This window comes from Archocentrus centrarchus, chromosome 3 (genome assembly GCF_007364275.1).
Source record: "Archocentrus centrarchus isolate MPI-CPG fArcCen1 chromosome 3, fArcCen1, whole genome shotgun sequence".
Classification (NCBI taxonomy): domain Eukaryota; kingdom Metazoa; phylum Chordata; class Actinopteri; order Cichliformes; family Cichlidae; genus Archocentrus; species Archocentrus centrarchus.
In genome coordinates, this window is record NC_044348.1 from 27,097,222 (window position 1) to 27,241,400 (window position 144,179).

At 40.3% G+C, this 144,179-nt stretch overlaps 2 protein-coding genes across 6 annotated transcripts; one reads left to right on the forward strand and one right to left on the reverse strand.

Moving 5' to 3' along the window:
- The first annotated feature begins 3,300 nt into the window (after window positions 1-3,300).
- On the forward strand, window positions 3,301-7,882 carry LOC115776331 (ubiquitin-like protein 7). Of its 2 annotated transcripts, none has more exons than XM_030723960.1 (11): window positions 3,301-3,356; window positions 3,742-3,947; window positions 4,087-4,206; window positions 4,300-4,385; window positions 6,146-6,230; window positions 6,319-6,376; window positions 6,464-6,597; window positions 6,770-6,819; window positions 6,922-7,098; window positions 7,265-7,378; window positions 7,558-7,882. In XM_030723960.1, exons 2-11 carry the CDS (start codon window positions 3,773-3,775, stop codon window positions 7,696-7,698), a joined length of 1,140 nt encoding a protein of 379 aa, XP_030579820.1. In that variant the 5' UTR covers window positions 3,301-3,356; window positions 3,742-3,772; the 3' UTR covers window positions 7,699-7,882. The 2 variants fall into 2 exon arrangements, with proteins under 2 accessions (XP_030579820.1, XP_030579828.1); XM_030723968.1 differs by lacking the exon at window positions 3,301-3,356 and adding an exon at window positions 3,598-3,620.
- A 4,485-nt stretch (window positions 7,883-12,367) lies between these two features.
- shf (Src homology 2 domain containing F) lies at window positions 12,368-111,889 on the reverse strand. 4 transcript variants are annotated; one of them, XM_030758075.1, is made up of 7 exons: window positions 111,176-111,889; window positions 96,409-96,541; window positions 39,927-40,145; window positions 39,032-39,124; window positions 23,961-24,135; window positions 23,693-23,812; window positions 12,368-15,774 (listed from the first exon to the last, which is right to left on the reverse strand). In XM_030758075.1, the coding sequence occupies exons 1-7, from the start codon at window positions 111,602-111,604 to the stop codon at window positions 15,588-15,590; spliced, it is 1,356 nt and encodes a 451-aa protein (XP_030613935.1). In that variant the 5' UTR covers window positions 111,605-111,889; the 3' UTR covers window positions 12,368-15,587. The 4 variants fall into 4 exon arrangements, with proteins under 4 accessions (XP_030613935.1, XP_030613925.1, XP_030613940.1 ...); XM_030758065.1 differs by lacking the exon at window positions 39,032-39,124 and adding an exon at window positions 30,110-30,256 and having other exon boundaries at window positions 111,176-111,886; XM_030758080.1 differs by lacking the exon at window positions 39,032-39,124 and having other exon boundaries at window positions 111,176-111,888.
- Between the last annotated feature and the right edge of the window lie 32,290 nt (window positions 111,890-144,179).

Genomic DNA, 144,179 nt, shown 5'->3' on the forward strand with positions numbered 1-144,179 from the left:
TAGCTACAGACTGCCCGTCTACCTGCAGAGAGCGTCTGTTGTCAGCGTCAAAAGAATGTGGAACAAACAGTCATGGACTGCTCCTGCTTGCTCCTGCTTGTGGCTGGCCCATCAGCCAACCACTGAAAAAAACAATGAAAAGTGTCTGTCTGTTCTTTTCATACTTTATTTTTTGATCTTTGATTTTCTTTGTGTGTGTGTGTGTGTGTGTGTGTGTGTGTGTGTGTGTGTGTGTGTGTGTGTGTGTGTGTGTGTGTGTGTGTGTGTTGTGTGTGTGTGTGTGTGTGTACTGTCTCGGCTGTCTCTCCCTTCCCTGTTCTGGCCCACTTGTCAACTAGTCAGCATTCGACCAATGCAGAGCGTTATCCACATCCAGCAATCTGCAGTTGGGATTCTGCAGGTCTGCATGGGAGCACATTTGCATTGGTTGAAAACCCCTCACAACACCAGAGGGGTTTACTCAGTACAAGAATTAATGACTTGGTGTTGAGATTAAAGTCAGAGTTTTCTGTGTCACAAAAGTGGCTCACTTTTACCTGATATAGGTAAATGGTAAATGGACTAGTTCTTATACAGTGCTTTTCTACTCTAGCTGAGCACTCAAAATGCTTCATACAACACGTTTGCATTTACCCATTCACATCCGAGCACCTCCTTCTACAGCTCAGTGCTTACTATCTAACATTGACACACATTCATACTCCGACAGTTGCATCGGAGAGCAACTTGGTTTCTGATAGCCTGTCAGTGACTGTACAGAACAGGGCAGTTACAGAAGTGAACATTTTTTTCAGTTATTTCTCAAAATTAGACTTCTATTATAATCATGATTTTATGAATTTTAAAATGTATGTTTAAAATGTTCTTTTTCTCTTCCTGTTCCTGCAGTGATGGATTGGTAATGAATAGGCTGCAGCTAAAGTGAAACAGGCTTACATAGTTCCTGTCAATTATAGTATTGACAATTGTTTACTGTTTATAAAATTCATTACTCATTTAAAGAAACTGATCACCCACCCAAGGGCACTGATTGCTCATTCAGAGTGGCCTGTTGCATGTCTAGAGGTATACTGCTGATTCAGAGTAATCTGATACATGTTGTAACACATATTGTTTATAGTAAATCACTGCCTCTTTAATGCAACCTAGTATTCATAGTGTAGTTTGTGATATTTTACACACACCCATCCCTGTTTTAGGGAATGTGTTTTCTTTTCTTTGCTGATGTTGATCTTTTGATTTTGTGATCTGTGATATGGAAGCATATCATCACAATATTGCTCCAGTCTATACAACAGATATAGAGAGTTACCTAAAATTTACATCTTAATACTTTCCTCCTTATATTAGAATATTTGCATGATTATTTTTTCCAATTAGTAAAACTCCCAGTGCTTTTAGCACGGAGCTTTGCATCATTATATGAAAGAAATGATGCAAGGCTCTCAAAACACTTTTCTCACACCTGTAAATGTTACTTGTTTGTGTGTGTGTGTGTGTGTGTGTGTGTGTGTGTGTGTGTGTGTGTGTGTGTGTGTGTGTGTGTGTGTGTGTGTACAGTCCTGATTAGCAATATGTGCAAAAATGGACAAACTAACCATTCAGTGCAGTATATCAGTACAATGTACTTCAGTCAGTATCATCAGAAAACAAAGAGAGTACCTTTCCACAGCTGTCAACACAAAGTCATTAGTGACAAACACCTATCAGAATCACATTATCCAAAAATACAGATTTGGTTTACATGTTGTCTGAAACAGCAATAATCCTGCAGTGGTAAAAATAAATACATAAATAAATAAAACATCAGAGAAAGGCATCAAGCACACATAGAAGCTCGAGAGAAGACCAAATGATGAGAAAGAGAATTACTTTCTGATGTTTTGTGTGGAACTGTGTTTATATTATGTAATATTAATAAACTTTGAAAAAAAGTTTATTTATTTATTTGTTTGTATTTCGCTCCCTTTCATATGTACCTTTGGTCATTTCATAATGGTTCAGTGGAACTACAGGACTGGAAAATTTCTGCTCTAGTAATGTTACTGTGACATTAAACAGGTGCTGAAGGATGTTGTTTCGAATGTCTGTAGATGGTTACTCACTGTCTGGGTAATCTCTATGTTAGTAAAGTGATGTTTAAATAAATTTAGAACAATGCAAATTCTCTGAATACTGATTTCACAGGACAAAAGTACATTTTAGTTTGAAATGAATCCCCTCTAGTGTCTAATCAGGCCCGTAGGGTGTGCTTTTGATCCCTTGTGTGTGTTATCTGAGGACTGAGTTCTTCACCAGAATTCAGTTAGCTGTGGTAATCGGGGTAATTTAGACAAAGTGGTTTTTATAAAATGTGTCTTATCAATTGGAAAACAAAATTGCGTTTGGACTGATTCCATCTTGGACAGGTAAGTGTTAGGATATGAAACTATGGGGGTACGCTGATTGTGGGATTCTTGGCTGATATGAACACAGATATAATAATTTGGCTGGGGAAACAAAGAAACACTTGACTTTTAGGTTCTCATCACAAATCTTTTTAACCAGTGCAAAATACATGTGATAAACATCTGCCGGTGCATAAGTCTCAAAGAGGCTTTTTTACAAGCTGGCTTTTTCTGTGCCTCCACTTTGAGTTATGTTTATGATGTCCTTCAAAATTGTTTTATCATATTCTCCTAGTGATAATTTTTTAATTATTTTTTGAAATATTTGTTTTTAATCTAACTTTTTCATTTTTAATTGTCTTTATTTTGCTCTTTTATCTCTTTGTGCTGCCAGTATTCCTATCCCTTATGTTGTTTCACTTTTATCTCTTCTTAAATGTTTTATTTGTTGTTTGTGTCCTAGCTTGCCCTGTGAAGCACTTTGTAATTTTTCTTTTATTATTATTATTATGAGTAATCAGCATCTATCAGTATAGAGTAGAAACCACCTCTGGACCACTTCCAGTGTAGCTGCTATTATTAGATTGCTCTCTGTAAGTCCATTCTGACTAGACTGAACCTCTGTACTGTGGAGAGATTAATCAAGACAAGCGATTAATCTCTGTAGTATCTATCTATCTATCTATCTATCTATCTATCTATCTATCTATCTATCTATCTATCTATCTATCTATCTATCTATCTATCTATCTATCTATCTATCTATCTATCTATCTATCGCAGTTATGGCAGTGATGTGCCTCACTCTACGATGAGTTTTTGTAGGCGATTTTTTTTGCCGTCTATCTCTTTTCTGTATGCACGTGAAGGGCACAGAAAAGTGAAAACTCCTTTATTTGGACAGTGGACGTAAACGCAACGTTAGACACGTGACTAAAACCAGGAAGTGGCTTCAGTATCAACAAAAAGGTGAGTGTGCAGTTCTTTGTATAAACCCTTCAGTTGTTGTATCTTTTCTGAATCATATTTTATTTTTTTTAACGAATTGTTTGAAATCAGCCATACCATACAACAAGAAACGTCTAAATTAGAGAATCTGCATGCTTCTTGAACCAACGCTAGACAGCTAAGTTGATCAATAACGCGATTCATTACGTCCTCTTAGAAAAGTTAATGAATGGCACGTTTTGTCGTGAGTCCCTCCTCTGGATAATATCGTTTCATGGGTCTAAGGTTTATTTTATGCTATATATGGTTCTGGTCAAAGAGATTTGCGTATCTTCACCTTAACGCAGAGTGAAACTGTACCGTTAGCTAACAGTTTGTATGTTGTGTTCCATCCTACCATGTTAAGCCCGTGGTCTGTGTAGCGTCATTAGGCAGAGATGGCCTCTTCAGAATGGAATCTGTCTTTGAAGCTGGTTGATCAGCCCAAGTCCACCTTCCAATTTCCTGAGATGATGCCAGGTGATGTTCCACCTGGAGGGTACAGGGTCGCCACGCTAAAACAGCTTGTTGCAGCTCAGTTTCCAGACTGCATCCCAGACCCTGAACTAATAGGTATGTCACCGTAATCAGTTAGCTGTCTGTGAAAACTGTGTGCGTCTTGGTGTGAAAATGGTTTGTTATTATTCCTCAAAATTAAGGCCATGCCAATGTATTATTTGTCTATAAAATTCTCTGGTTGTGTTTTTGCCAGAGTTGGTTCACTGTGGGCGTAAACTTAAAGATGACCTAACACTGGATGCCTGTGGGATTCAACCAGGATCTACTTTACACATCCTCAAAAAGACATGGCCAGAGCCAGAGAGCAGTCCAGGTCAGTGTGTATGCATCATTTAAGCGTTTAACTGTGTTTAAGCTGTAAATGACATTGAAAGTGGGAATCTAGATGTGTGCATGTGTTTTCCAGAGCCTGTAAACAGAGTTACTGCAGCAAGGGAGTTCAGGGTGTTTCATGCTGCTCTTCATTCTCTTAACTCTGCCTACAGGGACTCGGTGAGTAGAGGAAACACACAGACGCTAACTGAGCTGCTTGGGTATTCAGTTCATTTTAGTGGCTGTTAAAAAGAGCTTGATCCTTCATTCACTGCTTATGAGATTTCTTTCTACACAACAACCATTTTGGACAATGTCTAACTCTTCTGTTACAACTGAATTTTGAGAAGAAGGTACTTTCAACTGCTCCCTTAATCGCAAGGGGTTTTCTTAAGATGGATGCCCTTCCTGATGCAACCCCACTGGGATTTGTGTCTCCTCCTGGGATTGAAAACTGTTAAGCAAAACTGTAAACAAGCTGCTGTTTGAGCTAGGGCTGAATGGGACCACTGAAGGTATCTTTGAATTTCAGATACTGTCCTGCCAGCATCTGAAATTAGCTGCCTTACTTTCCAGAGTCTTGCCATATAGCAAGGCAGTTCAACATTGGAAGGAAAGTACCAAAGTGTTGACATTTTATATCTTGGAAAGACATGGTACCCATTCATTCACCACAAGCAAGCTAAAAACAGTTGGTCCCAAATATGAAACACTCAGCTGAAAATATTTTGTAGAGGTTACACAGCTGCGCCTGGTGCTTTTCTTTACAGTGTTTACATTTGTAAAAAGGAGAATAAATTGCTTGTGGAGGTTGTTGGCCTTGAACATACAGCTCTGTAGACATGTAGTTCCAGGAAAGAAATCTTGTTTTGTGCCGAGTTAAGGGAATAATATCAAGTGAAAACATGAATCAGCTCTAAGAATGGAAAAAAAAAAAAAAAAAAAATCATTTATAATTTATTGGCCATATGCCTCAGTTCTTGTTTAGGGTTCATCTCTTCAAAGCTTGCATAAAGTTATTTGACACAGGCACTAAATTTCAGTTCTGTTATGCTTTAAACCAAAAAAAAAAAAAGACTTTCCTTTTCTGTGCAGTACAGAAACGCTACAAAGTGCATTCATTTTCAAGCATTTGTCTTTGACCATGAGACAGTTTGGCGCAAGTGGCTGGATTCTTCTCCACTGTCTTTTGGATGATGTCACATCTTTATTCATAGGTGTTTACCTCTGATTGCATCACCCTAGTTGCATTTCAGAGATAGAGTAAACAGGACCCCAGGCAGCTAGCAGCTGCTTTAAACAGGAATACATTTAACTGTTGCAGTTTTTGCAGCTTTCCATGGCAGCAATGCACCAGCATGTTGGCTTGAAGAAAGATTGCAATAAATTGATTCTACATAAACTGCTCTAAATAACTCACCAGTGTTGATACTGCATTATATGAACACAGCTACTGGGCCACCTATACATTACACCTACAGGAGATCAGGATGGTAGAGGTTCTTTATATGCTAAAAATGGGTGATTTGTCATTTTTTGCCCTTTGCTAAGTGGTTGCTAAGCATGTATGATTCAACTTTTGTGGCTATAAATGAGAGGTTACTGTTACTGAAATGAAAACAATAAGATATTTTTGTATGGTGCTGTAGGTGCATAAATGCTAAAAATGGGTCATCTTAGCCCACTAGGTGGTTGCCAGGTAACATGATGATGTTATATTATCTGATATAGGTCAGAATATTCGGGGGCCTGAGATGTACCTGTGCACCAAGTTTGGTTTCTTAACTCTTGATGGTCTAGGATTAGTTTTCAGTCAAAAACAGAAACAGAGGTTTTATGTCTCATAGTAAGAAGCTATTACTGCTGTTACAGTAACCCTTGCTACATCATCACTACTTCTTCTTTTGCTATTACTTTTACTGTCTTTTCCCTACTTTCAGGTATATAAAATGCTGACAAACAAAGAGTCTCTGGATCAGATTATTGTAGCCACACCAGGACTCAGGTCAGACCCTGTTGCCCTAGGTAAGCCCGTGCTGAGTTTCAAGACCATCTTTATGCCATTTTGTTGTAACATGCAAATAGTAACAATTTCCTTTTAATTCACACTCAGGAGTGCTCCAAGATAAAGATCTCTTTGTGCAGTTTACAGACCCGAACATGCTGGATGTGTGAGTATGGCTTTCCTCTGATTTCCGCTCTGTTGCGACACGCAATATTCAAGCACAGTGCAGTGGATGCTTGTCTTTGTCTCATAGATTAATCAGTTCACACCCGGCCCTTGTCAATGCCATCATCCTGGTCCTGCACTCTGTGGCAGGCAGTATGCCCACTCAGTCCAGTGCCAGTTCTTCTCGCAATGTATCATCCAGTTCTTACAGCGATATGCCAGGTAAGCAATATCTACACAACTGAACTGAAGCAGCAGCATTTTGATAAAATGAACATCCACCTGCATCATCATCATCATCTAAAAGTCATTGTTTTTTTTCTTTTATTAATAATCAGTTGCGTTTCTTTTAAGTGAATGTGATATATCAGATATATCTTGTGTTTTTTGGCAGGAGGCTTCATGTTTGACGGCATGTCAGACGATGAGGATGAATTCCAGTCTGTAAGTCAATACTCAGCTGCAAACATCACGTATAGAAACACTGACGCTGTGTGATGTCTAGTGTTGCTAATGGCCATAACATCACCCGGTGTGCCTACACAGAGTAGCCCAGCAGGCCCCTCCAGCAGAGGCGGAGTCTCAGCGGGAATGCGACCAGTGTCCCTGAGCCACAGTGGAGCAACAGGACCGAGACCTATCACACAGAGCGAGCTGGCAACTGCTCTGGCCCTCGCTAGCACTCCTGACAGCAGCGCTGTCACTCCAACGACGACAAGCCAAGTGAGGGTTATTTCCACTTTCAAACACATGCATAATTCTTCAAAACACTGAACTGATGCAGGATTTACTTAAGATTAAAATGTTACACATTAAAATATTTTACAAAAGCACAATTCCTAACTCTCCTTACATCCTTACTGTGTTTCTCATTCTGCCTTTGATTAAGACGGACCCCTCCAGTGGCGTAGCCCCCATGTCAGCAGGGACACCAGTCAGTAACGATCTTTTCAGCCAGGCACTACAGCAAGCTCTACAAGCCACCAACATGTCTGCTCTGCAGGTGAACTAACTGAATAAATCCCACATGTATTCAGTTTATGGAGACAATGATTATGTAACTGCCTTTTTTCCCCCCCTCTCAGTGGGTACCAGGTTAGATATACAGTCCAGCTGCAAACTTGTTTAGACAGGGTGATCTTTGGATAAAAGATTAGACCTTGAACGTTTTTGTTTTGCTAGGGCCGCTGGCAGTCCCAGATGCAGCAGCTCAGAGATATGGGGATCCAGGATGAGGAGCTGATGCTGAGGGCGCTGCAGGCCACAGATGGTGACATCCAGGCTGCCCTCGAGCTCATATTTGCCGGAGGCCAGGGACTCTGAGCCCATGCCCCATGGACAGCCTTTTATAGATAAGAGAGCTGGAACAACAGTGCAAATTCTGAGTGACAGTATATCGACTTCTTAATGTTATGCAATACAGGACAGAACCAGTTCAGCTGACCTCCACAGGCCATTCGTTTCTTATTGATGACAAAACTCTTCTAATAAATCTGATCACAATTAACTTTTCAGCATTGTCTGTGCCAGATTTGCATACCTGGAAATGTAGACCTGATACAGTCTGCAGGTTTTTCAAAGTCTTAAATAAACAAAACTCAAAGTAAATTTAATTTAAAAAAAGGTATTGGCTATATTTTATTTACTGCCATAGATAGCAACACTAGTAGAGACAGTTCATTGACTCGTATGGGATGTGTTGATTGTTGGAACAGCTTAAATTAACAACAAAAAACTAAATAAGTTCCTTTTTCACTTAATGAACCGAGCTTAAGCATGTGCATGTGGCTCACTGTAGATTAATAACATTTCCACCACACCCTCTATAAAATACGTATTTTCAAGTTAGTTGTTTTTTGATAGAAATATATGTTTAAAAAATATTCAATTAAGTCAGCTCCAGAAATTTCCATATAATGCATTTAACATCCATCCATCCATCCATCTTCTTCTGCTTATCCTTTTCAGCGTTGCGTGGGTTTTCTCCGGGTTTTTCCCACAGTCCAAAGACATGCACTTCACAGTCCAGCATTTTCATTATCTGCCCTGCATATGTAATTCCCCTGTATGTACACTAGATGGCAATGCAGTAGTTTATTTCTGTGGAGACTCGCCTGAAAACCGTCTTCGCACACTTGCTGCCTTTCTTGTCCTGCAAATTTAGTCTTGTTTTTTTTTTTTGATCAATTCTCTGCTAAATGGTTTGTGTTTGAAACTGTGCTTCTTCATTTCTTTTAAAGAGGGACAATGCGCTTAGACAGCAGCATAAAAGAGGAAGATGCACAGATAAGATGAAAGCTTTATTAGCATTCACTGATGTTCCTGTGTTCGTTAAAGCATTGTTACATTAGCTGAGCCCTCTTTTTTTCCAGACTTATTACAGACAGATACATTTGCTTTGTTTTGTTGTCTCCCATCAGGGTGTTTAAGGGAAGGACATAATGTCCCCCCCCCCCCCCCCCCCCCCACACACACACACACACACACACACACACACACACACATACCCCCCACACACACACCCTTCTTCTGCTACCTACCGTCCTCCATCTACAGTAATTGCCCTGCTTAGTTTTATTACGGCATCTGTGAATGTGACAGCTCAATCAGTGGATTGGCCTTTCATGAGCACAGCACCCAAACAGCGCTTTGTGTCTGTCTGTCCCCATTACCATTTTATATGCACGCACACCTGCGGGCAATTTCCACCTCCAACTGCCTCCAAGGGTATTTTAAAAATAAAGCATTTCCATTCTGCTAAAGGAAACGGTGTCACAGGTTCAACAGAACAATAGTGAATAAAACTGACATTGCCGTTCTCGCATATTAAAAAGGAGACGGTTGCAGTCTTTCAGAAAGAACTGCAGAATTTGAAACCAACCGTGTTGCTACCGATCTGATTTCAGCTGCAGAATAAATTCAGTGCATATGCTGTTTTGAGTGCGCGTACTACTGCTGTATCTCAAGCGCAGCGTCCATACTATTCTGAACAATTTACTCTGGCAAATGGCTCTACGAGAAGTTGTCATGGAGATGCTCGATGGTGTGCGAAATGCTGCCACACATACAGTATGGAAAACATGTTATTACGCACCATATTTAAGTCCCTTTTGTTGTCAGCTGTGAGAGTAGTATTGACTGTGTTATTCCTTAGCGCCTTGCCTGAAATTTAAAAGCATTATGGGGACTACTGGCACCTGTCAACTGTTTTGATCTCTCCATTTAAATATGATAAAAACATCTAAACAGTAGATTAAATGGACTTAAATTGTACAGAAAATACACCTTGATGTAGCATTAAAGCATTTTCACATGAAAGAGATGGAACCAGCAACTTTGAGGAGCAGATACTGTCAATTTTTTGCCTATTTACCTGTATTTTTCTTAGATCAATATGGTCCCCATTCACTGGGCTTTGCCATTATTATCACAAGGTGCCTTCACTGCACTGCAGCCCTCCATGATAAAGGTTTTGAATAGATTTGATGACAAATCACATAAATTTGAAGACTTCTGGGCAAAGCCAGGAAATGGCTTAAACAACTGGAAAGAGGTCTTTTATAATGAATCAGGCCCTGAGCTTTGAAGCTGGCACAAATCTGCCCAATTATTCCCACAATGACCTGGGATTCAGGTAATGAGCACAGTTCTGGGGCATGTCATTAAGTGCAATATATTAAGCCAATAGAAATCATTAATGCCAGGGCTTTTGAAATGGTGTAAAAGCTTGTCTAATCAAGCAGCTTCACAGACAAGCAGAACGTTGCCAACACTATTCTCTTGATGAAATCATCTGACGTACTGTGCAGCAGGATAGGATAGAGTTGGTATAATGGCTTCCATGTGCTTTTGTTTTTCTGAAAGAAAGCAACTCACATGTTATTAGCATAAAGTCTGTTACCTGAGATTGCTTTCTGCCCATCGTGACTGAGCAGAATATGAAATGAGCTTCTGATGGACACGAGGCCGTTTTATCCCCTTGTGGCCCATTCATTGCTTTCAAGCCATGCTTTTATTCTTTAGCCTTCTTTTGCAGCACACTTTTTGCACACAAAAGGTTCTTTGATGCATTTCATCCAGGGTGCTTTAACCCTTGACGGAGCTTCTCTGGAGAAGAACAGAGCTAAAGCAGAAAGAAGGGTAAGTATCCTAGAGAAACTACTGAGGGTACAAAGCTTGCTTGAACAATCCACAGTCGTGCATGTCAGGTTAACTGGTGATTCTAATTTGGCTTTAGGTGTGGATGTGAGCATGTGAGATTGTCTGTCTCTCTGCATTAGCCCTGTGTTGGACTGGCAACCTGGCGAAGGCGTACCCCGTCTCTCACTGTGTGACAGCTGGGATAGGCTCCAGTTCCCTCCATGAACCTAAGTTGGATAAGTGGTTAAACAAATAGAAACCTTATTTTGACAGAAGTTGTGTTAGGGATAAGAAAATCAACTAAAATGTAAACTGTCAATGGTCACTGTCATTTTACATATTGTAGAGAGTAACATTTCAGGATTTTTAAACAGGGTTGTGTGGTGGTTAGCACCTTTGCCTCACAGCAAGAAGGTCCTGGGTTCGAATCCACCTTCTGACTGGGGCCTTTCTGTGTTTGCATGTTAAGTTTTCTAGCTTCCTCCCACAGTCCAAAGACATGCAAGTTTAATTGGTGATTCTAAACTGGCTGTAGGTGTCGAATGTGAGGGCAAGTGATTGTCTGTCTCTCTGTGTTGGCCCTGCGACAGGCTGGTGACCTGCTCAGTGCCCCCTGCCTCCTGCTCTATGGCAGCGGGGAGAAGTGCCGTGTCCCTGAATAGGGTAAGTGGAAGAAAATGGATGGATTTTTGAACATAATTTTGGTTAAAAAAAAAAAAAAAGTTCAAAAACACACAGTTAACCAAATGTTGTTGCTGTTGCATAGTTAGATGAGGCAGTAGCTGCAAATACTCTTTCTGTAAATTACTGAAAAGCCAAGCTTGAAGTGTATACATTACAGATACTGCCTTTCAGATGACCAAAGAGGCTGCAAAAGTTCAGTGTTTCCTTTCATCAACCCCCACCCACCCTTAGTGCTTTCCCCAAATGCCTGCAAGTTCTGTTGTGGTCAAAATGTTCCCTGAAAAAAAAGAAAGCTATTTATGCTGTCACAATGCAATCCTTCACAGAGTGATTTTATGGTAAGGGATCAGGGATTCAAATTACTTTCAACAGCTGGACTTAGCATATGATAGTGCCGTGGTGAATTGATTGAAAAGTGAAGAATGTACTGAGAATAGTACAGCTTTTTACTGATTTTACAGATTTACAGTGTATGTTGGGGTATAACATTTTAGAAAAGTAAATTTGTTGTCCCATTAAACAAATTAACATCTGATGACACAGTTTTTCTTTAAAAACACAAACCTATACACAAAACCATCAGCAGTGAAAATTAATACTGTTGCTGTCTCTTCTTTCTTGACCAAGAAATCTGTGCTCAATCTGTCACTTGAGGCAAAGGCTTTTTTTTTCAAATGCAAATCATGTATGATTCACACTTAAGGGAAACTAAATCTAGGATGGATGAATATACCTATATACATATAATGCTACCATACTAGTTTGTACTAGAATCAAAAGGCGTGATAAAAGGAAACAAGGAATCTGTCAATTAAACTTCAAAGACACATCAAGCAAATGCTACTGGAATCAACGACAGAGTGAAAAATATATTACAGGACTGTGCTACAAAGTGGATCAATAGAGAACAACAAGGGTTGCAGTACTGGCTTGATAATAGCTTCAGCATTCTGTCCTTGACTCAAACAACGGTCGCTCTTCCCTATTTATTGAAGGGCCTCACCATGGTAACCAGTGATGGCTGAGATTCTGCAAGTTTTTTTTTTTTTTACTAAATAATTATGTTTGCTTTTTGTCAGTCTGTATAAAACAGGGAATATCAAATCACACATTAAACTCATAAACCCAACTTTTTTTTTTTTTTGTAATTTTTTATTTTGAACCTTGATGCCTCTATGTCCCCATACAATACATTCAATATATACATTTGGCCATGAGGGACTGTACAGAGATATGTTAAAGTAGTGCATACATACATGGCACAAAAATGTACACAAAGAAAACTCATAGATGCCACTTTACCACAGTAAAGTGATACACTCAGGGTAAGTCAGTGGCTGATGGCTGCTTACACCAGTGCACACGCAGACACACAAACACACACACACTCAACAAACACTGCTTCAAGCATGCACATTGTGTGTATGTACACAAACACACACAAGTTTTAAGACACTTCCGGGGGAGGGGAAGGGTTCTTTCAGGTTCTCATAAATAGACACACAAATGTAAAGAGTGTCTGCTGACTGCAGCAAATCCCACCCCCCCCCTTTTTTTTTTTTTTAATTTTAGAACACGCTCCCCTCGGTCTCCTTTATTCTTCCTCTACATCTTTCCCATGTTCTCACAAAGCTAAGGCCTCTCTCTAGACAGTGCTGCCATCATACGCAGGATCTTTCCTATAGTAGGGTAATACTCATCAGCAGCAGTAACTAAATAAAGAGCTACTTTCAACATTTGATCGCTTAAGTAGTGAACATTCGTAACATAAAGAATACAACACATATAATTTACTTTAAATTTGCATTTCTTATTAGGATATCTTCTCTCGAGAAACATATAGGTCCACTTCAACAATGCACTATTCCTCGGTAAAGCTGTGGTGCCACGAGGAGACACCCTCAGAAGATAACATCTGTCTGCTCACTTACTGCACCAGCAAAATATACCTCTAAATACATACTATATTCTGCAATTTATTATTTTTTTACTAATGCCACTCTAGTGATTAAATTTCTTCCTGGCAGACATCTTGTACCATCACATTTGTCATTAACATTTGTAGGAGGCACACACCTGACATTTTCCCTTCAATGACTGTAGTTTGTGGTTGCATAGCGCACAGCTGAGATACAGACAAAGCCAAAGCTTAATTTGGCCTTATACATAGAGTGGTCATGCTCATGTAAGCCAGTTTCTAATTCTTAGCATCAGTAATTTTTTAGCTAGGACCAAAGCCTCCCCCACAACTTTTTTTTTTTTTTAAATTGCTCATTAAACCACTGAAATTTGCAGCTCATATAAATTGATAAAGATTACCAATGAAGAAGAAGTTTGGTCATACATGCATCAGGCAGCCTTATTAAACAGATTTTTGGTGCAACTACTGTTGGAAAATCAGCTTCTTTGCCTTGTAATTGTCAGTAACTTTAGAAGCAAACATGTCATTACTTTGAGTTGCTAAAATCCAATCTGCTTAATGAAGGAATACAGGGAGAAAGGAAAAAAAAAATAAATTAGTAAGCCATAAGGGCAAATCCTATACTTTAGAGTTCAGGGAGGGAAAAATAAGAGCTGATTATTAAAGAGGTTTGAGCAATAGCTGTCACCAGGTGCCAGCAGGATTAAAAACCCAAAACAACAAACACTGCAACTCTGAAAGTGTGTGCACACATTCTCAAGTGCATACAAACCCTGTACACACAGACATGTTGGACACATGCACACTCACTCACTCTTACACATAATAGACATCTGGAGATTTTAATGAAAAGTGGACGCGTGACAGGCGGAAGGTAGGTGGTTATCTGGTTCGGACAGGCTGCACTGTGATCGATGCGTGCGTGGACGGGTATGCAATCGTCTCTCACACGAGGTTTGACAATCCTGTTGGTCAGGAGATGCAGTGACTCGCGTCCCAGAGTGAGGCCACCGAGGCAAACTTGCATTTAGCAGAACTGGAAACAACAAAAATGCCAAAGCACCAACAGCAAAAAAGGCTGGAGTAGTCCCATAATACACGATCACATCGGCACAGAACGATGAGGGGGGGGGCAACGGGCCAATCACAAAGGAGTAACACATCAGTAATAATTACCCCAGAATAAATTACAGTCACAGAACAATTGTTAAAAGCAGAATTAGAAATCAACTGATCTAGCAGACTGATTTGACCCATGCATTTCATAAGGCATTAACCAAACATTTCTTACTGACATCGCACAGTATTATAATAGTGACTATACATACAATTGCTGATCTTAAAAAAAATCTGCATGTGTTTTTATAAAAAAAAAAAAAAAAAAAAAAAACATCAGATTAACTGTATTCAAAAACCATATTCTTAAAACTATGATGCATTCTTTAAGGGAATTGGGAATGTCGAAGGGAGAGCAGATCGATGTCTGCAATCCCATTGTACCTATTGATCTGCACATGGGCGAATGAAATTGATTTTCTGAGGTAGACAATACAAGCATATTTCATTCTCCCGATGCAAAGCCATTCTAAGCAGGGGTAGTAGGGATAATTTGGTCCATTTGGACAGGCTCTGGTCTCTAGCCTCAGCCAAATGTATTGTGTCGGATGGGCTGACCCATCCATCATGCTCTCCTGCCTGTCTCAACACCACGGTACTTACACTGTCACTGGTGTGATACACCCACTCGGTGATGGATAGCAGACAACATGCACTATGACAAGATAGAGAGATCAGTCTGCACAGCTCACAGGCTTGTTGTTTCCACGCAGCTGGGGACGCGCCATTCATACACAGCCAGTTTATTTAATATCCCGGCCACTGTATGAGGCTCACGTGGACAATATCGCTCGACATGCATCATAAATGTTGCTTCCCTTACAGAGGTCTTATAATCTTCAAGTCCCCTTTGCAATATGATTACAGTAGCAATAGAGCCTAATCAAACGAGATACTCAAACATTTCATACATAATCGTCATTTTGTGCACTCATACGAAGAGGGTACAACAGTTTATGATAAAAGGTAAATCCCAGTGACGAACATTAAGTTGTACCTTTCTTTTACTTTAAGTGTTAAGTGCTATGGGTAATCAGCTCAACAGTCAATGAAATGATGTTCTTCAGATAGTCAGTCTGATCTAATAAGCAGATGTCTATCATAAATAAAATAAAATAAAATAAAATAAAAAATTCTGCAAAACTGAGTCTGTATGTATGAGATGCAGTGGGCCTTCAAAACAGGTCTGGAATCTGTTGGCCAGTGAGGTGAGTCAAGATCAGCAGTTTAGGGTGCCACTGTTCATCTTCCCATGAGCCTAGTGGGCTTTGTCCAGAGGGACAGGAAACAGTGGGCCACAGGTTGGCCCAAAGAGTACTGCAGGGCACGTGCCTGCAGGACACCCAGAGCACTATAGTGTCCTGATGGCTACAGGGTAAAGCAGGGACATGTGTTCAGCACCCTTGATGGGCAGCTTGCGGCTGGAGTAGAAATGGATGATCTCAGGCACGCTGTCGAAAGGGCAGCTGTTTTGGCCCAGGATGTACTTGTTCTCCTTGGTCCGTGACAGCTTCATGTGCATGAAGCCCTGGCTGCTCCTGAAGACAGAGGAAGACAGAGGAGACAGACAGAAAAAAATTGTTCAGCTCAAAACAAGATGCTGATTTTTTTTGAAGATATAATGCTCACCATTGTAACTGCCTTAGCTTAGGTTGTTGGAATGTCATCACTTGTTGAATATTGTCCAGGCATCATCAAACTCTTTCTAACATTGCGCCATTTTATACAATGTAAATTCACTCATGATAAAAAGACTACATCCTCTGTCAATTCTAAGGTTTTACATATCAGGATATAATAAAAGATATCTAGTCCTTATCAGGTCTTAAATTTAGGTAAATATAACATGAGATGGCTCTGCGACAGATTGGCGACCTGTCCAGGGCTCCACCCCCTCCTGCAATCCTGAATTGGATAAGCAGAAGAAAATGGATGGAAGGGTCGATAACATGAAATGAACAAAAACTAAAACTGCAGAAGCAGTGTATCAAAAATTAAGTAAACCTTATGATTCAACTGCTGGCAGAACCACTGTTAGCAGAAATAAGTTGAACCAATTATTTTCTGCTTGCCTTTATCAAACAGATAAAGTCAAATAGTCTCACATCGTTGTGGAGGAATTTTGGCCACACGTCTTTAAAATGTTGCTTCAGTTCAACGAAGTTTGCATTCCTTTATGCACATCTTAAGGTCCCATCACAGCATTTCATTCAGATTGAGGTCTGGACTCAGCCATTCTGCTGTAGCTTTGCTGGTGAGCCTGGAATCATTGTCCGGTTGCATGACTCAGTTTCGCCCAAGCTTTAACTGTCAGACAGATGGCCTCACATTTGGCTCTAGAATAATTTGGTATACAGAGGAGTTCATGGTCAACTCAGTGACTGCAAGGTGCTCAGGTCCTGTGGCTGCAAAACAAGCCCAAATGTGGTGCTGTGCATTATGGGCCAAACATCTGTGAAAGGACACTGTTAGAGGAGTCTTGTAGTTTGTTCAGATGCATCTTTGCAAACCTAAGCTGTGCTGCCATGTTCTTTTTAGAGGTAAGAGCCAGTCCCCTGGCAACCCTTCCAAACAAGCCATACTTGTTGAGGCTTTTTTCTAATTGCATTGTTATGAACTTTAACATTTAACACGATAACTTAGGTCTGTAGAGACTGAGCTTGTTTTCAGTTTCTCTCAGCATTATATGATCTGACCTTGGGGGAAATTTGCTCGGATGTCAACTCGAGAATATTGGCAAATGAATGTTTTCCACTTGTGAATAATCTTTCTCGCTGTACAATAATGACATTGCTTGAAAATGGCCTTGTAACCCTTCCCAGATGGATGGGCAGCAATAAATTGTTTCTTTAGGGTCATTGCTGATGTCTTTCTTGGCATTGTGTTAATAAACACTGGAACACCGTAGACCTGCAAACTGCCAAAACCTCTGCTTTTATAGAGGTGGTCAGAGTTGCTGCTGATCAGTTAATTGTGTGCATTTGATTATCAGTGTCTGGCTGCTCTTTACCCTTTTAATTCTTTACCCTTTTAATGACTTTAGTAAGGGTGTTTTTCACACATTATTTCTACATGTTGGCTCATACGTCTTATTGTTGTATTTACCTCATTTTAAGACCTGCTAAGGACTGGATTATTTTTATTATGTATTGACACATAAAATCTTTATGAATAAATAATTTCATAGCTTTGGCCCAACTCTCCATATTGTTGGGACAAAGGGACCTCCATTGCTTTAGGCTCTGTAATTCATCCTAAAGGGATTTCACGATAGTCCGTTCAGCTGATGTAGAGACATTTCACTCAAAACCACAAATGTCAAACTGATGCTAATATAACTTGCCAATTTTTAATGTTCTGGATAGCTGTTGAGAAATATCAGTGTGAACCAAAGTGACGTACTGACCAATTAGCAGACCATTTTTGCCATCCCTAGAGTCACACCATTAGCATGACTTAAAAAAGAAGAAGGAAAAAAAAAGAGGTAAGAAGTAAGTCAAAAGCCTGACTCTATGGGACTCCCAACAGATCTCCTCTTTTTGTCAGCTCCCTGTCGTTTACTCCAGCAGCAGTTGTTCCCTACAGTATGTGACAGTGTTCTGAAAGCTGGATTACCTCTGATAACTTTGGAGCCAACTGGGGAAGGGACTAAAAGGCAGGTTGCTTAAGGTGCTGGGTTTCACATGCAGTGCATAAGGATGAGGCTAATGAACTCCCAGGATAAATCACTTAAGCTACAGCAATAAATGCACAGCAAATTAAAAGCTCCCTGTGTGTTCCAAGGAGCCTTCGATCAATACATTTTACAGCTTGCCAGTAATCTTCTGCTTTAAAATAGAAAATTACTTTCTTTTGACTTGGGAAGCGATGCAGCAGTAACCTTTAGTGAGGAAGTGATATAAAACTAATGCTCACTATAGCCGGTTCTATAAATATACTCTTTGGTAATTTGACAAATACATTAGCATAATAGCTTTTTCAAACAGCAGCTAATGCTTCTAGCTGGTTATGATTGCTTTAGGCTCAAATACAGTTCATTGACATTATAACCTGTCCTCAAAATAATGTGCACCAGCACTTTCAAGCCCACTAAACTCTCACCTACATTTTTCCCACTTTTTAAAAAAAAAAAAAACCTCTTATGCAAAAGTTACGTGGAGATATGTTTTCCCCACATTAAGCAATGGAGCTCTAAATTTCCACTAACCTATCAAGTAAAGACGAAAGCTTTAAAGGGATTTACTTATGGAGCCAGTCAGTGTTATCTACACTATTGCATTCTGTGTGTGTCAAAGTTGGTATTGAACAAGGCTGTTGTGAAAACTGTGCAAATGCAGGCTTAGTTATAGATAGTGTGGAGATCCTCTGACAGCAAGGAGCACTGAATGCACAATGGTCAAGGCTACTGATGATGCTGACGTTTGTCAAATAATACACTCATTTATGTGTCAGGCAGACACATGTAGCAACTAAAGATAAATAAATATATGTTTTTCTACTGGAAATATGTGCATATTTTTGTAGTTATGCCCATTATCTGTGATGAACAGGAGTGAGAACTTGGCTTTAGCCACCTGAAATGTAAGTCCATTCTTTACTTATCTGTTAATTGCATGTGTAAAGCCGGCGGATGTGTTTTCTCCCTGATACACAGAGAAAAACCAGAACAAAGATAGCACTGAGGTGAAGGATTTATATATATATATATATATATATATATATATATATATATATATATATATATATATATATATATATATTCTTTTAAAACAGAGATAAATACATTTAAACAGATTTTCCTTTATTTCTATGCATGAGCAAATCCTTTCAGGATTAGCATGATTGTCAGTATTAGTATGAATATTCAAAATAATTTAAAGCTATTTCAAATGTTTTTATGTATAAGAACTGAAGTAAAAAGCTGCAGGGTAAAGCCAAAAAACTGAAGTGTACATGAGTGCCACCTCTCCATTATCGTGCAGATTTCCAAATTTCTGTTGCCACAGGTCTCAAAAATGCTATGATTCTGCAAATGGTGCTATCAGAGCTCATTAAAAAATAATCTTTTCCTTCAAAGTGGATTTGATGAATCTTCACATGGAGCGCTGGGAGAAAGGTGTTAGGTTACACAGAGGCACACTTAAAAAGGCAAACACATCAATAGCATCATTTTTAGATTCCCAGCTGATTTTTCCAGTCAGTGCTCAGAGCTGCTTATTATGTTACAGTCCTGCAGAGACAGAAACCAGGACAACAGAGCAACAGAGCAGCGCTGCTGATAAAATGAATATGGGGCTATTTTTGAAAAGACAGGCCTTTGTGGTGTTATCATATCACTGTGTTTGCGGACTTATATTTGTCTAATCAGGATTAATCTGACTGGGGAGGTCTGCTGTCTTGTTTATTGAGGTTTATGACTTTGATTTTAACCGAGTACCACTCAGAGCAGGAACAGCCTGACAGCAATCACAGCTTATCTTCACCTTCCACATATTGGATTGCTTCATGATTGATACTCTCTGTGTTATGAATCTAAGGCAGCCGAAAACCCCCCCAAAACAAAGTCATCTGCCAACAAGATAATGAACCATTGCATAAAGGATGACCCTTTTAAGCATTTCTGGGCATCAGATGTCATATGTGCCCATTATTTCATATCCTTACTAATCTGTACATTAAAAACACTAAAGTAAGTGGGTAAGGTAGGTGGCAGACAAACCAACATACAAACAAAATAAAATTAAAGGTCAGGCCAGTTTTAGTTTTGTGCTCTGTGTAGCCATTTGTCTAATATGTGTCACAAAATATGAACCTGATCTTTTGCATCTAAAAATGATGGAGAAAAAAGTGTCTTTGGAGGTGTTGCAGAAGCAAGGACTTGTTGGTGTGTTCTTTCAATTGGTCATACAGTCACCACTTCTGGGCTTTTGCATCAAACAGTTTTTGGGATCTATTTCCTTCTTTCACTAACAATTCCCCTGCTCAGTGGAACAGTGGAAACATGCTTTGCAGAGCTCTATCATGACGTAAGAAATTGAACGACACTGAACTCTGAGTGCCCTGTGAAGGCTTTAATATGTTTCAAATATCAAAAAGGGGTTCTCTCCACTGAGAATAAAGGAAAGGAGCAGGTTGGGGGGGGGGGGGGGGGGGGGGGGTGTGTGAACATAAAAAAAGGGTTTAGGAGGGCAAAGCAGACAAAAAATGCTTTCCGTAAGGCCAGAGGATTCTTGAGGCAGGAGGTCTCAGCGACGTCTGTCTTTATCAATAATGCAATACGCATATGTGGCACCTCGCGGCCTCATACATTTTTTAACAACCTCAGACATGAAGGATCTTCACCTTGGGTTTTCACTCATTTTCTGTGGCAGCAGGGGAGATGGGCTTGAGTGAGGAGGCTGAACTTGGAGTCATAGTTGACTGCAAGGTATCAGCACCTGCCATTTCTACGAATCAGCATGATGATCATTTTCTAGGCTTCATCCGACTTACATCAAGGGCACACGATTCTGTAACCCAAGTGCTGAGTCACACACACACACACACACACACACACACACACACACACACACACACACACACACACACACACACACACACACACACATCTACACAAAGAGAGAGAAGCAGAACTCTACAAGAAACAAATGCAAATTATTTTCCTGTTTTTTTTTTTTCCTTTCACTGAAGGCATCTTCCCTATTCAGCAAGCAAATGCAAATTATGAATCTGCTGTTATTTGGGTCTATCAATCCAAAAATATGAGAAAAGTTTAACTCCTAAGATGTTCAGTTGCTTACAACTTAAAGATTTCGTATCATTAAAACCAGCTCTATCAACAGGGTGTGGAATAACATGGGAAACCAGTTTCCAGAGCTACTGGCACACCACAGATACCTCTGGGCAACATTAAACCTCATTCTATTCATTGTCCCAAAAATCTTTAAAGTCAAGCCTGGAGCCAACTATCTAACAGACAGGGAAAAGGTCTTTCTGCTGACTTAAAGTGCCCTCTTCCTTATGCTATAGTTCTCACTAAATCACAGAGTAAAAATCTGCACCAACAGTAACAATCTCGTTGGCATGGCCTTTCTCCTCTTCATCTTTTCAGGCTGACAAACAGCTATTAAAAAGGTATCACAGAAGCCACCCAACAATTAGCTTTTTCTCTTCAAAAGAGTAACCATCAGCACCAGCAGATCAGAAGGACCCAACCTCATGAAAATGCTTTACAAACTGCACTCTGATAGTACAGGCCATTATTAAGGGTCATCCGGACAGCTTTTAAATGTGGATTAGTGGAATAGCACCATTACTGAACTGGATAGATAGATAGATACTTTATTGATCCCACAATGGTAATTATATATATATATATATATATATATATATATATATATATATATATATATATATATATAAAAAAAACTTTTTTTGCAAAACTAGAAGCTTAAAACATGTTTTAACCTCACACCATTAAATACAAGTTTACAGACCTGCTCTTATCATGGCCTGGCTGTGTTCAGTGTGGAAAGAAAAAAAAAAACTTCACCAAATAAGTTTCAGTGGTTTTCCAGTGCCTCCAGGTCTTCCTCATTCCCCATCCTCACTTAGATAATCTAACAATCAGTTATTTCATTACGGGAGGTAACCCCACCGGCATTAGACAGTCTCCTTTTGAACACAGCCGAGAGATGGATGGATTAATACTCTCAAGCACAAGATATTCACAACATTTTCATCTTCCAAAATGGGGATTTTGCTTATTAGAGGGGCATTTGTCAAACTTGCTCTCTTAATTAGTACTCCCCACATCACCATCATCATCATGCTGCAGCAAGAACATTCACCTGCCATCTTTAACGTTTAATAAAAATCCAGAATAATTTATGTTTTTAGACCACACATTAAGGTTTACATTTTACAGCCATCAATATGTATCTTCTGTTGATACATCTAGTGCTCTTAGCATTCTTTACTACTAAATGATGTATTTCTTGCTGTTTAAATTGAAATTATTATATATTCCTTCCAAAGAAAACTCCTTTGGCCTTAATTTCTCAGTAACTTCACATTACACTGCTATGTGTGTCAGCCTTTTTTCTCCTTTTCTGTATTGCATTTAGGACAAATATTGTGCAATGAAATGTCTGCGTGTTAAATTTTTTTTTCAATATTTTTTTTTTAGCTTATACTTATTTCATGTAACATGCTTACAGCTGATACAGGAACCTACATCTTTGTGACATGTTTGTGACAAGATGTCTGCATTTTAAAATGTGGTCGTATTCCACTAGTCAGACAAATATTGTCCATGGTTTGCAGTCATCCAAAAGCCAGAGCACCAGGTCAGCATCCTAACAGTGGGCAAGTCTTTTTTTTTTTTTTTCTTCAGTCAGCCAGGCAGAAAAAGAAGCAGTCTTACAGATGATCAGGCGATGAGACAGGGAGTTAGACAGGCAGTCGGCTACGCTAGCATCAAGAGAATTGGAGGAGCAGCAAGCAGAATTATTATCTTTCTCTTCCAAGTTATATAAGCCTCCAGTAGGATGAGCTCCACTCTGAGAACAAAGGCTAATCAAAGTCTCTTTACATATTGTGGTTTGATTTCATCTGATGGTTGTCACACAGTTGCAGAGATTTTTCTAAATGTCATGTGGTTGAGTCTTGGTTGCAATGTTTAATGGAGCATCTATAAAGTCAATGTGAAAAGATTTGTTAACAGATACTGAAGCCAGTTAATCGCAGTTGTTTTTGGAAAGCTTTCAGGCTGTTGCATATTTCTGATTATGTTTCTGAGGCTGTAGCCATGACACCCGGTAGCAACAACCATCAAAACAAACCCAGCAAAGCTCCACATTCCCATCAAAGCGATGAGATGGGACTGCACTGCAGGACTCGACACTAAAGCGACCTCTTCCAAATGTCAGACTAGACGTAACAATTCAGAGTGGCTTCTTTGAACCCTCTGCTGGACGCTGCAGGGATTGAGGTCAACGATAAAAGTGCACCATTAACCAAGTTGTGGGCACATCAGCAAATCGAGGAGCCGATTCTGTCAGAGGGGTTACCGAGCGGAGGTGGAGGACGAGCCACGGGCAAGAAGTACAGCAGGTGGGGGATAGAGGTCTGAAGGGTGAAAGTTATTACCATACAGAAAAGGAAGAGTCAGCAGGTATACCCGCACCTCGACAGAAGCAATGTTACACAAGTCCACTGTGTGTACTCTGCCACTAAGTAAGTGGCTAAGGTCATGCTGGTCTATGAGTGTGTGTTCTGAAAATAAATTCAGCCAACTTGGAAAGACACTTAAATCTCTGACGCTGTATTGTCACAACAGGCAAAACAGCACTGAGCGTTTGGAGTTACATGTTCACCAAGGCTGCCAACTGAAACGGTGCATCTGATAATACTGTTTGTGGATGGTCATTTAAGAGATGAGAGCATTGTTCTTACTTAAGGGAGAGAGAGTAGTCGTTCTTGCTGGTCTCGCTGTTTCTCACAAGATAGCTGGCCTCCTTACACAGCCTAAGCAGAGACTCCGCATCAGTTCGGCTGATGGCTCCATGGTACCAGCTACAGTAAACATTAGGAAATTGGGATGAGAAAGCGGAAAGAACAAAGGAATGGTAAGTGTAGGTATTACAGAACAAAGAGTCAAAGCAAAGGGGAGTATCTGAAATGAAATGCAATAATAAAAAAGCAACACCAAGATTCGACTCACAACTGGCTTTCCAGCGGCATCTTGGGGTCGATGCGTTCCCCGACAGAGGAGCTACAGTGGTCCAGTGAAGTCATTTTGGTGTTGACCAGACAGCCACTGGAATGTCGCTGCAGCGGGCGAGTTTTCCCCTCCTTGGTGGGCGACATTCGAGACTTCTCCACACCATCAAACTGGACTGTAATAAGGGGAAAAATTCATTCTGAAAGGATATATTTGCTCAAAATGTCTCAAAAATAACGTAGGTCCTGTAAACACACTTGAACTACACTTCAAATTAAGGCCACTTGAAAAAGCTATTGTGCTTAATGGGAAATAGATCATTGTAAAAGTTATAACATCAACGGTCTCACCTGCATCTAAACTGGAACTAGATTACTGTAAAGCATGAGAACCAAAATGTGCTTTTACCAACTTTCACACATATGCACACACAGAGCCACTCTGTGTAACTCATCCAACTGAAGGACATGTACACATGGTAAAAAAGATATGTAAATCAATCCCGCTTGCCTGTGTACACATTCCAGTAAGACAAAATACACACACATGCAAACTTCCCCAAAACAAGCCAGTGTACCCATAAAGAATTCCATGTATACAACAGTATGGCTGAGCATTTTCACTCTTTAAGTACACGCAAATGTGCACACACACTTTAATGCATGCCCAAATCCAACACGCAGGTTTTGCAAGTTAAACATTGAGCTAGCTTTTCAAACTCTCATGGCCAACTGTGGACATGACAAGCTCTCTTGGCAGCCTCACAGGGAAGTGTTTGATGGTGTTTGGGGGGCTTAAAGTGACCTGTGCACACAACATGAAATGCCAGGGGCCATGGAGCAACTTCACAGCCGATCAGCACACAGAAGATAATGTGCTCAAGGACAAATTAAATGTGAATATATGCTTGTGGGAAACGGCTGCACAAGCTAAAAAAATGAAAGGCCGGAAAGTGGAGGCAGGAGCAGCCATGAGCAGCTCTGTGTCTGTGTTTGAGCCATTTTCCTCAGTCATCCATCATTGTACTTGATGTCAAAACACCTAAAACTTTTAGGAAAAAAAACTATTTAAAGCTCCTGACACGCTTTTCAAACAGTAATAGAGGGGCTGCTTCCTGCATCAACCGTATGACAAGCTTTTCCCGGTTATTGTTGCCAGCTTCTATACGGCTAAAGACCAACAAATCAAAGCTGATATTTTGACGGAAGTGGTTAATGTAGTATGAAACTCACATCTACTAGGCAGCATCCATCTTTGCTGCTCTCTGTCACTAATGGCCAGTCTTGCATCTAGTGTTTAATTACCAGGCTGAACATGGCAGACACTGTACACAGAGACAGGCAGTGTGATCTTAACAACATGTCTACATCTGTCTAGACTCTGCATTCCAGTCAGAGGATAGCATTACACTTTACAGATTGTGCGCTCGCCAAGTGCCTCTGTATCACACCGAGTGGAAGGGTTGACACTTTAAATCAATTCCACAGTACTCAGTACAAGTAGTTTACTTGAGTATTTAGATGTTGTGCCATTTTATTGCTCACCTCAATGGCACTTCAGATAGAACTAATGTGTGTTTTTCTGTAGCGCCTGCTACCTTTCAGAATGAGATTTCAGATTTAAAAACTGCAATCAAATGATACAGTGTTACCATTCAAAAAAAGGGTGGTTAGTGGTCACTGCATGTGTAAAATTATGCAAAATTAAAAAAAAAAAAAAAAAGATTGGAGAAAAGTCCAAAAAAATAAATGTGTTTCTGAATCAAAACTGTTTAATAACCCATTTATCTAAAGACCTTCTGGATTTACGTGGTTAGTTTGGGAACCCCAAGATAAAACAACCAAGAATAACTGTTGTTACTAATTACTAATGAAAGCACATCTTTTAATTACTAGTAATTAAAACAAGTGCCACTTCAACTCACAGTGAAATACTGCTCATTAACTCTGGATACCTTAAGAGATACTTCTAATGTGGTATTTTCACAACACTGCAGTTGTAGCACATTCTACTGAAATAAAGGAGCTGAGTATTTTTTCAAATACTGCCTATGATCCCACTGCAATCAAGGCCTTTATGACATTACATTTGTTTCAGCTCTGACCACTAGGGGCTCCCCTTAACCTCTACACTCCATTTGAGGTTGAACTCGTTGGCCTTGGGCTTACTGATGCGTTTCCCTAAACGTAAACTCATGGAAATGATTATTTCGAATGACTCAGGCTGTTATCTTGGCCACTGCACATTTGTTCGTTAAAGGCTGACAGTGGAGTCTTAAAATGATGGCAAAATTGTACTGTTTGCATGACAGCTGGGTAAATTCTGGGTCTAACCCTTGGAAGAGTATAAGTTGCAGATACATGTCCTCGGGGTCTGATGCTCTTACTATAGGCATTCAATTATCTTATGTTGTGTCTACATTATACTCATACAGTCCATTTGAATTACATGTCGAATACTGGCAATATGATCTAAGTCAGATGAATATACAGTATATGTGTAAGGGTGAGAAATAGCGTTTCCATGGAAACTGACCAAGGGGACATGGAAGATGCCTGTTTGCTCCATTCAGCGCCTGTCAATGCTGACAGATCACAACATGAAGATGGAACCAATTGCTTCCCCTGCACTGCGTTTGATTTCTGTTTGCATATGTCCAGCCCTTCCTCGTCTTCTGCCCTTTACCTTCTCTTCTATCGCTCTGGCCCAGTCCCTCTAATGCTGTCTTTTTCCCCGAGCTCTCTTGATTCTTGGGGACAGTAAAAGATAGGGGAAAATGGACTGTGGAGGAACGTCTCCACAGGGGGGGGAAAAAAAAAAAAAAAAAAAAAAAAAAAAAAAAAAAGGACAGTTTTGATTTGTTATTGCCACTGTTTCTGATGGTCCCACTGCAGGGCAGGCTGTCACTGATTATGCCTCCTGCTACAACAAAACCATCTACTTACATTTCATGGTCATATTGGGAATGTGCTGTAAACATGATACTATCATCTTTTCACTGATTCGTGATGCAAACATAAGAAGCTTTAAAAGGTATCAGATATTGTGGGTTAAGGATAAATGTTGCAATCTTGGCTTTTCCCTACACAGTCCATTTCTGTATTGTATCTACCTCAACCATGTGCTTGACCTCAGCTCTTCACATTTACCGTTCTCTCCTTTCCCACACTTGTCCCTCCTCTTCCCCAGACCCAACAATCAGTGATTTATTTGATCTTGATTAAACTGTTTTTTTTTTCTCCACTACCAAGAAAGGGTGCATTGAGTGGTTATTCTTAGTGTAGCTCACCCCATCAACCTTTCTTGTCAAAGTAGAGACTTCACCACAGGCAGAGTGCAATGCTCTGCAAGGAGAGTATTACCCTGAAGAAAGAGCCTCCAAACTAAACAAAAGCCATCATTTTATTCGCTCGAGAGCGAACGGACTCATGTCTGCTTTGTTTGCTGGCCGTCTCACTATCACTGCTTTGAAACTGATGTAGAGTTATGTTTTAAGGCAGAAAATCAGTGGGAGTGAGGCAAACCAATTCCCCCCCCTCACTCTCCAGAGTGCACAGTTCGAGACATGGACGACAGGAGATTGACGAGAGGATTGGCCCACGGGGGAACAAAAGCCGTAAGAGGAAGCTTAAGAGGGACGAGAGGGTGAAAACCCTCACACACACACTCTAACACACATTTCTTAAAATAAACACATAAAGGCACATGGGCAACTGTGTGTGTTATCACAATTGTTGCTTGTAAAGCGCTGCAAATGGAATCTGTGTATCAGATTGAACTGTCAGTCAGATAGTGATGGATGGCTGAAAGACCTGTCCCCTTCAGACACACGGCTTCCTTTAGAGACAACTATAATAAATAAATATATAAATAAATAAATAATCACATACACAAGCACACATACACAGAGAAGACGGTGGGGAAAGGGTGTGCATGATAGAGCAAGCTGATGGGCTAAGGCACAGATTAAAAAGAAATGTCAAAAGGACATTTCCACGATTACGGACCACGAGATAAAGCACTGCCATATAATACAGCACAGCAGAGCAAGGCATCTATCTAACAACATAAAAAGGAATCACTATAAAATGGAAATCAAAATGAAAACTAAAAGAAACACACACACAAAAAAAAAACAAAACACAGTGACATCTGTCACTGAAGACAATTTAACTACTACTACTGCCTCCTCTTCCCCCTCTGTGCAGATTTCTCTAATTAAGCCGGCTAATTAATTCTCATTTACTAATGATACTCCTATCAGAAAGGATGACTAGTCTGAAGGGCAAAGTGTTTCATCGACTGCTGTATTGTGAGGTGAAAATTAGGTTTTCCAGCTAGGACTTGTGAAATTATTAACAGGTCTCCAGCTCATTAGAATGCTCTACACACTAAAAGTAGTGCTCAACTTTTACGCCAATATTAATTATATGCATCGGGAACTAAAATAATAATTTTCTGGATGGCTTTTATAATACTCTATTTTAGAGCCCCACTGCTGCTGCTGAAGCTATAAGCTTAATCTCTGATGATTCCACCATCTAGGAAAAAGCTCTCTTCTTTTATATAAATTTCAAAATGAAACTCTAAATTAGGTTTTTCTAAGACAAAGGAGCGGCCCCACCAAGTGTCAGCTAGAGAATCTATTTAAAATTAAATTTGGATATCTTTTAATTACTTTGCTTCCTTAGATTAAGAGAAAAAAAAAAGGAAACAGAAATACTTCATAGTACATATAATTAATTCATGGTAAAAACAATGGCAGAAACTGCATTATATCCAGACAAAAATGCCTTCCATTACTACGTAGGTGTAACATCTGCATCGCTAATCTGCATTTCAGGTTTGGTAATGACGTGCAAGCATTTTACCTAGACCATAATGGATATTTTTTAAAATATACTCTATATATTAGGACAAAACAACTGCCCTTTGTAAATCCTTTATAGATCTTTAGTCAGTCTGGCATACGTAACAGATGACTAATGTCTTGATGTATGACTCGTATGTCTTGTCTGTGTGCTGAGGTCAAGCGAGTGCAACTGTATTCACAAGGGTTGTGGAGGCCATCAATCCCCCCTCCCCATGTCTGCCATATGGACCCCTGACCCCTAAAGATGTAGACTTGGGCCTTACTGGCTGAGACAGAGAGGGGATCACTTTACAGCTGGATGCCAATCTTAAACTCACTCACATCACCGAAAGAACCAGAACCTTTCTCATGGATTTATGGGCATAAATCAACTCCTCGCCCTGTCCTCGCCTAAAACACACATTGGTGTCCTCTTACATGGCCTTGCTCAGTCTTTCCACTCTGCTAGGGGAAATCCCATTCCTGAAATTAGTTCTGCTACATGTCCTTCTTTTCTCCGGATAATGACAGCAGACAGACTATAAGTGTGTGAAAAAGCATCAGAAATAAAATAATGGCTCTCTCAGTTAAAAATAGGTCAATTACTTGTCCACTGAGTCCAGTGAAAAAGGTAAATATGGCAATAAGTCAAGAGCTGAATTTGCCTCCAATGAGTTCGATTTCCTAATTTGTGTAAGCCACTTGTAGAGAACAGCAGGCCAGAGGGACATCTGGGATGGTTATGAGTATGTTGACAAGAGGAAATGGGGGTCGCAACGAACGGCAATTATGCATGCAGAAGGCAGTTCAACACAATTAAAACTAATGAGGCTTCAGTATAAGACCTGCAAAAGAGTTGGTGATTTTCTGCCACATGTATTCCAGATGGAAAAGAGCAGTCATTACAGGGCTAATACCTAAAGTCAGATTTTTCAGTACTTTTCACATGTGGTAACTCTTTCAGTAAGGCATCACTGACCGGAAAATTTAGGACAAACATCATCATGCACTGCAGTAGCAGATTAATTCTACCTATGTTTTGGAAGCTGCTTGGCTAGTAATGTTTTTTCATGTGCAATGTCTTCCTAAATGGTCCAAAGAACCAAAATATTCAACTGTATGCTATGTAATATATCATGCTTTCCTTGATTTGGATGGATGGATGGATGGATGGATGGATGGATGGATGGATGGATGGATGGATGGATGGACGGACCAACAGGGACTAGGGAGGGGTACTGGAGTGGCAGGGTAATTGATGGGAAAGATGCTGGATAATGTAAACACCAACACCCACCATGGTGGTGCTGGTCACAGCTCGTCTGTCCTGGCGAGGGCTGAGCTGTCTGGGAAGGAGACTCTAGCTCCTCCACTGGGGGAGGGCTGGTGTTGAGCTGGCCGACTGGAGGGGGCCATGGTAGGTCCTTGATCACTTTAATCTCTACTGCAAGTGTCACCAGAGGAGAGATGGAGGCAAGGAGAGGATAGCAACAAGAAGAATAAAGAAAGAAAGTAAGTGAAGAAAGGGAAGTAATGACAGAAAATAGAAGAAAAAGACAAAAGGTACAAGGGGTAAGTGAGAAATATTGTGGAGAGCTGGTTTATACTGTGATCCAAGAATCAGCAGCAGCTGTGGGCTAGAAAAGGAAGGAATACCAGAGGACTGAAAAGGAAGGAAAGTTAGTTCTAAAAGTAGGGCTGGATTTTTATATCCGCTTCCACTCAGATGCGGAGTTGGATACCCAGATTGCTGAGAGGGCCTGAAAGTTACAAAGGGGATGAGAAAGTTTTTGTATCAATAAGCAAATTTAATACTGCACTCAGATTCAGCCAATAACTACAGTCTTACCTTGGGAGAGATATACTCAATATATGGCAATGCAAAGTTCTTAATCCCAGATTCTTCAAGCTCTAATGCAGTGTATAATATCCTTTAATAAAATTCAGGCCCAAATAATACAATACTGTGGTTTTAATGAGCAGACTATTAAATATAAACCTGCCTTAAGCTAAACAATTTCAGCAGCATACAGTACAGCAGCATACACGCTACTGTTACTCTTGGTGCAGTGGTTTGTGAAAGAACCTAGGCGTCTATATTAAGATAAACCAGAATATAGACAATATCTATATATTGTCTATATATATATATATATATATATAATCCATGCAGGCAAAGGACACTACCCTGGCTTTGCCCCTTATATAATGTATGCCTCATGCAGCCATTACCAGGCTAATCGAACACTCTTGCAGCAGCACATCTGTTTCCAACATAGGGCCACTTTTTAAATAGCCAAGGATAATTAATAAATGAGACAGAGAGGGGAATGTTTTTCTTCATATAAGAGAAAGCCGGCGTTTGAAGCCAAGGCTAATAAATAAATGTAGTCCAGCGGTAATAGCTTTGGTGAGCTACCTGTTTCTTGGGAGATTGTGTTATCTGTGCTTAGATTCTTGTTTTACAAAGGCCTCAAAAGAGATCTTTGTGCCATGCAAACCACAATGATTGAGCAGAGTCTAAGGTCACTGTCCATGGTGCTGGAGATTTTATTCCAGTGATGAAAGTACTGTAAAAGAAGAATGTGGAGCTACCTTTGGCATTCATGCATTTCAAAGCAAATCCAAGGACATCAAAACTATTAACAGTTTCCTTTAAGGGCTTACAAGAAGCAGCAAAAAGAATAATATACCGTATTTTCCGGAGTATAAGTCGCACTTTTTTTCATAGTTTGGCTGGGGGTGCGACCTATACTCCGGAGCGACGTATATGTGACATTTATAACACATGAACCAAAATACTCCAGCCACTTGACATCTCCGTGAACCGGAGCTTTAAGGCAGTCTTGCGTAACCTGTGGGCGCAGTGGATGATGGATGGAGAGCACAGCTTAACGGCAACTGGGAGAATGCGCCACCCAACTTTCCTGGAAGTCATTGGATGGATCAAGAAAACATGGGCTTCAGTGACAAACCATCCTGTTGGGATTCAGAAAGGCTGGAATAATTGGAACTGCAGCTGACGACGAGTCTGACTAACGCGACACAGAAGAGGAAGCGCAGCTTCGTCTACGGAGTGTACGGAATTGTTTAGAAGTGACACCGAGGATGAAGAATTCAATGGATTGATGGTTTGGTTAACTTGTTAGTATGTTCTTTATGCTATGGTTATCTGAATAACTTAATGTTACGTTAACATACCGAACACTTGTTCGTTGTGCGTCATGTAGCTGAATGTGTTACGTTAGCATAACGTAGGTGTAACCGTGTTCGTCCTGTTCTTTAATCCATTATTATTTTAAATTGCCGTTCAAGATGGAATTTCTGCTCTGAGTCAAACCCCCCCCCCCAAAAAAAGTGCGACTTATAGTCCAGTGCGACCTATATATGTTTTTTCTTCTTTATTATGCATTTTTTGGCTGGTGCGACCTATACTCCGGAGCGACGTATAGTCCGAAAAATACGGTACTAGTCATCCGATTAAATAACCTCCATAATCTCATCTTCTTTATCAAAATCAAAATATACTCAACGAATAAACTAAGGTTAACATAGGGAACAACACTGTCAACAAACTCTCAGACGGATCCCATCTTCCATCTAAATACTGATATACTACAAATGCTCTGCCATCAGTCACGTAAAGGGAACAACAGAATTGTTAAGACTCAGGAATAACATGGACAAATAACAGGAGAACAGATAGGTTGATGTAAATCAGATATACTAATAATTCTGGTGTGAAAACCGGTTTTTAGTGGGAAGATTAACATAATGTTATGAACCCGTCTTCCACCCTGAAAGGAATTGAACCATGGTGGTGGTACAGGACATGTTAATGAGAAGCAATATCTGCAAGCTAGATGAAGGGGAGACTGGAGAATATTCAATCCGACAAGCAATTAAATAGCTGGGCCTGGGGTGTCAGGGGGCTAATCTAGAAAAAGGTGGCTGGAAGGAGGAGCTGCTTGCTGTCTATCCTGATGGGAGAGGTGTAGGCTGGTGGAGGAGTGGATACAGAAGGTCGAAAACTCTGCAAGATAATATAACTTCCTCTACTTTGGGGTGAAGTAGGGGACTCTCTTCCTATGAGATTAAAAGCCTAATACTCATTTCACATTGCAGATTAGCGTGTAATTGTTTGGGGAGCAGAAGGCTGCCTCCACTCTGCAGCCTCAATGTGGGGACGGGGAGATGATTTTAGCGAGCGTGGCTCAGACTCGCTTGGTTGCACAGCTGAATAACAGCATTTAGCACTGTGAAAATTAAGGAAAACTGATTCTATACTCAGGGTTTTGGGTGTGTGTTTTTAACCCTGGGTGCCTCACCTTGTGAAGCATTTTAAGGTATTGTTACTCCTAAGGCTGCCACTGACTTCAGATGTCATGCTGCTGCACAGGTGAGTGCATCTTTACACTGCATAGACAAATTTATATTCAGGACCGAGGTGACAGCAGCAGTTTTGCTGATTTACACATGGACCTGAAGCTCACCACACTGCAACCAACATTTTCACATATCACGCTGCCCTCTACCAATACACATCTGTTTACAGCTAATGCAGATTTGGACCCATTATCAGGTCTGTGGGTGATACATTGTAGTCTGTGTGAGTAACAGGTTAAGTGCATCAAAGACCGCACATGCATATCAAGTAGAAAATGTACGTCACACTTACTCACAATGTGTATTTTGTCAATTAGACATTATATACGTTAGTAAATCTAGTTATATTTCTACAGCACCTCTCCAAATAGAAAGACAGAAATAATGCAGACCCCAATTAATATTTCTGAAGGTGCACCTGAATACATCATATCTTTTCTGCCATCTAATCTGACTGCATTTGGATCGATATGCCATTTCTCACCTGGATAATCCTCATTCAATATTAGCACACACCTTTTCCTGTTGATGTAAAAAGCAGGCTATTAACTATTTGGGACTCACAAAGCATCTGTCGCTCAAAAGTGGCCATGCTAATGGAGAAAACTGCGAAAAGCTTCGTGTCTCCACCCTCTGTTTTCCTCACTTCCGATATGTACTTTGTTTCTGTGCTAAAAGTTTAGTAAATAATAAAATTAAAAAAAAAATCCAAAATGGATAAGCATCTTTTCTAAGCAGTGTTTTCCTTCCCTTTGTTCTTCTAGGAGCCCGTCTTTTGTAAAGCCAGGTATTTGTTTACCCAGGCTTTTCATTAGCCCATGGCACTTCATCACTGTAAACAGTGCAGCACCATAAATCACCAGCTATGCTTGTTTTCCACCAATGCTGTTTAATTTAGTTCTGCTTAATTTGGCTGGCTAATTGCATGCATATTCAAAACAAGCTGGAGTATTGCGATGTTTATGCCACACATTATGAGCGGAAGAGCTCGAAACACGAAACCAGCCTCTTCTGAAGACGTGTTTGTTCCATCTGCACTCAAATCATTACAGATAACAACTGTGTAATGCTCCGGGGGAACTGAAATGCCACCTCATAATTTTTCCGCATACTGTGTCCATCACATTATATAGTCCAGCTTTCTTTCAAAGCACTGATGTGTTTTGAGAGACCCTGCGATTGTATTAAAAATGAAAGTGGCGCAGAAAATGGGTGATGGCAAAAAGATGACAACAAGGCCTTTTTCCACGCTCTTCCATATAGAGAGAGGGGAAAGATGGGTTACTGACAGCTGGCCAGCAGGAGCTTCCATGGGGGGGGTTTCTGGCAGAGAACTGCTTCTACACTTATAGAGGGAGGTTTACAGTGCTGTTGTGTGTGGCCAATGTGTGTGAGTGAAGATAAGACCCATGGCAGCAGCACTCCGTAGAGGATGGTAGGACACATTTGAGGCTCATGAAAGAGGGCTGTCAGGAAGGTTATCAGCAGGGTGTTGCAGCAGAGGCCAGGAGGACGAGACAGAGCTGCAGAGTGACAGACAGCAGGGATATCGGATCAACCAGGCAGAGAGAAACAGAACCATGACACCCACAAAACAGCTGGCTTTAACCCTGCTGCAAAATAGCAGCATAGGACTGTAACTGAATCAATTATTTATTTTAGAACATTGTAGTCAGGTCTCAGATTTCTGGGTCGTTAAGTCTATGAAGATTCATTTAAAAAAAAAAAAAAAAAAAAAAACACAAAGCATCCTAAGACCTGAGTGGGCAAGCGACAACGCTGCCTCTGATCTCCCGTGTTAAATTCATTGTACCCTGCAGGCCAGGAACCAAGTGAAAGGAGTTACTAGCAGGTAGCAGAGGGCAAGGAGATTAAGTAACAATGGCTCTTAGTCCCACTCCTGCTGAGACAAGGCTCAGATTTCCGATGGCGGTGCGTCCACGTCCAGCTGTGTGAGCGAGCATATTATATGCAGGGCCAAATTATACAGGTTGACAGACATGTGAACACACCCTATATTAGCCTCACACACTGACGCTTCATATATGGTCAAATTCTAATGCATCTTCCTCACTCTTAACCTCCAAACTCATCCATCACCTACTCGGCATCCAGGGAGGGAGTTAGAGGTTGAGATGAGTACGTGTGTTCGGCCTGGAATATGAGGTGTCATTGGTGTGGGGAGGGTCAGTGAGGATGAGTGATTAACTAAACCGCAAGTACACAGCCTCCCAACCCCCTAACAAGGCAGAGGATTTACATTCCATTGCATACCTGTCAGGAGATAGTCCAACAGTGAATAATAACACCGGACCAAATGTTGTGAACAGGCGTGAAGGCAGGCTGTGATAGGGACAGCTGAGGAAAAGAGGGCTGTAGTGAGAAGCATTACTCTGCTCTCCCTCCCCAGCATTAATGAAGACAAATAGTCGTTTATACAGATTGCATTACCATATTATACCATGGTGGGAGGGCGTAGGCAGCACTTGGTACTTATTTAATCTTTTTTTTTTTTAAACACCTACTCCACAGTTTAGCAAGGTTGTGCATCTTTTTTCATTATGCGCTAATACTTTGTTTGGCGACATTTTCATTTCCTAGATAATTGTTGGAATATAAACTGTGAAGGTTTTGATGAGTGCAGCAAGCTGCTTCTAAATCTAAATGGTGAACAATATCATTAATCATTTATATTACACAGGCGTAAAGTGCTTCAGCAACTATAGAAACGGTGCTGAGGAGAAGTGCCCTCTAGAAACCTAAAAAAGCCCACCGAGCTATAAAAAGTTCTACTTTAAAAACAGGCCATCTGAACACACAGAAAAAAGCTTTAATTACAACTTATAGTATTGCAGCCTGATAACGTATTTGCTTAACTAATGACATCTGGAGGCACGGCAGCATCACCACAATGGAACCTAGCAGGATCCAAACAATCATGCATCTTCAGATAAAACAAAAAAAATAAATAAAAATGTTGTTATCTACTGTATAAAACCAAATGCAATATAAGCTTAAGACAGATGTTGCCTTAAACACACACACACACACACACACACACACACACACACACACACACACACACACACACACACACACACACACACACACACACACACACACACACACACACTTTGTATAGTCTGTTCTATAAAGTCTGTTTTGATCAAATTCTGAAAATGTACCTCTATTATTTCTGCTGCAGCTAATCTCAGGCGGCCCTGATAAATGAAATAGAATATGAAGGAAGGAAATGTAAGCAAAACCTGGAACTAGTTGAGCACATGTTTAGACGTCTCAAGCTGTAACATAAAGAATGTTCATGACCTTTATACTCCAGTCTAAAATTACAGGATCCCTGCGTAACCCTGCCTCACCTAAGAATGCAAAATAATTCAGTATTGCCTCTATGAGGCACACTCATGCTACAGATTTCTTGACATGGAAAATGAATGGATCAAAAAATATAATGGACACTGGTGCAATAAAACATCTGGATGGGGAACTCTGGGAAAAGACAATAGTAGCTGGGCTCTAAGCTCACTCTTAAATCAGTGCCAGAAGGGATTAAATGGGGATAACTGGTAAGCAACTGGCTCTCATGTGGACTTAAATACTGAAGCAATGTATAATGTCCTGAAGTCGCAGGTAAGCTTGTTGGTAAGATCAGAGATGTGGGTGGAGGCACACAAACTTCAACCTTGAAAGGTGGGAAACTTTCTCTAAGCCCCTTGATGTTAGGATCCAAGGCTGGTCTCACTGACACCTGCAAAAGCAACAAGCCCATTGCTGACAAGGCTTGTCCTAGAAAGCCCCCCCCCCCTTTTCTGTCTTTCAAATAGTGGGGAATTATTTCTGCTTGAATTAAACATAAAACAGAACACAGCCTAGTAATAAATCAAAGTACTTTTTATACTGCAGCGTTCTTTGAAAGACAACTTAAAGACTTATCTCTTCAATTCCCACCCAATATACTTTGACATCCAGTGGAAATTGAATTAATCATCATCAAAAGGGACACTCGCTGTAAAGGGGGAGTTGAAAGAGGAATGTGTTAGTAAACAGTGTCCTAAACAAACTCTTCTGAGTGCCGCTCGACAGAAAAATAATGAGGGAGAGAAGGAAAGTGATTAAGAATGCAGCATCCCTTATTTAACTAATCACTAGCAGAGGCAGAAGAACGCGACTCTTATGAAAACCTCGGGGCCTAGAGCACATACGGTACAAGTAAACAGGAAACAGAAATTAAGTGGAAGCATGGAAGGATGAAAAATGAACAGGCTGACAAATTTGTTTTTATACATTTACATACAGAGTTTCACTACCCTCTGCCTGACATAAGCTCATGAAATTCTTTCAAATCAGAAAAGCTGCCACAATGAAATAAATCCAGCTGGACAAAATCTTCAAAACTAGCCAAAAAAAGACCTCTCAGTGGACAAAGATCATTTTCTGAATTCTCATTTATTTCAAGAACTGACGCTATCTGTAAGTAATGCTGATTGTTACAGACCAGGACTCTCATTACCTGCAGGTATGCCCTAAATACTCTTATGAGACTCTTCTCCTGCAAATGGGATTCAGGAGCTTCTTGCTTTTATAATGCCACATAAGAGACTTCACACAGATTTAAACATGTTCCATGTTACGATAGCAGACCTTCACTCCCATTAATAATGCTACAGATAATCTACGCAAACACAAAACTGTGCTATCCCAGTGATTTAGGACGGATCAGTTTTGAAATACTGACTGGCTTTTCAAGGCATTACATCAAACTTGGGATTCAACAGTTGTGATGAAAGCGGGCTGAGGACGTGGCATTAATTATATGCTTTATTGTTAGATATTAAGATGTAGCTGCGCATGTAAATTATATTAATGGCGTAATTTCCTTGAACTGCAGGACTGCGTGAAGTCCGCTGAAACAACCCATTAACAGCACAACACCACAAGGGGTGTCGCTCTTCTGCGTTGTAACTCTTTCACTTTATTGCAGTGCACCTAATCTGTGATTTCAAAGCACAAGGGGAAAAATAAAAGGCACATAAAATAGAGAAATGTGTAGAAATAATTAAACTATAAAGAAAGTTAATTACAAAAATGTACATGTGAATTATTTTTGTACGCTGCCTCACATGGTGAGTTTTGATTTACGCTGCCTTTCAGCGCAATTACTTTTGCACGTCTAAAACCCAAATTACAAGCTTTGCCACTTCAGGCCATGCATGTGTTTAATAATGCATGTGTGTTGCTTTTTATTTTTGCTGTGCATTAGAGACCACTTTGCCATATTTTATGTTTGTATAACGATCATCTCCACAGAAAGCCAGACAGCACTATTCTCGTCATGGAAAGAGAATAATTAACACTGCAAAAAGTGAAGGAGTAAACACAGTTTCGCTTCCTTCACTTGCACCCGTCACCCCATCGCCCCTTCATTTAAGCACCAACAAGTGTCACTGCGCTATTTGCACTTGCTAAACTTGTGTGCCTGCTGAAAGACTGATCTGAAGTACTTCTACCATGCCTTTGCTTTTTTTTTTTAGTCCACTTCAAGCTCTGGGGAATTGTGAAAGTAGCATACTGATAATGTCATTCTAATTAGGAAGGCATTTTCAAAGGGTGAAAACAGCACTCAGGACTCAAATGTTAACCAAATCATGACACAGCTAATAAACTGTAAATCAAGCTTGTAATATCGATTTTAAATAGCATTTTCGGAAAGTAAGTGATAACCCACAGGTTCAGGCATATATTCTAGCAAGAATATACAAAAAAAAGAATGGAGAAAAGAAAAGGAGACAATCCCCAGTCCCGCCTCCATTGGTACCTGTGAGGGATTTGGAGTCCTTTCTTCTGTGGGGATCTGATCCAGTGCCACTTACAGAGCCCTCGTAGCTAATGCAGTCATAACAAAGCAGAGCTGTTCAAGGATATAAAAGAAAAAAATATATAAAGAGAAAAAAGGGGCGGTGAAAAATAAAGTCAAGGACTGTTGATTTTGTTGAAAAAGGTTAAAAGGCTTTTTTTTTTGTTTGTTTTTTGTTTTTAATTTGGGGTGCATATTTATATTTCAAACGCATATCTTTCCAGGAACAGCCCTGTTTGATGTTATGGCTGTGTTAGCCATGCTGAAGCTCTTAAACCACAGTGACTACCTGGACCTACATGCACCTGCACAACCAATCATGCCTCCCTGAGCAGCTTAGGTATCAGCTTAGTTTAAACAGGCAGGAGTTGGATGAAAACAGTAAACAGCAGTCTGGACACCTGCAAAATGAAAGTAGCAGGTGCATTAACAGAGGAGGAAAAAAAATAAAAGAGAAAGCTTAAAGAGAAAAGTAAAGGCAGCAGCAGAAGCCTCATAACCTGACAGAAGCCATAATCAAATTTGTTAGAGCTGGAAAAACAGATGCCCGGGTTAGTAAAGAGAAACAGATTCAGATTACGTTGCGTTAAAAGCTTGACAGTTGAACAGTTATTGCCAGAGTCAGTCTCTGTGCATTTGGCATTGAAACAAAGACTGTGCAACAGATTAAGAAGAAAAAAAATCAGCTCACATTTTGATTATAATGGAAAAATGTTTTGTTTTTTTTTCCAGAGTATTATGCATTCCTTGTTCAAAAGTCCTCTCTGCAGTATTTTACTTACTTCTTTCTGTCAAAAGCTACAGTGATGTTTAGATTCCCCCTTCAGTGGTCATAGTAATGTTCAGTTAGCCCTACCTGCAAAGGCTTTGGAAATCCTCTCCTTCTTCCACTCCCAGGGCTGGTCATACTCCTCAGGCGGTCGCTCATCATCCTGTGGTAGTCTGCTTTCTCTGGGGCAGCGCAATCGGTCGGGGTCCGAGTCGCCACCGTTCTCGGCTGGCTCGTATGGTGTGTCGTACAAGGGAAGCTGCCTCACAGGTCCTTCCTTAGGGCCTCTCCCACCAGACCTGATCTCTAAAAAATGAGAAGAAAGACTCATTGTTAATACCAGGTTTCTGACATAAAACTTTATAGATGAAAGCTATAAAGTTATGACTGTAGGTCTACTACTAAACACAAAGGCAACATATTTTATCAGGCCTGAAGTGCACATTTTTCATAAAGCATAAGAGTATAGAAGAAAAAAAAGATATATTTGAGATCATTTGACCAGAAGACTAAATAGGCTCATATTTTCACTTTTAGCATCCTTGTTAATATAACTGCAGCCAATAACATCAGTCTGAGGGCTAAAGGGCACAAACAGCATCACCATTGGTTATTGTGGTTAGTAATGAACAATTTCCAGGCATAAATAGGAAAAAAACATCAAACTAATAATGTAATAACTTGTGCTGAGGCAAGCTGTCCAAACATTGCCGTGTGTTGTAAAATAATAAGAGAATGAACTTGGTCTAGAATGTCAAACATGTTTCTTATCTAGCAGCTAGAGGCATCTCAGTGAAAAGCCATATGTAAAATACCAGCAATAAACCAGGCACTGCAGTAATTAATAAAGACATAAGATGGCTGCAGATGGCAGAGGTGCTGTGATATCAGGTACAGGGAACTGTCAAAAGCAGGGTATTCTCACTTAAATCCCCCATCAACAACAGTCAGAAAGCAAAACTGTGCATGAATAAATTGAAAGGTACGGCCTCCTACAACTATTATTCAGTGAATGGCGGTGACAGTTTGCTGTTTGCAGAAAGTGGGAAGTGAGTCTGCAGTGAAATAAAAGGTTGAGCTCATGCAAAAACAGTTCTCTGTGTAAGGCAAAAATCACACAGCAGTCCTGGATGAGCATGCCCATCACTGTCAGAACAGAGCTGAAGATAAAGTACCAATTTTCTTTCTCTCTGTAACATGTAATGACTCTGTGAAACCAACAGAAACTGTCACAAGCATTATGATAACTCTGCAGAAAATTATGTAAAAAAAAATGTCAAAGGGCCAAATAATGTCCCTAATCCTCATGTCACAAATATGAAGCAAGCAAGCAATTCTTTGATATCAAACATTTCTTTTTAGCCCCAGTTTAGTTCTGAAGCTCCATAAAGCCATAAAACCATTCGGCTGATCCCCTTTGGAGTAGAACTAGTTTAATGGTTGGTTTTAGTGGTGAATCCCAGAATAATTCATGATACAATAAAAGAATGATAGGCTAGCCACAATAATAACAGTATCACAATACAGCACATCTCCATTCACTGTACGACAGTCTTCTATAATATCTGTGTAACTCAAGAAAAAATAAAAGCCCAAAAAGAGACAGAAAAACATTTATTATGTCCTTATTCACTGCACTGTGGAGTCACCACAGAGAGCCGTGAAGTAATGAATTCATTTAGATGACATGCAAGTTTTAATAATATAAAAATACAGATATTTTGCACAAGTGTATTGATCAGGTATCACATGAAGACATACTACATATTTTATCTCCAACCTACATAATGTATGATATACTGAAGATTTCATGACAACCTTTGCGCTACCTGTCAGCATTTCTTCATCTGACCTAAAGCATTGGCTAGCTACACGAACACAATTCATCACCGACTGTCACTGGTGACCTAATACCTTAGAAAATGGGAATACATGATTCATTTCCACAGAAAAATAAAGAGTTTGTGGTTTTTTTCCAGAATGACCTGAAAATTTGTCAAGATTTTTTCCCCCCACCAAGAATGGCTGCCTCTTGAGAGAGAAAAAAAAAAATTATATATTCTAGTTAACAGCTTAGAGCGCAACCTCTCAGAAGCAGCTACTTTGGTGCATGTGCCACTCATCTAAAGATGAAATGCAGGAGAGGATTTAAAGTGCCAGAAAAGACACAGCGGGACAAAAAGAAGAGCTACTAGTCTCTCAGCGTGGAAGTGATTTTATCTATCATGGTGGCTGGACAAAAACAAATGCGGGCATAACGGCATTATACCTTGTGCAATCTTCACACAGTTCAGAAAAGGACCCGCATTTTTTTACTTTGGTAATCTCTTGGAACATACACCATTAAACAGTTTCTGGAACATTGCCAGCTTATCTGTAATGACTTTCTCCATATAACTGTTGCATTTGAGGAGCAGAACTGTCAGTTCAGTGTATTTTATTTAATCCGCGAGTCATGATGCAAATCTATTTAACATCAAATGACCACAACTAAGATGCATGGACACCCTTTCACTCTCCATGTAAGAAGGTGAAAAAGAGCTCACTATGCTAATGAAGCATCATGCCCTTGAGAACTCTCCTTCTCTCCCTCTTCTATCGCTTCCTCCCGTCTCCAACCTTCCTCTTCACACATGAAGTTGTTAGCAGCCTGCACCTTTCCTCCTGGGCCACATGAAGCTGTTAGCGGCCAGCACCACCGTAGAGCAATGCAATGTGAAGAGAATGAAATATTATGCCACACTACTGCATAATTGCCTCTTAGCCCAAGGGAGCTCTTGCGGAAAAATGAGCAATGCATTGAGTCTAATGGAGCTACCCGCCGCTGGTGGTGGTGGTGGTGGTGGTGGTGGAGGGGTGGAGTGAGGTGAGGTTGCCAGGTCCCGTATCTCAACATAATCCCACATTAGGCAAACTTGCACTCTTTGATCTCTGCAGTTAAAAGGCTTGGTGTTATGAGATCCTGGCATGATTAGGTCCAACCTTCTTGGTTGCAGAAGAACAAATAGCTTTAGAAGAGGGCGAAGTAAGTAAGTTGGGGGGGGGTTACACTGGTGGGGTGAGTAAACCATGTGGAAAGAACGTTTAATTGGAGGCATGTTGGCTTCAATAAACTGCTGTGGTGGACTGACACTCCCCGCTAGCTCACCAGAGCAAGGCCTCGTGTGTAGAGCCAGAATTTCTTTTTTTTTTTTTTTTTTTTTTAATTTCATTCTTCCTTCCAACCTCCCTTCCTTGCTCGTTTCCTAGGTCTTCCCTCTTATTTTTTTCTGTCAGTTCCTGTTGATACATGTTTAGTAAACTGGGAGGAGACACATATGTCAAGGCAAATTACAGAGACAGGCCTGACCGTGGGGTTGCATGTTGCAACACTGCTGCAGTCTATATTTTGTATTTGACCTCTACCCTGTGTTGAGGGTCAGAAGTCAAGCACCACACCCTCCCTTGATGTACCTCATACCTTCTCCTCCCTGGATGTCAGAGTTCCTGTCCAGATGCTGCACTTCCACTTTTTGCTTTTTACAACTCTTGTGTTCACACCCCCCCCCCCCCCCCCCCCCCCCCAAAAGCTTGGAAAATCTGATTTACTTCTTTATGTCTTTTTTTTTTTTAAGGCGACCAGAAGATAAAATATAAAACAAACATACAAACAAACAAAACTTCACTTCTAAACTGCAAAAATATTTTAAGAAACATTAAGTTTAATATAAACAGGATTTTCCTGGTTCACTATGCACATAAGCACCACTGGTCCACAGTTAGTTAAAGTAATGTCTATGTATATTCTTTTTATTTCTGGTAATTTATTTAAACAACAATATACTTAAAGTAATTATAAGAAAACTTAGTGACTTTTCCTTTGGGGGAAGGGCCAAAACCTCTCTAGGGGGGTGACAACATTTTTTTGTATGCAGGAAAAACCCCAATGCAGTGCACCACCCTCAACAGGGTTTCAAAAGCCATGTAGTGGCAGCAGTCTAACACCCACAACCATCTGTTTAGTGCTACTGAGAAAGATGTTTGTGATGGCAGCATACTGCTGAGAACTGAACATCTGCCTTTGCGCTAAGAAGCAGTTTTCCCTAATGAGAAAAGACAAATCCTGCATGAGAAAATATAGGTGTCCACAACTGAGGTTAAAAGAATAGGAAGAAAGAAAATATCTCTTTCAAAACAAGTGGCAGATCCGGTCTTTGTTTTTCTTTATGTGGTTCTAAACTAAGGAGATTAATTCTGAGACAGAGGAACATGTTCCTAGCTATAAATCGAGGGAGGCTCCTGTTCTACTTACTGCACGAGGAGCCCTCTGGGTATATTATCATGGCAGTGCGAGGGCAGACAGAAAGCTCTGGATTAAATCAAAAAACATTAACTGCAACCAACCTGGCAGCCGCATCCTGCTGCACATGAAGAACTGATCAAGTAATCTAGCCATCATCATCCAGACTGCTTCTGTGTTATACTTCCTCTATTTCCATTATTACCGGCCAGTAAATTCACTGCATTTGCAAGAAAGTAGCAAACAGCTGCATAACTGCGCTTTTATTGCAAGGCTAAAGAGTGTAATATGTAAAAGAAAACCACATTTATCTGCCTCTCTGGTTGACTACCACCCACTCACACTGAGCCAGAGAGAATTTGCTGCTGTGAAGCACTTTAGGGGGCACAGGGAATATCTGGATTTGATTGAGGGCATCTCTTGAGCACTAGTCAAGGATTAAATGTGACTGACTTTACACCCCTAGAAAACAATGTGCAGAAAATACCCAGGCTTAAGGATTTGCTCTGCCTGCTCTACCAGCTAAATCACTCTTAAAAGAAATCATTTATCATTTGAGTTGGCTTGCTTTTTAACAAGGTGAATTTCTGCTGACAGCAGGTCCTTAAAGCGTATTACAAAATATAGGATTTTGAAAAATTAAATAAAAAAAACAACAAATTTTTCCAGTGTATTAAACAGATAAATTTAATTGCATTTGCTTCACAAACATTAACTGCTACAACAATATCATGACTCTTAATTCTAAAAAGTAATTTTGTAAACTGTGGTGATGGCCCTTCCAAAGGCACATAGTGAACAGAGGTAAGTAAGGAACTGGTTAAATCCACTGCAGCAAAGTTTTGTAGCAGTGAGACTTTGCTGTTGCTTTGATTTCATTCTGTTTGATTAGTCTGTGAAGAGCAAACAGGGTTGATATAGTCTTCAAAGGCAGAGACTTGAGCAATATCGGGGGCCACCCACAGGTACTGTGTGTCAGTCAGAAAGCCGGCTGACAAGTGAAGGTGTTTGTTCGTTGACCCATGGCGCCCCTGTGTTTAGTATCAATCTGCTTAGTGAGTTGAGCCAAGAGGAGGCTCTTGCTGCTGACTGTTCCCGACAGACCTCTGGGAGAAAAGCTTAAATAAACAAAGGCAGCACACTCCTGTCATCTTTGTGCTTGCATTTGCCTTAATTTTGATTTCATCTTTACATCTCATAGAACAAAAAACAGAAAATCCTAAATACATCTGTTCATTTGTAAGCTTTTTTACAGGCTGACCCCCCCGATTTCATGTTTAGCAAGAGTTTGTAAAGATTTTGTGAAACACTCAGCTGTAATTTTTTTTTTTTTCCTATCCATGTTCATACTTTACTGTGACAGGTTTGTCCACGTGTGAGGAGGACGTGTGAGTGTGCATGCTGCTGTGTCTCCATCAGCCTCCTGCAGACAGAACAAAAACAGCCATGTCGTTTGTTCTCTTTCTCCTCCTTCCTCCAGGCTTACACTGTACTTGAGATGGATACACACTGAGGCCTGTGACAGTCTCTCTCTCTCTCAAACACACACACATTTTATATATATATATATATATATATATATATATATATATATATATATATATATATATATATATATATATATATATATATATTTTATGGGAAGCCTGGAAACCACGTCTCACATCTAGTCTATTCATGCTTGGTCCAGAAAGGAGAATATTTTGGGTCTTGCCACACTATTTTTGGTTTGTGCTTTCCTGTAATTTCTGTTTCTGTTGGAAGCTGTGCTTACTGAGAAACAAATGCCACACAGTGAGAGGCACTTGTTAGCAAACCCACAGAGATGGGTCACCTTTGTGAACGGTTGAGAAAAAAAAAAAAATCTATCAACATTATTTAATACAAGGCATAAATGTATGTTAACTTCAATGATGGGATAAAAAAAAAAAAACTTGTATCAAACATAGAAGAAAGAGTTCAAACCTGTGCAGCCTGTCACACATCCTAGTGAGGGCATGCCTGTGTTAGTGTGTGCACATTATGCGTAAATTGTTTGTTTCTCTAGCTGCCCTGAGGGAGCAGAAGATGAACAGTGTCTTCCACAACACACTGACATGTATATGGATTCATTCCCTTACTGGAGCAGAGAGTAAGCCTAAAGAGACAACATACACAAAGCAGAAAACAAGACAGAGGCGGGTGGTGACGGAAGTAAGCCAGACAAAGCAACAAGCAGAGAGGGAGAGGGAGAGGAAAGCGTTGGAAGGAGACAGTAGGGATGTATTAAAAAAAAAGAAAAAGACAGTGACAGGGAGTGAAAAGAGAAAGGGAGGAGAAAACAGAAAATTAGAGACAGTCAGGTGCTGCAAGTTCGCCACAGAGGGAAAAAAAGAGACAGCGACAGGAAGTCGAGGGGAATGAAAGCGGGAAGCACAGATGGAGGGAGTGTGGGGCAAAAAAAATAAATATACATAACAGCACAGGGCTCTAATGAACAAATATCACTTGAAGGTTGAGGTGAAAATACACTGAGATATGAGGTTGAGTAACAAATTCACTACTGTGTGAAGTCAATTTGTTTCAATTAAGAGGCAGATTTACACATCATCTTCATGTAGAAACACTTGAACATAGTCTTCTTGTTTCTCTATGTGATCAGTTATGTCTGCCTTTTCATTCTCACAGCAGGGGAAAACCTTACTAATCAGTCACACCATTAAAAATCATTAACAGATTATTAATATTACATTTATTGAAGCAGGAAGTCCCATCGAGATCACATCTCTTTTACAAGAGAGACCTGGCCAAGTTAGCAGCCATACAAACTCAAAACATCTAAAAAGTGCTACAAATACAACATAAAAGAACTACAACATAATATACAATTTACAAAATTCATAACATAAAGCATTAAGGGCCTCTCAGGAAAAACATCCACAAGTTTCCTCAGCTGCATTCTTTATGATGTTTTTAAATTCACCAGCTGATTAAGGCATGTTTAAGTCTAGCTCTTTCTGTAAATTAATCCATGTCCAAAGCAAATCTAGGCACATCAAAAACAGCCATTTAGAGGAGCATAGCTGCTAACTATTGGTGTCGGGACAAAGAAAGCTACAAAAGTAAACTGGAAGTTTATACCAGAGATGTCTTCTGTGAATCCTCTGTGATGGCCAACCCTCCAAATCACAAAGTGAGTCAAAGATTTTTAATAACGTACAGATGCACAGTACACCGAATCAAGCATACACAGTGTATCCCCATAATCAATCACAGGCAGAAGAGCATCTTCCACAAGTTTTAAAGCAACATTTATTATTTACTGACTTTGATATGCAGACTCGAGTAGCTGGGGATTGAAATGTCAGCAACCATATGACGGAGCCCAGGGTGTTTGACCCGGCCTCTGTACTCCTCAGATTCCAATTTGATCAAGCTTCCTTTGGATGCCCAGAATGAGTCTGACTTCTAGGGGCACTACTCTAACTTCTGTGGGTCGTGCCCCTTGCCAGACACCACTTAACATCCTCAGAGATCCAGTATCCATACAGTGACAGATCAGAGCCATGTGCATGAAGGGAATTTACACAATACTGGTTTTAATGTTATAGCTGTGTGGTGCATGGCTATCAATCTGCACCTGTTTGCACCAAACGTGATGAAAATCCATCTAATAGATGCTAAAGCTAAAAATAAGGATGCCAACCTGCGAGCGACATTGTCTGAGAGCCATGAATGTCTACATAAAAGTCGAGTCCGTGCTGCAGTAGACGAAAACCCATGGGATCGGCAAAGTCACCAAAATTTATTCTCTAGGGAATTCAAAATACCCTTGACAAATTTTACTATAATCCTTCTTAAAGTCATCAAGATATTTTACAAATGTCAATCTGACTGTGGTGCTAAGACACGCTCAGAGGATTATAACAGAAAGATTCAATTCAATTACAATCCATTCATTGTTTAGGAGATATTTGAGTTTTGGCCAAAGTGCTGGACTACTCTCCAACTCACTGATATTGCTGTATTATGCACTATGCAGCATTGTGAGGTCAAGCCCTAAACACAGACAAACTTAAGACTTGAATAAGTCTTGAGTTAAGAGTAAGAGTTGAGCTCCCTGTTTTCATTTAAACGATCACTAGCTGACAGAGTGTGTCAGTAATGAGTAATTGACTGGATTTTCTGATTAACATGGGATCGTTTAACACTGTAAATCGACTCCCTGTGATTTGATTCTCCTCTCACTGTGTGAGACTGGTAATGCCTCGCCTACATAAATGCCTGCCCACTGCAGGACCACTGCATATAAGGTGGCATTGATCCTCTGCGTAACAGCAATCACAGCTCATTAGGACTGAGGTAAAAGCTCATTAGCAGAAGATGAATGGGAATGGTGGCTTGGACAGGTGCCCGTCTACCTACATGAATCACAGAACAGCCCGAACAACTAATTCACGCAGCTCCACCAAGAACAAACAGAAGACGAACGGTAGATCAGCATACTGACACGGTGACAGCAAGTACAGATACAATTAGTCATTCGCTCTCCCTGTCAACTGTACTGCAATAATAAAAATTCCATTTCAACTGACAGTCAAACACACAGAAGCTGAAATAATTTCTCAACAAACAAGTGAGGGAGACTTGACGTGAAGCAGAGACAGGCTGCTTGGCTGATGCTGCTGGATGCAGAGTGTCCCACAGCCTTATGGGAGCAGAACAATTTTTTCTGACGGCTGCAGCTCTGAGCCATGCTATGCTCTGTAGCTATTGTTCCTGAGCTGAGATAAGACTTGCGGTGGATTAGAGGAGAGTGCATCCAGAGTTCAGGTTGCGTATAGCTGGTGAAAGGAAAAGACAGCATGGGAATGGGATTGGTTCTGGGAATGGAAATGGGAAGAGGAGAGTAGATAAAGAGAGGACAGGAGAAATAAAAAGGACAGGAAAGGATAGTTGAGTCGGTAAGCGCCTCCTGTCATGATGCCTAATCTGCTTGGGTGGTCACAAAAGAGGGAGACAGGGGAATCAGATGACACGTGGATGTGGCTATGATGTATTGCCACTTCATGCCTCTACTCCATTGGGGGTCAATAGCCCATTAATGTTGATAGGCCTCCAGCAACAGTCAGCAAAGACCCTCTTGCACCCCCACCACCTTGCTGCCACAACCTTCAACCAGCTCACATTCCTCCAGGGAATGTTGAGACTGCTCACTCTACCCTTCTGTGTTGGAAAGAAAATACACTGGAAAGGAAAAAAAAAAAAGGACATTGGAAAGAAAAGTCCAATTTATGGCACAAAAGCTACAACTCTATTGGGAGACTGTTTGAAATGTAAATAAAACAGAATGCAATGATTTGTGTATATTTAAAAAAACAAATCAAATGTTTAAATTGAGAAATTTTAGATGATATATATATTTAAAAAATAAAGATGACAGAAAAATGATGAAATTCCTGAATTCTTTGCAGTTTAAATCAATAATATTTCTTGAATTCAGCATTTCATATGATACAATTCTCACTTAAATATACAGTTTATATGATCTGCAAATCATCGCCTTCTGTTTTTGGTTCGATTTTACACAGTGTCGCAAATATTTTGAAATAAGTTTGTGTAATACAGACATAATCATCCTGGTTGCTTGGATTTCCAATTATATCCCCCCCAAGAGCCTAGCTCCAAAGAAATCCAACTCACACTCACACTTAAGCAGTGAAGACGCTAAGCATGAGAATCTTGTGCTTTTAAGCGTTCATTTTTTTTCCTACATTTTCCCTTATTGTGTGATAATCCGATAATCTCTCCCTGCAGCACAACAATGCAGACAGAAGACGCAGCCTAGAAATATGAGGAAAATTAAGTTCTATCACCTCCACACTTAACAGAGCTGACAGTCACAGTACTCTCCTTAGGCTGTCTCTCATTAGTGGAGATAGATGCATGCTCAAACGCTGACATATTTTACTCTCAAACTGGGTTACAAACAGAGGACAAATCGTTTCTTGTGGCAAAATCATACAACCTGAACTGTGTATGACCTCAGTTTTGCTAGTTGTAATTCACAGGAAAGCCTAAACTACAAATACACCCAACGTGCACTCAAACAATAAAGCAAAATGCCACTCTTGCCATTTCATCACTTCAAAGTCATGGCTCATTTATGAGTCATAACAGCATAAATGAGGACGCAACTGCAGCGAGGAAGAAAACAGTGTAATTAGTTCAACAGAAAGGCATAAATATTTATTATGCCAAAAAAAGTTGGATCTTCGAGCTAAAGCGGAGGTAGATAGGGAGATGCCAGAATGCTTGGTATTGATTTGTTCTCTTTTTCTGAGATAGCTACTTTGGTTGGTGCAGCATTGTGACCTGCGTACCAATCCCTCTATCCCAGAGGACGTACATGTCCTTGGGGGAAACGTGCATTAGCAAGCCTCTGCCAATGCAAATAGTTACACAGCATTGACCGTGGTCTCTCTTGACATGTGTGCTGTTTTGACCTTCAGACGAGTGATGCCTCTTGGTAGGTGTTCCCCACATGATTACAAATGAAGAGAGTAAATACAGTAAGGATGGATTACCACTATAAGCTGCTAACAGTGTTTACATGACTGCCTGCGATCGGATCCCTGTCACCCTGCTTCTGAGCAAATGAAACAACACGACTGCCACCAGATTAAACAATGGGAAACACTAACAAGTCCTTCTTAGAGGAAGAGGGGTTCTGAATAGACACTGATTAACAAGATCTCCACAGCCAGCTGTGGCATACTTGAGCCAAAATGCAAAACCAGCTAATTATTTGATAAAAGTCTTCTTTTGCAAAACGTGTAAGAAAACTCTCAAAATGGCATAATGTAACCTGTGCCCTTTGTACAGAAAATGATTCAATTTTTACAGTCTGGACTGAAGTGTATTCTGCCAACATCAATAAATGGCATTTAGAAAACAAACTCCTTTGAGGTCAGACATAATTGATAACTTGATCACTCAGGCATTTCTCCTGTACTGGTTTTGTTTCTGCCATTCAACTTGATCCTCTATAAAAAGAAAAGACAACCAAGGCAGAGAAGTGGCTCCAACTCTATAATGGTAGACTGGATACTGTTTTTCATGTTTTATGTTTCTGCTGGAATGTATCTGTATAAAGGCCCGCGGTCTAACATTTAATGCAGCCAGTCCAACCATCAGATATGAATCACTGCAATTAGCCAGAGCCTAATTAAAACCTACCGGACAAGTGCCTGGTTACAGCTTGAGGCTGTGTTGTTGTTTACGCCAGCTTAACTTTACACATATGTGCTGGTTTAAAAACAAACAAACAAGAACATGAGCAAAATGATTAACCTAATACATGTCACTCCTCTGGTGCCTTTATGCACTCTGGTCTTTGTATCTGTAATATACCCAGTGAGCTGCACAAGACTGAAAGTCTACTGTATGTGTGTGTGTGTGTGTGTGTGTGTTAGTGTGTTTGTTGTCTGTCCTCTTCAGCTTCCATTAGATCAGACATTAGACAGCCTGGAGAGAAACCTCTGATAAAGTCCAGTCAGACCTCTCAGCTCTGTCCAACCTGATTCACTCTGACAGGACAGATAGACCAGAGCTGGGAAGGCACATGAAATATGACCTAACAGTAGGGCCACAATATTGATTATAAAACTAAGGTAAGAAAGACAGAACAATTTTTAATGTGCAATAAAACATCCAAATGCGCATTGTCGTTTGTCTGCGCAACCAAACCACATCAAGAACTGAGTTTTAGACAGGGAGGTGCAGCAAAGTCCTTATATGCTCTCATGAAATCTCTCTTCATTTTCATGTGCCTACCAGTTGGCACAAATATCCTAACCAAGCTCCCAGCAGGTGTAGCTGAGTGCAGACCTGCCCGAATACAGTGCAGACTGGAACAACAAACACAGTGGTAGCAGATGGTCATTTGCATCATTTTCTCCTGCACCATTGTGGCACTGAGGAAATGGCAGAAATGCAGCATCAGAGAACGGGTTTTAAGCAATATTTTACCTGTTTATGAGATGTGCAGATAAAGAAATCAAATATGAAAGTTGGTCGTCCCGATGAATGCATCCACAAGCTGAAATGCATTGAAATCATAAAACAGTTGCTCTTTCTTACTACAAGTGTTGCTGGGATATTCAGATGCAAACAGCTAAGCAAACAGGAAATTTACAGCATATTATTATTCTTTGAATTCATGCCCGTTCCTGTTATCATCTCTCACTTGTACAGAATTTATAAAACCATCATAAAAACTGGAGTAGCCATGTGACAGGCATGTATTGATTTTCTTTTTTTATTAAACCTTTTTTATCTTATTTTATTACATTGTCGTAGCCATGACATTTCATGACTCTCATAAGCCTTTTGATTGATTTGTCACACAGTATCGAAATCAAAATTATTGATCCTTTGTTGGTATTTAAGTCAATATTTGACAAAAGTGCATGGGATGATCCATAATTTATTTATTTATTTATACAAGGGATACGTTTTAAAAATTTCATCAGCTTTCACATGGCTCAGTTAATCACAGGGCTTTAAAATTCATGGCGAGAGCTTACACATCAATACTGCTGAGCACCTGCCCCTGAGGAGTAAACAAGACAATGCAATAGCTGGCAAAAAAGAGGAAAAGAAATGTCATTTCAGAAGAAAAGAATACATGGCTGTCAATTTATATTGTTTCCAACCAAAGCTGATTCAACAAAAACTCCCTATAAAAGTGACGTGTAGTTATGGTGAAGATTAAAAACACACTTCGTGCCAATGTGTGCCTGTGGTGACAGTATGTCACGAAACTCAAACATCACTGCAGTCTCACTCCAAATGAGCCTTCTAATTCAAATCTTCTTCAAATTTGCTTTATTCACACTCTACAAGGAGCTATCCCATAAAAGCAAGCTCATCTTCCTTAATGAGTCAAACACAAAACAAAAACTCCAGATGACTGAGCAATGAATGCTAATCGACCCCGAGGGTGCACTGTAGAAAATGAGCTCTTGTAAACAAAACTGATTACCAACAAAAAAGAGAAAAAAGTTGCAAAGTAAACCTTGACTAACTAGTTCTATTGCTCAATCATGAATACATTTTTCAAACACCTTCTGCAGTACTGCCATCCTTAAGTGGGATATTACATACAGCACTTCATAAACTGCTGTAGCAGGACTAATTTATGGGCGGCTGATTGATAGTGTGTGGAAATGAGCGTTAAAGATTTTCAGCTTATTTCTTTGTGACTTCGGACTAAAGTGCTGCCATGCCAATAAAGCCTTGCAATGAAAGTCCCCAGCATCAGTATATAATTCTGAAGGTAGGATCTCTGCATTTGCTTCTGGAAATATGAAATATCAGCAGAAGTTTAATTTCACTTTTTTTTTTTTTTTTTAAGCACAGCTACATTGTGCTTGGTTATTTACACTATTGATATTCCCAGAATAACACTATACTTCTTAAGCTTTAAAATTTTACTTATGCTGTCTTATTTTCATGTAACATGCAAGAATGTTTAAATTGGTGCTACCCATCAGCAAAATTGGTCTTGTGGACAATATCCCACTGGAATCATAAGCATATCCCGAGCTCATCTTTAAAAAAAAATGCAATCTAATATAATTACAGAAAGTGAAAAACAGTAAAATCATTACAAACATGATTTAATCAGATAAGATCAAGGAAAGACAAACACAGCCGCCTTCATTCATAGTTAAACAAGGCTTGCAATGTAATAATACTATGTCACTGTCTACTGTGCCAGGCCCCACACCCTTTTTACACTTTTATGACACCTCTCTGTTGGCTGGACCCCAGACATGTGCCTGCAGTATGCCACGTGGGCTTCTCCACAAGTTTTGCCAGCAGCAACAGCGGCAGCACTAGTCGTTCCTCTGCCAAACATCCGTCAGCACTCCGCTGATTTTTATAGTCCAAGTTCCAAAAAAACACCACCAATAAAACTACAGTTTTCAGGCTGATCTCTGCCAGCACTGTGTTTTGGGAAGGACAGTGTCACTACTGCAGAACAGCTATTAACATTTGACCGGAATCAGGCTTAGGAGATGCATTGCAATGTCCCTTAGAATATATTCATACCCCGCCTCTAAAAGTCAGTGGGAATCCTGTAAAAACACCCATGCCAATAAAAACTAGATGAAGCTGAGTGAGTAATTTTTGCCTCATCCCTTTCCCGGATCCAATAACGGTTTGTGCCATAGTACAGGAAAAAAAACAAAAAAAACACACAAATTACAACAGAAGGTTGATAAGACTGCCAAGCTATATGGCTCATACCACTGATGAAGCAGCAGAAGTTGGTGTGATGGTATAAGTTAAAAGAGTGGCTTGTTTGCACTCTGTCACTAACTCATTGCCATGCATGTGCAGGAAAAACAAAAGCAAAAATACAGGAATTTCTTTTGTTACATTAAGATTTATAGTAGATACAGAAGCTATTGCAGGCAGTGAACATGTAGTAAAGATGAGCCAAGCTAGGTTTTACTCTCCCACTTCTTCCACTGTTTCCCTCAGGAGTGTAATCATCCTCCATGCGGTTTGGCCGCCTCCTTCAACCCCAGCAGGAATGCCTTCTCCACTGCCAAAATCCCTTTCACAAAATGTGGATGCAAGCAAAACACAAAGAGCCAGGCCGTCGAGCAGGATGAAGCTCATTCTGTCACTAGGGCAGGGAGCGTGTTATCAAAGTGTTATGAGCAGCTGCCGAGTATGTTTTGCAGGAATGCCAGTGTTGATTTAAGCCATCTCTCTCTGTACGTCACACTAGTTGGAAGGAATGCCATGCTGCCCCCTTTCTTTTTTTAACAATACTTATTCACGTACTCAAGCATAAACAAACACACACATACAGAAAGCTCCACTTTAGGTTAAACCCATCCATTACTGAGGTCTAAACACAACTGAGCCTGCACACCTGCTGTTAGCCTGGTATTTAGCTGGTCACAGCACCGGCAAGTGAGAAGCTTGTGGATTCCTCTCCTCCTGCAGCTGTGTGGGCGACTGTATTCAAAAAAGTCCAAGTTAATGAAAGGTCACCTGGTATACACAAATATGAGACCGGTAGTTACGTGTACACATTTCACGGCACAGATGATTGGCACAAATGTGTGGAGAGTACACAAGATGCATACCAGGGGCTGATAATCACACGCATACCCATGGATGTGCTGCAAAAAATACTCACTACTCCACCTCCCTACAGAGTAACAGGGGTGGGCTGACAAGACCCATCCGGCTCAGAGCTGCTAACACATTCTTGCACCTGCTGCCTCCTGACTGCTCCTCATCCACTCTCTTCAGGGAGCACACACACCGGATTCCACACATGTTAGGTGGCTGACTGTTGAACAGTCATAATCTTTCTGCTATGCACAGTTGTGGTGTTAACTTCTGACAAGTGTAATTCTAACTTGGGTTCTCCATTTTCTCCAATGAATAAAACATAGTTTTGCTGAAAAGGAGCCTCTACAGGACTGACAGGAAATTAGGCAAATGAAGAAATGTTAGCGGGCAGGAAGAAAGCAATCTCTGAATCTTCTGCAGGAAGTAAGTAAGTTGATTTATGCCAAGTATGAAATCTATACTGCACGTCTACTTGTCTAAGTGTGCGAGTGTGAAATGCGTGACAGTCAGGCAAAGAAAGAAACATGTCGGCAGACTGCGCCCTAGAAAACACATGGAGGAGACAGAGGCTCTAGTCCTGTGGGTGTGGAGATGAAAGACTGAGAAGTCTGACTTCTTGCACTTCCTGCTGAGACATAGGAAGCTACCAAAATCCTGTCAGGAACAGGAGGGGCCAATTTCTCCTGGCTCAGATTCTCCATAACTTGTCAGCTTCTGCTTCATGCACTACAGCCAAAGGGGGGGAAAAAAGTTTGTTGAGTGACATTATCGCTTGTTTCTGTGTGTACACTGTGTTATCGTGCCATAAGAGAAAGAATGATTCAACACTTACAGTATTCTGCTAACTCTAAATAACAGTGGGAAAGACAAGAATAATGTCGGAAGCGTCTTATCATCATGCTCTGTGTGTACTGACATTTTCCACTGCTGTTGTGTAAATTCTTGTGGACACAGTGTGGAGGATGTGGCACCAGCAAACGCATTCTCCACTGGCTAAATGATAGCTGACCTTTCCACTGGCAGCCTGCAAAACAGGGAGCCCAGCTCACAAGCGAGTCCTGATAGGACACAAGGAGCGGAGTGGCAGATGAGGCTGAAAAATATTTACGGCTCCAGGAACTCATGAATACACACAAACGGATGAAATAGATGACACGGTTGTTGCAGATGAGGAGGATTATCCCATCCTTACGGTTTTGTTCCCTTGAAATGGTTAATTTTGAATGGCTGTCAGCATGCATTAGCAGGGTTCATTAATAACATTCATTAGCCATTCAGGGTCTATTTGAACAGAGCATCAAGAATCTTCAGCCTCCCCTGGCTCCCGTCCTGATACACTTACATGGGCCGTGTAATGCCTGCAGGACAATTCAATTAGGAAAGAGGCATTTGATCACCATTAAGACTTAAGACTCACATCTTAAAAGCACAATTTATCACCATCAAGGTCTATTGTATGACAGTGCTAGATTAGACGTCCTGAACATTTTCTGGAAGGTGACACATAGCTTCTTAGAACTGTTAGGGGTAAATGAGATTATCCTTGTTTCCTTCTTTCTAAAAAAAGGAAAAAAAAATGGAGCCCTGCAGAACTAATGATATAGCCTTGTGCGTGTGTGTGTGTGTGGTTTTTTTTTTTATTGTTTTACCTACAATAGATTCTGGTTGAACACAAGCCATTTGTTGGCCTTCTCATCATAATTACACAGTTTCCAGGAGAGAGCAGCAGAGGGAGAAGAAATCAGTCACAAGAGGCCCATCTGCAGATGTCTCTTTAAATCATCCACAAATCAAGGCCGTGAACAATATCCACCCAAACCAAACCAAAAAGGAGAATTGCGCTGAAACAAAACCACTCCAAGGTCCATTTACGCTGAATGAAACCTTGCCAAGTGGAAGGAGAATCAGTAAGACGGGAAAAACTGGGGTAGAGGGGTATGCATATGAAGATGCCAGGAAGTAAGTCAGGGTAGTGTGTGAGCAACCCTCTGTGCCAGCTGACCCACTGTTGGCAGGTCTGGCTGCTGGGTTTTTGCTACTCTCAACAGCACCCAGGCGCAGAGGGGAATCCGAGGTAATTTGTCCACTTGTTTGGATAATCCGCCATCTGTCACACTGCAAAAGGCCTCAGGCCCAACCTTAAAGCTCTGTGCTGGACCAAAATGCTAAACATATGGGGGCAAGCAAAAACAAAGTCCAATTTTCTCCCAGGGCACAACAATTGCAAAACAAGACATAAACAGGAAGCTCCAAAACTTAAATATAAAAAGCATTCTTCCCATACAACCCAAGGATTAGTTATGGTGTGATGTTTTAGTCCATTTAGTAGCATTTTAAGCAGTTCACATCCTTAGAAAAATAACTGCTAACACTTTACACACAAGCTTTCAAAGATTCACCTGCTGAAGGAAAGTGGCATTTGGAAATATTATGGCTAAACGAATGTAAATGTTGTCTGGCTCTAACTGATATATCAGTTGTTTAGCAAAGGGCAATAAGCCATGCACTGCGGCTCAGTTGCTGTCTTCATCTGCATCAAACCTCACAGGGGAAAAGGTTACTTCCGTTAGACAAAAACAGAAAAAACACTGAGAAAAATGGTAGCGTGCGTGGATGAGTAAGGCAAAAAAATTCACTGATGCTGTGTTAAGCACAATATCGACTAGACTTGCAGAACGCTTGGTATTAGTTGTTTTGTTTGCTAGCATTGCATAAAGGCGATTCATTGGGATTCAGTGAGAAGAATGCAATCGCAAAAATTGGTCTGCTGTTGCTACTTTTACAGCCTACAGAGGAACCGATGAACTGTTTGTAGAATGAGAAATGTTGTAGCAGGTGCTCAGTAGACAGAGATTACAATTAGGCTGTTAGAGTTCCTGACAAAAAGTCCACCCTCAGTCTTTTATTATTGCCACTGTCTTTTGCTTTTTAATGATCTTTCAACAATATCATTGTCACCTTCAGCCTTAGTTAACACATCTTCTCTTATCTGTCTCCAAATGACCTGTTGCCTTTCTAATGTGCATAAATAAGATTGAATGTGTCAGATAAACATGATCTAAACCAACAACAAAGCCACAGAAAAGCACATTTGTGAATGTGCACTTGCAGGATGTAAAAAAAAAATGCTATATGGGAGCTCCAAACTGCCACATTACTGTAGCAGAATCTGTAAACACAATACACACGGCCTCAGTGATGCGCCGCCACTATCTTTCATTAGTACTGCAGATTCTATCAGCTATCAGCTCTGCAGTTTCTCCAGCAATGAACAATTAACAGACAGTCTCTTAACTGCACTTTCGTGGATCAAAGACCGTCCTGGTTCTCTGAAGCTGTAACACAGCCCAGCACTTAATATTCTCTGATGTGAATTAGAGAATGTTGGAGAATGAATTCATAATATTTAAATACAGAATCGAAAACAAGTTTGCACCACCCACACTGGCACAGGGGAAACTGTATTTGCACAAGTAAAAGAGGATAGCAAAGGATACTGAAATGTCATGGAAAACCCATTTCAACAAGGTTTGCCATTCTATTAAAAATTATTGCTTTCAATTTCCTGGTTTGTTTATAAGGATAGGAAATGGAGAAACGTGAAGCTTTATCTTTTACATGACCACAGGTCCTCAAATGACCTTTAAGAAATAGAAAATTACTTTCCAGAATCTAGAGTGAAAAGAGAACACGGCATTATTACTAAAAACAGTAATATTCAAACCTACTGGTTGCCTGAATAACATGGATTTTTTTTTTTTTTGTGAATAAACATGAACTGCGGTGAACATCATCTGTTGGAAATTAAGTTCTTAAACCAACCTCAGTGCATTACAGCTTAGCTTATTGCACCTCAAAACAATCAAGAAAAATGAGCAGGTAAGCAGATGAGAGAAATGAGGCATTGAGTGAAACTTGGCAGAGAGAAATCAAAACAACAACTCTCTAGGTCATATGCCTACAGTTGTTCTCCACACTATTCCTCTGCTGTATTGCTTTTGACAGCAGAGTATTGCAACACCTACTCACAGTACTTTGAAGTGCCGTGAAATGACACAAATAGTACTTTCATAAAAGGGTGAACTGAGTCACCGGCCGGTGGTGTGACCAGGTCTGCAGATGATTACTGAGTCTGTGAGGAGAATAACTCAGGTGAAGAGTGTTCTGCTTTCTGGTCCTTAGCCTGGCTGAATGGCTGCATACTTAACAGGTTTCCCACTAATAAAGTGACTTTGATTTGTAGTCACTCGAAGCAAATGATTATCATGCTGATCAAAGACTGGATTTTCCCACAAGTCATCAACAGCTGCTGGTTTTACATAAACATTGTGCCCTTTAGGACACATCACTGTGTATTTGTTAAGAACTGCAAGCATATGATTTTCTACCACTCACTTATTCAATCAAACAAACGCTGGAATACACTTGAATTAAAGAAGGTCAATATTCAACAATGAAAAGAAGCATATTTTCACAAAATGTGAAAATAGTAAAGTGGTGCATTCTGATTTCTGCTTCTGATTCACCTCCTTTCTCTATCTCAGACACACACAGACTCAACATGTTTTGCTGCTATCTTAACTGCTTGCAATGAACTTCGTTGAGAAGAAGAAGAAGAAGAAGAAGAAACAGCCTTTATTGTCCCACAGAGGGGAAATTTGGGTGTAACAGCAGCCGCAGTTATTATAAATATAAATAAAGATATAATAATTCACACTATTAAGAAAAGAATATATATAAAATCAACAAACAATATTAACCAGTTATGGGTACTAGTGCAAGGAATAATTTCTGTAAGGCTGATATGTGGTCAGAGCAGCTGCATCCTAACAGACTGTGCTCATCCATACATGCATTGCCTGTATGGATGGGCACAGTCTGTGCCCATCCATACAGACACTGCATGTGAGAGACACTTAAGAAGTCTGTATTTTGGTTTCTTAAGGCACAGCATTATGGTAAGTAAGTAATTTGTTTAAAAATGTTGAGAATAGTTGAGCGTCTGAGAAAATGCAGTGGAGATTAGAAGTCTTGATAGTTTGAGTTGGAAACGGTACCAATCTTACTCAGCCTAATCGGTCAGGGAGGGTCCTTTACTGCTGGATCTTAGTCTTGGATCTCTGTGTCAATATGTTCAATGCCTGGATTACATTTATATAAAGTCTTCGAAGCACATAAGCAAACTATTTTAGTTCTTGAATTCACATTTGCTGGAAATTCTCTATGCTGCCACTGATGTTTCTGTTTGTTGGGGTTGACCTCATTTTGGACTGGGCTCAACCATCCTCCGATCTTTTCAGATGGGCTCTGTCTGTCGGGTCCAATTAGGATAAGATATCTCTGGTTTTTTATTTCTTTATTTTATTTGGAATCCTAATGCATGCGCATCAGGTTCCACGGGTCCGCTTCAGATGGAGTCCAACATTTTGTAACAGTGAAAATCCCAACTGCAGATCACCTGCCAAACTGCAAGAGACAACCAATAAGTTACATGGTCTGGGAAGCCCCGCCAGAACTCTCCTGTGCCATAATTTGCATCTTCTATTGCTCGCTCCAGCTAGGCCATATGTAGACAAGTGAATGGATGTGTGCTGGTTGCCCAAATGTGTAATTTGACAAAAACATTACATGGAGTTCTCAATGTTATCAGAATTACCGTTGTTTTTTTTGGTTTTTTTTTGAAGAGTGGGACTAGTTCATTTTCTCAATGCTTACCGGTGCAACTTGAGCATCTGTGCGCTCTCTCAGACTGCTGAATGAGTGCAAATTGCTGTAATGAAGCTATTTCATTATGGGGATGAGCAGTGCTGAATAAACAGGAACAACAAGGCAGAGTGCTTCATTGAGCCATCTGTGGAAGTACTTTGGCACAGAGTATTGCTGTGTTTACAACACTGATGGCTGGCAAGAGGACAGAGATGACTTCTAGCTACAGTAAGTTGAACAAAAGTCATCATGTCCATTGATCTACAAATACAACCAATGCAAAGCAAGATAGTGATGAGAGCTGGAATGATTGGTCTGATAATAGTTCAATATGATTAAGCTCAAGTTTTGTCAGTGTCATCTTTACTGCAAGGTTATCTGATTTTGAGGTTTATTTCTAACAGCAGGAAATGAATAGCCTCTTATAACTATCTAATCTACCAAATCTCAATATGAAAAATTAAAACAAGCCCCCCTTTATAAAACCACTATAGTAAGCTACAACAAGTGGGCCATATGCAGACTGATAGGACAGTCAAACACATTTACACAGGAATTATAATAAATAATATATTTAAACTAAAGACAACAGATGCAGACATATCAGGGATTTTCCTGCACAACCATCTCCAGGGTTTACAGGGAATGGCCCAAAATAGGGAAATTATCAAGTGAGCAGTAGCTCTCTGGGCAAAAATGCTTTGGTTTCATGCCGGAGGTCAGAGGAGAATGCTTAGACTGCTTTGAGTTGATAAGAAGATCAAGAAGCATCTCCGTACTAAGGAAAGCAAAACATCTTTTGCTTGATGAATCACTCCGTGTACTTTAATGTTCACTTATATAGCCATAATTAGAGTACTGTGTAAAAGTCTGGGGCAACACATACAAAACTTCAATTCAACCATTACCTAAACTTCAAAAAAGAACAACCAGGATCATCAATCAAGCAGGATTTAGAGACCACACTGACATTCTGTTTTTTAAGTCAAAGACCTCAACGTTCACAGACCTCCTAAAATATAAAACTGCACAAATTATGTATGAAGCCAGATATAATATGTTCCCAGGAACTGTACAGAGAATGTTTTTTTTGACAAAGAAGGGGACCAAAACCTGAGAGGGGGAAGTTAAACTTGAAGAATCTTAATGCACAAACAGGTTAAAGCCTTTTGTATTTCAAATTGTGGAACAGTTTTCCAGTGGTCCTACAGTAATGTTCAACCATTATTCAATTCAAAAATATTTTCAAAATCTGCTTTTGGAAGGATATGAAACTGATGACTGATGAATATGTTTCTAGTAAGACAAATTAGTATATATAGTTATGCTAATCATTATATCTGTATTTATACATAGATTTTTCTTTTTTTTTTTCCTTGCTCACTTTTTTTTGTGGGGTGAGTATATACACATGCTGAGGAGAAGTGAGGCGGGGGACAGTGACCGTGGTATATTGGTAGTGTTGAGCATTAAGTAGGGATTAATAAGTATGTAATACTTTTTCCTACTCCTACAGACTTGAACTGAGTTATTATTTCATCATTATAGATTTTGTTTGATTATTTGTTTGAGCACATGGTGTGTGTGTATGTGTATATATTTGTTATATATATTGGGGTTTTTTTGTTTTTTTTACTGATTTAATATAAACATATAAACACAAACACAAGGTGCTTAAAAGATGGTGTTGTGGTGGTAATGGTGTTGTAACAAAGTCTGTATAAATTAGTTCATCTTCACTTATGACACACTCCACAGATAGTTACATGATAAAGACACATAGATCGCTATTCTCACAAATGCGTTAGTCCAGATCAGCTCATTTTCATGCCAGAGTCACATTCTCCAGACATATCATAATTACTTGTCTCCTGACATTCATTAAGTAACATGCTGATTTCCCTCCTTCCCTCAATTGAGCTTAATTGACCGGTCTTAAAAGCCAAGCCAGTTCTTCCATTAGAACAAAAGCCAGACAGCTAAATGTGTCAGAGAATGGAAAGTGTGTGTGTGTGTGTGTGTGTGTACCACTCTGCACATCCCCAGCAGTAATGGGTTGGGGGCAGCTGGTCTCAGTTTTGCTGTCATCCCTGTGACAACGATGGAGGCTTGATGGCCAGCCAAACAGCAGCACTCAGCTCCGCATCTTATTCTAACATTGTGCTGCTAATGAACAGAACTGCTAAATGAGCTACACGTCACGGGGGCAAACTGGCAATCCCGGTATACTCAGGAACGAGAAGTTCAATTAAAATATGTAAAACCTTACAAAGCTGCACACAAACTCAGCAAATTAGTTATGATGCATTTAACTTTAAGAATGACTCTCAAGAGTTACGTGTTTTCTCAAATATATATATACACAGCACATCAGTCTTAAACATGCTGGGTCTCAGAGGAGCGCAGAACACCTGCAGTGTATGCAAAATTTAACAATTGCTTATTTTCTTAATCGACCTTTTAATGGAAGGCACACAGATGGGCTTAATTCACATCACATTTATCTCTGATCTCAACAGTTATCAGATTAACACAATCAGTGGTAGCCGCAGAGCCTGCCCAATTTCTCATTTTCTTGTCATTTAAAACACAGCTTTCTGTCACTTTGCTGGCCATGTGCCATGTCTCAATTATACCTGCTCTCACCCTGGTGATGTTAATGCCTTTAATTCTTTCTAATGCCATTAGATGTCACAGCCAATCATCTTATCACACACAAACTCAAGAGAGGTTCTAGAGAGCAGAATAATCTAATTTCTGCTTCTTCCATTTGTTTAGCATTCTACTTTCCATAATGAAAGCAGGTTGTTAAAATAAATTAAAATATCTTTGCACAGTCAGAAAACTGAGGACATTTTAATTAAATGTCTTTTAAATCAAAAGGTGCGCGCTGTTGGAATACAGATTGGCAGGCCGACTTCGGGGTCTATCGGCTGGCTAACTGCAGCACTACCGCAACAGAGACAGTGATGGCACAAGGTGGGCTAAGGAGATGGAGAGCACTGAAGGGAGTTGAAAGGTGGCTGGATGGACAACAGGAGTAAGAGTAACCCTTTGGCCCCCACTAAACTTCACACTGCATCTGGAACTTTGCACTGCTGGTGGGTCTAAATAAATGCATAATGCATGTAATGAGTGTAGTTAGGAGGGATACTGTGCATGACTGGACCACTGACCTTTCACTTAACTTTTCCCCTCAACAGCAATCTTCAAGTCATAATTTAGCAACCACAACCAGGCCTGTCAAAGCCCGTCAGGCTCTGTTTTCTCCACACGCTGAAGCTGCATTCATTGGGATGTAGTTAGAGTGTATTTTAAAAACCACATTTCCAAAACTAAACACAGACACACACACACACACATCAAAGAAAGCCATTAAAATGTGTGTTTATCTGCTGTAAACACTGGCTAACTACCTTATTGTAGTAATGTCAATGTTATTTTCACAGCCAAGGAAAACATCATACTGATTGGGGTTAAATGTTGTAAATTTTACTGGTCATTGGAGCTAGTATGAAAGGATACATTAGAGTTTGTAACAGTTTTTGTTCTCTAATTTTTCATTGCATACAGGACACTAAAATCCACTGCAGCTAAACGTGCCACCTGATGATGTTACATTTACCAAACTCAGTGGTTACATGTAATGCTAAAAGTCTCTTATTGTCTAACAGTAAAAAAAAATAACAATAAAAAAACAACACAGAAGCAGCTGCTTGTGCTGCATAAAATCATTACCTGGTTTGGATGAATTACAGCACTAACCTTAGTGTTTTAAAATGATGTGATGTATTCAGCCATTGACAACCTTTTACATAATACTAGTTCTAAAACCAGGTCAGACAAACTCACAAGTTTCAAAGTTATGTTAGTCTATAGGCTTAGTATACAGAAATTACAGGCTACAGCTGATAAAATCTGCTAGTTGCATTTGTCATGGGAGGCACCCGGGAGGTATCCTAGTCAGATGCCCAAACACCTCAACTGGCTCCTTTCAATGTGGAGGAGTAGTGGCTCTACTCCGAGCCGCTTCCGAATGGCCATGCTCCTCACCCTAAGGTGAGGCTTAGGTCAGCCATTCTTCAGAGGAAACTCATTTCTGCCGGTTGTATTTGAGATCTCATTCTTTCGGTCACTACCCAGCACTCGTGACCATAGGTGAGGGTAGGAATGTAGATCGACCAGTAAAATCAGTGGCTTTGCTTTTACACTCACCACAGCACATTAGTATAGTGTCCACATCACTGTGGATGCTGCTCCAGTCCATCTGTCAATCTTATGCTCCACTCTCCCCTCACTCATGAACAAGACCCTGAGATACTTAAACTACTTCACTTGGGGTAGTAACCCATCTTGGAGTGGACACTCCACTCTTTTCCAACTGAGGACCATGGCCTCCAACTTTGAGGTGCTAATTCTCATCCCAGCCACCTCACATTTGGCTGCAAACTGCCCTAGTGTGAGAAGGAGGACACTGCTTGATGAAGCCAACAAACCTTCATCCTCCACAAAAAGCAGAGATGAGTTCCTGCAACCACCAAACCAGACCCCCTCCACCACTTGGCTGCACCTAGAAATTCTGACCATAAAAATTATGAATAGAATGAGTGACAAAGGGCAGCCCTGGTGGAGTCCAACACCCACCGAGTACGAGTCTGACTTATTGCCAGCAATGCGGACCAAACTCTGGCCACAGTTGTACAGGGCCCGGATAGCCCACAGCAACAACTCTGATACCACATACTCCCAAAAGCACCTCCCACAGGACACTCCAGGGAATGGGGTTGAATGCCTTCTCCAAGTCCACAAAACACATGTAGACTGTTTGGGCAAACTCCCACACACCCTCAAATATCTATGACCAGGATGAAAACCGCATTATTCCTCCTGAATCTGAGATTCGATTAATGTATGGACTCTACTCTGCAGTAGCCTGGCATAGACATTCCCAGAGAGGCTGAGAAATGTGATCCCCCTAAAGTTGGAAAACACTTCCCCTTCCATGCAGTGTTGCAGGGGCGTGTCAGCCATGACAGCTCCACAACATTCAGAACCTTGAGAAACTCAGGGCGAGACTCATCCACCCCAGGGCTCTGCCACTAAGGAGTTGATTAACTGCCTCAGTGACCTCACCCCCAGTGATGAGCGAATCATCCCTTTCGTCTCTAGACTCTGCTTCCTCTACAGAAGGCATGTCAGTGGGATTGAGCAGATCCTTGAAGTATTCCTTCCACTGCCCGACTATGTCCTTAGATGAGGTCAGCAGAGTCCCACCCCCACTATATACAGAAACTGCCTAGAGTGAATGAAATTCCATCATAGGAAGGGAGGCATTCTTGTTTCTGCAGTTCAGCAGAAGAATGACAAAGACTGCTTTTCTTTAGAGCTGCAGGACTGTGAGGTCAAAGGCTTCAACCTTACATCTCATGAGAGACAATATTATTTCAATCCACTGGAATATTTGTATTTTACTGTTTCATTGAAATGAGGAAGTTTCTATTCAACTGTGTGAACGCTTAGATGAATTTATGGCTTGCTGTTTTGTGGTTGCTATGTTTTTTGCTATGTCTTACTTGAGTAATAGGAATACATTTGTGCTGCCATTATTTATAGGCAAGCACAATGAAAAAAAAAAATACAACACACATGTGTGCTTTATTTAGAATATCTGCAGTGCTCATTTCTTATTATCATCCTCATTACATTAATGTCAAAGCGAGGGCATCATCATAACTGTGTTTATCAAGCACCAGGATCAGCAGGCTGTTTCCCTACAACACAGACAATAAGGTCTTTCAACTATGAAAATGTAGGGTCAGGTCAGGGCCACACAGGACAAACTCTATGAATATAAAGCAGCATGAAGGAGAGCTGCCAATCCAGTAGCAGAGATATGGCTGCTGCATACACAGATTAGAATTAGATACACCAACTCAAAGTCTCAGAAGCGTCTAATATCAGCTTAACAGCACTTCTCTCTGCACTGCTACTGCATTAAATTCATCAAATGACAACAGGAATAAACACAGGAACAACTGGCAACCTTTGACTTGAACTTAAATGTGCTCCATGAAACTGAATCAGGGTAGAGTATTTTGGTTAATTTTATAAGCAATATGCTTTTACCATTCTCCTGTCCATGCTCCTTTTGTGGACAATATTACTCAATGCAACAGCTATGTAAACCCATTTGTGAGTGACATTTATTAATCCAGATAAGAAGATCAATGGTCTCACAGGGCTGTAAATTACAGGAATTTTGTATTTTTGTTAGCTTAAGGGGGGGAGCTGTATTGCTTCAGCCTAGGTAATGTCAGTTTACAGATTAACTCAGGTAAAAATCGCATGTCTGTGGCATCTGTGTGACATGGTATTGAACATGTTTCTTCACAAGGGCTAACCAGGCCAATGTGTAGATTTCCATGCGAACCAACATCTAAGCATATACAGTATGAAACAATTACTAAGTACTATTAACTGCTGGTTCAGGAATATGACAGCAAAGATCTACAGCTTTGCAAAGTCGAGTGGTCAGAGAAGCCCCCCCTCAGTGACTACATTTGTTTTCCTACAATAAGAGCAGTAATAATAGCTCTTTACTGGCTACACAGTTGCTTGTCTCTTGTATCTGGAGCAAGATGACATAGCTTCTCCATATGAGGATATCTGATGGGTTATTTTCAGCTATCCAATAACCTCCAGTGTCAGTGCTTACAATGCTGACTCAGACACAGGTGAAGTTTCAGCACACCAACAGTCGACACTAAAAACTGTTTTTAACAGTAAAACTTCGATGCTACACTCAAACATACACGTGTAAATTTGCTGAATGTGTATCCTGCATAAAGATGGTATTTAAGTATTATAGACTGGCAGTGAAAACAAATATCAGTGCCAACACAAACATCAGACAACTGAAGTAATGCAATCCATGAATCCTCACAAAAGAAAAATTAAGATACTTCTGTAACTGTAGAGACCAAACCCATTTGTGAGTGACATTTATTAATCTAAATAAGAAGATGAAAACAGTACTTTGATACCAAAAGCATGCTTTCACTTTGCTGTAAATTACAGGGATTTTGTATTTTTGTTAGCTTAAGGGGGAGAGCTGAATTGCCTCAGCCTAGGTAGTTTATAGATTAATTCATGTACAAATTGCATGTCTGTCATGTTTGTTGTGACATGGTATTGAACATGTTTCTTCATGAGGGCTAACCAGGCCAATATGTGGCTGTCCTAGGTGTTGTTTTTAAAAGCAGTTTTGAATATTAAAAGACGTACATTTCCATGTGAACCAACATTAAAGCTGGTATATCTTATTAGCTTGTAGATGCCAAAATACTGAGAGACAATAAAATGGTTACTAAACACTAATAACTGCTGGTTCAGGAATACGAGAGCAAATATCTACAGCTTTGCAAAGTTCAGTAATCAGAGAAGCTTTTTTTCCCCCCCTTTTTGATTGCATTTGTTTTCATTTTGTACAAAATGTAATGTAAAAGACCTGTGTCTGAGAACACAAAGGGGGAGCTAAGTAATGTCGACATGACAAAGTGCTTAAGTAGCTGAATGGATGTGTTTCTATGTCTATCCATTCATTTTGTGGTAGGAATGTCTCAATGAAAAACAGACTGAGTGGTTCAAAAATAGCTGGAGTGCTGCTGCAATCACATGACTGTGGCTGTGAAGACAAACTTACAACTGCTGATTATATACAGTATTATAATAAAAAAAACAAACAAAAAAAAGCATGAGGCTCTGCATCACAGAACTGATTTTGGTGTTATTTACAGTTATCTCTTATTGGCTCAGTTCAAGTGTGTTCTTTGGGTAATTCTTAGTTTTAATTGCCATTCAGTTAGAATTATAATTGCAGCAGCAGACCTACAATGATAGCAGTAATAATAGCTCTTTACTGGCTACACAGTTGCTTGTTGTAAGGAGAAGATACAGTGAATCAACAGAGTCATACTTATCTGGAGCAAGATGACATAGCTTCTCCATATGAGGATATCTGATGGGTTATTTTCAGCTATCCAATAACCTCCAGTGTCAGTGCTTACAATGCTGACTCAGACACAGGTGAAGTTTCAACACACCAACAGTCGACACCCAACTGTTTTTACAGTTAAAACTTCCATGCTACACTCAAACATACATGTGTAAATTAGCTTTATATCCTGTATAAAAAAGATATTTACAGTATTATAGGCTGGCAGTGAAAACAAATATCAGTGTCAACACAAACAACACACCACTGAAGTAATGCAATCCATGAATCCTCGCAACAGAAAAATTAAGATACTGTAGTTTGAGATTTTATAAATCACTACTTCTGTAACTGTAGAGGCCAAAGGAGAACATCAAGGAAACAATTTAAGGAACTGTTAAACTCGCTAACACATAATAACTCATCTGGCTTATCGCAGCAGAAGTAGAATTTAGACAACTCTATTCGAAAAGTGACACCGCCAAACAGATTTTCTGCCCCACATCTGAAGGGCCAGTTTGAACTTCAGAACTAAGGCCTCTTTTGAAGTGAGGACAAATCAGCCTTAAGGCCCACATATCTAGTGAAGTGAATACATAATGGGAACACCAGCAGCACTAAGGTCTGTGTTATCTTGGCTCTTACATTTGTGGCTTTGAGACAGCAGGGCACGGCTGTGCATTAGCAGGGAAGCACCGTTCTCGGGACAACAATCATTTTCTAAATACAGAATATCCTCAGATGTGTCACTGTTTCATAGCTTACACATTCTCCCCATTATCCTCAGGCACTGGAAATTTTTCAGCAATGCAGGCATTCAGATCCTGCTCTTTGCAACCACATCTTTCTGATTCAACACTTTCCAGGATCTGCCTCAGCTATTTAGGACATGTTAATAATGCATCATCTAATGATCAAAGCCAATTAATAGGCAGAAGAGCCTTTTTGACTCTGTGGCTCTTAACCTTGTAAGGCCTTCAGTTCTGTTGAATAAATTATCAGCCAAAGGGATCTTGTGTTTGCATAGTGTCGTTTGAAGATTGAAAGGTCTGTGTGGGTAGCAGTGCACACTTAGCTTTTTAGATTTACTCAGGTCTCCTGGGTATATTTGCAAGACTTACTACATCTGCAGCCTTGGCAATACTTCTCTTTATAGGAAACACCGATAAACATCAGCTGATTCAGTCCTAACTTTGTCAGTGGACAACCAGTCCCATTAGTAAACATGATCAGTATGCAGAAAAAGTGTCAAAGCATTGGGGCTCGACAACAGAGAGTGTGAGCACAAGAAGCCTCAGACAAACAGGAGTGGTATTCTCAGATGAGAGACAGCTGGGGAACCAGATGCTTTATTTATTTTTGGAAAAAAGCAAACATGCCCTCTGTCAGCATGACCTTGTTTCACATTCAAATATACATGCCTGGTACTGTTAGCGTTGAACTGCAGAATAAACAGTGGTCACTTAACAAAAGTTGCAATCTTGCCCAGGGATTGAAGTCAATTAAAATGACTGAGAAGGAAAAAGGCTAAAGCTAATAGAAAAGAAAGCTTTAGAGTAGGTTAAAACATTACAAAACTTCACCGCATCATGTTCTAGCCATCTTGTGCAAGGACAGACAGATATACATATAAAATTCATTCACCAGTATATACACATTTATCACTGCAAGACTTACTAGAAGTGTACGCAATACACAAACACACAACAAAGGTTTACAGCAGTATCGTTATATTACAAAAAAAGGTTCAGTAGCTCTTTTGTATGATTCTGTACACTAGAGACTGTTTTGTTTTCCTTTATTGCAGAAACTGCCCACCCTTTCTTAGGACAGAAAAATATGTTGCATATGATACAGTTTGTTAGACTCGGCTAAGAGAACCCAAGATCATTATAGGTAGTGGAGAGACGGCGGGATGTCAGACTCCCTCTCTTTCATTTTGTTTTAAGAACATGACCCATTTCTTTCAATGTCTCTCCTGTACATTTCGTCTTCTTTCCCCTGGTACATTTCCGTGCTTTCACAGAACAGAGGCCTGAAAAGGAATGGGAGTTTTCATTCCGGATCTCCTTTTCAATTAAACTCCTTCGCTTTGCCTGGAGTTAAAGCAGTCCAGCACTTATGCAATCTTCCTACAAACACTGAGGCTAAGTGGCAGAGGGAAGAGAGAGACACCGAGTGAAAAGAGGGAAGAGAGACAAAGCGGTATGAAAAGAGTGCAGGGGGGGTGATCCTCACAAGTGACTGGCACTGTCTGACCCAGTGAATGGCTTTCCTTTGTCAGGATATAGAGTGTGGGCATGTGGGAGGCAGGGTGCTTCCGTCTTCATTCACACACTTTCTTCACAGATGAGGTGACTCTGTTGCCACACGCCTCCGCACAGCTGTTATAATCGGACCAGGCAGCAGGTAAGTACACTGTCTGCCCACCTGAAATTATGGACCCCTGTCTCTCACCAGGTCCCCGACTGTTCCATTATAAATTTTGACATTTCCATTGAGGGGGCTACCAAGCTGGAGGACTTGTAAAACAAAGGGGTGGGGCTGCCTGGAACTGCAGAGAAAGTTTGATAAATATAGTGGGTGATAACAAAACTCCCCAGGGAGCATGAGGGAAGCTGGAATGAGAAATGGAGAAGCCGCAAGGTTTCGCAAAAGTGCTGCGGTGGCTGTGCATAAACCCCCCTCCTCTCCTTCCAAAACCCCAGCAGCCCCTGTCTGCATCCTCAGTGTGCACAGCCACTGCAGGAAATACTAGGTCACACTTCTCTAAGAAAGACTACAGGCTGCTCATGCTGGGATTTTCTGCATGGCACTTCACTGCTCAAAGAAAACCCAAAGAGTCTAATTACCCACGGTGAAACCGCAGCATGCTAACCAGTGTTAGAGGGGAAAAATGTCCACTATGATGAATAGGATTTATATATGTACAAAATCTAAATTAGTTTAGTGATGGTTCATTTATAATACAGTTGCGATAACAAAACTTTTACCTAATGTAAGTAGACATGACATGAGTCTTTTACAGACAAACATGTCACTCTTCATAAGGCCATCTGGCACTCTAATCCCTATGTTTACACATTTACGGAAACTCATACACAGACTCACTTCACTGTTTGTCTGCAGTAGCTTGCATAATCACTACCTGCATACATAAATACATGCAGTATTCACAGCAAACAATCCCCCTGGACTTCAAGTTAAAGAGCATCCAAGGAAGAGGCCTCAGAAAATTCAATGCACCTCTCAAGTAATGGGGATAAAGCCTTCAGTAGTTTACCTTGTGCACAGGGCGAGGAAACGAGAAACCAAACACATGCCCTATTGCATTTCGACACACAAAACACTAGTATGAAGCACTTAGTGCCAAAATAATGTGCAGAGGTGAGTGGGAAAGTTCTGTGGGTGATGTACTAACAGTGTGCTCATTTATAATCAAACATGCAGTCAGTTCATTTTAGTAATGACCAATATTCTACCAAGAGCAGCACAAATTAGCATGTCAAAAATGAGCAAACAGGATAAGAGAGTGAATAATCTACTAACCAAAATATTACAGAGTAAGCGCGGGTTTCACGGATCAGTTTCTCTCTTGAAACAGTATGCCAATGCAAATCAATGAGAGGCAGCTGAAGAAAAATCAATGTGTTTTTGATATAAAGATGAATCCTTCTGTTGGAAATTACTGGGGAGTGTTTGTTGTCGTGTTGGTTGAGACAGCTGTTCCCTAAATGAATCTGAGAGCTCAGGCAGAACACGGGTCTTACCTACATTATACAAACTTTAACTCAGTGTCTAAGAGCTGACCTGCAGAATATGTAGAATAATATTATTTATGATGTTTATTGACAGACATCAATTTTGGTCTGTAACACATCTGATACCAGAGTATTAAAAAAAAAGTTGCTCTCTGTGTACACGCACTGAGTACAGAAATGCATGAGACAGGAGACGTTTTCATTGTGTACTGATCTCTGTTACTAAAAATCTGAAACACTGCTTGTAAAACAAGATGCATCCTTGTATGAGCACTGTATTTAGATTCTCCAGCTCCCTCAGATGCTCAGTTCAGCACAGTTAAGTTATGCTCCATTTCATCAAAAATCAGTTTTAAACATGCAGGGCGAGGACTCGCTGAAGAGTAACAGGACACCGCCAAGCTTAAGGACCACACTCACAGCTTTGAGCATTCCACCAGCGACAATTACCCACTTATTCTGATAAACTCTCTCCCTCTCATTCCACATAAATGAACCCTCGTAGTGGCTACTGTCACAACCACATCAGGCACAAAATAAGACATGCTTTTTTCTGCATTAAATCCAGCGCAAGTTGCAGTAAATTGCATGCTGTACACCTTAGGAAATCATGTTTGATTGATTCATTTGAATACTCTCCTCCAAAAATGTGGGGCTCCTAAAGGGATGCTTCTACAAATACATATGCAGTAAGGCCAGCTGCAAAAATACCTGTGTCCAAGCATTTTAGTCATCAAACTGACACTGTGCCTTTTTAGGAATTCCTAAAAAGCTTTTTAAAAAAGGGTTTAAAGAGGGCTTTGTTGCTTGTGCAGACCATGAGTAAATCTCGCCCTTAGAGTAATGGAATTTAAACTAAAAGGAGATACTAAACAGATCTTTTTTAAATCTATTTCTCAATCAAATCATCTCCTGCCTAAAGCTGTTTTTGCATATGCAATGCAGCACAGTTTGTTCCTTAGTACAAAGTTTGCATGATGCCCAACTGAACACAGATGAGAATAGTACAAGTATTCAAGTAGTGACAAAGCATCTGAAGTGGACTATCTTCCTTTCTGTGCTGAAAATTAGAAAGAGAAACTTCAGGCAATGTCCCCACCAAAATTCACCAAACACTGTCTAAAGGTCATGTGTGATAACAGCTTTAGTTCCTTGCCCTACTCTAAGGATGAGGCCAATCGAACTGTAAAGAAAAGGGCTCTCTCATTCTTTTGGTCACTCCACACAATTTATGACTACAGGTAAGAATTTGAGCCACTGGAATTTTAAGATCTTCCATCTCTAGGTCCCTTTTTTGCATGACAAAGCCGCTTGTGTTACTACTTAAACACAACTGTCAATCTCGTGCTTCAAAATCACTAATCGAGAGACAGAAATGCTTCAATTACCTCTAAAAGTTAGGGATTTGTTCCCGTTTCCCAAAAGTCCAATTTTCTACCTGCTTACCATGGCCTAAGACTAATAATGATATCCTGATTATTCTGACTGCTACATGCTCAGCTACAAATCACCCAGAAGCATGCTAGAGGCCACGGGTTGCTAAAGCACATTTTAGGAACAATACAATCAAAATTCCAAAAGAATAATTTTGCAAGCCACACCATCAACTGAGTTTTATACTTATGCCTGAGACAGCTTTGGCGTTATAATTATCTGCAGTTACTGGGTAAAAATGTTATACAGGATGAGGGGGGCTATTGTTATTCTGATTGTCCTGGAGACTCCACACTCTGCTTTTGTATGGTCAGGAAATGACCCACCTGGTGTAATCCAAGCATAGAGGCTTTACTGCTCAAGTGTTTTTTTTGTTGTGCTGGTTACTGTGCAGACACCAAAAAGGGTAAGGGTCTCTCCATCCAGTCCCTGAGGAGCCGTGATTGGTTTCCTTTTCACGGAAATCATCAGTAATTTAAAGTACATAGTAGTGTACCAGCGAAGCTGTGAGAGCTATGAACGTATTCACGTACTCACACACCCTCATAGAGGGTCAAAGATGGAAAAAATAAAATTAAATGAGAGCAATAACCATATGCATTATATGCACATCCTAAACACTTGTGAGCACATTCATAAAAACAACCAAGTCAGATTGACTTGGTTAAATGTATTTCCACGAACAACGTGAGAACGAGCTCATTGTCACTTTCTTTTCTAGTTAGATCAGTCTAATCAAATCAGACTGCTTCATTCATTCACATTTTGAGAAAATAAACTAAGCTAACACACTAATTAACATCATCACATACAAAGAGCATTGTGCATAACTTCATTCGCTTGTTCTGTGATTCTCACTGTTCTCTGATTAGCGGCACTACCATGTCCATAGGCATAAAATCACACTCACTAATATAATTTGATACTTGCGGTTGACTTAAAATTACTATGCACCACCAGTCTTTGATGTGGAGAATTATTTTGACTGAAGTTGTTCACTTCAGTCTGCTTTATCGGTCCTTTTTATGCTATTTACTAAATCCAAACTGAGAAGGCAGCCAGGGGACACAAAGGCAGCAAAAAGAGGGGAGAGAGAAGGGAAAGAAATTGAGCCAAGTCTCCTCTGTGTGTTTGTGGGTGCTGATGAGCTAGGCAGAGAGGATATGGAGATGGTTTCCTGTGGGGCAGCAGTCTGCTCTGAATGAGCCAGCTGTTCTTTACTCGTTCTCGTGTCCCAATGCCCGCCGAGCAGCAGGTCTCTGCCAAAAAGGAGGACAGATACAGCCTCACTACAGCGCACACAGTGACAAAGCCTGCTTTTATGAGGGGCTCCATTCAGAGGTGACCAACAGGCTCTGGGATAGCTTGGGAAGACCATATGCTCTAAACAGGGCAGAGCTTCTGCTCCTTCTTCATCTTTCTCCTCAGGACATAGCCCACCTCCATTCAACCCCACGACTGGCGTGGCCTGACCTAGCACGGCTAGTCTGCGGGTGGCCTCGGGGACCCCAGGGAGGTGTTGATGGGCTTGGAGTCCAAGCCTGGATGCCCTGCTAGTGACCGGCTGACAGTGACATGTGGGCCTGCTGACGGAGCATTGAGGGGAAGCTGAGAAGCACTGTATCCAGACATCTGTGGACTTGTGCAGGGCAGTGGAGGGTCAACCCTGAGATGGAGGGGTGGAGAGTAATGAATGCCTCTGCTTTGTTTTTCAGTGAGTGCAAAGACAAGCACATATGAACAGACACGTGGAAATAATGGACCAACTGAGTGGGATCAGTTAATCATTCACTTCTGCAACTGAGTCTTCATTTTCTGAGAGTGGCAGACCTTAAATGTTTCACTCCACTGGCAATGTAGCCACTCTGGCAGAATGCAAAAAGTTCAAACTTCCCACCTTCAAAAACTCCAGAGGAGAGTTTTCCCAAGTTATCTCAGTCATTTATCTTAGTAAAAAAGTGCAAGAGAAAGCATATATGCTACTGAGATACTCTGGCATCATCATGAATAATAACATGGTCCCAATCACCCCACTCAATCAGAGCAAGAAGCAAAATAGGCACTGGAATTGTCCTGAGTAAACAAAGATTGATTATATTCACAAGGCAATAATCACTGGATGTCAAGATGTAATTACTCTTTAATCTCACTTCCAAATGAACCCCATGGTAGAATCCATTTTTCATCAGAAAGAAGTTACATGCTGGTGTGATATCATAGGAAGTTAGTGAGAGGCAATAATAAACATATTATATATGTGATAATATTGCAACATTGACGAGTTACATGTGAGGCATTCTGTTAACAGAATTTGGCACTGATTAACATATCAGATAAGCTGGCACACTTACACACATTTTTCCCTTCTATTTTGCCAAGGGTGAGGGTATTTTGACAAGGAGTTTTCAGAAATAAAAAGACAGGAGAGACACGAGATCAATCTCTTGCAGCTGAACAGCAGATATTAAATATTTATTTTCTAAATATTAAAGCTGTTAAAATGAAGTCAATAAATAATACATAAAATGATTAAAGAATTCAAGGTTTACTTTTCAAAACATCTTTTTTCAAACCATAGGTTTGACTTATTAAACTTTTAAAAACCTATTTATTTAAACTAGTTAACATACCTAACATTTAATCATATGTAGACTTTACAGAGACACGTACACACACATACAGCACATGCTACTTAAAGACTGGTCTCTGTAATTCACCTGCTGCCTTGTGTAAGCAACACATCTGGGTCTGCCACATCTGCTTGGGTTTAATGAGCTCTGAGGTCTGATAATGAAATTACTGCCTGCAGAAAACGGCACTGAGAAGAGGTTTTCTTCACTCATATTCAGGAGTACCCAGCGTGCAATGCTGATGTGGTTGCATATATGAATAGACAATAGGTGAGTGGGTGTGTTAACAGGCATCTTGTCTGCAAGTTTTATGATTTTTGGGCACCTGAGGACCATTTTACCACACAGGTTGCCGCACTGGATGCGTCTCTTTGGCTCTGGCTGATTGGTGACTGCTCAAGCAGCGTCCCGCGCACTGCAAAGCCACTCTTAACAGGATGGAGGATTTCCTGCTGTCAGCGAGGCCTGAAAATCGGAAATGTCACCAGTTGGGGTTTTTAGGATATTTATTGCCACTCTCTTCACTTGTACTTTTTCAAGCCAAGCGCATTATGTGCTTGTCGGGGGGGGGAACAGTGTCTGAGCCATACACAAGCCCAAATATAATGCAGTCTGACACTGCTAAATACAAATACGCTTTGACATTCATTCAGAACATGATGTTGTTGTGTTGAACATTTTGTTTCATTTCTGAGGTTGAGCTGCGCAGAGTTTCAATGTGCCTGTTTCATGGCATTTTTAGGTACAGAATTTGGGGTACTCAGTACCTCTATTAAATCAAATATTTGATTTATAATAGTTTCCTATAAGATTTCACATTTAGATTTTACATTTAATTAAAGAAAACCTTTTCCAGCTATTATCCAAACTATGTCTCTAAGTACAGACCAGAAAGCAAGTTACTTTTTAAAAATTTTTTTTTTTTCAATACACCAGAACTGGACATCAGTCTCCTGACAATACAGTGCTACAGCATTTAGACAAGACTTAAATTCACAGCCTATCAGGTCAATGTAAAACATCCCAACTGTCACATCTCCTCGTAGAGTAGCCCAGCATGGCAGATTATAACATGTACTGATTCTTAGGATGTAAACAAAAGCAGTGATTTAATAGACAAAGGCATGTACAGTACCATGTGTGCCAGTGCAGATCCAATTACTCACAGTGAGCGGCAGTACTGTAACTCAAAACAAGTGACACGAAGAAGGTTAAAAGAAAGGTCTGAGTATGAGTGTATGTTCAGCCAAGCCTGCTCAGTGGCTAGCCAACAGTAAAGTGACGAGGGGCCATGTTTCTTCAGGGGATGAGTCAGACCACAGATGACACGTCTGACTGGTTAAACAAGGACCCATATATGCTGAAAGTTAGACTGATGTTTAAGTCCAAACCACTAATAACACACACTCACAGTCTCTAGGTTTGCCTGCAAGTGTGTTGAATATTATATGAGTTTGAGGCACAAGAATGTGATCAATACAGCACTGAGTCTAAAATCTGAAGTGGCATTAATCACAGAGAGAGAAAATAAATACATTGTTTAAAAGATGAAGTAATCTAACTGTCAGCTTGGTATTAGTGATTGCACGATTATCCTGGGCTTTGATTGTTTAGAGATTTGGACAATGGAAGTATAAAATCATATAAAACTAAATGCACTATAGTACTACTATATAATAATAATTTGAACATCTGTATATCTATATAAATCAAAACAGATCAGTGTCATCCTTGCTCGTCTGACCAAGTAAAAATCAATAGCGGTTCTGTATTCTGAAGACATAAACTCGTGCAATCAAGAAGCCTAAGTGTCCACCACAGAGACTCCAGGCCCAGGTCAGCCAGCCAGTGTTTTATCCCCTGTGATGATCCCACATGAACAGAGGTCAGCTTCTTGCTCTTGCTGGATTTCTGAGGTAACTTTACACTTCACAATCTGTATGTCTCTCTGTCTGATGCATTTTTCCCCCTAATTTACAGTAACTCCATGAAAGTAGATAGCCAGCTATGGGAAAAAAGGGAGAAAGACAGATGTAATGGAGGAGACATGTTTTGAATTAAAATGTTGCACAAGCTAAACTCCTAAAGACCAACAGGATAAAAAAAAAACACTGAGCACAATCTGATGTACACCGGACATGTAAAATCTCTGTAAATTTGATATATCACAGTTTTTCATTGTAGAATCAGACCTAAACTAGCATTTCCAGATGTACAAATGTACACCTTGTAGCTTGCAAATTCAAACTGTGCACCAAACATGAAAGAGAACAGGAGACAGGAAAGTTAAGTGCTATGAAAGGAAACAAATACACTGATCAGGCATAACACTATGACCACCTGCCCAATATTGTGTTGGTCCTTCTTTTGCTACCAAAACGACCCTGACCCCTCGAGGCATGGACTCCACTAGACCCCTGAAGGTGTGCTGTGAAAAATGTTCATTTGCTCCCTAACACCCACTAACAGGTGGTATGATGAAAAGATAATCAGTGTTATTCACTTCACCTGTCAGTGGTCATAATGTTATGTCTGTTCAGTTTATATAGATATATTTAAAAAATTAAAAGTTATCCCTCCCCAGTTGAATAAATACATCCAATAAAAGGGAATAAAACTGAGATGGAAAAGAAAAGAAGCTCTTACTGGAAGGAAATTAATTAAACTGCAAAATAGTTTAAATAATAGTAGGAAGCTAAATATGAAAATACCCACAGTAAAGAAATGTGTCCTCTTTCCCATTTATTTTTGAAGCCTGGATAACCTATAGAAGCAAGATGTGAGGATGTGTAAGAGAAGGATACCAAAGAAGAAGCAAAAGGAAGCGAAGCAAAAACACCACTTCAGTTCTCAGCATCCACTCATCCGCATCAATACAGCGATCAGTATTTCCAGATCACTGAGATGGGGGTTAACCATGACCCTGTGCTCTGGGCACAGGTCACATGGGATAGGCTTGCTGTGAGGTCCTACCCTCGGAGTCTGTGCTCAAGTCTGGCCCCAGCTCCCTTAATCACCATGACCAGAAAGTCAATACAGTGCACGAGTCAATTACCTAGGGAGGAGAACTCAAGGCTCTATATCCAGGAGTTTCCCTTATCCAGACTACCAATCTTCCTGACAGCCAAATCATAGGCAACTTATTAGATTCGGTGGAGAAGGAGATTTTTACATTAATAATTCACTCTGTCCATGGCTGCATCTCATCTCTTCTGCGCTACAAAAAGTGAGACCGCACTGGTGCACGGAGCAGGCGATAAAATGCAATGCTTGAATGGAAATGAGCCTCTCTCGCTGAACTACCTCATTCTCTGCTTTCATGCCTCTCCTGTCCTCTTATTTGTTTCTCCAATATTTTTTTCACTCCACCTCCATCTTCGTACCCATTCTGGTTGGCTGGCGATAGCAATCCTGTGCCATTTCTTCTTCTCCTCTGTCACAAATACTCAGCCTCCCACACTCACTCTCTGAACCAACAATGCCATTGAGAATAAAAACAGCAGATGACAGCCTTGAGTATACTTTGTGACTTTCATCTCAAAGATTTATTTCAGTCTAAATGATAGGTAAAGTATTCTGGGGAGCACTGTGTTGAGTTTATTTTTTAAAAAAGGAAATACTCCAATTTCTGGTCTACTGTTAGTAGTATACTGGTTTCCCTTCAGTGTCCTCTCTTTGCTTCTCCACTCAAATATGCTCACTCATCTATTTTGTTACCGTCAGACCTGGAGTCTTTTGTCCTTCACTTTCATCCTCTCTCCAAATTATGTCTCTTTCCTTCCTCCATCTACTTCCTCCATCTATTTGCCTCCATCCCATTTTGCTCTTGCCAGTGGTGTCCCGCTGGTGATGGAGAGCCGCATTTCCTTCGGTGAGCTGCTGGCCTTAATGAGGCTCCTCAGCCACACACCGTATCAAATTAACAGGCTGCACCAAACTATTACAAACCCATACCCACCAGCCGGGCCGCGAGCAGACCCAGCGCCTTACCTCATTGCACCCACGATCACACTGTGTGATTGATAAGATGGGATGGGAACAAAGACAGTAGGGTGAGAGAGACCTACAGAGAGAGGGAACCAAATTCTGTATTTTGTCCTGGAATGAGAAATATTAGGCTTTCCAAAGAGTAATTATCCTCCTGATGGAATCAGTAATAAGGGGAAAAGGTCACAGATTGCCTATATGAAATATTTCTGTTTTTTTTTTCTTTTCTTTTTAAATTGAAGACACAATGACAGCTTCCATAGACTCCCAAGGCCACCTTTAAATGCTAGTGTTGGTCAAATAGCTATAAAGGTGTATCTTTTCTTTTTTTATATGATTGCTCCAAAATGAGCAATTTTAAAGACTCCATTTTTTTCCCACCACTGGGCTTAAAACACTTGGATGGGTATGTATGCACTGGAGAATATGTTATGCTGTAACCATCCATCTGGCTAATTGGATCTCGAATCTTGGAACACACACTTGATATGCTCTGATAAGGTTATAATCTCCCTTGTGTCTTTATAGCGCTAGTTCCCTATTTTAATTAGTCACCTCAAGTTTAAGCATGGCATCATTTATAAAGAAGAGGGAACTCTGACTTCACGTGCTCGTGAGCAGAGCAGAACAGATGCGCTGGAGTCAAAATTACTGTTAGGTGATACAGCATTAATAGAAATAGTACACATATGTTCATTGTTCAGCACAAAGACATGCAGACATAAAAAAAAAAACAGAAAAAGGAAAGGGTAAATGTTTAAATCAAGCTACAATAATAGCTGGATTACTCTGCAAGGAGAGATAATGGCATGTGCCTGTGGAAGACAAACCCAGAGAAGGTCATTCCTGAATAAATGTCACCAGTAAATTGGCTTCCAGGGAGGAAAAAAAAAAATCTGTTATTTTACAAGACAACAAGGCTTATATAAAAGAGCTTAATCCATTGTCCCTCACAGGAATGTCCTACACTTCTGCCTCCTGGCTAGATGCTAGGAAGAACCTGAAAAAAACCACGAGGTGAAGACTAATGCAGAAAACAAGACACAGAAGTCACACAGAGAAAAAACACATTATGATAAACAGAAAGGACAAAAGATGATGCAGGATAGCAAATATGTTAAGAGGCTAAAAAACTGGAGATGGAGAGAGAAAAAAAACACAAGCTATGTGTAACGGTTTAGTCACGGTTAAAGACGAAGGCTCCACAGTAGTGTGCTGGCTCTTCGAACCCTCTGAATCCAACCCTTTTTTGTCAACAGGCCTCTCCACATTACTCACAATGCAACAGCAGTTATTGGCAAAGTGTCTTCAGACCACATTGCACAGAGACAAGCACAAACAATCATAGATATATAAATAACCTTTTTTCACAACAGTGAGTCATACACTGTATATAAGAAATTTCATGTGCCAGAAAATATGTTCTTTATTGCAGCAAATATTTCTTATTACTTCTAAGTCTTTAACAAAATGAGTCCGAGATGGTTTGGCGAAATTTCTAACATGAGGCATCATAATTGGAGCTAGAATGAAATGTCAGACACTATAAAACTGTTCTTTTGTGTGCAGCACAGTGCATCTCCTCCCTCTGTTTCATTCTATCACAAAGAGTCTAAAATGGGGTGAATGTGGAGGTGTTCATCTAGGTGAGGTTCAACTGCATGTGAGAATGACTTTAAATGTATAGTTACAAAAGTGATTAAGTCCACTGTAACTGCCCTCCGGCACTGGCCTTCAACTTTATAACCTCAAAAGTCATGCCCCCGGCTCAGCATGATGACACTGCCAAGACAACTTAAACTAATAAACTAATAAGGCATGTTTGCATCTTTCCCTCATACAACACACACAGGCCTGTACACATCTATATGCCCTGTATTGGTTTCAGTATATTGCATATTTGTATCCCTGTGAGTGTCTGAGTGTTCCAGTCTTTCCAGTTTTTTTTTTTTGGTTCCCCATCTGTTCTTTTCGCGTCCTTCAACAGCTGCAGAGTGCTAGCCGCCCACTCACACACACACACACACACTCACACCTAAATTCTCTCTGTCACACCAGAGTGTCAACAGGCCCGATTTCCACTCTGGCTTGCCTGTCGATACCACAAAAAAAAACCAAAAAAACCAAATCCAAAACAGGACTGCAGTGACTCAGTTTATCTATTACTAATTCAGTCAGTCTGTCCTTCTCCCTCTCTCACCGGCCAGCCAATAAAAATCAGACCAATAACTGCCTCCAACAAAGATACAAGCTACAGCCTGAAGTTCCTTCACCACTTCAGGGCAAATGGATACTTGACATATAAAATGACTCAAGGAAAAGTGTTAAGGAGTGCACAAGAGCACTGTGTGCCTCTGTCTATGCGTGTGTATTAACAGAGCTCATGCATGTGTGCTGCAGGCCCCAGGTAGCCAGGAGTGGGTATGAATTCTGCCCTGTCCTCCTCTGCAGTGGCCCAGACATGGATTAATGGTGTCATTAATCTTACCTTTAAAATGAATGACTTCAGCACCTCCAACCTGCGCCAAAGCGGCTGCCCAGTCCCTCATCTCTACTCCTTACCCCCTCCCAATCCACTCGGCTGTGACGGATGGATAGTGGGTCTGGATAGTGGGTCTGCCATCCTTGGCTTGGCACAGACTGACACAGTGGGATATCAGAGGCCTGGAGGAACTCTCTTGCCAGTACCCAATGCTTCCTTGCAGACTTGCTGCTAGTTTTGGTGCCTTTGTGTCTATGTCTGTGTCTGACTCTGTGTTCACTCTGAGAGTTTGTTAAAAATCATTCATTGTCATACCAGTTGTAGCCTGCGCATACCACATGGAGGGTTCAGCTATGGGTCTAACATAAATATTTCAGCTCTGGAAAGACCAAAGTCTGGTTCACTGACATCCTTACAGAAAGCACGATAAAGGGTGTCTATACAATGGTTTTTCATACCGGAACCGTACTGTGGAAATCACGTTACCTCCTTAATTTCCATTCTAAAAGCCTGCTTGACTCCAGGAACCAGCTGCTGGCTGTTACATGAGTTACAGCCGCTTCATCGTGTTTTAATCAAAAGCCAAACAATCCCATCATGTGATTTATGGATGAATAAAGTTGAAGTAACTCAGTTATTTTCAATATTGACTAATCTGCTGATGATTTTTTTGGTGAACCACTGAAACATTTAATCTAACAAATGTTTAAAAAAAAAAAGAAAAAAAAAAAAAAAAAAGAAAATAATATATCTGTGTCTTCAGATATTTTTACTCCTAATCACCTCCCGAAACACCAAGTGTAATGTTGTGTTCTCATTACCACATGTGTGAATATCTAATGGAAATGCAGAACATATATCAACAAATGCAGGTCCAAAGTGCACAAATCCATGCGTGAGTAGCTTGAGCAACAGCGCTGGATGGCATTCATCACTAAGTGAGAGGGAGGGAGGTTATCAGGCTGAGCTAGAGATTTCTCATTTCATCAATAAGTCGTCAGTCTTCCTGTTCTTCCCCTCTCCTCCCACCTCCTACACCTTCCGCTCTTCAGCTCTGCCAAATGACCATCCACACCACAGAGGCTGCTGGCCATTATCCAGCAGGCCAGACACACACTTACACACACACACACACACACACACACACACACACACACACACACACACACACACACACACACACACACACACACACACACACACACACACACACAAAACCACATATTCATAGTCTTGCTGGACTGTATGTCACTGTCAAAGACAAGGAAACACAAAAACCTTTTTAAAAACACCAGTTTAGGGAGGAAGTATTTTGCTGAGCATGTGTTGTTTTTCAGCAAGCATGCACAGTTCAGTAAAGGCTCATTCTTCTCGTCCTGGCCGCTAAGCATCAGAAAAGAAAAGAAAAAAAAACAAAAAAACATCCTTTTTAACCGAAGCTGATATTGGTCCTACAAAGTACAACAGCTACACAAAATTTCCACATGGCTCGTTGAAATAACTTAGCTTTTACTTCCTCTGACTAATCAGTTGAGATGATGGTCACAGGGAACCAAGGAAAAGAAGGAAGTCAGACTATTTATAAAGTGGGTGTTTTTGTTTAAGCTAATTATCGAGCAGAGCTTGAAATTATGCGAGGACAAGGCTTCACAAATTAATCAAAAAACTGGGGGAGAGAGAAGAAAGACTATTTGATTCAATTATCCAAAGAAAATCTGCACATGGGAGTAATTTGTAGTTTAAATTTTGATGAAACAGTGTAAGGAACAACATAATTTGAACAGGTTCAAAAATTCCACCAGTATTCCACACTGAAAAGCATCAAGTCAAACCCTACCACAGTGAATTTAATAGCTAGATAACACTGCAGTTCTTCTCTGCAAGTTGATTCTTTCTCCAGCAGGGTCTCATTACAGTTCTGTACTTCTAGAAATAAACTCCAGGTCTCTTATTACGCAGCGCATTTTATTGACAAGACCCATTTTTTAAAAGTTAAAATAATATGGGCCCAACAATAACACCAAGCAAAAAAAGGACCACCTGACACCAGCTCTGGGATTGTGAGGGACTGGTTTTGCATCACTTGGTACCGCCCTGTCAGATCAATGTGTAATAACTGTCAGTCATTTCTCATGGGATCATGTAGACGTGACATAAATGGGTAGCTCACTTCTGACAATATCTGGCAAGCAGCAGTGAATGGAGTACAGACTTAATGACCAGTTGGAGTGCAAAAGAGGACCGTTTCACTGTTACCTATGAAATACTTAGACATATATAGAGCCTCAGTGGGATAAATGGAGATCATGTGACCATGTTATTTTAACTAAGCAACTTAGCAGGAAACTTGAGTCTTTTTCTGTACCAAAAAGGGTCCTTGGGTGTTTTACACATCATCCATTATAAACTGCTGTGTCACTGAAAGAACTTTTTCTGTAAGTTAGTCGCCATAGATCAAAAAGTGACAAAACAGAACTCAACTATAGTATATAAAAAAATTTAAAGAACACTTTGAAAACACAGCAGATCTCAATGGGAAAGAAGCAAATCATGCATCATAATGACATGGACTGGGTGATGTGTAACAAAAGGATGCAACATCATTTGATGGAAATGAAAATTCTCAACCTACAGAGGGCTGACTTCAAAGACACCTCGAACTCAAAGTAAAATAAATAAATAAATAAAAATAAAAAATGTTGCGGCAGGCCAGTCCATTTTGCCGTAATTTCATTGCAGCAGCTCAAAATGGTACGTCAGGGCATGCTCCTAATGAGACAATGGATGTTGCTCTGAGGACAGTCTGAGGTGCAATCTGGGGGCATTGGATGGAAACATAATATCCCAGAGATGTTCTAATGGATTTAAGTCAGGTGAGCGTCGGGGCCAGTCAGTGATATCAATTCCTTTATCCTCCAGGAACTGCTTTGCACACTCTCGCCACATGAGGCTGGGCATTGTTGTGCACCAGGAGCAACCCAGGATCCACTGCACCAATGTAGGGTCTGACAATGGGTCAAAGGATTTCATCACGATACCTAATGGCAGTCTGGGTGTCCTAGCCTGTAGAGGTCTGTGCGTCCCTCCATAGATATGCCTCCCCAAACCATCGCTGACCCATTACCAAACCAGTCATGCTGAATAATGAAGCGGCAGCACAATGTTCTCCATGGCTTCTCCACACCCTTTCACATCTGTCACATGCTTAAGGTCAACCTGCTCTCACCTGTGAAAAGCACAGGGTGCTAGAGGTGGACTTGCCAATTCTTATATTATTTGGCAACTGCTAAATCAGGCTCCACAGTGCTGGGCAATGAGTACAGGGCCCACTAGAGGCCATCAGGCCCTCAGGCTATCCTCATGAAGTCTGTTTTTGATTGTTTGATCAGAGACATTCACAACAGTGGCCTGCTGGAGGTCATTTTGTAGGGCTCTGGCAGTGATCGTGCTGTTCCTTCTTATACAAAGGAGCAGGTACTGGTCCTGCTGATGGGTTAAGGACCTTCTACGTTCCTGTCCAGCCCTCCTAGAGAAACTGCCTGTCTCCTGGAATCTCCTCCATGCTCTTGAGACTGTGCTGGGAGACACAGCAATCCTGGCAACAGCATGTATTGATGTGCCATCCCAGAGGAGTTAAACAACCTGTGCAACCTCTGTAGGATCCAGGTATGGCCTCATACTACCAGTAGTGAAAAGAAAACAGAAAAGATGAGGAGGGGACAAAATATCAGTGGCTGTCACCTGTAAAACCATTCCTGTTTTGGGGGCTGTTTCATTGTTGCCCCTCTAGTGCACCTGTTGTTAATTTCGTTAACACCAAAGCAGCTGAAGCTGCTTAACAACCCCCTCTGCTACTTAACTGACCAGATCAAAATCCCAGAAGTTTAACTGATTTGATGCTATACTCTGATTAAAAAGCGTTCCTTTAATTTTTTTGAGCAGTATTTATACTTGTTATTCTTGAGCTGTCATTGCTAAACAGATGAAACAACAACCATCATCACTCAAGAAGCATATATAAAGACCAGGGTTGTCCAAAATAAATAAATAAAATTTATGAGTTCTTCTTTCAGCTGCTCCCTGTAGGGATCGCCACAGTGGATCATCTGCCGCCATTTCACACTACCCTTAGCATTTTCTTCTGTCACACCACCCCTCTGCATATCCTTCTTCACTGCATCCATGAACCTCCTGAGGTCTTCTTTTTCTGCTGCCTGGCAGCTCCAGCTTCAGCATCTTTGTCCAATAAAGCCACTTATCCCCCTCTGCACATGTCCAAACTATCTCATCCTTGCCTCTCTAAGTTTCTGTCCAACCGCTCTACCTCAGCTTTCCCTCTGATATACTCATTTCTAATCTTGCCCATTCTGGTCCCGCCCAACCTTATCCTTATTTCTGCCACTTCCAGCTCTGCCTCCTGTCTTTTGTCAGTGGCCCCATCTCAAAACCATACATCATAGCAGATCTCACTACCTTTTTGTAAACTTTCCCTTTCACGTTTGCTGCTATCCTTTTGTCACAAATCACCCCTGCCACTTGTCTCCACCCCACTCCACTCTGCATGCACTCTCTTCTTCACCTCTCTTTTGCAGTGTCCATGGCTTTGGATGGCTGAACCAAGGTATTTAAACTCACTCACTACCTCTGCTCCTTGCACGTTCACCTTTCCACCTCTCTCCCAATCACTGACACACTCCTTCTGCATACCTCACCATATTCTAACTTTCATTCCTCTTCTCTCCAGAGCATGCCTCCACCTCTGCAGACTCTCCTCCACCTGCATCCTACTCTCACTACAGATCACAATGTTGTCTGCAAACATCATAGTCCACAGACTCCTGCCTGACCTCCTCTGTCAGCCTGTCCATTACCATAGCAAACAAGAAGGGGCTAAGAGCAGATTCCTGATATAATTGCTACCTTGAACCCATCTGTCATTCCTACTGCACACCTCACCACTGTCTCACTGTCCTCATACATGTCCTGCACAACTCTCACATACTTCTCTTCCACTCCTAACTTCCTCTTCCACTACCACAGTTCCTCTCTTGGCACCCTATCATATGCTTCTTTATGGATCTAGAAGAAGCATATGATAGGGTTCCTCTCTTGGAACTCTATCATATGCTTCTAGATCCATAAAGACACAGTGCAGAACTTCATCAACACTCTCAAAGCAAACAAAATCTGTAGTGCCATTTCTTGGCATGAAGCCATACTGCTGCTCACTGATCATCACCTCTCTTCTTAACCTAGCTTCAACAGTTCTTTCCCATATCTTCATGGTATGGCTCATCAACTGTATCCTTCTGTAGTTACTACAGTTTTGCACATCACCATGTTCTTGAAAATTGCTACCAGTACACTTCCTCTCCATTCCTCTGGCATCACTCTCTAGGATTGTGTTAAACAGTCTGGTCAAAAAGTCCACTCCCCTCTCTCCTAGACATTTCCATACCCCCACAGGTATTTCATCTGGACTAACTACCTTTCCACTCTTAATCCTCTTCATAGCTTCCCTCACTTCCTCCTTACTAATCCTCTGCCTTTCCTGATCCACTAACTGTACTCCATCTGTCCTCCTCTCTCTGATTTTCTACATTCATCAGCTCCTCAAAGTACTCAGAGTGCCTAGCTACATCCTCCCCTGCCACCACCTTGCAGTCTCCTTTCTTATTCAGATTGCACCTTCTGCATAAGATGTAGTCCACCTGTGTGCACCTTCCTCCACTCTTATACAGCACCCTATGTTCTTTCCTCTTCTTAAAGTACGTGTTCACCACAGGCATTTCCTTTCTTTCTGCAAAATCCATTAACATCTGTCCTTCTGTATTACTCTCCTTAACACCATACCCAACACCTCAATATCATCATCACTGTGCCCTGCACCTACATGTCCATTAAAATCTGCTCCAATCACCAATCTCTCCCCTCTGGGGACACACTACATTTACCGCAGCATTCTCTCTCTTCTAACTGACATCCAACCTATGGGGCATACGCACTGACAACATTCAACAACACCCCTTCGATTTCCAGCTTCAAACTCATGATCCTGTGTGACACTCTCTTCACGTCTACAACACTAGTCACATAGTCTTCCTTCAGAATTACTCCTACTCCATTTCTCTTATCTACACCATGGTAGAACAGCTTGAATCTATCTCCTGGTCTTGTTTCCCTTCCACCTGGTCTCCTGCACACACAATATAGCCATCTTCCTTCTCGCCATCATATCAGTCTCTCTCCCTTTACCAGTCATAGTCCCCAAATAAAAATAAATTATTATTATACTTAAAAAAATACTATACAATACTAAAAATTTGTACTGGATTAGATACTCATTTGCAACAGTACCACCAGTGCCATCTTCACCACTAGCAGATGAGCACATGAACAGTAGTTGATGTTCACAACATTGAACAATAAAACTTATGAGAGTCCAGTAAAGCTCAACAACAACACTAACGTAGTAAACAATTATCACTGTTAACCTAGCCGGCGTACATGTTAGCCGTTTAGCTTTTAGCAATTATCTGACACCCACATCAGGCATCTGTTATAATTTTGATAGTGGCTAGCAGCTATGGCTAATAATAAAACGATAACATTAATCTGGGGCCTAGGTAGCAAACGTTAACAGTCCTGCCCATTTCTAATGTTAACAGCATTAATTTAACAGGATAACACAATGCAATGATTGAATAAGAAGTATGCTTCTCTTAAAGTCCCAGTTAGTGTGGTGGAAGCCGTGAACTCAGTAAAATAAATGCTCTGTTTGCCCCTGATGACCTTACATAACATTTCCTGCAAAAAGCAGGGACTGACATGGAGACTCTTCCCACATCTGCTACAAACTGTTGGCTCCAAAGCTTCATTATGAAACCTAACGGTTTTTCCCCAAGAATGTAATACATATTGTATGCAATGCCACACCCACACCACTTTCGATTTTCACTATGAATGTTCTTTTGCTTTTCATTGTTTTGTGATGAGAATAAAAGAAGTCCACCTACAATTTCACCCTGAATTACCAGCACGTCATGATACATATACACGGTGACAAAGAAAAAAAAACAGATTGTAAACATTTGTGTAATTTCCTCGTAGACATTATGTTTATAATTTAAAAAAAAAAAAACTGTTTAAAAAAAGAACAGCTGCAGGTTAATTACATGGCCCAAATACCCTTAAACAGTAGCTGTAAAGTGCAAGAGGAAGGAGGACAGTGTTAATTATTCACTTCCCCGTCCAGTTCACAGCTACTGGCCTTGCAGTCAGCGCTTATTTATAGCTGCCTATAATCAGCCGGCGTAATGCATAAAAGTGTTGCTGAGGTAATTCTTAAGCAATTCTTCAAATGGCCTGAGAAAGATGTGAAGAAGCAGAAAACAAACAAAGAGGATAATTGCTGAATTGTTATATACTAAACTATACTAACAAAACACTCCTGGGGATCTAAAGTCATATAATGAGAGCACAGATTTCTAAAATCAAAAATATATCACTTTTGAAAAGTGTCACTGTCGGTACAGGCTCCGGATATCCCTCAAGTTACGGCTCGAGGCAATAAAAGCTGGGTTACAGGCCAAGAAATGTGCAGCCACATGTACCTGCCATTGCCTGGGGTGACTTTAGACTGCCATGTCCAAATGAGGAGGTGGAGGAAACCATTCGGCACACTATGCCTCCATTCTTCTCTCTTAAAAAGACTCTACAAAGTAACCCACAGGTGCTGTAATATGAATTTGTTCCCCCTGTTTTTGCCTCTAGGTCTCTCTCTCATCACTCCCTTTTCTGTTTCTGTTGTGGACAGTTTCCCTCCTCTGATTCATTTTCCTATCTGTTTTGTTCTTACTGTTAACTCTTTCCTTTCACTTTCTCCATCTTTCAACTATGACACATCTAAACATGTTCTCTCATCGACTCAGACTTGTTCTAAACTGGTAATGTTCCTGGCACTTATATTGTAGAGCCAACAGAGCCCTGACACCACACTATCATGAGTAACTGAAATAATCAACTCCACGACTTATGAATCATCACCTTGGCACTGGATGGTCCTCCGCAACATGTGGTGCAGGAGGTGCCAATGCTAGGAGAGATTTCCCGGCATATATTTCAGTCCAAAAAAAAAAAAAAAAGAGGGAGAGAAAGAACGAACACCCATCTACTGTGAGTCAACCATTATGGAAAACATCAAGGGTTTTTCCTCTGGGTATTCTGGCCCTCTTGCACAACTTCCCTGCTGCTAAATGACAGAGCATGCCCTAAAAGACAGGATGAGGACAAATTGAGGTTACAACTTTGACACTGTGTGTAATAAATTCACCACTGGCATAAAATATTTCACACTGGGTTATTTTTGTCTGATACCTCCAAATACAAACAGCATTTTTGGTGTGGTGTAGCTATGGTTTGAGGACTGGCAAGTGGGCTGCACTGGAGTTTGTTTGCTCAGGAGAGCTCAATCATGCAAGATGTTTGCACAACAGGCCTCTTCTGTACTGTGGGAAATCTCTCACATGGTCGTCTGCCTGCCTGGCTGGCTGACTGACTGGTAAGTATGAGAATGAATGTGTGTTCATTGAGAAATGGCTTGACGCAGACTGCCCTGCAGTACTAGTCCAGCCCCTTGTATTTGTCAGTGGAACAAGTCTCAACAGCCACAATAATGTATGACGGAGTCAAGTGGAAGAGATAAAAAAAAAAAAAATTGCAGGAGTTCATTCTAGCTTTTTTCCTCCAATAACTCCTCCCATGATTAGATGCTGCTATTTGTGCTACAGGGAATGGCCTGGCCTCACTGATAGCTGAGGAGGTGTGTATGTGTGTTTGTAGTGATATATGTGGACTATTCTGTGAGGACAAGATGCAGAAAAGTTTCTTTTTTGGGACGTTAAACTTTGTCACACATTCAAAATACACACATACTGTATCAGTTACACATCACAATAAGTATTTATACCAAAACTCAATAAGGGGACAAAGTCTTCTATCAGGGTTATGTACACATGCACAACAGAATCATACTCTCAGACAAAAACAGCACATGTAAAGTCTGACGCGTGTAGACATGACAAACATTCAAGGCATTCTAGAAACACACACACAAGAAACATAAAGACAGTGCGGCTGTGCACATCACATAACTGCAGGAGGTGCAGTGATTCCCTGCCAGCTGCCAGTGTGGAGCAGCTTATGGGGGGGTGGGGCTGGCTTTTCAGGTTAAGGAAGTTGTGACATGCCCCTCCAGTAGGCCCATAAATCAGCCAGCTCAACCTCACTAAGGATGGCTCTTGGGAAAAGAGACATGGAGCATACAGCACATACACAGGCACACAGGTCTTGGTCTCTCACACACAAAAACACACACACACACACACACACACACACACGTACCCAACAGTGTGCGTGCCAACACACACAAAGAGCAGGAATGCACACTTTGTTATGTAAACGGCTGTGGCACTATTGGCCTCAGGGCTTACATGACACACCTCCTACTATGGTGTTGAATGTGTGTCTTTGTGTGTTTAAGGTGTGAATGCTGTCAAGGAATTATAATTGTATCTTCAAAATAACACCTTCCGGTCTCAAAACAGTTTTACTTGAAACCTGTTAAAAACATGGGATCTTTTGTTATTGAATCAATACAGCAATCTCCTTTAGCTTTCAAGTTTCATTTATAGGAATGACAAGGAATAAAGAAAACACTACTTACAACACAATGCATGTATACAGGGTATGTGTGCCTTTGACAATAAAGCTATAAAAGATAAGCATCCCTAAAAGAGTACAGGAGAGTCTTCAGAGCAGAGGTAACATATTTTATACTTATTATTACAAGGTGTGATCATAAAGTTTCTGATTTAAACTAGGCCGATCACATCTTCAAGGCAGGCATTATTCCCAGTACTACGACCATTTTTAGATAGAAATCTAGTTCTGACCACCTGCTCTTGTGCATCTGTGATGTATGCTCCAACTCAAGTTTAAGGGTTGCCATTTTGACACAGTGAAGGCTTTTCAATAACCTGTGTGCATTATTACTGCTTAGTCATACTGTTGTTTATACAGCTGCCTTTTAGCTGATTGCTCCCAAAATTTTACTGAAAGCTATGCAAAACAACAAGCAATGATTAAACTCCAAATAGGTCATAAAACTCTTGGAATTGTACACTTGAGTGTTTGATTCCAGGTGTTTATGACATGGCTTCGTGTCACAAAACAAGGAACTATTAACTTCAAATAAAGATATCTAAAAACTGATAAAAAGGCCTTTTATATTAGTAATTATAGCAACATAAATTTAGTATAATTACTGTGACTGATCAGATGAAGTTGATTTAATTCGCACTGAACCAATGAGTGTATGTCTGCTGAATGAGGTGAGAGGAGCTCTAAGTTAAATCACATGAAGAAACAGTTAAAAAGTCAGTAAATTATTCATTTTCAGTCTACTTCTTAAAATTAATTGGAAAGATGTTTTTATAAGGAACAATTTTACACACAGTTTTGATTTTACAAGTGGAGAAGTTACAGTCCATTTTATGAGAAGGTAGACAGACCATTTTATAGATGGTATAAATTTGGCGGGCAGTAATTAAATAATTAAAACTTGCTTTGACAGCCATAAATAGAAAAGTTTGTGTTGTGTTGGCATGTTTAGGGTTTGGTGTCCATCTGCACCCATCTGTGAAACCAAGAGCTGAGAAGCGAGGCTCTTAAAGCTACAGAAACCACAGTCTGAGAGCTGAAGAGAACTCTTATTCGTAACAGTGCAGATGGTAACAAAGTCTTATATAGCAATACTGAGCTAAAGTAAAAGTGACATAATGAGACAGAATTAGGGATACAAGGACCTTTCTTTGCTAGAGTGCAGCAGTCCATGCAATAGCTCCTCTCTTCGTTTTAGCTGACGAAACTCTGAGCGGGCACTTCTGCCTGACCAAGATGCTGTCAGAATGAGAGATGCAGCAATTACTCTATAGCATAGCCAGTATGCTGATGTATTGGTGCGCGCATCTGGCCTTGCACAGTGGGAGAAAGTGGAAGAGCCTGACCCTCATTATATCTCTGAGACACCCTTGGGTGAGGCATTTAACCCCCAACTGCACCAGTGGGGCTGCAGTGTGAAGCATCCAAGTTTGAATTTGGAATTTTACAGCTGTGTGAATATGATAGAAGGCATTTATTAAAAAGATTACTCATCCTCAATATTTCTGCTATATTCAATATTGTGCAAAAGTCTCAAGCCACCCTTCATTTCTTTATATTTTGCCAGGAAAATGGGAAAGACCTTCTTAGGCAAGCTTCCTTGTAATTTCTTTAAGTAGTCTTCAGGAATACCTCTTCAGGCTTCTTCAAAAGCTCTACTTTGGATGCTGGCTGCATTTTGTTCAATTCTCTAACAAGATGACCCCACACTGCTTCAGTAATGTTGAGGTCCTGGCTCTGGGGAGGCTAATCCACAGAGGATAATGTTCCATTGTGTGTGTGTGTGTGTTTTTTTTTTTTAATCCAAGTACGCTTTTACTGCACTGGCAGTGTGTTTGACATTATTGTCCCGCTGAAAATGGCCAAGTAAAGCCTGGATTGAAAATGAGTGAAAAAGCAGCCAATGTCCAAAGTAAAACTTTGAAAGACCTTCAGAAAGCCCAGAGAATGATTGCGCTTCAAAACATTACAGGAAGATCTGACTCCTTGGCAGCAAACTATGAAGAAATGAGGGGTGGCTCAAGACTTTTCCACAGCACTGTATGCAGCCAATATGATAAATGTAATAACTTAACAATTTAATGTCCCTTAAGGTACCCATTTAGGAAATAGCAATCCAAGGATTGCTTTGAATATTAAAACGTTAGTAGATATACATAAATCTCCTAAAAGCTCTATTTACACAACACCCCACCAAAAAAGGCAATTGATACATATGAAAATGAAAGCAAGAAGCCTGAAAATAACATCATCTCAGGTTTCAAAGATAGGAACAACCAGAGAAAGAAACTGAAAACTTAATCAGATCAAACAGACAGTTGCTGTCAGAATAGAACTGTTTGTCAATGCAGCCAAATGCAGAGCTGTGTCGAGTTAAATTTATAGAGCAACAAAAAACTTGGAATACGTTCAAGATTCTAGTGATACCACAAAAGTCTTGTTGAATTTTCTTTTTTCCCCTTTTACGGCTTTCTCATTCTGAGAGTGGTGATTTATCCCGAGTTTCTGCACTCTGCCGAGGCAATGGCTGGGCCAGAGGTCAAACCAGTAAGACAGATAAAAACAAGAGATTGTCTGGAGGCCCATTAAAAGAAAATTGCTGAGGAGGGACAGAGACATTTATGTCTTGTCTTTGTGGTAGCAAATGGAACAATGTGAGGGATGGTTAGAGGTAACAGTATATAGATCATATGTCAGTGTATCAGAGCCATCATATATAATATCTTTTAGTCAATTTGCAGTTCCAAATCTGCCATTCATACTTTTATCTTTCCCATCATTCTCATCTTGGATACTAAAGCAGCAAAGGAGAGGAAACAGCTGCCACTTGTTTTATTTGCTTAAAAATATTTCCTCAGTTCTCTTTTTCCTTGTGCATATTCCTTGCTCTTTGTCACTGCTGTGCACAGCCACAGGATGAACGTGCAGTGACGAAGCCATATGGGGAATGTGGTTCAACTAAATTCTTGTGTTAGCACACAGCTATTGTTGTCCCGAATAAAAAAAATGCCTTCCTGGAAATCCCAGCAAGCGGCTGTCTCCCTGTGTACACAGTTCAAGGGAAAAATAAAAAATATATATACATATACTTTCAAAAATCTTCCTCTTCTAAATGCATTGCATCGTTTAAACGCTTGTATGATTTTTTTTTAGGGGCAAAATCACAGCTTTTGAAAGTGGTTTGACATCTTTCGTGACACTCTGGTCATTTCTGCTCTGCTGCACCTGTCTTGTAAAATGGCATCAGGCCATCTGAGCCTCTTCATTAATTCATACAGCCTCATCACACTGCATATTAATTACCACTCCACTGAAACCTACAATAAGTCCTTAACTTACGATTACTGGAGGTGTAAAGTTGGGTAGAGATAGTCAGGTGACGGGAAGAAAAAAAAGGGGAGGGGACTAAAGAGTCAATTTAATGTGTTGATCTACCTGCCATCATCTTCTGGGCCTCATATGGCTCCATGTAGCCATCATTCTCAGTTGTCACTTTTTCTGTGGTGGTTTGAGTGCTGCCAGCCTGCTCAGCATCAAATGGGTCCGCATAGTCTTCAAGGATAATGAGCTGTAGGAGATATAAAAAAATAGAAAGAAAGAAAAGGTTATGTTGAAGGAGGGGGAAAAGTGTGAAAGAGCAACCGGGGAATTCACATTGCTGCTCTGCACTACAACATGGGTACAGTGTGCTGTGACAGATACTGCTTTGGCCCAGGATATCCAAGTGATATCCACTGATGCAAACCAGAAGATAAAAGGGAGAAATACATAAATAACACCCCACCTCTGTATGCCCCAGCATGCCACCACAATGCCTCAGCCTTTAGCCTTACAGCACACTCTCTGCTACTGCTGGTCTCCCTAATTATATGATAGCCTAGTGACAGGCCTACATTTCAAAAGTAGAGGAAAGAGGACCACAACTGCTCAACTTTCTTAAGAGAAACAATTTGGCAGATTTATGCCGAGCTGGCAGTGAGCCACGGCTAATTGCAGTCTTGCTCTTTTGCTGAGCATTTTGTGCAGTAGATGGCAATTAGGTGGATGTCCTGAGACCCAGAAATACAGCTCAAACCTTGAGGGAGCAAAGGAAGTCCACTTTTACAGTGCCTTGGGGGGATATTTGTTTCCCTGAAATGTTTGCTTCAGCTGTGAGGACACCATTTCAAAACTATGGACCTCAAATTTGAAAGCTAATAAACTCCCATTTGAGCCATCTTTCCTCTTGGACACTGGATCTAATAAGGGTGTGTGACTGAGGTAATTTGGACCAGCGGTTAGAAAATTCTTTTTTTTTTCCCCCCTGCTGAGGCTCCTAGCCAGTCTGGAGCCTCAGTCTAGTCCTGCCAATCAGTGGTCAAATGAGAAGCGTACTGCATGTTTTGTAATTTGAAAACATGTTAGTAAAAGTTTTTTGTTTTTTTTAAGGTTAAGACCAGAGGACAAACAAGAAAACACCTAAATGAGTGTGTGAATATGTACGACGGGCACTACACCCAATGAGTCATGTGTAACAGGAAGGGATTTGGTCTCATTATAAACAAGCTCATCACTCATCTGGTGGATGGGACCGGGAGGGGCAGAGTGGAGGTGGACTGAGGCTCACGCTCACCATGCTGCGCCTCTACCAAGCCAGCTTTCCTGAGAGCAACCTCTGTCCATCTTTGCCACAGGGAAAGCACACTCCCCAGAAGCCAACTCCATATGCAGGCCACCCACGAGAGTGCCACAAACACACAGACACACAAACACCTGCCAAAGCTCAGGGAAGTGAGTAGATGTACAGATACACCTTCAAATTTAGACCCAGAAAAGCACAAATTTTAACAATATTGATCAAGATTAAGTATCATTTAATGCAGTCACACATTTAAAAAAAAAAAAAAAAAAAAAAAAGACGTTGAAAAGTTTCCAAGTATTAAACGTAAGTAAGTTAACTGTCTAGGGATAATTTGTAATCCTCTTAGTGACAGGGAAATGCTGGCAGGTATATTCCTGCTCAGATCAGCCTCACTATACGTGGATTAGGCTATAATAGCATAGAAAGTAAAGTACCACGGATGTGTTCATAGCAGCTCCTCTGAGTTAAATCTGCCTTTTTCAGTATTCACTCTCCATCTGTTTGGGGAAAATAACTAGGACTTTTCTTCTGCCACAACATAATTATGGGTTCCTTGAATGTTTTGCTGCTGTGAATTCAAGCAGCGGGAAAAATCCAATATAAACATTGTCCTGGTTTGTTTTTGCACTGCAAAAAAATATACATATTTCACACAAAAGTTAGATAAAAATTCAGGCATTCTGATAAGCGACACCTTTGCAGCCCAAGAGACCCTAAAATTATGCATCACATCCAGTCTTATTACCATCTTGCACCTTCAGTAATCATATTGTGTGCCAAAGCCACTTCAGATGCAGTAACTGCAAACATAGCCCAAATCTAAGAATAAGTAACCCTCACTAATAAAGACTGGATTCTCTTAAATGGGGTCCTGAAGATATCTCACTGTGGTCAGATCCAGAGTGGCTCAGGATTTGGGATAAAACACTTCAAAAGGTATATCATACATTCTCTACACAACTGCTTTCCTTCAGATTAATTCATTTTAGCACAATACAATAATGTATGGCAATGCATGCATGCAGTCCACAGTTCTCCCACCTTTACACCACAAAATATACTGAATGTTTGCTCCCAGCGACGTTTTAGCAGAGCTCACTGATTGAACTGAATCACCTTACCACTTAATTCACCTTCATCATGGGCCAAAGGATGTTTGAGCAGATTTCAGGAAATAATGGCAATCACTCGACTAATGTGTGGAACCACTCCAAATGCATGACATCATACTTTTGCCTTTCCTGTTGACATAATGTAAGACAAATACGGGCTGGGGCACATGAGGAAAACTTGTGATAGCATCAGAGAGTGGGGATAAATGCAATCACGGACAGAAACCAAAGCCATCATTTGAAATTCAAACATCACACTTTGATTTGCCAGAAGCTTGGACTTGATATTAAACAGTGTTGTAATCTACCAGAGGTTAATATTCAAGGTTTGAGATTTTTAGCTGTTTAATGTGTAAAGTATGGTACTAGAGGGCAGAGAAGGCAAAGCACTCAAATTTAAGGATCCTCTAAACTTTTTAAACTATCACCCTTATTCTGTTTGGAAGCTACAACCGAGAAATCTGTTGGTCAGATTAAAGGAGTGGATCCACAACTGTGAGTAACTGTGCCATTAATCATGATGGCTCTTTCGTCCATACTCAAAGCTCTTATAACAATTTTCATGGTAAAGTATATGTATGTACGTAGCTCACACCTTGCTTGTGTTCTTATTTTTTTTTGTAAAACAAATAAAAAAAAAAAAAAAAAAAAAAACACAAGTTGACATTTGTTATCAAAATCGAATTATATGTAGGACTAGCCAGTTTTCAGTCTGCTTTCCAATGTAAAATGAAACAAAGAAACCAGTCCTAATAGATCGAGGTCATCTGTTGAGTTTTATTTTGACTTATGGGGCAAAAATCTCAGTAAAAATAGTGACAGTATAGATCACTGCTAAGCTGTTTGATAAATACTTCAAAGAAAAATTTGCCACAGTATTCTATGGCCATCCATAAGTTGAAAGAACATTATTAATTTCATCCCACACAGATCATTCTTTTGAGGGATTTTTGAACCATTCACAATCAGATACATTCTACATGGTGTCATCACACAGGCCCTGCGGTCAAATTCATGATAGGGTTGAGGAGGTGGTTAATATATCCAAATTGTTCCAATGTGTCCTTCTTGTCCCACTGCACTAATGACTACTTGTCAGCAGGAAGAACATGGGCTTGTGAGGAGAGGGGTGCTAGAGAGCAGTGGCGTCGCCCGGGGGACACACCATCTGCCTTGTGGCATGCCAGGGTGTGTCAGGACAGCAGCCAAACCACACTTGTCATGAAAGTAAAATTCCCCTCTCAGCACAAGACTGCAGTGCCTCCATATATCAGGTCTTTGCTAAGCTGTGATGTAAGTCTATATAAATCTCACAAAGCCACCTGACAGGCTTAGGCCATGTCCCTGTGGTATCTGGGTCCTTTACTGGTCTGCAGCAGAGAGAGAGAGAACTCGCTCAATTACTTTCATTCCACAGTTCACATTCTGGCTGGCCATGTCTTATACCTGCCAGAGCTCTGGCAGGTATAAGACATGGCCAAGGAGATAGCAGCAGACTTCTTGAAATGCACTGGGGCTCTCAGGCAATGAAGATGACTTCAAATCAGTGGGAACAGAGGGAGAACATTAGCAAAGGAGGGAGGCTATAATAGGCACCTGGCACAATGTCCGTGATGCTAGAGCTTCTAGGATTACACTTTGATTTTGCCCCAGTCTTCCATTAGAAGCGAGAAAATATGGGCTGCAATCCTCCTGGAGTCTAAATGCATAATGTGTTCAGCCAGCTCATCAGATAATCAAGAACAAAAGAATAAAAATTTCAGAAACTGCATTAGATGAAACCTGAGCACAAAGCTGGGTTTTAACAGGAAGACAACAGATTGCTGAAGATTGAGCAAGCCACATGTTCATTATTGGCATTTTAGAACCGCAATTAATCAGCAAACTGATGACTTTCTCAGGCAAAAAATAAAAAAAAATAAAACCATATAAAAAGATGAAAATGAGGATTAGCAACACTCCTGCTAAATAAATGCAAGCAGAGTGATGGCATTAATGTCATATGAAGAACTGAATGCGTCAGGGGCTAGTCAAGGTTGAAGCCCCTTTGAGACTGCCAGAAAAGTCAGCAGGCTGCAGAAAGAGGGAGAAAGAAAAGGGGGGAAAAAAGAAAGGACTGACGTGTGTGATTTATGTCTCACGCCACAAGGGATTTCAGCCACTGATAACCTAATACAAGTCGGTGCTTAGTGGGTCAATTGCATTAAGGCATTTCAAAAGGCTTCTTTGTTCTTGTTGCTCTTTTGTTCTTCAGTGTAACAAAAAAGAAAACATGGCACTATTTTGAGGAAAGACAGTCATGTTAAAGAATATAGGAGTGGAGGGGAGAGAAGACAAAAGCTGAGGAGACACTATTGTACATGGACTTGTATAAAGTATATTTAATCCTGTGGGGTGGAAAAAAATGTTCATGCAAATCCAAACTCAGCAAGCTGTACCTCATTGAAATGCCTCTGCTGATAGCTCCCCCACCTTATCGTTGTCTATAAACACAGCATGAATGCTGTGTGTGCAGCCATCCTAAGATAAGATGGCCACAATTTTTTTTTAAAGAACATACCAGTGAGAAACACTCCCTCAAGGCAATTTATTTAAGCAAAAACAATCACAGGTTCTCTGCTGACATAACACAGTTACCATCAATAAGATACTTTTATGTTTCTAAGAAGCAAGCACAAATCTGGTTACAATTCATTGAAGGTCCCTTGTGAAGACTGAGCTCTGCTGGGTTCTGGATCTCCCAAATAGATTAGGTAGATGGAAAACTGGCTTCGCCTCTAAAGGAGAGACAGTGCAGGAGTGCAGCTCCTACCATACAGACCTGACATTAATGAAACTTTATTGAAATGTTTCCTAAGAAACACGGTTGCCGTTAGAGCATTTTGCCGCTGTGGAAGCTTTGAAGAGCGATGGGCGTCCTTTAAAAGGCCTGCTTAGGAGTCTGCAGGGGTAGCTAATCAAATTAATATATTTGCTCTAAAGGCGCTGCTTTGCAATCAGTCACAAGCTACTGCAGTCCACGCACCAATGAAGAGCACTTCAGTGGAGATAAACAAAAATTCTGTTTATTTCAAGGTGTATTCATTTGATTTGCTTTTAATCTAATTGGAAAATCAGTCAAGAGCAGCAATCGAGTGTCAGTAAGCTACTCATCCTTGTGAATTAGCACGACAAGGGAAAAAAACTGCAACTTCGAAGGAAACAAGATAAAAGGAACCCCACACTTCTTCAGAACATGTACAGCCTGATCAGGAGTCGTGGTGTAAAATAAACAGAAGCCTCTTCCATTTTCTTTCCATGGCACCATTTAGTGGACGAACAGCTACTATTAGCATACTCAAAATGCACAACCATCAGTTTTGCACATGTCATTCGCAAAGACATCTGCATTGTGGGAGCTGACTTATTTATTATACCCCCACCCCCGTTAAGATTTAGACCACATTAAAATGTTGTTCTGATCTCTGCACTCTTGCCCATGCGGAGCGGCTTTCGCACGCCAGCTAAGGCAAAGCTGGCTCTTTTGGCACAAGTGATTTAGGCTGTTGTTAATCATGGTTTGCACGGGAATGCTTCCAGATGCAGCAACAGCAAGACTGATACTATGCACTACAATTCAGTGGAGAGATAATCCGGCAATGCAGAAAACAGTTGAGTCAGAAAGAAAACGAATGTAAAACACAACAAGTACACCTGAAGAATGAGTTGGTGTGTAAAGACAGAGGAATGAATACAACTGTCAAGAGAGCAAGCGAAAATGACAGAAAGACGATGCTATTTTTATCTTCGAGACCTTTTTTCAACTCAGAGTAGAGGATCTTGGAGTTCTTTGCCAGTGCATGTGAGCTCATGGAGTATCAACTTGGACAGGCTTTAAAAACTCTGATCTGAATGTGAACTGATAACGAACACTTAGATCCTCTATTTCGGGACTGATTGAGGCCCCGCTGAAACCCATCTCAACGTGTGCATTTGTGCAACTCATGCAGACTCGTGCAGATTTGTATGTTTGTGTGCGTAAAATGTGTGTCTTTATACTAAAAGGTTTAACTATGTTCAACAAAACTTATAAACTGCTGGTGACACATTTGATTAAATCATTTGTCATCAGCACAAAATGCCATAAAAAAAAAAAAAGCGTATAAAACACAGCGTACAATAAAGTGTGAGCACAGTATAAAATATATCTTGAAATTATTTGCAAAGCGGTTCTGCTTCCTCCCCCCACCCCCAGAACAGCATGCATCTGCCAATATAACCTCACCACCTCTGTACTAAGACACCTGCCAATCATCAGCACCAAATCTTTTGCCTTCCTTATCCCATTTATAAATGGATTAGGATTCTAACCGATCTTAATTCAATAAGGGAGTTTAACATAATCCCAGGGTATACTTTTTGAAGTACTGTCTTCATAGTGCAGAGGTCTGTTTGGACATTGTCTTCCCCAAAAGCTTCTTTAAAAGCCAAGGAAAGCAGACTGTAGCACCTCTCTGCACAATGTCAGTGCTGACACTTATATTAATTTTACTTTACAGAATGCACACGTTACACTGCATTTTGGTTGCATTTAACACAGAAGACTGGAACCCAGAGCACAACAATATACCAATATAAAACATTCACTCTAATTAAAGCTGTCTTGTAAGCATTGAAGAATGTTAAAGTGTCGTTACCCAATTATATGTAGAGTGCTCACAAAAGTAACTTTAAACAAAAGCTTGTTCTCGGTAATTACAATAATTATTAAGCCAGCCATTGTTAGCTACTGAAACAAATGTATGGCTTTTTGTCAGGACTTTTGGGGGAAGCTCAAAACGACAGTGGAAGACGAAAATTTGTGCCATTTAAAAAAGGTCAAAAGTATGGCTTTGAATTATGATTCAGAAATCATCAAAACGAGCTACAAGGTGATATACAAGCCACCAAACCATCAATTTATTTACAGGTCATAAAGTAACTAGATACACACATGTTGCATGTTGTGGTGTCTCATTGGAATTCCTCAAACAGACCGTACCCTGGAAACAATATTTCCTGTGGATTCACTCCTTAAAAAAAAAAAAAAAAAAAAAATATATATATATATATATATATATATATATATATTATATATATATATATATATATATATATATATATATATATATATATATATATATATATATATATATATATATATATATATATATATATATATATATATATATATATCCAGTGTGTAATACTCAGGATTTCATACTTATAAAGAGCTAAATCTGTACCCCTGCTTTGCAGTCATTTCCTACTGTAGCTGCCCTGTATTGCTGATGAATGAATGCATACTTTGTTAGCACAAAACACCTTAACTTGTCCCCAAGGCTCTTCTTCATTGAAACACACGCCACACAGCCACTTAAGAACTCCAGTGTGTGTGTGTGTGTGTTGCACCCTGTGGAGGGGACGCTGCTTTTAATATGTGACAGATATTCAAGATTAAGTACTTGACGACACGCTTGACAAAATCCAATTTCCCTTCTCTGTCCCTATCCCTGTGTGATAGATTTATTGGCAGTGTTTCTGCTACATACACTAAGTGGTGCAGCACAAGAGTCGAGAATAATTCAGGTGCTGTGATGGAATGTAGGAATTTTATGAAATATGATAATCCTGTGCTCATGTGAACAAACAATTTGTCCTCAACACTACTACAGTAGCCTAAAGGAATTACGGAAACACTTTTTTGTTTGTTTGTTTGCTTGTTTTATTAAATATGAGAATATTATGAGATGAAAAAGCCTGCTGGTATATACAGTGAAAATACAATATGGTCCCATTTGACAGTTTTGCTGTTTTATTGTACATTTACCATAATGTACAAGAACAAACAACATTATACTTTAATCATAGATTCTATAAGACACAAAGTAGCAAACAGGAGAGTAGGGCTTCATGTAATAACATGATGAGAGCCACTGGGACAGAAGCTTTGATTATCAAAGTGTGATTCACAGAGCAGGGAGGAAAACAAGATGCATTGCCACTGTGTGGTGTTAAAACAATGCTAGAGATTTTTTTTTATTTCCATGTTATGTGAGGATGTGCTGACTGAGACTGGAAGCTCTGTGGCCTCATATAGCCTCTGTATGGTGAGGATGTGCTATGGTTGCTACACATCGCCCACACTGACAATAGAGCTAGCGCAGGGTGGAGTTCCATACCACTGCTATTGCTACGTGGCGTCCCACCTCTCTGAGGAGCATAGCAAATGGCAAGAAAGGCTATATTCGGATGGATGAGGATCAGTCACCACTCTGTTTCCACAAAGGTTCTGCAGCAGGGCGCACAACAGCTACGCACCTTTCGTCACTTCAAACTTTCAGATTTTTCAAGTCAAAACAGCCGGGAGCGTTAACACTGAATACATGTTTATTAAGCAAGCGACAGCCAGAATAGCCAGCCAGCCAGAAAAGAGGGGCAAGCACAGACTTGTCAAGTTAAAAAGGGAATGTCACCAAGTTGTAAACACTTCCTGTCAGGAAGGGAGCACTTCCTTAATCCTGGAGCAACCAAGCCATTCTGTATTTTCTACCAAACAACTGCAGACACTGGTTTACTTTCTACTCCCATATTCTTATCACTAAAGCAGCTAACAAAACAATTAGAAAATCCTAACTTTAAGAAACAAAAAGAGCAAAATGTTATCTAAGTAAATGATGGAGCAGCATTACAGCAGTCCTAAAATATTTTATTCTTATTCAAAGAATGCATGAAATGAAAAGTCTGGAATCCCACTAAAAAGAAATGGAAGCGTTTGGCTTCCTGGTGGGCACTTAGATCACAGGGCAGCTCTGTTTGCAAGACGGAAGTCTGGCTGCCTCCTGCAGTGTGACACAAAAACAACAGCAGCCACTTGCATGCAGAAGATTAAAAAGGCAAATCACTCTCTCTCTATGACTTCTACACCGATGCAAAAAATAACTATTTGGTTACAGCTGAAGTTTACATAGTTTTTAAATCAGGGGTAGAGTGACTTTGCAAAAATACTGCAAAAAAAAAAAACGCCACTGCTTTATGCAAATTCTCTCTTTGTGTCTCAGATGGCATGCAAACTCATTTGTTTCCTTTTAATCTGTGTGTGTGATGATCTGCCTGCAGACCAGGGCTGCCTGCTTCTACTCTCAGCTACACACTGTCATTAAACAAAACAGAGCCATGTGTCTACAACTCCCCAGCCGCCAGAGCTGCAGCGCTATAGTCTGCAGGCTAATTGTGACCTGGTGGAACTATACGACTGATGTTTCGGCGCAAAGCTAGAAAAAGCAAATCGAGCAACAAACACAGACTCCATCGGGACCCTTTAAACTGGGAGGAAGGCTCCCAGATGTAGAGAGGAAAAGAAAATAAGCAAACAATGGTTAAAGGCCATGATTCCCAAGACCTACAACTTTTATGCACACATGGTGGGATGCCAGAAAAAAAAACAATTGACAATGGCTAGTTATTACACTCAATGATGCTAGATTACAGTGTCATAATGTAAATGAAATGGGATTTAATGCACCAAAATAATATCTTAAGGAAAAGCAAAACCTTTCTATGCTCCATTACATTATAGCTTGTAGAACATCTTCCACAATAAGATGACCTCATACTATTTCAGAAAAGGTGGAGCTTAAACATTGGCACTGTTAGAGTCGGTGATTCTTCCTTCCTGTGAAAGAGCCCTTCCAAGATTCTTGGTCAGGGCAGGAATGCAGTTATCACCAACAGTAAAGCATAAAAGCTGTGAGTGTAAACTGCGTTTGGAATAAAAAAATATATATATCCCAGGCAGTAGGCCAATAAACCTGATCATCTTTGTAGTCTTGAACTGGACAGGATGATTTTTGAGAAAAATGCTTTACATGCTTAGCATAGTTCAGGAAATTCGTGGCATTCTTTAACCCCTCAGTGGACACATAGGTCAAACTGGAAATAATAATAAAAAAAGAAATCTTAATCATGCTTGGCATATCTCACCAGTAACATCACAGTCTAGCCTTCACTGCTATGATTCAGAAAAGCCATACCAACACACCGACTTAATTATGTGACACAGTTTAACGCAATTTATCAAAATAGTGAGTCACAATGTGCCCGCAACTACCAAGCACGATTATGAGAAACAGCAGCTGCAAAACACAAGACAGCATGACACAGCACTCACACCAATCTGTTGATTATTTCAACTTGGGCATAAAACTGTCGCAGCGGTGGAAAAATACTTAAAAACACCACACATCCCCTTTTAGTGCTGCTTTGGAATAATCCCCTTATACTACATTTATTCAGCTTGAAATATTTCAGCATTCAAAAGGCACAACTTTAAGATATATTCTTTCAACTGAGCGAACGCCAGTAGGTTTGTGAAAGACTAGACCAACAACTGCCAAACTGCACTGCTCCGACAACCAGTCAAGCCTGCTATCAACCTCACCAGCATCCATCTGATACAAAAAGCCAGAGAACTGCAAGTAAAAGGTGAGCTATAACAAAACATGATGGGCTCTCATGTTTTCATCCATTTTCTGGCTCCCTGAAGAAAAGCACTCTCGCAGACCCAGGTGATATTGATGTTTGTGCTTGACATTTCTCCTATCACTGGCAGAGATGAGACCGTGAAAGGCCAGTGGGATGCATTTATACAACTCCACTGATGTCTGGAGTGCCAGGGTGAAAGGCCGAGTGGAAATATTCAGGGTGTGGGGAAATGAAGCTGAGCATAGATTAAATATGCACTACAGGCAGTGCAATCTGCAGGCTGCCAAGATTGTCTTTTACATTGGTCAGACTGTGTAAAGCAAAGGAAGTTGTATGAACTTGTATTGAGATGGATATTTTTTTTTTTATTATGAAATACAATCCCTAAACTTTACCCCAAGTCAAGTACCTACACATGAATGACAGTGAAGTTTAAAAGAAAAAAAAAAAAAAAAAAAGACAGGATATTAACTTTTCCAAGTTGATCAGATTTAATGTATCTTGACTGTTCTTTTATCGTTTCACAAATCTTTTCTTCACATTTATGCTGGCTGGTAAGACAGTTGGATTTGAATCCTAAAAAAAAAAAAAATGTAGGAATCTCTGTGTATGTGCCCATCAGTCTCTCCTTGGATTTCTCAACAACTGTTCCTGTTCAAAAAAAAAAAATGGGAGGATGCATTGCTGGGAAATTGAGTAAGAGCAGTCTCTCAGCTTATGGGGTGCCGTACTGCAGGACACTAGCAGCATACAGTGCATTAATGTTTTGAACATTCTTATATTCTCCAAGAATGCAAAAAAAAAAAAAAACTGTGTTCTTGGAGGATTTAACGCTATTTTTTCACCTGCAGCAAAATCAATTGAAATGCAGAGCCAGGTCTTATAAAAAGGTGCACAGAAGGAAAATAACTGTAGAGGAAATCTGTCTATCCAGATGCCTCTGCTGGCTGCACAACAACTGTCTATGAGCCTGATCCAACTTTTCATTTCTACAGACAGATATAGAAGCTGGCTTGTGGGATCACTGAGTCAAAGGGACTATGGGCCCTGAAAGGAGTCAAAGTTAGATGGAACAGCAGTTTCCCCAGGTGCACTGACAGATACTGATGGTGACGGGCAGCGCTCCACCCAGATGGAGCACCTTGTCAGCTCTGCGTTATGGCTTTTGTTTACACATTTTCAAATGGAGCCCATCACCACTTTTAGGTGTCCTTGAGAGAAGTTAAGTTAGTACTGAGTAGAGCAATGAGCTGGGAGATGAGGCCTTTAATTATCTCCAAGGCAGGATGATAATTGATCATCTCTCTCAGCTCACTGTACCATGAAGGGCTTGGCATCATTAAAAACAAAACACATTACAATACTTTGAAAATATAAACACTCCTTAATCTGCATAAAAATTAAGCTCCATATCAAAAGTGTAAGTCAAAATGGGGGCAAAAATTATTTGAAATAATCTGCGATAAAAAGGGACACTTTGAAAATGTAAGAGCAGATACATCATATCACTGCAGAAAACTCTGCTTTTGTCATTATGGAGGCTGCTGAATAGGAATAGAGGAAAATTCACTTCATTCTGCTATTGGCATTTCAGGCATTAGGTAAGCAGTGATATAATTAGCATTCATGAGTCAAGTAATTAAAACATCAATGTAACTGAGCAGTGCTGTTAAGACACTTGTGTGCATTTTACTGAGTCTCTCAGCAGTCAGCATTTAGTCTGTAGCTACAAAAACAACTATCACTCTGATGTGCATCTATGCTTGAATATGTGCTACAAGGTGGAAACACACTTGTTTTTATTTTTATCCAGATACCCCTGAGTTCATGGGAACACAACACCTAAGAAAGGTAGCTATAAAACCGTTAAACATGAAGAACTCCCAAACAAGACCACCCATCTTTAGCCTCTTAACATCAGCCTTACAGCAGAGATTGTTGAAACAAGTAACCTAATTAACAGCATTTTTAAAATCCATACCAGGAGAATCCCTCTAACAAGGATTTACAAACAATTACCATGGCCAGCAACAGCCAGAAAAGAAATCCTCGGCTTCCACACAAAACGTAATCCTCACAAAAACCTCACAATACTCTTTGAGGAAGTTAAGGAGCGTGGCTTACAGCATTTCAGGGGCTTTTCTCTAAATTCTCACCACTCATTTAGAAATGAAATATATGAGACATACCTGTGGCCATGTTTTTTTTTTTTTTTTGGGGGGGGGGGGGGGGGGGGGGGGGGGGGTTGTGAAATAGACTCATGGGGTTTTTTTGGCAGGTATTTTTGCTATTTCATCTCACTGCCCTTTCAATTACCACGTATTTTTATTGAAACTTCATCACCTGACCAGAAATCCTTAAACCCTTCTCTTGACATACTGCTTAAGCTCACCCAGCTGTCAGTACTGATTTAGCTCATCCATAATGCCAAACATGCTTCTGGGTGTGAGGTATTTAGTCTGTACTATGGAATCAATTGTCGGTACATAAAAGCCATATGTGCACATATGGGGAGAGAGAGGGAGGCACAGACGCAACTGTATTCTGAAATTAGGGAGATCCAAATAAGCTTCAATTAACAGGAGACAACTGTAATCTCTTTAATCGGCTAGAACAGCTGCAGTGGCTGGGTTAAAACTGTGCATTTTGGTTTCCTTTCTATTGATAACACACAGTTGCCTGACTCTTAAACCTGCAGACCACGTTAATGAGGTCTGATGAAAACAGAAAAAAAAAAAAAAAAAAAAAAAAAGAAAACTGGCTGACAGTGTGGGAAAGCAAACGCTGCAACTGAAAATCATTTTATGAGATTCACTTGGTTCCTGTTTTCCATGTTGAGGGTATATGGGAAATTCAGTGGACACTAACAATTGCCTTTTGTGTCATCACACCTGAATTTCCTTCATGCAACAGTCTTCTGGCAGGCTGCACACACCATAAATGAAAGTGTCAAACATGCCAAATGTCACAAGACAAGTGTGAGAGGTGCTAGAGGAGGTAACATGAAGGTGAAATCAAGAGGACCACAAAAACATTTCAGAACAGAGGTGACTGAGGCGTGCTCTGAGTGAGTTTATGCATCATCATGGGGCCTCAGTAAATAAGGTATGCAGAGATGGCAGATATTCCTGAGGTGGATAAATCTCATGAAACAGCATGCCCTTAGCTCATTAACATTAAACATCTCAGCTTTCTCCAAATGAACCAATGGATTCCTGAGAAGCCCGGCGTGACGGCATGCTCCAAGGCACCGCCTGTTGTTTGACTGTCAGTCTCCACATTCACTCTGAGCAAGTTTTAAAAAAAAAAGCAAAAAGGTGCGAGGTATTTGCTGGTAGTGCCAAGAGAGGATCGAATTAGAGCCATACATCCATAAACTCATCACAAGTAATTTCCCTCTAAGGCAGCCGGCTTCACTGCAATGAACATTCGCTAAATTGGTCTGTCTAACTAAACAAGATTAGATTAAAGTTAAATGAAAGGCATTGTGTCTAGTACAGATCACACTGTTGCTTGAGAATAAGCTCCAGATGGGCAGCCAGCAATGCGTCTGCACCAGAACTCTCAAAAAAAAAGTGAGTAAAAGATCATTTTTTGTATTAAAACGATAACTGGGCATATCACTTGACAAACTGAGTTATTTATCATGCAGCATACAGACCGCTCTGCCCACAGCACTCTCTGTAGTGCAAGTTAGACATTAGACAGAGGATGATGTCGCAATTCTTGTGGAAAGCTGTTGTGCGACTGTGATAACAAGTTCTGCCGGTTGTGACGATTCTTACCTTACAGTAGTAAAGTGCTTCGTTCACAACACGTTTTCTTTGAGTAAAGTTTTACAAGAAATAAATCTAATTTGGTTTGGAGGGGAAAAGACTTGCTCACAGAGGAAATATTAGTGGGAGGAATAAAGTTGTTGCTCTGTAGACTGCTCGGGAGCACGCTGACAGGACCAAACTTTACCCACCTTCTCCTTGTCGTGGTCCGAGGGGGGCGAAGTAGGAGATTTAACGCTCCCTACAGGGACAGCCTGGGTGACTGTGACACCCCCGCCGGGAGCTGGGCTGCTCTTTTCGATTGTTTCCACCTTGATAAGTCGGTGCTTTGGTGACACGTACTTGACATCCGGTGATCCCACAGTGTTCAAGCTGGACGCGAATGAGATATTTCCACCTGGAGTATACGGATCCTCGAAATCCAGGTCCTTTTGTAGTTTGTAGGCAGCGAGGATGTCCGGTTGAGCGGGACTCGGAAAGGTGGCCCCGGAGCTTGTTTGTTGGAAGCCAGGCGCACCGGGCACACCGGTGTGACAGTGTCTGTAGTCCGGTTTCGGAGGAGCCGGCGGTGGTGCTTTGGTAGTTTTGAATCCTAGGTGCTCCTTGAACCACTTGGCCATGCTGCCAGTTCATCGCTCACAAGTCAATGAATGTAGTTTAGTTCTACCTTTCCTGCCAGCGCAGCCCGAGTCTGGTCATCAGTGAGGGATTCTCGGGTCACCCGCGGCCAACCGACCGGCTTCGGAGCGTGTCGCCAGTCTCGTGCGACTCTGGCGGTCCGAAGAGAACTGCGCGAGCCGGCAAAGAATAGCCACAGGCACTTTCTGATTTGCCCCGCCGCAACTCTGTCCCCGTCATACACACACACACACACTCACTCACTCACGCACGCACACACGCTGTTGTCGCTCTGAGTGCTCTGCTGTTATCCACGTCAGGTTTAAGCAACATGGGAGCGCTTGTGCAAGAGGAACACACACGCCCCCCCACCTCCATAACCTGCCCTCCCTACCTGAGAACATTCACTGCCACCTACCGGACTTCTGGAAGCTCATCGTAACTGTCGAAAGCACAATCACAGCTGCACGCATTGACCAAGAAGAGTCTAGTCCCTAGCTTTTATTTGTTTGTTTGTTTCTGCTGGCATCCCCAGATGAGGACTGTTATGGTAAATGCAGAGCATGTCTGAGTTACTAGATGTGAGGCACCATTGGATAACAAAGGGAAGTTGTTGGTCCTTGACTTTCTTTGATGAATCAGTCGCTGTCCTATAACTGGAAGGCTTTATGTTGAATTTGAGGTAGTCTACCAGTAAAGTTGATTTATTAAAATGATTAGGTCCCGTCCTATTCTTCTGCAATTGTTCAGGCATATGACCCAGTACTTAAGAGACCTTCAGGCATACATCTTTTTCTCACCAGTGGGACTCAAGGGTAAAGTGTCCTTAGCTTGCTCTCAGTGCTCTCATGTCCAGATGGCCACTGCAGTGTGTTTTAATTGCAAACTGCATTGCAAATGACCAGCTAGAGTCCGAATTAAAACTGTGCACCTTCTTGCTAAGTCCATTATACATATCCATGGCTAGAGGATGATTTGTACAAAGCAACAATACAAGTGAACAGTTCTCTCCAATGTGTCTTTCAATCTTGACTGATAGAGTTGTGGGACCACAACACTAATTGCCTTTGCAATCTGTGGACAGATGAAAAAAAAAAGAAAAGTCCCATTCCCCCTCCCAGAGACAGCAACAGTCTGCATTAATGGGAGTCCTGACTGCAGCGCAGCAGTTTTTTATGAAGTAATATTTCTTTTTAATAACACCACACACACAGCCTTGAGCAAATCACAGTGTACAGTTCAGAGTTTAACCGTGGCAGGCCCCTGGGAGAGACAACTCCATGCTCTAGGGATCAAAACTAAATCTATTATTTCTGTCCTGAATTTCTGCCTTTTCTGCACATTGGGCTTCCCAAGAAATCTGACCATTATGATTTCCCTGCACTTTACGAGAATAATTTCACCCTGCCGCCAGGGCATTGATCTGATTAACTAGTGTATTATGCATAAAAAGCTTTAGAAGCCAAGGGAATTGGTTGGGATGCTCCTTAATTACTGCATCCATTGTTCTTTTTTTGCTGCAAGTTCTGGGAAAAACAATCTTTCAAACAACAACAAAAAAAGACAATGATTTAGGCCTGTTGGTGTATTTTAGGGCTGCCTTTACAGTACATACTGTAGGTATAAATGCTGCGCTGCATTTACCAGAACTCACAATGAAATATAAATATGGAAGGTGATGCTAAATAATAACCTGTCTCCTCCTATAGGTATAAGAGGATCTGTGTTGGGCAAGAGCAGGTGTGCCATTTAGGATTTCAAGCTTGATTCACATTACAGATCCTTTGTCCCGATGCTACAAATGCATTCATCAATTTTTGCCAGCTGCCTTGAACAACACCATTTAAAATGCAAACCCTGTAATCCAGCACCTCTTAGGATTCAAACAGTCTCTTAAGGAGCCTAGGAAAGCAGGGATTGCTAAAATGAATTTCTGAAGATATATATATATATATATATATATATATATATATATATATATATATATATATATATATATATATATATATATAAATAGGATTCAGGCTCCAGCCTCCCCACAGCACTGGTGGATAAGTCGAAGAAAACTGATGGATGGATGGATATATAGGATCAAGCATAAGCTATAGTATTTAAAACTGTATCAGAAGTGCTGGTGGTGTATCGGCAAAAAATATCAATACTTCTCACAAGAACAGACAGAAAAACATTTCACAGTGACAGATGTGACAACCTGTTCTCCCAAAGAAATGGACTGAGTCAGGATTTTCAGGTACATCAGCAGTGTTTCATAAATACACCAAACTGCAGATGTCTACATTTCCACCTTGCAATAAATGTGAAAAACTATCTATTTATTGTAGTGCTCGTTTGACTTTGCACAACCTACTTGCTGTGTAAATGAGTTACTAGTACAAACAAACTCCTACTAATTAACAAGAAGTAACTCGGAGGATCTGCTGCAAACTTTCCTTTCATGAGTGTATCAGTAATAGGGGTGTTAGCATGGCAGGATTTTCATCTGCAGAATTCAGACAAGATGACAGCTTAGGTTCACTATAGGTGAATATTAATGCCTTCAGGAGTTACTGCTGGCAACTCAAATGTTTGATATGCTGTGCAAGACATATGACAAGTTTATTTTCCTCTCGAAGTCTGCTGGCTCTAAAAATGATTCTGCAGCAGGAAGAGAAAGTCCCCCCGGTGATGGCTGAAGTAAATAAGAGAAAATTTAAAATTTAAAAAAGACATAGCAGCTAAATATGAAACTAGACTGTATTCTCTAATTTTAGATTTTCAGATTTTAATTTAACTAATTCAGAGCTCACTCCACGTATGGAAAGCAGCTGAAAGTCCCTCTCACTTACGGTGTGACTGTGAAATAAACAGTTGAAAATAAATTACTGTGTGAAAAAAATCCTGAGCAAATAACTGAAGCACTCTGTTTAAATCTGTAAGTTTATGTTCAGTTTGACTAAAACATTTCCCACTGGTAATGAGCAAAACCCAGGATGACATGAAAACAGTTTAAAAAGAATTCAAATCAAATTTGCATGCAAAACACACTGTTGTCATGCAAATTTGTGCTGTGGCACGCAAGGCCATTGTTGGATGGCTGACACACAAATAAACACAGCAAACACTAATATATGAACTCAAAACAACACCTTGTGATGTCACCAAGTAATATCTCTCTCTTTCTCTGTCTTACATTTTCTAAACTGCCCTCACTCATTGCTTTCTTATGATTTCTTTTTCATGCTCCCTTCAGTCACGCTGATCTCTATGGACATTCAAAATAAAAACTAAAAATGGCATGTGCATTGGATTAGATGCTTCCCACGTCACTTAGACAAGTGGTTTTTGATCTGGATCTCCAGTCTGAGAGAAGTTTGAGAGATTTCATTTGTGAAGGTGCAACAGTTTCCTGTCCATCAACAACTACATCACCAAGGTCCTCAAGCAAGAAAATCAATATTTAATTGTTCATGTAGACAGCAAAAGACAGTAGTAGGTACGTGAAGCTCCCAGTGCTAATGTACTGCAGGAACACGAAGTGAAGCAGCTGCTGATAAAGAGGAAATATGTTTAATATAACTTGCTGCACTATTGAGGACCAGATAAGCATTAAGGTTAAACTGTTGCTTTCAGCTGGAATCAAAAGAGAAATACGGGAGAAACATACAGTACCTAATCCACTATCTTCATAAAGATATCTGCTGGTATAGATTTAGTGACACCCTGAGTAAAAATCATGACACCGTTTTAATATAAGTTTTCATCTGGTGTATACAGCATGTCTAAAGACTTTACATTACAAAAATGTGTGAATGAGACTCAGGATGCAATGTCTAAAAGCTTACTGACCAAACCAACAAAGGACGTAGCAATAACACTGATGAAATATATACCAAAGAGGTTAGAGAACCAATAAAGACATGCTATTCTGCAGGGTTCCATCCCTTGTGTCTGAGTCTGTGTGTGTCAGTCTTTCTCATTTCTTCAGTCTGACTGTGCAGCTTTGTTTGCTTTCTCATGCCTGTCAATCAGAATGCACGCTGGGACCTTAAAAGCTACCTCCTTTAGCTTTACATCCAGCAAGAGCATGGATGTCATCTTTGACTGGTGCTGTGAATGCATGCAATAACATTTTTAATTACTAAATTACTAATCTGACTTAATCTGACTCCTCATCTGCTCAGATGCAGGTGTGGATATACATTATATGTATGTGTACATTTACATACTGACTTAGTTCATAGGGTAGGCTTTGATGGTGACAGTGCAGGTCTGACCCTGTCTGCTAAATTATATGCATGTCTATATTCCTGATTAATTAAAACAACACAGTCTGCAGTCTGACAGAAGTGGTAGAAGCACTATATGGAGCTTTTATTAGGAGCACCAATAGTGTACGGTAAAAAATATCCAGTAATATACACAATTATTTAATCAGTGCTAAATGCCTGAATGAAGTCCTGCATTATAAATTTTACAAGTGTAAACATATATAGCCATATTAGCAGTAAAATACATTAATAGCAGTCATTATTCAATGTCATTGTTATGTTATTGGAATATGATTATGATGCATTAACTTACTGGCCATATTTCCATTTTTTAGCTAGATAAAGGTGACGTTAATTTGAATAGCCACATATAATGTGAGGTAGTTTAAAATTCACAGTAGTTTCCAAAACACTGAGACTCCTGGTGAACAAACTTCTATCATGCATTTGTCACAAATCTGATAATATTTTTTCTTACCTGTTATCCAGTTCACTGTTGCAGGGGCTGGAGCCTGTCCCAGCTGTCATTGGGGAAGAGGTGGCGTACGCCCTGGGCAGGTCGCCAGTTTATCAGAGTCTCACCACTCTACAGACAGATAGAAAGCCATTCACACCTATGGCCAAAGACTAACTGGTGAATCTTCCCAGAGTCTTTAGATTTTGGAAGGAAGCCGAAGCAGAACCCTGAGAGAGCACACACACAGACACAGGGAGAAAATCCAAACTCCACACAGAGCTGCTTCCCAGAGGATTCAAACCTAAGACCAGTGCTAGCCACTGCTACGCTGTGCCCTCCAGTCTATATCTGCCTGGAAAACTTTATTTATTTGTTTATTGACAGGGGCAGAACTCATTGTTCAACAGAAACAAGTACAATTAGAACAACAATGACACAATAAAGCCACATAACAAAATACAAATACAAATGCCACATACAGATGTTACATACCAATACTCAAAGCATTACAATTGCACAGCCACCTAACAATCAATTTGGCTAAAAACTTGAATACAGTTATGTTCATGGATTCCAAAATATCTATATATTTATTCTGCCCCTTTTAAAAACAAGCCCTTCAGCCCTTAGAGCCCGAGTTACAATCTGAAAAATTTCCATTTGGCTTTCTCAGTCACCCTTTCTAAGTTCTCCCATACATGTTGTTGAGTGGAGTTAAGGTTAAACGTAGATGACTGTGCAAGAATGTCTGTGACAATCGATGTGAAGTAGTTCTTGCAAAGCTTTGAGGTCCATTTGGGATCATTTTATTCATTTCCCTTTCTGGACTTGAACCTCCACATCACTGTGGTTCACTGTACGTCTGTGGTATCTTTGTCTTTCGTGTTTATCTGTTTATAGCTGTTTCAGCCATAAATCTCACTTTGATAAAGTAAATAGTAAATAATATTGCCACTCAGAACAACATTTAGTATTAGTTGTAGTGATCTCCCCCCAATAAGCAGATAGAGTCCATTTCACACTTATTTGCATATGGACACTAAATCAATTATCCATCCATCCATCCATTTTCTTCCGCTTATCCGGGGCCGGGTCGCGGGGGCAGAAGCCTAAGCAGAGAAGCCCAGGCTTCCCTCTCCCCAGCCACCTCCTCCAGCTCATCCGGAGGGACCCCAAGGCGTTCCCAGGCCAGCCGAGATACATAATCTCTCCAGCGTGTCCTGGGTCTACCACGGGGCCTCTTCCCGGTGGGACATGCCCGGAACACGTCACCCAGGAGGCGGCCAGGAGGCATCCTAATCAGATGCCCGAGCCACCTCAACTGGCTCCTTTCGATGTGGAGGAGCAGCGGCTCTACTCTGAGCCCCTCCTGGATGGCCGCACTCCTCACCTTATCTCTAAGGGAGAGGCCAGCCACCCTTCGAAGGAAACTCATTTCTGCCGCTTGTATTCGCGATCTTATTCTTTCGGTCACTACCCAAAGCTCGTGACCATAGGTGAGGGTAGGAACGTAGATCGACCGGTAAATCGAGAGCCTCGCTTTTACGCTAAGCTCCCTCTTCACCACGACGGACCGGTGCAGCGTCCACATCACTGCAGAAGCAGCCCCGATCCGCCTGTCGATCTCCCGTTCCCTTCTCCCATCACTCGTGAACAAGACCCCGAGATACTTAAACTCCTCCACTTGAGGCAATTAGTATTTCAATTTCAAAATCAATTAGTATTTCAAAAAATACACCATTTCTGCTCAGTGTTCAGATTTTACTTCTTTTCCTGAAAAGCATTATTGTTTCTAACTTAGCTGATAAATACTACATTCAAGTCTCCTAGGGTCGTGGCAATTTATCATGTTCTAGAGCTTGTCAGAGCTTTAATGTGCAGAGCCTGATAATGTTTTCTATACATAAAATCAACAACTGTGTGAGATTTTTCAAAGGCTGACTTACACGTGTAGTACGACTGCTGCAAACTAAAATCGCTGGGTTATTTGCTTCTTGAAGTAGATGTCAGACATATAGCCTAGAAGCAGGCTGAAATGGCCTCGTTTTTTATGAAGTTATTCAAGACATTTCTCTGGCACCCCTAAAAACTTATTCCTCAAACTCTTGCACAAATCATGAAATGCTGTTATTGCAGGGTAAACAGAATATACCGAGACCGTCTCAGATAAGGAACAGATCTAATTTCAAATGTTTGATGTTGGCAGAGTGTGACTCTTGCTCAGCAGTACCCCTGTTCCCCTTTTGGCAGTCCCAGCTTTGAGTGGTCCTCTGATCCAGTCATTTCTCACTGGACACTTCCTCTTGTATCCCTTTTTTGCAGATATAACAACATTTAACAGTGAAACTTGCAGCATTGTCAGTTATTAAGGAGATGCAACTCTGAATTTCCTTGAACATTTTCTGCTGGTCTTGGTTCAGTGATTCTTTTGTCACTCTCCCACCGAAGCCCTCAATTTGTTGACAAGAGAAGCACTGCAGTCGACATGTTACCTTTTGAACCCAGTTAAGAGTGTCACCCAGGTTGATAAAATACACACTGTCAAACCATGGAAAATAAGGATTTACTGGCTATTAACTGGTATCCAAGTGTGTACTTGGGGATGGTTAAGGAGATGGTGCAAAGCCTTGCTGAAAACAAAAAAGAATATTCAGCATATATCCTGAGTGATTTATGGCATTGCCAAAACATCAACATACATGGATCAACAGCAGTGTACGTGTTTGGAAGTAGTGAGGTTTCCTCATTTATACGACATATAAAAAAAGTTATGCAGTTAAAGTTGAGAAGAAAAATCTAGTCCTCATCTCATGCTTTTTATATTTATCCAGATTGCATTCTTGGGGATTGCTTTTTTTTTGTGGGTACAAGAAAGACAGTCATTTAGTATTACTGTTACTCATGGGAGTGTATTGTGTGTGACTGTGATGAATCAGAGCAGCATGGTTCACAAGTCTGCCTCTTCAGTCAGTGTGACACAGTCAATGGCCTCTGACGGATGAAAATGTACTGCTCTTCTCTCTTCACTGTCCCTTTATTATGCACTGGAAGTCTGCAGTGCAGTGATTGGACACAAGAGACGATGAAACCTGAAAAACAGAGAACAGAAAACAGAACATTGTGAGTGGATATAGTAGTACTGCTGTGAGGTGATCAAGGCACCATTTTTGTTTATGATTTTTAATGTGAATTCTCATTTTGATTAGGGTCTCTGAGCATTCGCCAGATTCACTGCATAATTTTAGTGCTGTTTTTGATTTTCTGAGATATACTGTTTCTAAAATGCAATCTTTTTTTTCCTTTGATAATAATAATCTACTACATAACTTTCCTAATTCTCCCCCTAGTTATAACATCAGCAAAATGATTATTACTGTGTGTCAGTCATACTTCAGCTTGAATGTGATTTAATTATTCCAAAGCACAATTATCCAAGTATAAGTCCCAACAGTTAAACTCATATTGATTGCCTAGCTGGAGGTTCTAGTGATTCGATAGCCCCCCATTGCAACCACCCTCATTTTCTTTTTCATTATAATTTTGAATGTATTTCTTCAACAAAGAAAGCCTCCAACTGAGCAGGTAAACTGTGGCTGGTGTGCAATAAGGTGAATTTGGCAGTCTTAACAGCAGGCCTCACAGCAATCTATTAGTGCCAGTCTTGAGGTAGATGGTGAAACAGCCTCCAAAGATCAAGGACTCACAGAGAAGATGGATTTTGCTTAATAGTGGAGCTGCAGAGAGCTGTGGAGAATCGTAGAGAGTCTCTGGGGTGTTTCTCACTGAAATACTCTGTACAGCAATTTTGGGGGGGGGACTGTAAAACAAGAAAAATGTTACCCAGCGGCTTCTGGCATTACTGCTATTGTCATGCTAATGCTTCAGCATTGACTGGCTGTGCATGTATCCAAACTAATAACTACTTTATTGGGTTTTTCGTGCCATGTCAGAGCCAAAACTGATGATGGTTGCTCTCTAAATGTTGCAGTGACTGACATCTTTTCATACAAATGACAGTATACTTCAAGTGCATAGGTCTAAGCAGGGTATTCAACACAAACGGCAGCAGAAAAGGTCCCTCCCTTCCTCTCACTGTATATCAATGCCCCCAGCAATGGAACGAGTAAAGACAAAGACCACTGATGGGTTGCTTGAGAGTTAATTGCCAAAGTGATACTTGGATTGATGTGCTGTGTGGTTAAGAATCAAAACAAGCTGGCAATGGCAGCAAAGTTGCAGGTGGCTAGTTCTCCATAGCATTCTGTGTATTAATATGTAATTTAAAAGTATCAGTTTACAAATACGATTTAAAATAATGTCCACCATTATATAATGGTATGTATCAAGTATGGGAAAGACGACAGTTAACACATTAAGGAAATTTAGAAAGTTGGGATACTGTGATTCTTTATGTTAGTATATTTCATGTATTAAAATAAAACTGTGATTGTATTATTGATCCCTGGCTTGTGTTTATCAATAACCTGTTTGCCTTGTAATTGCATATTGATTCAACAAATGTGGCTGTTAATTTAACTTTTTTGGGGTGAATTTTAAGACAAATCCCTGCAGTCTTTTTCATTTTCTTTTGAGGTGTATACAGAAACATATTTTTGTGCCCTCCGAGGGCATAATAACTGTTTGTCAAGCACTGAGAGACACAGTTTTCTGTTTACATGCAAAAAAAAATGCTCGTTTTGTGGTGAACTGCGGCTGGTGAAAGTATCTGCTGTGAGCTTTCACATTCCACTAAACACGAGCATCCAGCATTCTTGAGTACCTCTCTAACACCTTCTTGGACAAATTAGACACAGCTCAGTAACACTCAATGGGCTTCACCCATGGGAAATTATCACAAGACAATGGGCTTTTCATCTTCTTTTTATGTTTCGAGGGGGAAAACGAGTAGAACGAGTGAGGGGGAAAAAACACTTTTGAGAATTCACCTAAAAAGAAATACAGTTGAGAGACTGGCTGTATATTCGATAATCAAAGAGCTGTGAATAATAAGCAATTTCATTGTCAGTTTGTCATCGCACAGGAACGGATACCTCAGACTCTGTAGGTGTGTGGCGTTTTACTAGAGATGATTGCATCCTGAAGATGACGGATGTGCCCTAGGTAATGTGGGAGACAGGAGGATGTCCAGGATGCTCAGTGGCTGATGACTTGCCACTGGCAGCCATAACCACAGCCTCATTACACACATAACACGAGCTAAACTCTTTATCCTGTGGCATGAAGATTAGACAGGTGATCTCAATAGTCTTGCTCAATTAAGCAGGAGTATTCATACCCCCTTTTTAGGTGGGAGTCTGTTAAAGACTTTTAAAGAATAAATGACAGCATTATGTAGTGATTTTTTTTTTTTTTTTTGTGATCCCACACTCTGAGGCGAAGAGGCAAACCTTATTAATGTCTCACTTGTGAAATGTCAAAATGACTTAATGACATACAACACATCCAAAGGTAAGGCTCATCTCGCTTTGGAGGAAATTTTTATCGCAGCTCCTCCCTGGTGTGAGCTTACAAAGGTCCTATTAGCATATGATTTTTGGAATGGATCAGGCTGGCAGCATCAAAGCCTGTTATAGTGAGGCACTGACCTGTTTCAAACTGTTGACCCAAACAATCCAGAGCACATTTCATCTGATAGTACGGTTCAGTGACAGGATGAAACAACCCAGTCTGAGTTCTAAATCTGTTGAAGGAAAAAAATAATAATAATAAAGTCCAGCTATGTGAAAATGTTACATTTGAAGAAATTATTAGCAGCAACAAGAAAAAATTATGCCTTTATTTGTATTTCTTTGGGTACAGCCAGAATAAGCAATTTAAAGGCTGTTTGGTTTCTATTACAGCATTTTTATGCCAAGACCAAACAAACGCATGTAAAACTCATCATTGCCTAATGCTGCTGAGTGAATGAGTAGAGAACTGAAACTCTCACTGCTTTAGGTTTATTTCTCCCTTGTGGGGTTTATTCTAAAATGTACACACTGACATAATTTTATCGCTTAAAAAAAAAGAAAATGTGTGACAACCGTTGTGTACATACACACCACTCCAGTAAAAACTCTTCCACTAATTGAATCAGTGTGTCTGTTAAGCTTATGGTAAAGCATACACCAGACAAACATATATTTCCCACTGAGAGACCCATACTTGTTTTCTCTGGGACGCCACCTTGGCAATAACTAGCAGTAGTTTATTAGATGTATCTTTATGTGCTGTGAAAGCCGGGAGAGCTCCAGGCAGTTGTCTTACCCTTCCTTTCCTCTCTGACTATTGTCTCGGCGCAGCAGTAATTCTCAGCCTGTTAGGCTGATAGCAGCCATCTGAAATCCACACATTTTCTGCATAAGTCTGAGCAATGTCAAAGGAAGCTACAATTTTACCCCTGTGTCTCTGACTTGTCTGGTGTGCAGAATATTACCGGTGATCATACCCTTGTACATCAGGAACAGGGCTCATGTCTCTGATGTCCAGTCTTTTAATCCCTTAATCTAAGAATATTTGTTTCTCTTCCTCAGCACTGGCACACGTATCAGATTTGTTACAATTCGTAATTAAATATACAGAAAATATTCTGTAAATAATTCAAGCCCAAGCTGATTTTTTTTTGTATCCATTTAATGGATTCCTTTCAGACTCTCTTTTTTGTGGATGATGTCTTGAGGATCAGGATGACATATCTGCTGTCTGTGGAAACCTGAGATCTGTGACCAGAATTTAAAATAGTGTAACTTTATATAATGGACTGGAAATGTTAAGCTAAAATTGTGTTTTTATTTAACTGAGAAAGACAAGTCACTTTTTTGAATGAGGAATATAGGGGCATATAGTGAGGGTGCACACTATTCTCAGAATGGGGTTTAGTCACACCGAAGTGTTAATAACTTGATGGGTGGACAAGACTGTGGGGGAAAGTGAATAAGTAATGCCTACCAAGATATAAGGTCAAATTCAGTCTCCAAGTTGACAGCTGAAAATCCAACCGGCTCCTTCGGGACACAAATGAAAGGGGTCCAGACGTGTTTGCCATTTGGCAGTTCCCTTGGCATAACATGCAATGATCTGTAAGACACTATATTATACAAACAACCCTCCGAGATGTACTGGGAAATCATTAACCCAGCAGTGCAATGTGCCTAAAATACTTGGAGTTATTTTGCATGTACCCTGACTGCCTTCACCATGACAGAAGTTGAGTTCTAAATGGAGCGATGCACACCTTTTCTGTTTCCTGTGACAGCTCCTCCCCAGAGAGAGCAGTCTGTATCTTCATAGTGATGAAGTTCTGGGAACAACAGAGAGACAGACACAGACTTTAAGAGAGATAGAAAGGATACTGAGTTCACTGTACTATAAATATCCTTGTGCACCACGGTAGTCCTTGGCTACATGGCCGTGACCTTTGTGTTTTCTTTCATGCCTTGAACCAAAACTACATCAGAATTTTCATATCATAGGGGAGACTGACTGAACAGTATATAATAGGTCTTAAAGGCAGACATATTTTTGAGTATATAGTCCTTCTTTTGCTTTTTCACTTGAAATAGCACATTTTCCATTTTCCAAGAAGAAATGAAATGCTGCTGTGCAATTACGCTGCAGACGGACACATGACCAGGAAAAGTGCCGGATAGGTGTGATCCAATGACCAGCGCCTACAATTCTTCCTACAAAGGGCGACATTTTATCATTCTCTCAAAAGAATACAAGTCATGTCCCATCTGAGCGAACACAATTAACACCTGGTGATAAAACAAAGCCCCTGGGAGCTATCCACACACAATATATTTAATTGAAGTAAATGATATAAAAGGATAAATTGTGAGTTATATTAGGAGGCCATGACCCAATACTTCAACCATAAACTTTTATACAGGCACAGTCATTTAGTGTGGAGCATTCATTAGACAAAATGGTTCCAGGCAGTGAAAACCAGGAAGGGACTCGGACAGTGGTGCTTAGTCACCCATTCCTGTTCGCTCTTCTTTAACAATAATGGATTTTTTTAAGTGTGTGGATTCGCACGCATATGTCTGAGTGTGTGTTGGTCATGCTAATTAACCACTTTGAGTCTGCGCTCACCTTTGTGCCCTCGTCTGATCAGACCTCTGCCAGTGCATCACAGAGGTCAGGGCCTCTGCAGACAGGGTTCTGGGTTTCTGAGCCACTGACTTCATTTACATTGCACAAATGCACATCATTGCATGAAAATTCAAGTGGACAGTTTTCTCTGCATTCACTCATGAGCTCACATATGCAGAGCCACAAATATGAGAAGACACTTGACTGACATATATACCAACCCACATTCAGCAGACAAATGGAGCCACATGCACAGCCCTCCACTGAAATCCTTTGTATGTCTTGAGTGCTTTCTGAATAGTTATTTCAATCAAAAGATTCCGTCTCAGCGCAAGAAAAAGAAGGTTTGGAGATGCACGACATTTCCATCTTCTTACTTACTTCTACCATGCTGTTTTTCTTCTCCAGTTAAGACATCCTGCCACAGACTGCATTTTTACATGTTACAGATTATTGTCTTAGCTTTAGATCACTGTGCTTTGCTTGCAACATAACATTTCAATACAGCCTGTTTCAGATCAGGTAAATAAAAGAACAATAAAACCACTATAAATATGAGTTTTTTGAATAAACTGAATAACTTATTTTAGCAGTTTAAACAAGGTTGTTTCTAAATTCCTATGCAGACTGTTAAGGTGGCTGGACCTCCTTAGCTAATTAGGTAACATTTCTCAGTATTTACACATGCAGCAGTGTTCTAGGGAGTGCATTGCACAGTTTGTCCATTAGCCTCATTAGTCCATTAACCTCGGTACTCTGTTTTACTTGCTAATTACTGAGTGTTAGAGGAACTGGTTGGCTTACGTGTTGTGTTCATTTAATTACAAAGCTGTGGTGCTGGGGTCTCTTTGGCATTGGTCTTTGGTTCATTCTGACAATCATAAATACAAAAGCCAAACCACCATGTAAATAATATTGTGGGATCCAGTTGCTAGCCCATTGGAGGACTCCACAAAAAGTTGTTGCAACATGGAACATTCATGACAAATAATACAGACCAGTGTGAATAAGATCGTAAAGCATGATATTGATGCAGTGATTTTATTACACAGAGGTTGGCTGAGATAATGATCACCATAATTGTATTTTTTTTTTTTTTAAACAAATACAGTTTCTTAGATTTGGAAAACAGATCTTACCTGTACATAAAAACTGTCACTGTCTCATCCCCCTTTGCCCACAGAGTTCATAAAACAAACTACTGAGCAGAGGCAATTTAAAACACATGGGACTGCAAAATACCCTTTAAAAAGCTTTCTTATTGAACAACACACACCTGCAACGAAATTAAGGAATGGACCATCTCCTGACATTTTCTCCAGATCTATGACACAGCTTAAAAATGCTGTGCTAATCTGTTGTAGTAGTTATTGTGTTTTTATGCTTTATCTGTGCTTTTGTAAGTCATGTTTATTGTTTGCTTTATCTTTCACATGGTCGTGTGTTTTCTGTAATTGATTTGCTTATGCGCGTTTACTTAAACTTAGATTTTTTCTTGATTTTTTTTATGTTTACACATTAAAACATTAAAAAAAACCCCCATCAAGCTGCTATCAACTGCGATTAAAATTTTGCCTGTACGGTTAAATCTGGCAGATTTCGATGATGGAATCATACCTCTCTATTAGTGAATGTGTTTCATCCCATTTAAAATATCAATGCAAATTAGCCAAAACATAAACATGCATTTTCTATTATTGAATCAATTAAGAATTTTTAATTAAGAACACTAAAACAGTGAGCAATTAAACTGAAGTCTATGTCAAGTGTTCTGAGAAACACTGAGAAACAAGCGGAATTTGTAACAATCTCTCAAAATAAACGAACTAGAAGATTTATTAAGCATAAATTAATATCAATAGATTTTCCTTGTTATTGACTAATTGATTTCCTAATCAATACATCTTAAGTCCTATACAGTTACGCACATTATCTCACCAACATCAGTTCTTCTTTGGCTAATAACTTCTACAGTGACACATGATCAGATGAGTCTGTGTGTACTCTGCCTATGTGTGTGCGCATGAACATGTATGTTTGCATGATGAACAGTGCACACTCAGGAAATGCCATTATGTTTACTAATGGTAAAATGATGTCAGAGAGGCTTTTTGAGCCACTTAGCTCTGCCAGTAGATCAATAGTATAGCTCTGGGATTATTTACACTGTCCACATCTCATTTTTAGGGTTACATCTTGATCATCACTCACTGATAAATGTGTGTTTCTGTCACAGACTCCTGGATAGAACAGTTGTTTTGGGTCAAACAACCATTTTGATGATCCTGATTAGGCATAGTGGGTGTCTATTGTGGTATTGATTTTTCAGTCATCCTGGCTGAGATCATCTGCTAAGTGGGGTGACACATAGAACTGAGCATAGACTTGAAACTGCAGGGAATTTATTGACCATGAGAAAGACTGAAAGGTGCATGCTCACAGTTCTGTTAGAGATAGCAGAGGTAAATTGACTATTTACACTGATCATGTTTCTTTAAAAGAAAAAACAGAAAACAAACACACACACACACACACACACACACACACACACACACACACACACACACACACACACACACACACACACACACACACAGTTAAAAACACCAGAATTTAATGTAACAGAAAGAATACTTGATCCGATATAAGTGAATGAGGGTCATGCAAGTGCACAATGTGCTGTTTTATTGTGAGCCCCTCTAATTGTACAGATTCCACGTGCAGGGTTATAAATAAGATGTCAAAACAATTAAATGAACTATTTTCCAAACTGACACAGTAATAAACATCCAATGTTTGCTTCACCAGCAATCTTAAAAAACCCGTTTTGCTTAGAAATCTAAGGAGCTTCATGCTCCCCGGAGTGTGTTTACCGCTTCTTCTTTTTCAGCAGTCCTTCTCTTTGAATCTGACAGCGCATTCTTTATTTCAATATCTCCGTGCCAGCCCACGGAGGCCAAGCAGCGACAAGTGATGTAAAGATCTTGTAACATTCCGTCTTTGATTCCTGAACCTCTGCCACAGTCCTGCCAAAGCCCCTGCTGTGCTTTGCTCCTGTGCCTCCCCACCTTTCCAGCGCCGTCACAGATGAGAGAGGAATACAAATGTCTGCAGTCCCTAAAGCTCAGTCCCAACCCCCCTCCTGCCGTATCCCCTCTCCCACCTCCCCACCACCCTCTGCCTGCCTCCCTCCATCCCTGACTACTCCCCTCCAAGGACAGCCAAAGACATTCTCTAGGGTGAGATAAGAGTGATTTCAGCCAACCCAACATGGCAGCGCTTTCACTGCCGCCTGGGGTTGTTACTGCTGGAGCCACACTGAGATTGAGACTTTGAATGCATATGTTTGACTTTCTGTCGCATTGCCAGTGATGTGTCACACTGGAAAATCATCCACCAACCATGCAGCATTTCAAGGCATGAAGCACTTGTCATGTTACAGATATGCTATGTGTGACCCAGGTTGGGAAGCCAAGGCCTGCAGCATGAATGATGAATGAAAGGTAGATACCACATGACTTATATTTTCTGTGAGTGTCTTCTTTGTTTTGCCTTTTACCCTATGACACATCAGTGTTTACGCTTTCACATGATTGATCGGACGATGCCCACACTAAGTCAGTATATTTTGTTTGTGGCCCACATGGTACTGAGGGCATTAATACTTAAAAGTAAGTATTTTTCTGCCTGCCTGTCAATACAGTTGAATTATTCAATAATATCACTCAGTGTTTCAACATTCAGCTTGCTAAAGAACTAAATAATTTCTCTACTTAAATCAGTTAATAAGGATTTTGTGTGAGAAATGAGGACACGTTTAAAATGTTTTCCACTGAGATGGAGAAATGTGGATTAAATGCACCAGGTCACACGTAAATGCCAATATCATGAATTTGTATTTGCACTCACGTCCAGTTCTTGACAGGGAATGTATGGGTTTTATGACCATCATCTGGGAAGTTATTTGGCTCCAAAAGGACAAAGCCGAAAGAGGTGATTAAAAGCAGAATGGAATGTCACACCTAATAGATACAAAGCTAGATGGGAGAAAATGTGAAAAGTGAGAAGGAGGAGGAATGAACAGCAACGGGAGAGAAAAAAGATCAGTTTATATGTGTGAGTGTGTTTGTGAATGAACATGTGTCTGACGGAGCGTATCAGTGCACGTGTATTCTATGTGTGTGTCCACGTGAATGGCCTGTAAAGAAACTGCAGTGTGTGTGTGACCGTAGGTGTTCTTAGCTCCCCCAATTTCAGGTGTAATTACCCAGACCGAAAAAGAAAGTTAAGTGAACTCGACAGATCCCTTTCGAGTCCCCTTTTCTCAGCCGCAGCCTCCTCCCAAGCTCTTCTATATAAGAGTAGAAGGATAAGATTTACTGCTATTAAATGTGCAATATACGCCACCTTGGCCTACAGGATAAAGTTAAGTCATTGCACTCACCTGTATTGTCCAATCCGACTTTGTGAATTTAGTAGGATCAGCGAGTGTATATATGTTACATGAAAAGTAAGCCTTTGAATGGAAGTACATGCCTGCCCTTCAAATTCCCATTGTTTCTACGCCTTTCTTTCAGTGGTTTTATTTCTTTATGAACTGCCAGTTACCTCTCCTTAAAGCTCTTAACTTACACCTCGGAAGTATACTAATTTCATTTCATTCCTAGCTTACACTTTCGATCTGTTTTGGTATTCTGAACGACTTTGCCGTACTCACTGTAAGCCTGCCTTCTGACCTAGTAAAGACGCCACTTTCTGAGACTGTTTTTGGGCATTACATCTATGAACCAGTGTTACTTGTGCTGCCAAGAAAGTGCAGCAACTGGAAGTTGCCCAGTTCTCCCACTCTCCTCCAAATTTGGCTGCTCATTCTTTCACTGAAGCATTTCCAAGATAAGGTAGCGCATGTTCCAGTCCTGGTTGCAAAGTGTATACCCTACACAATCTTTACAGTGACAGAAAGCTAGCCAAATTAATCTCTGACTGATCTCTTGTCAATGGCTTTCTTGGCTGCAGCATGTTGTTGTAGGTTGTAGCAAAATTTCCTTACAACCCATTCCCTGCTCCAAAAATGTCAAAAGGTATAGGATATATAAGCATAACTTTAGGCATCCTTCCTCTTCACCTGCACTGTCTGTGATAATTTTGCAGTACGTGTGAAGGTACACAACGTGCTTGGTACACAATTTTATCAACTCGACCACAGGTTTGAAATTTGGAAGGTATAGAGACAGCTCTTTCACAAGCTTCAATAAAAAAGCTCTCCTTTGTATTGCATAAATTGTTGCTGGAAAAAACAGTAGAAGGCATGCTGCATGGCAGGGGCCAAACTAAATTATGAAGATTTACATGAGACATGAAATTGTTCATTTCTTGTGATTTTTTTTTCTTTTTTTATTGCCATTTGAAAATGGAATTCTAAAACAATGTAAGCCAGAATGAAGTCACACAAAATTATTCTCAGTAAGGTCACAGACCAAGATTCACCCTTGGGCAAGGTGATAGAGCTGGCAGGTGGTGGAAACAGGGACGCATAGGAAAACAGGCAACAACATAATTCAGCCTGAAAAAATGCAGGAGTTTCTGGTGTACAACAGACACTATTCAGTAGGCATAAAGATTAAAAATATGCAGTTAAATGTTAGATGTGCTTGTCTTAATTGTGCAGTTGGTGTGCAAAAGATACTAATAATATATATGTTTCTCTATGATATAAATGTAATGGATGAAATCATATATTAATAAACTGTTCTGACACTCTGCCCTCACAACAAATATTAATATTTGTTATTTTTGCATTCACTTGCTGTTATAATGTTTTCATATATTTGGTAACAGCAGGCAGGATACATGGCATACTGACATTGCAATAAAGCCTCTTTATCACAAAAATATTTTGGGTGCCTCTAGTGTGAAAACAGGATATAGGCTGTAGTCAGATCTGCTGACAGTGAATGCACACACCCACACAAAAAAAGCAGCTCCACACTGTTTATTTCCAACCAGCCCTCCAAGTGAAAATCAGGAAAACCTCCTCTTCAGGTTTTCACCAAATAACATTTTCAGTTACAGTTTCTAATGATTATATGCTGGTTGGGCGAAAAAAAAAAAAAAAAAAGTTTACTGCTGTGACCTGTGCTCCAGTATTTGGCACTTTAATATAAATATGGATAGGAACATATATCACGCAAAAAGTAACTCTTTTACACCCCCGCAATCAGTTGCTCTTGCTGGTATAAGACTCACTAAAACATCAAAATCCATGTTTTTTACTTTTCGACAAACTACATGGCTGGAAAGCCCAATCACTGAATGAAAAATATGGGCTCAACCAGCAGAAAGTGCCTTCTTAAGAAGCAAAGCTCAACTGTGGACTTAAGCTAAGGGAAATCATCAATGGTGTTGCTGATATTAACTGGAAACCTCTCTGATGTCACAAGACTTTCCAGAGCTGTATTTTTCTTTAAGTTCATGCCAAAACTGCAGCAGTTTTTCCATCAGGTTCTCTGCTTTCTGTAACATTAACTGTGTATTTCCCAGAGTCATCTTATCAGGAGGAACATTCACACATCAGAACATGTTCTTGTATAAAACAGCAATGCTGTCAGATAAGCTCGTCTCCTGTAATGTGGACAAGCCTTGACAATCTGTTGGTAATAAACATATTTGTAAGTGTTGGTTTGTAAGTTATTGATTTTATTTTGACACCTTTTAGCTTGTTAGTCTTAAAAGAAATTATAAAGGTACTGACAGGCTTGTCATCATTGGAGGTGATCTCAATTCAGAGAGATATCGAGATGAGATTCTGCAACCAGCGATAATTGCATATCTCCACAGTCTTGGACTAAACTCTATCCTCCAAGATGACAACGCAAGGTTTATTTGAGACTACCTCCAGAATTTGGGAGTTGAGAGGATGGAATGGTTGCTTGCAGTCCTCGCGTCAACCCCACTGAACACTTGTGGGATCAGCTTGGGCATGTTTTTCCTGCTAGAGTTACCAACACAAGAATGGGATGCCATCTCACAGCTGTGGCTGTGTATGGTTCTTCCACATGCTACTGAGGCCCCTGTTGGTTAAATTAATAAATTAAATGTATGCTGACTCAGACTTCATTCATCCAATCTAATTAAAGACACCAAAAAAGAATCAGTATAAGAATAAGCTGTTTGGCATTGGCAGAGAAGATTTGGCAAGTTTTTCATGGGTGCCGCCCACATACTCAACTCTGCTGCTCAACCCTCAACTGCATTTTCCTTATAAATGTTGTACAATTTAATGAGAAATAAACAGGTATAAGCTTTATTGGTAAGAAACGTTGTTACAACAAAGAAATGATAGACCAAACACAAATTGAATTTAATTACTTCCCTTGTCTGGGCTTTCGTGATTAGTTTCCGCTGTGTTCCTCTCCTATTTCCTCTTCCCTCATTACCTTATGTGTATTTATACCTTAGTTCTCCCCTTGCACTGTGTCGCGCCATCTTGTTTCTTGTTCCCAGTTTGTGTTACTTGACTGTTACTTTGCATCCTGGTTTGGCGTCACCCCTGGGGGGTGCAAGCTTTTCTAATGCCTTTTCTTTACAGTAGTTTGAGTTTGCTGCCTGGTTTAGTACCAGTTTCTTTTTGTGATTCAGTATGGACTGGAGTTTTGTAAACAGGAATAAAGTTAGCTATGTGTTTCTTACCCTGCTCTGTGTCCTCTGTCAGCTTTAGCCAAATGCATTTAATGTCTTTAAAGAGGTACTCCACATTAAAATATGTTATTTGATCTGTACTGGGAAGAAAGACAACAAGAAAATTTGAGGACTGGAAATGGCTCCACACACCATCTGCTGTTTTAAATAATCTTGAACTTTGCAGAGGCAGAACTGGCTTATGTAGTGACCTGCTACATAAGCCAGGGCTTATGGAGTGTATCAGTAGCTTTGAGCATAAGTAAAGTGGGAGCCAACACTTCACACTGTCCTCTTCACTGCACCAATGTCTGCTCCAGGGGATTCTGCAGGAGAATGGTCCTCCACCTGAAAAGAACATGGTTCCTTCCCTCTGTCATTCTCAATTTTAACCTTGCCTGGGGATGTCACTGAGCAACTCTTACCTCACGCATTTACCAAGCCATTCTCAGGTTCTTGCACACTGTCTTTTAGCATTTTTTTTTTAAAATTTGGTAGTGGATGGCATTAATTTCAGAGCCAGAGGTGAATTTACCCATTAATAACCTTTTAACAAAGTAATTTCTTAAGTTAATGAAATTCCATTCCCATGATGAATCAGACTGCAGTCATGTTTAACTTGTGCTTGAGTTGATCTTTCATGATCTGAAAAAGTGGCAGCAACATTTAACTGCATTTAACATTTAACTGTTGCTGTTGAGACAATCAACCCGTACTGAAATCTTTCAGTATTTGGGATTTAGCAATAGTATTTGTGGAAATGGAAATGTAATAAGAAGTGCTTACAATGTAATCCCAGACAGTGATGTATTGCTAAAGAATATTTTCCACTTCTAACGCTCAATGTTTAATAATATTAAGAAAATAGAAGTGAGTAAGGGTGGGCATGATATTACTTGTGATGCAATTTCAAATATAGTTTCCAAATATTGTTTGCACCATCTTTCAACACTGTCTAATCTGCCTTGCACCATTTCGAAAGCTTACACACACGTGCACTCACACACACATGCACACACGCTCGCACGCACGCACGCACGCACGCACACACACACAGATGTGTCAGTGTCAGCAGAATGCAGTTTTATAATCAATTTGGACTCGAGGGTGGAGTGGGTTGATGTTCCTTACAGCAAAGCAAATCCCAAAGTGACTGTTGCTCATATAGTGCAAGCAGTGCAATCAATTTCACCAGTCTGACCATTGGAGAGATGGGTGTTGTGAAAGATATGAGCTGAGCTAGAGCTGGTGCAGAGTGTGACACTTTCCCCATCTTCCTTTTCAGTTGGATGAGCTCAGTACTTTGTTCCCACATGCAGATCTCCATTTTGACCTCACACCCCCCCCCTTTTTTTTTTGCCTCAGGACACATTGCAGAGATACCACTTGCTTGAGTGCATTTATACTGTAGTAATGCTGTCCTTTTGTGAAAATTAATTAATCACTGGTGGTACGACATTTAAATTGCAGTTCTCTAGTGCTGGATTTTACAGTAAAATAAAATAAAAAAATCTGCTGTTATTTGACAAATAAAACAAGGGACAAATATAAGTAGATTTGCTTTTGTTGATTATTGATATTAAATACTAACATTCGAAAAACAACAGCAATAGTGGGATTAAACAATGACTGAATAAATGATGTTTATTCTAAAGTGATCATTGTACAGACAGAAAGAAACTTTCTAAGGAAATGTTAAAAAATCACAGTTGCATTCACCAAAGTTGAGGCCAAATAATCTCCAGTGCAGTGGTGACTTTCAGACCCTTTCCATTAAACTTATGCACGTTAAAAAGGATATGCTCATTTGATGTAGATTCATCAAAGTCATTTATATTCCGTCAAGGTCTTTCAGTTTTATTGCCAATCTCATAAACGTGATTCTCTGAAACTCTTGGCTCCTTTAACAGTGGGGGCATCAGGTTTTTAATCTGGCTTAAAAGCCCATTAAAACCCATGAATCAGTTGGCACGATAAGGAACTGTAGAGGACACTGTTTCCTTTCTCCTTTTAAGAACTGTGTAATTACTTCTCACATGTTTTACATAGATTAATGAGAGCAGAATTTGTTAGGAATCATGGTCAGCTTCACCTCATCTACAGAGATGAGGACAAATATTCCCTTTGAGTGGTGAAATCATTGAGCCTATGATCTTGTGACTTGAAAACGTCAGTTTTACATCGTCCACTGGATATTAGTTTAGCTACTGCAGTAGAGATTTATGGGATTCAAGGGTCTCGTGAAACCTTCAGTGGGCCCAACATAAGCTACAGTCCCACTAGAAAATCAAACTGGCCCCAAAGATGTCTGCATGTCTTCATGGCTCCATGTCTGTCAGCCTATGTTGAACACTTGAGTCAATCACAGACTAAAGTAGGTTGACACCAAGAAGACACATATGGGGGGAAACTTCTAGCCTTGATTATATATTCACAGAAAGGGACATATGTTGGGCCTACTGATGACTTCTCATGTTGGCCTCACCTTTAGTACACTACAGCAAACTGCATAGACACACCTGGGTGTTATAGTGGACCAGTTCCCCATATTAGATCCAAATGCCACACACAGTTTCCTATAACACTATGTTTTCATAGAAATGTGTGTTAGAATAACAAATGTTGTTAACACTTATAGTTTCCCTGTGGAGTTTTCCAGCAAACACACAAAAGTCTGGATTTAGTGTTCATCAAAATGTTGAGTGTCTCCCTGTTGTCCAACAAATATGAATTCCCTTCTTCAAAAATCAGTAACTAATAATAATAAGAAAATGTGTTATGTACAAACAAAATTGACAAAGAACATTTATTCCTAATACGTGTTGCTTTAGCCCGTCACCACCTTCCCACTGACTTCTGTTACTAAGGCTTAGAGCACAGTAAATAAGCTTGATTCATTACTTTTGCTAAATTAAATTAGCTTATTTACACGGTGCATGAGATTTTTTTTCATGTGCCCGTCTCTGTTTTTAGACCACTGCTACTCAACCTTTTCAGAGCTGTTGTAAAACATGCAAATCCATCCCAGTAAGCCAAAGTGCACCTGTTGAAATCCATTGGTCTGGCCAAATCCGCCTCTTCAAAGCACCCAGAGAGAAAGCTGGACGCTTCTTTCATTCAGCAGCCTCCACGCTCTGGGCACCGCTCAAGCCCACGCACACCTGTTCAAAGTGCCGAGCGCCTCTTCCTGTCATCTAATTCCCGATTCATATCAAATGGACACATGGCTTATGTACAAACTTTTGCTTAGCTGTTTGATTCTGGATATTTTCTAGATATATCCAACTTGCTGAAAGTGATGAACTATCCCTGTGTGTGTGTGCTTGTGAAATTTGCAGCCATACTGTGATTGTTCCTTGCTCTTACACAGTTCATGCAGCACTATGCTCACTGAGTTTGATATTTTATTGCCTTTTAAAAACACAGGCTAATTTAAGTAGTGCTCTGCACTGCAGTGAGAATCTAATATTGCTTGCGTGATGACAGACCAGAGACAGCAAGGCCAGAAAAAGATTGTAATCAATCAGTTCTTCAGTTCTTCATCTTCCCATCAGTGTTCCCTGTCACCCTCTCCTCTCTCTCAGTCTCTGCTCCTCTTTTTATGTCCCCGTCTATCACGTGTGTTTTTCCATCCTGCCTTCCTCCCCCTGTAGTTAGCTCACATCTCTTTCAGCTCACTCCTGTGTTTCCAGCTTCCCCTTGATTCTCCTCCCTTCTGCTTTTCTCTTTGTCTCTTTATTCCTCCTTCGCTGTCACACAGTGCTAAAGCCTCAGTGATGCAAACTGACATGCTAAATATGGCTAATCGAAGGGTTTGGTGCTATTTCATTCCTTCTGGCAAAAAATCTATTTATTCTCCTTCCCTCTTTCTGTGCATCATTTATCAACGCAAAAACAAACTTGTTGCTCGAGGTTTGTAATGATCAACTGTAAAAGAGTCATTAGCTTTGTATTTCAAAGAGGAATAACAATAAATTTCCTACAATATTTTTAAGACTCAGGCCAAATTGATCTTGACATCCCTGACTGATGGCCAAGCGTACAATTTCATAGCTGTGGGGTTTGTTGTATTGACTGCCTACTTAGTCCACATTCTAGAAATACTCTATATTATATTATCTGTGAAACCCGAATTGTTTACATTCACATTTTCTGTCTTTGCTTTTGCTGGCACATTACTGTGATTCCAAACTGCAACTCCTGAAATACCGGTGGCTCTGAAAAAAAAAAAAAAAGAAGGCAATATTTAATGAGAACGGTAAAGTAAAGGTAAACGAATAATTATGGCCATTGTAAAAGCAACCAGCATTGACTGTTGGAGAGAATAAGCACTGTTCCACAGTAAAATCTGATGTTTTGTCGACCCACTTATCCACTCCAGTGTCCTCAGTGCTTCCCACATTTTCTTTGTAATATATAAAGGTTATGATTTTTTTTATTCAAATCATTTTTGAACATTTGCTAAATGTACGTGGCCAGTGTTTTTCTTGGGTGGGCATTTGTCAAATAACATATAGATAAAGAGAGAACAGATCGGTACCTCGCCAAAGTTTTTCTGAAATGAACTTTTATCCAGTGTCAGTTGGAGTTTCAACATTTACTTAGCTGTGAGTTTGAAAAGAAAAAAAGGAAGACAAAAAAAAAAAAGGAAGACAAATCTCTTTAGAATGGCTGGCCTGTCTCTTCACGATAGACAGAGGAGCCCAACAATCAACAAGAGCAGCCGCAAAGCTGCTCCTCAGTGTGAGAGCAGCTGGCTGAAGTGATTACTGTGATTGCCCTGCCTCCACCCAAGACTGTAAGTAAGAAACTGAATGACTGGAGACTTCAGTTTAAACTTTTAACTTTGGTTTAAAATGAGTTAAAGTGAGATATAATTTTCAGGAACCTAACGTTTATAACTTATATACACACAAAATAAACTGTTAGCGTTCTAGCAAATACATTAAAAAAAAGGGGGGCTGCAACAAAAGATTCAAATGATTCAGTGTGATTTGTGATTAAAATATGTTTCCATGATGTGTAGCCTATCTTGCGCTAACATCTATGCATTTGTATCACCACAAATAAAAAAATTCTTATATCCTTATGTCATGAAAATCTAAACTATCCCTCAAATATAGGTTTATCTCTTTGACCCAAACGTTCAACATAATTCCATTGTGACCGATGGGAAATTTCATTCTTGTAATCAAAGTGAAGGCACTTCCGAGCGCCACTTTGCATGTCATTTTGTCATCCACCACTGTCTAATCCCACTATCTCCACAAAGCGGGCAAGGGCAGTGAATTAACAATACCCTCTGAGGGCCAAGGCTCAAACCTCTTTCAAAAATGAGGTCTGACAAAGTCGTCACTCTAATTGTATAAGCATTGCCACTTTTCACCCGCTTTCAGGCACATCAGTGGAAGTAATGCTCGCAAGAGCTACCCTCTTGGCCCGGGTGCTGCTGTCATATCTCTGCCCTGCCAGCTACCCCCTCAGCGGGAAATCAAATACACTTAATGGAGAGAGGAAACATTACGACTGTAATCGAACCTGGAACGAGATAAGTGTGTCACCAATCACCACCTTACTGCATATCGTCTCAGCAGTGGAAAAACCTTTTACCGTAACTACAGTGTCAGCGGTCTTCGTGATTTCATTTGAATGGTCGGATGACAAGGAGATTTATGTGTTCAGTGTATTCAACGACCTTGAGGCACATGAAGCCAATATAAAGCCACAATAAAATTTCACTTTCGCACAGCAGGAAAGCTTAAACTAAAAAAAAAAAAAAAAAAAATGAGGCAAATGTGAAAATATAAAACAGGCTTTCTATTCTCATGCTTCACTGCTGGTACTGCTTGAAAATCTCACATTCACAGATGGCTACTTAGAGATCCACACACACCCACTGAGCCACACATGTCCATCCACCAATGGCCTAAACAGCTCCTGGTGGGCAACAGAGAGCACAGCCAGTGGATCAAGTTCTCCCTTAGATTGAGGTCAGTGTTCTTGAGAGCAGAGACGTAGTAGTGCTCAGCTCACCACAATCCAGCTTCTGTTTCAGGGCAAATGGGCAGACCTCTGAGGACAACCTCAAGGTGAAGCATATGATAAGTGTTAAGGAGTACTCAGAGACACTGTGTCCACATTAAAGATGTGGATCTTTTTTCTGTCGAGTCAGAGGACTGAGGTTTCTGAGAGATGCTGACAGGCACTGATGGTAAAGTCATTGCAAGAAGTAACATTTCTATTCAAGTAATTCAAAAAGTTTTATGCTTTAGAGCTTTTAGAGGGAGGGTTTCTATACAATTTTGATTCATTTTTTTTTTTGCTAAGGACATGACAAATCTATTAAATATTAAGTAATATTTAAATGAACAGAGTAATTAAATGAATACCAATAAGTATTTTGTTCTTCTTGTGAACTCTTTTTGTTGTTGTTGTTGTTGTTTTTTTTTTTAACTTTTTAACATCCAGATACTCTTTTTGGGAATCAACTCCATCAGTTCTTCATTTTGGGTGGAAACTAACAAGTGGGTCCAAATTAATTTTCAAATTACACTGAAATGTTTAACTGTAAATGCTGATTATAACATCCCGTCTGATCATTACCATCTACAGTTGGCTTTCATGTCATTGTCTATGCGGGTTTTTTGGTTTGTATAAGTAAAGAGACAAGAATAGGGAACTGTTGGAATGTGACCCCAGGGAAAGGGGTTTCATGAAGAGGATGCAGGACCTGTGGATTCTTCGACACCCAGCAATCTAGACTAACAATGAAACAACCAGTAGCTCAGTGTTCCAACATCTGCAAGAAGCAATTGCTATCACAACTAGAGGGTGATGAGGTACAACACAAATGCTATGACAAGGGGGAGCCAGGAGCCAGTTCAGGAGGGAGAGATTATCATACCCATACTCTGAGATTGGGTACTAAACCCCAAGAACAACTGGCACATCGAATGCAAGACCAGCTAACCTGAAAGAGAAGATCATGGCTACGCTGGAAACCAGGATCCTCCATGGCCAATTACCAAGACTACATGAAGTACCCTCTGAAAGTCTACTAGAAGATATGAATGTAGCATTATGGACAACACCGAAACCAACCAGCTGATCTATACCACAGCAACCGTGATCCTTGAGATGCTTGGCTATAAGATGAATGACAGCCGCAATGAGCAGTGCCCTCCATGGAAAGAAGACTTAAGGCTAAGTTCAAGGCAGTACAAAAGGAAGTTATCCAGCTATCAGAGCTGCAGAAAGGTGTGATGAAGAAAGGGGTGACTAAGAAGTACCAAAAACTGCCCATACCCTTAGAAAGTGCCAAGCAAAGACTCACAGCACTGGCTAAGCACAGGAAGAGGTATACCAGAGATATAAAAGGCAGGTGAATAAACCAGATGTTCTCTACTGAACCAACCAAGGTGTACTTTCAGTGGCAGGAGAACAATATGAGAACAGCACAGATCTCAGCAGCCACATGCACAAAAAGCCACTGAGCACTTGAGAGTGTCTGCTTTTCGGACACTGCTGCACTTTCACGCTCTTGTGGCTAACTCTGTGCTCGAAGCTGAATCCTGCTCGCTCAACTGACTTTTGACTGTTTTGAAGGAAGAAGGGTCCTAATGTGACTGATCACTTTGATGGACAGTTTAGGCTACTGCATTAAACCGAGTTACACTGTTCCTGAATTACTGTAATGCTGAATAAATCTTTAAAACCAGAAGATTCAAAGACAAGTTCTGAAGCCTCTGCTCTCATGTCCCATTAATCTGTTGTACAGCATCACATACTTTTTATCCATCCATTACAAAAAAAAAAAAATCATCATAACAAGGAGCACATATCATTCAAGAATTGCTTTCGTGATCCATTGAGTAAACTTAATTTTCCAAAATGAGAACAAAAATAAAATGTGCTTATGTTGCTGCCAGATGGTCACTCAGTGAAACACAGCAGTACACATCTGGCTGCAGAGCTCCACTCACTGAGGGTTCAGGCTCCACTATAATAGCTCATCCAGGTAATATTACAGGTTTTCTGAACAGGCAGTCTGTGGAATAGACAGGAGACGAGGATGTGCCAAGCTGTCTTTGTACAACACAGCATGTTAAGGTTAAGTTAAGCTTGTTGCCATAATTCTTTGTAAATCTAAAGAGTCTTATAACTACAGGGGTTGGACAATGAAACTGAAACACCTGTCATTTTAGTGTGGGAGGTTTCATGTCTAAATTGGACCAGCCTGGTGGCCAATCTTCATTAATTGCACATTGCACCAGTAAGAGCAGAGTGTGAAGGTTCAATTAGCAGGGTAAGAGCACAGTTTTGCTCAAAATATTGCAATGCACGCAACATTATGGGTGACATACCAGAGTTCAAAAGAGGACAAATTGTTGGTGCACGTCTTGCTGGCGCATCTGTGACCACGACAGCAAGTCTTTGTGATGTATCAAGAGCCACGGCATCCAGGGTAATGTCAGCATAACACCAAGAAGGACGAACCACATCCAACAGGATTAACTGTGGATGCAAGAGGAAGCTGTCTGAAAGGGATGTTCAGGTGCTAACCCGGATTGTATCCAAAAACATAAAACCACGGCTGCCCAAATCACCGCAGAATTAAATGTGCACCTCAACTCTCCTGTTTCCACCAAAACTGTCCGTCGGGAGCTCCACAGGGTCAATACACACAATATACAGATTGGTTTGATGAACATGAAAGTGAAGTTGAACATCTCCCATGGCCTGCACAGTCACCAGATCTAAATATTATTGAGCCACTTTGGGGTGTTTTGGAGGAGCGAGTCAGGAAACATTTTCCTCCACCAGCATCACGTCGTGACCTAGCCACTATCCTGCAAGAAGAATGGCTTAAAATCCCTATGACCACTGTGCAGGACTTGTATATGTCATTCCCCAGACGAATTGATGCTGTATTGGCTAATTGTATACTAATAAATTATTGTGGTCTAAAACCAGGTGTTTCAGTTTCATTGTCCAACCCCTGTATATTACATGCTATCCTTGTAGGTGCCGTGTGCTAGATATGTTTTTATGTGTTACAGTTATCTCTGCAGACTACAGGGAAACACCACACATCTCTCTGTCTTCTGTTTTTCACTGCTAAAATATTTTTGTACAATTTTCTTTCTTCCTTATTTTTATTTTTGTTTAATGAGTTTATGTATTTGTTTGTTTACAAATCTTAAGTGTTCATAAAGAGACTAGCAAGAACAATATTAATGAGCTGTTTCGGTACTTAAATCTGTGGTTATTAGTGAAATTAGTGTTCACTGTTCTGATAAAAAGTGAACAGTTGCTCTGCTCAAATGATGATTATCAGCTTTTTACAGCTGCATAAGAAGTATCATATCCTAAATCCTGTAATTATATAAACACAGTAAGACTACAGTATATGTACATGCTGCAAAAATAAACTTTTACTGAAGTAAAAGTTTTTGAATAAATTAGAAAATTAGAAGCCCCCCCCAGAAGCAGAAGAGGATGGATGAGCAGAAGAGGATGGATGGATGGATGGATGGATGGATGGATGGATGGATGGATGGATGGATGGATGGATGGATGGATGAACTCCTAAAACTAAATCTATGGTCTGTCTTATTTATTCATTTATTCAAACGGTCAAGTCAACTCTGTATTTCACACTCTTACAGGGCACCATAGTGTAGAACCAACATCCTTCTCTCATCATCATGGTGATACAGTAAGACATTAACAATAAATAATGAAGAAATTCATTAGAAGAGACTTTGCATATAGATAGCCTACTTAAGCCGGAAACGACTATTAACATAACTTGCTGGAGACCGGAGGATAATTAGAGTGGCTCCCCTTCTTTCCTTTCCTTTTCTGTGGCTAATAGAGAGACGATGGTGACAGAGGGAGGATACTGTTGTCACAAGACTATGGTTCATCAAAACGACACCAAAGCTGGGGGAACCCTTATAGTCTGCAGATGTGCACAGGGGTGAGTGTCTGCTCAGTAGAATTTGCAGCTTTAGTTGTTGGAAGTCATCCTGCTTATTACAGCCAGAGGGTTTTATGATAGCTTAAGGAATATGCAACTTGTCTCACCTCAGTGGGTGTTAAGGGACATTCCAGGCACATTTAGCACTCTGGACAGGCCAAGTGCCCCCATGTTTTGCTTTTAGGCCAAACATTTATCCTAATCCTGACTCTGCATGTAAAAATGTTATGACAGAGTAATTATGCTGTAGCTGTGCAGCTGTACCAACATTTTAGTGTCCACTCATTGGGAATTCTTGTGAACCGACTGATTGTAACCTGACAGATGACTCTCTAATTCCTGCTGGATTGGTCCTAGAGCCCTTCCAGTGCTTACTTAATTATACAAATCTCTTGAAACAGGCCATTAAATGCAGGATATATTAAACATTATCAGGGTTTAGGCTCCATCCATCAAACATTCTTTCTTTACTCCTTTTGGCTGCACAAAAAGATTTGGTGGGGTGGTAGTAGGGTGGGTGTGGGAGCGGTGAGTCAGACTGACTTCCAGAGTGTTATTGTACAATGAGAAACATTGCCTATTGTGTAATTAATGTTGGCAGCGTGACAGCGATTTTTAAATGTTTGCACCCTTTTTCCTCATAACCTTTCCAATCTGCTGTTTGCTGCTGTCAATAGCTTTTCTCTGGCTTTAGCTGTTGCAGTTGTTATGGAAACTGTGGCTTATTAAGGATGTTAATGCTCTATGTGTGCTGTTTTAATTCTTGCTCTCGGTAGCGCATGATTTTCATTTTCTTGGTGTTTTGTGTAATATGGATTAAAAAAAAACAACAACATCAACAACAAAGAAATGACTAATGAGTGTAGCAGAAGTATGGATGACACTGCAAATTAAGGAATGCAATACATGCCAAAAAAATTTTGCTGAGGCACTATGATTATGATGCACACAAACTTTCTTAAGGGCACCACCTGCATGGCCAGGTGATATTTAAACAGCTGGAGATCCCACAGCAATTATATCACAGCATTTTACAACTTTGGATGGCAGTTCCAAAATAACATCCTTCCCTATGATTTTCACAGCCAAGACAAGCTTGCAGGTGTTCTTTGGGATATTAGCTGAAGAGAAAAAAAAATGCTGTGTCTGTGTTTTCTCACCAGCATTTAGGTTGCTATCACATTATTCACTATTTTTTTTTTTTTTTAAGAATGGGACTGTGTGTTAAATATGCAGCTCTACCATTATTATTCACATATTTGAGCCTAGACTAGAACTGATGAGTAAATATTAGTATTTTCCCCATTAATTTTTACAAGGCACTTGTTTCTTTGACATCATAGCAAGTGTGGCCTGTTAGTGGTGCAGCCTTCTGATTTGAAAAGTGCCGTGCTGGAGACCTGAAAATTGATTCAAGGACATGACAGAGCCCATATGCTATTACTCATGTGCATGACTGCTGCTCTCTAAAGGTTTGCTTGAGACTGCCAGTCATGCATGCCAGGGCAAAAGTGAGATGTTAGTAAGGGAAGACAAAAAGACAAGCGTGACAATGCTGGCTATGTTCATCTATCGCATACAATAAACAGTACGCAGCAAAACTGAGTGAACATCTGGTTGACAGCACTAAAATGTTAAATGGTTATAAATCCTGTATATTTATGAAGTTTAATAGATCAAGTTTAATTTGGCCAGTTAGTCAGAAAAGCTAAACGGGCTCAATATTTCCTGAATTAACTGTAGCAAAAGCAAATGCTTATTTTTAATATTTTGAAGTGTAGTCTTTATTTTTTTAAATTGGATGCTCATTTGTGGATGAATCCAGTCCTGCCAAAACCTGTAGACTTCTGTTCTGCCATTCTTTAAACCTGTTTCTTTTCAGCTGCTGGAGGGATTTTGTTGCCTTCAACATTCCTCTTTAAAAATACTCCAATGGACTGGATTCAAATCAGGGACAGAGTCAGTCAGGTCATGGTGTTAACATTGTTTTCTTCCAAAAGTCTTGTGTTTGTTGGAAAGGGATGCAAGCTTTTTGAGACTGTATAAAAAATCATATCCCCTATATTTTCTGCACACACACAGGTCCTTGTGTGAAC

Coding starts and splice junctions, on each gene's coding strand:
- shf (XM_030758065.1), bottom strand. CDS start 111,604: ATGGCCAAGTGGTTCAAGGAGCACCTAGGATTCAAAACTACCAAAGCA. Junction 96,542..111,175: donor CGGACCACGACAAGGAGAAG/GTGGGTAAAGTT, acceptor TATCTCCTACAG/CTCATTATCCTTGAAGACTA. Junction 30,257..39,926: donor GATTTCCAAAGCCTTTGCAG/GTAGGGCTAACT, acceptor TGACACTTGCAG/TAGAGATTAAAGTGATCAAG.
- LOC115776331 (XM_030723960.1), top strand. CDS start 3,773: ATGGCCTCTTCAGAATGGAATCTGTCTTTGAAGCTGGTTGATCAGCCC. Junction 3,948..4,086: donor CCCAGACCCTGAACTAATAG/GTATGTCACCGT, acceptor TGTTTTTGCCAG/AGTTGGTTCACTGTGGGCGT. Junction 6,377..6,463: donor GACCCGAACATGCTGGATGT/GTGAGTATGGCT, acceptor TTTGTCTCATAG/ATTAATCAGTTCACACCCGG.